This window comes from Typopeltis vanoorti, chromosome 6, assembly GCF_054136105.1.
Source record: "Typopeltis vanoorti isolate ZY-2024b chromosome 6, IOZ_Tvanoo_1.0, whole genome shotgun sequence".
In the NCBI taxonomy this organism is placed as follows: domain Eukaryota; kingdom Metazoa; phylum Arthropoda; class Arachnida; order Uropygi; family Thelyphonidae; genus Typopeltis; species Typopeltis vanoorti.
The window spans coordinates 145,672,202-145,791,967 of record NC_143554.1 but is presented as its reverse complement, the minus strand read 5'-3'; the positions used below and the strand labels follow the sequence as shown (position 1 = coordinate 145,791,967).

Here is a 119,766-nt window from a genome sequence, read left to right as displayed (position 1 = left end):
GTTGTTGTTATACGCATATCTCTGTAAATATTCTCCTATTCATATTTGAAAAACTATAATGAGGTTGAAAGTATAGGAAAAAAGTAGAACTTTGAATACAACATTTCATTATAATGAAATGAACTATTCAAAAATTGGTATAGTTTTCTTTAAGTCGTTCAACATCTCATGTGAACAGTGAATAGCAAACAAAAAAATGAATATATTTAAGTAAATTCTAATAAAATAAACCTAAATAATTTTCTTTCATTCCCTCCATGAATAAATAAAACTTTCTATACCTAAATTCTAAGAAATCGTCTCAAGCAAGCATGGAAAGACGACAGTGGACAAAAATGCTACAGACAAGTCCTGCAATCTGGTGTGGAATGGCGTGAGTTGGCCAGTAGATTTTTAGACTGGAATCTCTACTCATTGTTTATGTTATTACTATTATTATGATTAACCTTTCGTGGATTCGAAAGACTAATCGTGTCCCAAATATAAAACCATGCCTTAAACGCATTCATGATGTCGTTGTTCACCACAGTCTCGGGTAACGCATTCTAATCATCCATCAGTCTGCATTCAAAAAAAAAAAAAAACCCTTACCCATCTGCTCACATCCTCCGAATACATCCTCGAGGGATGGTCTTCTTTTCTCCCCATTCTGCGAAAATTTTCCATCATAATCTCGTAATAACACCGCACCAAATCATATGCAATAAATGATGAGGTCTAAGGTAAGACCTTTCTTCGCAGTCACCATTCTGCACATCAGAAATTATGGAGTTGATAGCGAATCTGAACTTTTCCCCAATATCACCGTTATCTCCTCATCCTCTTGAAAACCATATGACCAAATTATTCACAGCAATTCACATATGCAAGGACATCCGTAGCTCACTTGATAGAGTCGAAGCCCTTTGGTTGGAAATACCTGGATTCGAATCTCCTCTAGGACGTGAAAAACCTTAAATCAGGGCTGTTTAACTTTAGATGAGTTTGTCGGTCTCATATGGAGGTGGCAGGATTTCCTCCCCGAAAGGCGGGTTTATGGTCCTATAATCAGCCAAATTTGCCTAGAACACACGCAGTTTGCATACTCAAAATACTTAGAATACTTTAAGTATAGGGCAACCGCATTATTCTAGAATTAACGACGAACATTCGATCGTAATATAAAAAAAGCCAAGGATACTTGGAAGGGTAGGCGCTTAACTGCTAAATAAAAGCATTGATGATGATGATGATGATGATACACATGGTGTGATCATCATCATCATCATCATCATCATCATCATCATCATCACCAGGCCTCATACAACAGGACCATAATCTTCTTACTTTTGCACTCGGTGTCCTCCACATTACCACCATAAGCCATTGTACGGTCTTCACAATTCAGCAATACTTCTCCTAAATTTTAGGTCCATATCACCCCACCATCCCTGTAACGAAGATCGATTAATTTAAATAAAATTATCTTTCTTATAGACAGTTTTTTTTATTCTAGAGTTTAAGGGTTAACTATCTTTATTTAATATTTTAAACTTGAACATATTAAATACTTAATTCTATCTTAAGTTTGAAATCAGTTGTTTTATATTACGATCGAATGTTCGTCGTTAATTTTAAACGAACCATTGTGCTCATTCATTTAACCATGATAGCGCTAAACTCGTTACCTAATCAAACAAAAATATTAATATTAATAAAACAGTTGTCAGCATTTTGTTTAATTTAAGATAACCTTCATGTGCAAATTAAGACTTCTCTGAAGTTTTGATATTTAAATCAAGAAAAATCGAAAAATTACTTCTTACCTTTGTTCTTCCAACTTGAAACCCAAACTAATACTAACAGAAAGCACAGAGTTCAGTTTCCTTTGTTATCAAATGAAAAGCTCGAAACATATTTGTTATCATAAAATTGCACGTGCCTATGGGAAGATAACGCGGTTTATAAACAGCTTACCAGTATTGGAAAGAGTAATGGACACCAGCACCTTGTTTACACATAACTGTATACTTAATAAAAATTGTATAAGATTGTGTTTTGTGTTTATGAAATTTCGTTTACACATTAAGAACAATTACAAACACTGTATATGATACTGACACACTATTTCTTTTTGGCAATTATTTGAATTTTCATTTCAATTATCTTAACTTTATTTGTTTAGCAATCAATGTTTGTATTCGGCCAAAATAAATCTTAATTCCAGAAGAGCATAAAGTTATAATTACTGTCAATCATATTCAAATACAATTTGTATTATTGACCTGAAAAACTTGTCGCCACATGCAAGAAAGGATATAGAATGATAGACTGCCATTTTTTTACACATTTTATCCAAAAAAAAAAAAAAAAAAAAAAAAAAATATATATATATATATATATATATATATATATAAAAATATAAATAAATAAATATATATATATATATATATATATATATATATATATAAATATAAATAAATATATATATATATATATATATATATATATTTATTTATATTTATATATTTATATATATATACCCGTGACTATCACTAATTATAAACATTCACCAATGAAGAGACGGGAAACGAGTATTGTTATCTTTTGATACCTAACTCAGATGTAAGAACATATATGTAAACACTATTTTGTATCTAGTATTCCTTTGGAAATTATTATTGTAGGATATGTTACTGTCTGAAATAATGTGGGTTCTCCGGTCGATTTTCTTGAGTTTACCAAAGTAAAACCTGCTTGCCAGTGCTAGAGATCGACTAACTCGAGAGAAGGTTGAAAAAAGGCTTAGGAAAAATTACTCCAGTCGGCGACTAGATTTGAACTGAAGTCTAACTTCGGAAGGCCTAGTAGAAGCGCAACTTCCACTGAGCTACGCGGGCATTATTATATACTCTTATGGTAACTTTCTTGATCCTCGAATTACAAAACAAAGACTGTAGCTATCAATAGATAAAAAGATCTATGGACAAAAACACTCTATAAGTTATAGCCAGAAACTGGTGGAACATTTTAATGGCCTTTATTCAACCAATTCAAGGGTTAGCTGAACTTTGGTGCAGAAAAGCAAGATATTTTCTCATGGAAGAAATCTGAGTCGAGTCTTTAATCTCACATCTCAGCAAAACTGACCATAGAACAAAAATGTAAGAACATATCCATAAACACTATTAGGTCTAGGAACACTGTTTCGTATCTAATATCCTTTGGAGATTGTTATTGTGGTTAATGTGTATCTCTATGGAGTCCTAAGATTAAGCAGGAGGCAGTAAATCATCGAATGAAATATCACAAAAAATACTTACTCATAAATGAAAACATTTGTAAATAAATATCTGATTTTTTAAATTCATTATGTAAAACAAACCATCGTTATGTAATTATTGTTCATAACAACCAATATCAAAATTATTAAATGATTTTTGAATCTCTATTATATCATTACAAACGATACTGACATCTGTATGAAAAGTTACATTCTGTACTGAAGTATTACACTTAGCATAGAGAGTATAAAAATATATTTAAATAAAAAAAAAAATTGCTGACAATTAGCTAATATCAGGTGTCGCTGTTGCATTCCATTGTAAAGTATGTAATATATTCCTTAGTGGATGTTGTTTGAGATTTTCTGAACTTTATTAAATAAATAATACATATTTAATATATTTAGTAGTGGCAAATGAAATTTGCGTCCGCGCGGTTAGCCTAGTGGCTTTGCGCTTCGCAACCATATGCCTGGGGAAGGAGTGTCCTAGGTTCGATTCCCGTCGGAGACGTGAGGAGCTGAAGGATCTGCCATAGCCAAGTTAGCCGGTCTTGGGCGCGGTCAGTAGGGTTTTTTCCGCCAGTTTATCTGGTGTTTTTCATCCCGCAAGCAGGCAAACCGGCCCCTTGAACACACAGCGATACAGCCAAGAATACCTTGAGGCATAGGAGTGACCATTCTATTCTCGTATTTCGGTTACGAAATCCAAGCATGCTTGGAAGGTTGTGGGCCTTAAAGGCCTGTTAAAGCCATTGGGATAGATAGAAATGAAATTTGCCACTTCCTAATTTTTTTTTTTTTTTCAAAACTGACCTCAGAAGCAATTTGAATAAAGAAACTATTCCTAAGTTTGTAAAGTAATTGTAGAAATAGCATTCTTTTCATGTTGGGTAAGGCCATTTACCATTATTATTTCATGACTGTGTATACTAGTTTTAACTATATTACTGCGAAGTATTATGCATAGTTAGAAAATGTGGATGTTGCAATAATCATGTTCACAGCGACGAAGGCCTGAGAACTGATCAATCCAATTATAAATGAAAATAGTTAGCTGTTCAGCAAACGTCGTTATGTTGATATAAAGTAATGTAATTAATAAAAATGACTACCTTATTTGGTTTCTATTTAGTAAAGTGACAGTATTAATTTACAGAATATTGCTGTTACTTAGATTAGCAAAGTTAATGCTACGTCTTTACAGAAGAAATCTTTAATAAAGAGGTTTGCTGTTGCTTAGGTTAGCAGATCTACGTTTTACTTTAGCTGATGTTCAGTATAGTAAAACCTCGATATAATGGACTAATTCGGGAGAGGGGATGTCCGTTAAATCATCAAGTCCGTTATATAATAAAGCAGATTTTCCGAATGTGTATGTTAAAAAAATGACAAATGAGCTAATTTACATGTTTTTACTTCTGTAGAAATTTTTGTATGACTTCTAATTTTTGATTTAATGATTAATTAGTTAATGATAATAGCTAATTAATTAACGAATAATTAGCATATCTAATTTTAAATTTATATTGAATAGGTCTATAAATGCGTACGTACATAAACCATTCACTGGGCGTGGCTTAGCACACATTGGAACATTGGCCGGCACGCGTTAAAGCTTCTACGGAAAGTCACGCCACGCGACAAAAAATCAATTACAGCACGATTGGTGTGATGACGTGCTAATGATTCGCCGAATATGTTTTATGAGCGGTGACTGATTTATGTCGGTTAAATTACTAAAGTGTTTTTCCAACATATGATGTCCCATTCGCCCAAATTTGTTAAAAATAGCAGGTAATTAATAACAAAAATGACCTGTTAATTTAATTATAAGCAAATCTTGGTTAAAAGCATTTTAAAATTAACGGGGATAATTTTGACATGTGACATACGGATCGGAAATTTTGTCCGTTAAATCCGAAGTCCTTTAAATCGAGGTCCGTAAAATCGAGGGGGTAACTGTACTACAGAAGAAACAGCAAAAAGACAATGAAAGCCAATTGCATGGGTGGTCTGAAAAGTTCCCGGCCTAACAATTTAAAAACGAATTTATAATTTCAAAATTATTTTTATTTTTCAACATAATCTCACTTAAGATTAATACATTTATTTCAGCGATTGCCATTATCTCGTCCCTGTAGTGGTTCTCGGTAAGATCTGCAAAATACCCCTCTACAGCTACAATTACCTCTTGATTCGAAGAAAAACGCTGATCAGCGAGGAAGAGTTTTAGTTTTGGGAAGAGGCAGAAGTCAGAGGGAACCAAATTTAGGGAATAGAGCGGATGTTCCAACAATTCATAGTGCAGATCCCTTACTTTTTCCCATTGCCAAAACACCTTGTGGGCAGGTGCATTGTCCTGATGAAAGATATTTTTGTTTTGCAAACCGGGTATTTTCTCACGAATTTTTTCGTCTAGTCTGGTTAAAAGATCGGAATAATATTCTGGTTATGTTATTGTTTTACACTTTTCAAGATAATTAATAAACAAAATGCCTTTAGCATCCCAAAACACTGATGCCGTGATCTTTCCTGCTGATGTAACCGACTTTGTCTTCTTTGTGCTACTGAACAACCGGCTTCTGTCCATTTTGAATGATGTCTGGATTCTGGTGTGTAATGGTGAATTCACCTCTCATCCATGATAATAAATAGACGCACAAAATCAGTTTTCTTCTTGTTAAAATGCTCCAATCACTGTTCAGAGATTTTCATGCGAGTGCGTTTTTGATCTGCTGTGAGCAAGCGCAACATCCATCTTGCACAAAGCTTTGTCATTTGAAATTCTTCATGCAAAATGCTCGTATATCCTACACGTTCTTTTGAAATACCTATAGTCTCAGCAGTTTCACGCACTTTAATCTTGCCACTCATCCATTGCCATATCGTGCACTGATCAATGATTTCTGGTGTTGTTACACTTTTTGGACGTCCTTCAAGTGATCATCTTCAAAGCTGGTACGGCCACGTTTAAACTCGTCAGCCGATTTCTTAATTATCGAAAATGAAGGCGAAGAGTGCCCATAAACTTTTATGAACTTCGAATGAATTTTTTTTTGGCGTTAAACCTTCTTTTACAAAGAATTTTAGAACCGCACGATACTAAATTTTATCTATTTCAAGGGATATCGACAACACTTTGGCTTCCGACAGCTGTATAAAAAAACTAGGTGATAGAATGTCTTGCAATTTCATATCGATACTTACGACAGATGTATCAACTTAGAAAAAAAATTTTGCCGATAGTGTTGCCATATATAGTTGAGGCCGAGAACCTTTCAGACTACCCACGTATTCTGCCAACTGTTCGTGTTGTCTGGTCGGTTGCCTGCCTTCCTAGATTTAACATACCCAAGTTCCTCTGAGGGAAGATCTATCCGCCTCAATATGACACGGCCAACTGACTAACAACTGAAAAGCTCTGTCGACCTATTTCGCGATGGATTTCTTGCTTCAAGTTGCATCAAGGCAAAAATTAGCCTTAGATGTAGCCTGATTGATTAGGCTACATCTTGATTACTCTCCATAGATTTGTTGAGGAAGTGAACTACCTTTGAAAGGGGTAGTTACACAGAAGCGAGTAGCAAATGCAATAGCGTATTTGTGGAATGTTTATTCTATAAAACAGGATGAGTATTGCAATTTGAAGAGCTAGATAAATTGTAATATCATGGGATGATATGACATATTTTTTAAAGGTTGAAGGAGTGGAGGGAATAAGGACAAGGAGCCATCACTTAAAGTATACAGGTGCAGTGAGCAAGGGAGTGAGGTATACATAGTTTCCATGAAGAGTGGTGAGTGAATGGAATGGATTGTAAACAAGAGAGTGCTTCAGACTATGAATCAGTTAAATGTAAGAGATCACAATATTTGTCATGCTGGTTTGGTTGGCCGAGTGAGTGGAAATCGCAACTACTCTCCAACCTATGGATTGAGGGCTCGATTTCCAAGATGTGCATATTATGGATAGACTTTAGGACATGGAGATAAGAGAGATTTTCTTCAAAGTAAATATTTTTTGCCAATCAAAACAGATAAGCCAGCCAGAGAAGTATAAAGAGCAACAGTAAGTAAAGAAGAAGGGAATTCTCAGGTGCAGAGTGTGCATTTCCTTTCTGCTTTCTTTCTCCCTAACCGTCATGTATGCTGCAGTTCAAAAATGGCAAATTCAGATGATGCGCTTATTATAATATATATTCGATTTATGTGCATATGCATGACAGTTCTTCGATCACAAATATAAATAGTAATTATTAGCTGGTTATATTATCAGTTATCTCTTTTCGAATAGAAATTCGAATCATATATAGAAGCCCAATTAAATGCATGCAGGAGTATTCAGATAGTGTAACTATATTCAAGGGATTCCACTGTTTATGTGAAACGAATAACCGAAGCATTTTAAAACACCGCAACAAAAAAAAAGAAGAAAAAAAAAAAGAAAAAAAAGCGAGTTGCCTAAGTGAAGCTAGAACTAATTCATGCCTAGTGAAATAAATGAACTAAACATCCGTTATGACGACTAACACTTCATCCCTCTTCTACAATTAAACTTCACTTCTAGATGAGTGAAGTGGGAGAAGTATGTTCGGTTAGTTAGTAGCTGAAGTTTAAATGTATGTTTAACAGCTCTTGCTGAGATTCTTGTAGGCTTAACAGAAATGGAGGAACGATCGATTTGGTGAAACTGTGGTCGTGGAAACAGACGGCATATGAGTGACTGATTGGAGTGATCCTGTAAAGAAAAAAATCGTGGATTATCCAAACTGTTCTATTTTGGACTACACACAGAATTTTTAGGGAATCTTTTATTGCTCAACCCGAAATGTTAGAGCAGTATTCTAAGGTCGGATGGATTGGTACAGGATTAGTAAGTAGTCGGGTGAAATACAATACTATGTTTTGAAGAAAAGTGTACGAATGGTCAAACGATTCTTATCATATCAATCTCCATTTTCTTCTTAACGTGTTAGGCCTAATCACCTTTTCACGACCACGTCTTCATACACACGGAATTAATCATATGATAAACTATCTGCATAGTATGCTATGCTTTCATAAATTCTCTCGGTAGTGAATTATATTTCGGTATGAAAAATCCAAGCCTATGGGAAGAAAAATCTTTCTACCTAATGTATGAGACTAGCTGAACTCACGTTCAATTTAAAAACTGTATTATGAAGTTTTTAAAGGTTCGTCGCACTAGCAAGTAAGACATTTCCTTACTGGAAGGAAATACAGAATTTTAACTTCACAGTTCAGCAAAATCGACTATGGAAAGAATATTATTATTATTATTATTATTATTATTATTATTATTATTATTACATGCCATGAGAAAATAGTAAACACCATACCACCCGCATTTACACTACTTTAATTCACCATCTATGGGGTTTATTAACTCTCTCTCTCTCTCTCTCTCTCTCTCTCTCTCTCTCTCTCTCTCTCTCTCTCTCTCCCTCTCTCTCTCTCTGCCCTTTATCCATGACCGATAGAAGCATCAATGTTATCCAAAATTATCCATGATGGAAACTGCAGTAAATAACTGTCGCTTTCCTGTAGTACTATATTTTTAACTGAGTGTGTTATAGCAATGAAACCAAAAATAAGTTGTTATGGTTACCAGGGTATAGTAAGAGGTATTATATTTCTCTTACTGAGAGAAATTGGAACTGTGAGATATTCCAGATAAAAAGGAGTATTTTTATAGAATATTTTTGTGATAAATCAGACTAAAACTATGTTGTGGCACTAAAATTGACAAGAGTATCTGAGCAGCATCAAAGAATGGTTTATTTAGAGATCAGAAAACAGAATAGCATACTCTCATCGGTGACACTTTGTATTGGTTTGGAGCAAGATATTGATATGTATATTACGAAGTGAGCTGGTGAGAGGACGAAGTTTGTGGGACCCCAGCATCAAATGCATAGTCAGAAGACAGGAAATAATTTACTATCATGAGCAATGTATCCATTGTCCATTTGATACGACTGTCCTTTGTCAGTCGAAAGCCTTGGAGATATCATGTATAAACACTTTGGATTTGCTAAACGTCTGCGTGGTACATATCCAGAGGTGACTGATATATGCAAGTATACTCCCTACAGTTCATCGTTGGCATATTCCATACTAGCGGTAGATAATTAATTTAGCACTTTAATGTAGAATCGGATTGCATGTAAAAGGTTCTCTCCATTACTTTTGAGAGAATGGAGGTGAAAGACAAGACAAAGAAAGTGTGCAGTAAATTGTTAGTGAGGATTTATTACCTTTGCTAGGAATGGGTTATGAGCTGATTTCCGATATGTAGGGTTTCAGTGAAATAAAAGAGCATAAAAACCGACAAGGAACATGAATCAACTCTGGAGTAAAAATCTCGGACAATTGGAAGAATGCTGTCAGCCTAGGGTACCTTATATGGACAGGATTTTTCTGATCACTTTGTGCTGAAAAGTCACAGCGAACAGTGTTCATTGTTTGGAATGATAGCGGAACATTTTTGGAAAATCATTAATGAATGCATTTGAAGAAGACTACGACACCATGAGATGGATTTTCTGCGGCTAACGATGCAATAAAACTATCTGAGTGGAGTAACATTAGGAGCAGTCTAGGTGAAGAATATGGCCAATTGCTTTGGCAAGGGATAAAAACGTAAAAGAGCCATTTGGGATTGATGCAAGTTTCCTGCTTTTTGTTCTTTGAAATTCAGTTTTTCACTCACTGATGGTTTTCTTGCAGCAGCTGTTTCGTGTTTTATTGTAATTAGTGAGAAATGGTTTAGTTATTATTGATGAGAGCCAGTTGCTCTATTCTGGATTCTTAATTACTTAGAAGAAGAGAATTTACTATGCAATAGGGAATATAAAGCTTCCATACTGATGATCACAAGCTGCCATATATGTGCTTGGAACAGACGCCAAAGGCAATAATCCAACCAAGGGAATAAAGCATAAAAGTCATGGAGGTCAAATCATTGGCGTTTTATAATCCCTGATGACTCTTTTCAGAATGGCAATGTGGGTGTTGCTCAATGAGATAAGAGATAAGCCCAAGGTTCTGATATGAATGACATAAGTAAGAATATAACCTGTGCATCATATTTAGTCACTAGTAAATAAAAGGTCAAGAGTGTTTCGCAGGGTATCTGATACCATGGTAAGAATGCGAATAATTAGTGTAAGGTAATTCCTGATGGTAAATGTTTCAACATCTCCTCCTGATTGGTCTGTGTAGATGAAAAGGGGAAGTCATTTGATATAGTGAATGATAAAATCTCAACAGAAGACAACCTCGCTGTTAGGAAAGTTGGACTGTAGGGTATTGGCATATATGGATAAGATGCCAAAAATTTCAGCATGGTTGGTGGCATTGGGAGAGCTATAGAGCACATAAATTTCAAACAGCAAAGAAGAGAGATTTTAAGCCAAAGAAGATCTTAACGAGATAATTTTAATAAAGTTGAATTCTCTCTGTCGTGGTATGCCAGAGCGAAGGTATACACAAATTCTGCTCTTGAGCTGAAAGAAGTCGAAGAGTGTGTTCTTGGTGAAGTGAAAATGAGTGATGTATGGAAAGACTGAAATTTGGATTTCTGTCAAGAAAAGCAACAACAGTTTTTTTAAGAGAAATAGAACTGGACACTGCTGTGGGTGGATTGAGACTATGTATATTTGTGAAATGGATCTGCAGGCTCTATCGGGTTTATTATTGACCTCATAGGTCATATACGTTATCGATACACTACATATATCTAGTCACCAAGATGGCTATTAGTATCACTTGATTCCTACACTAGTATTCCTTTTTTTTTTTAATCGCTGTTCCTCATTCCATTGTTAATAAGAAATAATTCTTATCTATATAGGACATGTTTGTTCTATCCCAGAGTATATCATGACCGGTAGAGGTTGTGTGAAATGCCAATCCCGATTTATGTTCTCTCTTATTTTGTACGTTCTTCTGATGTTCGCTAATGCAGATTTCTCCCGACCTCCCCCGTCTAGCCCACATAGCAGATGCCACAGGAACAGTGAATATTATAAACTCCTGGTTTTATCATTGGGTGATGTGGAGGTTTCGGAGGATGAAAAGATCTTGATATTTTTTCAAGTGGCAGGAAAGTCACTTTTATGTTGTATTTGTAGAGACGTTTTGCTAATTTTTCTGTTACATTCTTGATATAAGGATTTCAAGGACTGCGTTCTTGAAATCTTGTTTATTTAATTTCTTGTAGGTGCTGTATTAAGAATTTTCTTAATTAACTTAATATTGAAACCATTCAGTTATAGGATCTGTGTTAAATATTGTTTTTGTTCTTTCCATTTTTCTTCTGTACTAGGGATGTTGTATGCTGTATCCCTTAAGGTTTTTATTAGGCCTATTTTTTTGCTTTGAATGGTGATGTGAAGTAGCGTGCAGAAATCTTCCTGTTTGTTGGTTTTCTATGGATGGAGAAAGATAATCTGTTTTTCTAGGCACTAGTAGGCACAAAAAGCCAAAAATATGGCTCCGCTATGTGGACGATATCTTCATCATTTGGCAAGGAACAGCACTAGAACTGAAACTGCATTTAAAGACTATCTTAATAAAGTACATCCTAATATAAAATTCACTCTGAAACTAGAAGAAAATAAAAAAACTTCCTTTCCTAGACATCCTCATAGAAATAAATTAAAGAAAAAACAGATTATCGTTCTCCATCTATAGAAATTCAACAAACACAGGAAGATTTCCTTTGCGACGAGTTGTCCCAGTCCTGAAGATACTTCAGGCGCAAACTTTGTTTGCTTACACTTGGATAAAATATTAAACTAAATATATAATTTACTGTCCAAAAATTATAGGAAGCATTTTCCACTAGGAACATGGGTAATCCAGTCAATGCTGCATCTCCACAGTAACAAAAGAATAATTATTATTTGCAATTCATGATTAACCCAAACTAAAGAATAGACGGAATCAGACCAGAAGATATCAAAAGACACTAAAGTAACCTATGTCCTGTTAAAAGAAAATATTCGAAATGGTTCATACCTGGAAGATCAAAGACTGCATAAATCACTCCATACATAAACAAGGGGAAAAACATAATAAGAAACTAGAGACTCATCGCCATATTTCAGTAATCAGCGAAATTACAGAGCACATTGTGTAGAAGAAACTCTCCAGATATAGAAAAATTCCAAATCATCACGAAAACACAATATGGTTTTCAAACAAATAAAGGAACAATAACTCCTGGAAGATTTCACAGTGCTAATATGTACTAAGTTAGATAAAAACAGAATAGTATTAGCTTTTTTTTATTCCCCTAACAATAATTGCCACAACACACAACTTTGTTTAAAAAACTGACATATGGGAACTGAAGAGGTCTCTACTCCTCTGGTTAATAGCATACATTGAAAACAGAAAGAAATATATTACTTAATATTTTTACACAAGGACATAAAACAAAAATAAATACATAAAAATAAAATGTAAGGTTTTTAAAATATTAACCGATTTATATATACCAAACAAACCAACTTTTACAATCCATTCAAGAAATATATACGGAAATAATATAGCAGTTAATTTAGAACAGATCTCAGAATGGAAAGATATATCAAGAGGAGTACGACAAGACAAATAACCCCCATAAATAAAGATAGATACACTACTATTTGCAGTTGATCAAATAGTATTAGCTATATAAGAAGATGATTTACAGAGATCATTAAAACGATTAAATAATATCTCAAAAGAATATAATATGACAATATCTAAAGAAAAAACAAAAATAATGGTATTTGGATGCCATTATTTTTGTTTTTTCTTTAGATATGAATTTCTTTAGACCATAAAACAAAGGAGAAAACCCAATAAGAAATAAAATAGTGATAGATAATAAACTATTAGAACAAGTAAACACTTTCAGATACTTTGGATGTGATTTATCATACGAAAAAGAAAAAGACATAAACACATATCAAATTTTGTCAAAGTAAATGGCATAATAAATAATATATTTAAGCTATCCCTAGTACAAAAACACACTAGAATCAGACTATTTAAATCAGAACATTTAAATCGAATGGACAACAGCATACTATCAAAAATATTATACAGATACAAAATAAGAGGAAAAAGAAGAATCGGAAGACCAAGAAAGAGATGGCATGAGACCGGAACACAACACCTGGCCTAAAATCCATATTAAGAAGAAAATGTAAGATGAGAGGTTCTCTGTGTTTTTATATCGGCATCATCAGGATAATTGTATCTACTGTTACTGAAGCAAAAAAAAAAAGATGCATACAGGTGTAATTTTATATAACGATACGCTTTTTTGCACAATAGTATTTTCAACCAGCGATGATAAAAATCTAAAAAATTTCTAACAAAGTTAGAATTCTAGTCAGACTGTAGAATGTGTATCAAATTTTTTCATGTCTAATATTTCATTGTTAGTCCTCTTTCAGTTTGGGTTGAAATCGAAAATTGCGAAATCATAAGTGGGTTACACTTTAAAAGGAGATATTAAACTTTGAGTTATATTGTTTCGGTAACAAGCTACGATAATAAAAACAGTAAAAATAAGAAATAAATATTTGTTTATAAATTCTGCAGAACTGTTTTCAGATTTGACAATTTTTCATTGGCTGCATCAATCGAAATTAACATGAAACAATTTACTCAGAAAATCCCCGTTGATAAACATATTCAACGAAAATAAATTGAAATGATTCCACTTTGAAAATGAAATTAACAGGAGTATTTCGAAATTGTAGAAATTTAAGTAGCAGAGTTCAGGATTTAATAAACAGGAAAATAACAAAGAGGCCTTGAATCTTTTGTTCCCATTACACACACTTATACAGCAATTTCAATGATGTATGCTTTGGAATTTGAGACATCTTCAAATAACTTTCAAACTCTGTGGAGCCATGCGTCACCAAAATGCGTTGTTGAAGTGCTGGGACCACTTTTTCTTCTTTTGACGTAAAACGACTCCGTTCATCGTAATTAAATGACCAATTCAAAGATGCAAACTTCAGTTGTGTATAACCAGGATTTGTTTTAATGTAGATCGGATGTTTGAATTTTAAAACAATACAATTTTTATCACGTTCAGTTTTCAGTTCTGCTTTTGAACTTTCTGTTGTTGTTACTTCACACTGGGCAAATGTAGAAGTGTATTCTGACCATAATAAGCTACCACCAGGACGCCAGATGCTAGACGAACGATTATACTGCGCACTACTACAATACTCTTGATCAATATCTGTAGAAATGCACTCTAAACAAATTCCAGCGATGAAAACAGATCCAGAAATCACTCTTATACTAAATGTGACATCGCGTTCATTGATAGATTCTTCGGTATTTTCGAGATTTGTCGATAGAAATTCCACTTTTTCATATTCTTTATATACTCTCATGTTGGCATTTTTTGATACACCCTCAACATTCATTTGAAATGAAGGCAACGGAACGACTAGATGACATAGAAAAGGACCAAATTCTTCCAAAGTGAACACTCCACTCCTTATAACATTCACTATCTCTTCTGAATTCATTGACAGAAATCTAATATGAGGTAAAATGTCTCTGAGTAGATCTTTGGGATTTTCATTGGTGTTTTCTGAGTTACACTTTGCCACAGCCCACGAGAAAACAGCCAAAAACAAACTGTATTCTGTAAACACACAGAGCGAATCTCTCTCTGCAATGAATTTTAAAGTAGTAATATTAGCTTCGAGTAGATCAGGAGACTTCAATATTTCTTCCGCGTATTCCTCTATTTTCATGATGCACTGAAATAGAATATCATGCAGATCCATTGTTTTAGCAAACTCGAAAATGGTGATTATTTTGTCCAGTGAATTTGTAAGGTGTCCACTGATGACTTCGTTACAATCCTCTTCTAAAAGGTTAATGCAGTACTTTCTTGCACAGTATAATATGTCAATAGCAAGGTCCAGTGTGTCTATAGTGACGGAATCCGTATAAAGAAACCTAAAAACCAAATAAGAAGTATTAAGTACTATAAATCAATTTTAAAAGACAAAATAAATCAAGGCATGAAAGTAAAGTTGAAATGTAGTATAATATCTATGGAAAGGTAGTTATTTAAAATAGTTTCTATATCTCCATATTTCTGTAGAAAGAATTTTGTTTAATGTAATCAGGTACAATCAGCTTGTTATTTGATTCAATACTATGTTTCCTGGTTGTCGGAGAAGCGACCCGTGTATCTAGTCTCTAGCCAGCAGGTTAGAGGTTCGAATCATCGTCATGGGCATGGTCGTTTTGAATGATTTCTCTTGATAGATGAATATCATATCCCGGTATGAAATCGCTATCCAGCTTATTGGAGAACTAAAGTGCTTTGAAAAGTTCCATGTGTGTGTGTGTGTGTGTGTGTGTGTGTGTGTGTGTGTGTGTGTGTGTGTGTGTGCGCGCGCTCGCTCGCGCGCGCGCGTTCTTTGGAGTTACCCGAATATGCAACCAATGCCCACCCATGGTACTACAGCCTGACAGTCTTTCATGGGTGGGATGTGTGTGAATACCACTCAGAAAAGCCTCTTTTTATGTGAATCCTGCATCAAGTGAAAATCGTAAACATTTTTTACTGGTCTTTACATCTGTATGGATTATTATTTTGTATGCCTACTGCTGTAGTCTTTCCTGTCTTTAGCTACGTCAGTGTGTGTGGGGGGGGGGGGGGGGGATGGATATGACGAGCGATTTTCTGAATTCCAAAAATGTCATATGTAATAAAATTTATCGGCATGATTCACCATCCATTTTTCTTTGCTAAAAGTATTTTAAATGCAAATATTTTGATCATAATTACACGGATTATGATTATCTTTCCTTCAGAGAGTTGAAGATTCCAGAAAGGCATACAAAGGACCACTTGGAGAGGACGGATGTGGAACATTTCCAAGGAAAGGAGTGAACATACGGCATCTAATGATGTCCAGTGAGCTGGATGAACGGATCGATTTTGATTGTTAAAGGATGGATAAGATTGATAAATTCTCTTCTGTCACTTTAGCTGCATCTGATTATTTAAACTCACTTCAAAAAATGAAAGCTATTGAGAAGGTCTCGAGTGAAAGCGTTTGATAGACCTATCAAAAATTCGAATTTAATGGTTTCATTTTCTTATTTTATTTTATTTATTTATTTTATATATATTTTTTCTTTTGAATGTGTTGTATCTCCTGGATACACCATCTGGATACACATATGGTGAAGCTAAAGTAATCCTTTTGAAGTTCCCATTAAGTCAGTAAGCCATGTTTTTAAAATTTGTTTAGAACTATTCTAATTGGAGATTATGTCAATTAATTTTCTGGTTAGCTTACTTAATCGTGATAAACCATGTTAGAACATGCATGTCCAAATAAATCATAGATAAGAAGGACAAAAATATACTGCTAAGGGGGAAGAAAATAATTAAAATAATAATAATTAAATAAATAAAAATGGTTAATAGAAAACAACATGAATGGCAATTATTTAAAAGCATCTTATATATGTCATATTATTTTAATGTATTCATTTCTGAAGAATAATATTAAAACATACTGAAGCATTGTTTCGAAGGCTTTTTCTTTAACGTCAGGAACTGTAACTTTTTGATCCTCTGGTAAGCTGCCGTAGAACATCGTTTCAAATACGGGACTTCCCATTGCCAGAATAAACTTATGAGCCTCAAATTTGGTTCCTGCTTCTCCAACATAAAATGTTACATCGCATAGTTTCTTTCTTTCGAATAGAACCTGGGCTCTCTCCATCACAATCATCTTTCCCCTCTGCCAGTGCCAGTCTTCTTCCACCATGGCGCTAAAAAAACCATTAGTTAAATATTAGGGTTATTTGTAAAGAAAAGAATAATACGAAGATTATGAAAGTCTTATAATTTTATAGTAAATTCCATGACGCTTTGTCTGAAAGACCATTATAACTTCGATTTTAGTTATCTACGTGCAACTTTTTTTTTCTGCCATTTTAGTCTTTCGGTCTTTGCATAGGCAAGATTTTTTTTTCCACAAAAGAGTAGTATTTATAATCTCACGGCTAAATAAAATCGTCGGTTCAAACAACCCGAGTTTATACCAATAAATATTATTTAGGGATACGACCATCACCTTCAACTTAAACCTACAGTCATTACACCAACCTCGTTGATGGTGAGAGATAGCGACCAGCTGTATTGATTTCGAAAAAAATCTAGGACAACAGAAAATAAAAAGAATGTTAAGAGGAATTATGTTGGGTTTTATAAAGACTGGGCTAATGAAGAACTAACTTCTTGAGTCGTCATACAGGCGAAGTACAAAGTAATTTTTTATTAATTAAAAAGATATGCTTCATATTATAATTATAAGAGCAGTTAGTTCGAATTAGATTGTTATTATTATTAGTATTATTGGCATACTGTTCCTCAGTGAGATCTCATTTCATACCCATGCTATTCAACAACCTACCATAAAAATTAAAAAAAAAACATAAACAATTACATAACATTAAAATAATAAATGTGGAAGCTACATCAAAAACGTTCACAAAATTGCAACATCACATTCACGAAGCGTACCAAACTACATAAATAGTGTTTGCTAATCCAACTTTCTTCATAAAAGCTAACCCTTGCTTCGAAGTCGTTGGGATTAGCTCGCCTCGGCACATAGGCTACACGCCCGAAGGACTGTAGTCTCTACATCTCATTATCGACAGCTCATTGTAGAGTATGTTTTCAGTGGTGTTGTATCCTTAAAAATTGGACAAGACACCAATGGGCTAATGCACTCTTTACAGATGACAGTCTCCTCCAATTCTAGACGACACATGATCTCACGTGAAAGTAAAATGTTCTTGAAAGGGATAGACACAGTGATGCTAGAGTCATGGTGTGAAGATACATTATTCTTAACTGACGCACCGAACTACATGTGCTGGGAAAAGGGACTATGATTGGTGAACAATAATGCAATAAAGTTTTTCAACGTCATGGTAGATTGCTCCATGGTGCTGTGGTCGAAGTACGCATTTTTTATGGCTGATGATGCCACACAACATCGTACAAGAGCGCTAGAGATGCTTCTAGAGCCGAGGATAATAATCGAATCGAGTGGCCAACAAGCTTTCCAGATCTAAACCCTACAGAACTCGTTAGGGACGCAATAAGGAGACGCATTGTTGCCTGAGGTTTCCTTCGAGAAAACAAACCGGGTCTTATTCTTGCTCTGAAGAAGGTGGGCCAGTTTGCCTCAAGAACTCCTGAATCACTTGGTGCTAAGCATGGTATGACGTTGTGAGAGCTGTATTGCAGTTCGGGGTGAACATATTCCATATTGAAATATATCTCCGCACAGTGTACTGTAAGCACTGTATATTAATTCCTAAACTACATTCTCAGGAAATTTGTAAATTTTGCAAAAAACGTATTGCAATTTGATTTCTACGAAAATTTATAACACATATTTGTGTAATATAATTTATTAGTATATTGGCAATAAATTTATGCCCACATTTGGTTGTGATCATTCACTTTTTTTTTCGTATAGAGGTAGAAGTGTAGTTCCTCCTTACTTTTTGGACATCAGTGTATGCAAGATGATTATGAAAATGGTGGTTCTTAAATATCATTATGAATATAACAAGTATTTGTTTGCACATATGTGCAACGTATAAATTATATAGTACGTATGAATTACGAAGATTGAATAACTATTTTCTTTAAGGAAACTATTAATAATACTATTAATAATAATTACACTAATGTTATAGTTATTAAAAACTTATTATTAAAAATATTGCGGATTTTTAAAAAAATACATTGTGAAAAAGTGAAATGAACGCACTGAACATTTGCTAATGATAACCAAAACGAAACTTCAAATGTAAATTTTGAATTAAATAAACTGCCAATATAAATGGTAAAATGTAGAAATAACAGTTAATTGTCTTAATGTAAAACTCTAACTGTATATTGTTCCTGTTATTCGACTAGTCGTGTAATTTCAAAGAAATTACACGACTAGTCGAATAACATTACACGAAATTACACGACTATCAACTAAACTATAACAGTAAACATTTACATTTATATTAATATTAAAATATTAAATAATATTAAACACTATCAAAAACAGCTATACTCAATAACGTAAATCAGTGTTTAATAAAACATTTCAAATCAATCCATGTTAAATGTAATAAATAAATAATAAATAATACTTCGTGGTGGCATAGCTCGAAAGCCATTAAAATCAAAGTAAAGGAGATATCCTTATATTTTGTATAAGGATATCTCGAATTAAAATTCGACAAAACAGATCATTAAAGAACACGTTACATGCAGTTATAAAGAGGCTTTGTTTTACAGCAGCATCCTAGTTATATATAAACATTATATAAACCGTTTAACGTAAAACACAGTGATGCTTTACCTTCAACAAAATTGACAACAGACGTAACTTTCAAATATTTCAATATTCGATAAACAAACACTCTAATTATCGCCAATATTTGCTAAGTTTAAGAGAAAAATAAGACTAAAATTAATACCACAAGTTATACACAAATAAATAATTTTTTGCAAAGTTGGCTATTAAATCTGAAGAATATAAAACTAACATAAATTGAATTCCGTTAGCAAATATTTCAATATGAATTCCGTCAGTAGTTATTATAGTATTTCAGCCATAAACAAATTAAATAAGTAATATTCAAATGACTTCATGATAATTTTATTCAAGCTACATTTTCAGCACACAAAGACTGAATATATTACTACAAATGTTGATTTTAGTATCATTTGTTAAATACAAATTTATGAAATGCATAAGCAGCACAGAACAGCTATCTTATTCGAAACCATAAAATTTCTAACCCTAACGAGTTGTCACAAAATTGAAAAATACTTACTGCATATAACTGAAAATGATTTTATAGATAAACACTATATTCTCCAAATTTACAGCCGAAAATCATTTTATACCATAACATGTATGTTTTATATATTCACAATAAACACGCATAATAATACCATACGGATTTTTGAACCAAATAACGATAATTTTAATAGCAAACGCCTCCTGGAATCAACACTCACCGACGGTATATAAAGCAATTATAAACATAATTAAAATGTTTTTATTAATTCTAAAAATTGGTTACGGGTTCCTGTACAGCAATCCCTCGATTAATGTCCCTCCGATTAGTGCGTTTTCGATTAGCGCGTCAATTTTTTATGCCCAAATTCGATTAGTGAGCCTCTATACATCTTAAAAATAAATGTTACAGATTTTAAAAATTTTTATATCTATGCATTTTCTATGGTTAACTATTTTAAATTCATCAGGATGAAATAATTTAGTTACCGATTTAAAACATTTTACAAAGTTATTTTTAATGGCATACTACACTACTTCCATGTACACTATGTTCCCAATTTACCTCAAAAGTTTGTCGTCTGCTAATTACATAGCATTTTTATTTTTATTTATTTTATTTCGGATGGTGATTCAACGGCTGTGAGTCCCTATTACGGGGAGGTATGGCACCCCCACCCCAATCCTCCGCTATTTTATTCGGCTTGGGACCGACTTAGCTGACAATTCAGACTTATGGCTGGAGGTATCGTCTTAGGTATTCCTGACTGTATCTGTGTGGGTGTTTACGGGGCCGGTTTGCTTGTTTAAGGGATGAAAACCCCCATCTAAACTGGGGAGAAAAACCCTGTTGTCCACGCCCAAGACCGGCTAACCTGGCTATTGCTGAGGAAGATCCTTAAGATCGTCTTCTCCGACAGGAATCGAACCTAGGACATTTCTTTCCCAGGCATATGGTTGCGAAGTGCAGAGCCAGCTAACTGCGCAGACAGCAATTTGATGATCATATCTCATGCCTTCTTTGCAATTGTTTTCCTTATTTTTTTATTTTAAAGTATTTTCTCAACCTTTCATAATGAGTAAAAGAATTAGTGAGCAAAAAAGTGGAAGTGTGAAAATGATTCGACAAATAATCTCATTGGAAGAAAAACTTGAAATAATAATGAAAAATGAACAAGGCGAGTCCAGAACCAAGACAGGACAAGAACATAAAATGGGTGGATCAACTATAAGAGCAATTTTAAGCAAAGCTGTTGAATACAAAGGGAAAGTTAAGGCTGCTTCAAGTTAATGATGCATGCACTCGAAATCAAAATATCATAATGAATGAATTAGAAAGACTTCTTTCTAAATGGATCGAAGATTTTAACCAAAAACGGATTCTGCTAAGCACTGACCTTATTAAATCAAAAGCATCTTTGCAACCTTGAAAGAAAGGGCTATCAGTTATGGAAAAGAAGGATAATTCTACGATAATACTTGCAGCTTCACCTGTGATTAGAAATAGCCCACATAATGTTCTAATCGCAGTTGAAGCTACAAGTGCAGATAAGGAGGAGGCCGCAAATTATCCAGAGATTTTGAAGAAAATTGTGGAAGAACGGGTCTGCTGTGACCAACAAATGTTTACTGTCGATGAAATAGGCGTTTTTTTTTTTGGAAGCGAATACCTTCCAAAGCTTTTCTGGACAAATCAGAGAAATCTCAGCAAGGTTATAAAGTCGCAAAGTCGAATGAAATTACTACTAGCAATATGAAAGCCGTTTGCATGTACATTTTTCCACAATGTGGAAGAATGTGCTTCCACACTGTGGAAGCACAATGTCTTCCACATTCACTTTTCAAATGAACGTAAGTTAATTAAATCTCATTCTGAGAAATTGACCGATTCCGACCTGCTAAATTGAGGTGTACAGCGGGAAGATCCTGAAGAATACGAAGAAAATTTAATCACTGACATGCTCAAAGAGATTTTACAGAAACAATTTTAAAACATGTTTTGTGCAACTGAAGTTTTTAAGCAGCAATGCTTAGAGGCTGACCCTGATGAAGAGAGACAAGCAGAAAATTTGCAGAAGTAGTAGAAGAGACAATAGGATCATTCCGTCAGTTGCATAAAAAAAATATAAAAAAAAACAGAAACAAAATATCCGACAAAGAACGAGCTTAGTTCTAAAAAGTAGAATAATAAATTTATTTCTGAATATGTTTTATTGTCTTTTAGCTTCATGGTTCCTTTAACTAGGCCCTGAGATATACCCTCATTATTTTATTAAAAAAATTAAGGGTCAAAAAAGAAATTTCAGGAACGAATTATACTTTTTCCCATAGGTTATTATATTGAATCGTTGCGTTTTTTAGATTAATGCGCCTGTTTTAAAGAACGCATTAGGCGCACTAATCGAGGGATTGCTGTATTATGCATTTTAATACTAACAATTACACTAATAATTATTTTATTAATCACAATGTTAATACCAATTATTATCAATAAATTAACAATCTCAGATTATACTGTTACTACTAATACTTATGATAATATCTAAATTTTTGCAAAATATCGGCAGAATTACAAAGATGAAGAGTGGAAAGAAGAAAAATAGAGTCACTGCATATATGAAAATCCAATTCAGTGACGTCCAACTACAGGCCAGTATCGTGTAGTTGTAAACGTGTTAGAGAGGCTGGTTACACCCAGAATACGAATGTGGATTGATGATAAAGGAAATCTTTTGAGAGAGAAAGAGAGAGAGAGAGAGAGAGAGATTGAGAAAGAGGATCATGGTTTATTAGAGGAGGTCCCGCTGTAGCAATTTGCTAACATTTTATGATAGGTAACTAGTGCTTTGTACAGAGGAAATGTTTGTACAGTGAATTATCTAGATTAAAATATTAAAATTGATCAGGATGGGGATGGATAATGGTTTCGTTACAGAGGTGGTTGACTGATAGAAGACAGCGAATTTGTAAGTGGAGGTATAGTGTCCCGAAAAAGGAAGATGACGAGTGAATTACCACAGCATTCTGTTACTGGCCACTGTTGTTTATTTTATGCATCAATGATGTAGTTGAAATATTGTAGTTGAAATATAAAGCAGCAACTATTTAAATCTTCTTGCAACGCATGACATCATACCATATCAGAACTTCTCTACTTAGAAAATATTTAGCTGTTTGCTTACGATGCTAAATTAAGAAGAGCAATCTAGAGAAGTTCTGATATGGTATGATGTCATGCGTTGCAAGAGGATTTAAATAGTTGCTGCTTTGCTGCTAAGTGGGAATTTATGTATTTCACCATCGATCCATCTGTGTAATAGCAGTCCTCGCCATGTGATTTTTTTGTATGCTTTAGTGGAAGCTTCAACTCTCTGAAGATCACTCACTCCAGAAACACCATCTATCCATCTCAGTGACGCTCTAACTAATCTTTTTTTTCCCGAGAACTTTACCTTCTATTACGTTCTGAGAAGTTCTCTTTCCATCCTTTCAATTTGTCCAAAGTCCTTCAACTTTCTTCTGAAAATATCCTTAAGGAGCCTTAAAGTTCTACTGATCGTTTCTAGCACCCATCCATTTGCACCACTCGTCAGTATATGATATCCTCAACAGCTTTCGGCAACACCACATCTCAAAAGCAGCTATCTGTTTTCTATCAAACTGCTTTAGGTTCCAAGTTCTCACATCCATAAGTCGTTGTTGGGAAATCAGCTGCATCCAAAATTTTCAATTTTGTTTCCGTGGAGATAGATCCATCCTTCTAGATTTTATACAGGTCTGCGATCCGTTGCTTTATCCATCCCTAATATTCTTATGACGTCAAAAAAGCAATTTTTTTTTTCACATTAATAATGGACCCTAGGTACTCGAACTTGCTGACTTCCTCAATTCTTTCTTCATTAAGGTACACTTGTTTCTCGATATCTTAACCGTCTGTATTTCATTTGAGAGCCATAATCTTTGTCGTGCTAGGAGTGAGCTGAAGTCCTCTGTTCTTATGATTTATCATTAAAGTTTTCAAGAATTTGTCCTAGTTCTTCCTTGTCATCACAGAGGAGTACTGTATCATCAGCTTACCTTAGATTACTGACTAATCTATCACCTGTCCTAATTCTTGTCTTGAGCTCATCCAATGCTATCCGCATAATATCCTCAGCATAGATACTGAACAAGTGAGGAGAAAGTAGACATCCTTGCCTAACTCCTATTCCAACCTGAAGCCAATCAGTTAATCCAACATCTGTTCTTACCGTGGATACTTGCATCCTGTATAAGTTATTGGCCTGATACTGTTTTGAGGTAAACCCATTATTTTCATTACTTCCCACAGTTTCACATGCTGAACATAGTCAAAAGCTTTAGAGTAGTCTATGCAATACATAACCATAGGGAGTCTAAATTCTTCATATTTTTCTGTGATCTGTCTAAGGCAAAGGATCTGATCTCTGGTGTCATTACCTTTCCTGAAACCTGCTTCTTCCTCAGGCATCTCGGCATCAATCATATTTAGAATGATCTTCAATATCTTGCTTGCATGAGATATTAAACTAATAGTTCTCGCAATCCTTCATATCTCGAATTCTTCATATCATTCTTATGTAGTTGTATGAAAACCGACTTTTTCCAATCTCCATCCTGTGTGGCCTTAACTGCTAGGATTTCATATACACCCGGAGGGGGAGGGCGCTTGTTGCTATTAAGCTCTTTAACTGCTCTTTCAATCTCATACAAAAGTGGAGAATGTCAAAAGTCGAAATTTTTCTGATGAGAGGACTCCTCAAATTTTCATTATCATCTGTGCTGTACAATTCCTCACATTACTCTTTCCATCTGTTTTTTATTTCCAGTTCTTCTGATAGTAATGCTCCATTCCTCGCTTTCATGAAATTCAATTTAGGTATAAATTTGTGCTTTAGATCACTAACTAAACGAAACATCTTTTTATAATTTGCCTTATCTGAAACTCTATTTCTTCACATTTATTAGTATAAAACTTTTCCTTTTCCTGCCTGATGGCTCTTCTGACTTTTTTATGTAATCTCCTATATTCTCCAGTCCCTGTGTCTCTTTGTTTTTGCAACCGCTTTCTTTCGATTAGATCTTACGTTGGTTCTGATTTCCATGGGTCTCTTTGTCTTCTCATTGGACCAAGGTAATTCGTGGCTGTATTCTCTATTATAAGCTTAACTCCTCAAATCATTTCTAGTGCGTTCTCCCTAGTCTCTAAAAATCATCCAACCAAGTTGTTTCTTCTGTGAACCCACTAGGAATTACTGTAACATCCAGTCAGATGGAATATGCCTGCCTGGGAAGATTTTGGAATCTCAGGCTTACTTTAGCTCCTACTATCTGATGGTCTGTACCACACCCTGCTCCAGGACAAGTATGCACATCAGAGATGCTTGTATCCCACAACTTGTCTCCCTGACCTACCTATGTTAGATGTCTAACTGTATGTCCATGTTGGGTGTTTCTGGAAGCAGGTATTGGTAATAACTATTCTGGCATGGGTTAGTATGGGGAAATTCCAACAATCTCTCACAACAGACCAAACTTGTCACTCTCAGGCTTTCGTAAACTTTGCCACTTTTGTATTAAGATGTACGTAGTCCAAACCAGTCTATACGTTTTCATAGAATTCTTCTCTTTCCTTATCAGGCTTATCTTTGTGGGGTGCATAAACTACCGTCATTGACACATTAGTGTGATGAGTGTTAAGTCTAATACAAAGTATCCTGTCCTTAACGAGATTATAACCAAGTTGGGTTCTCGAATGTACTGTTTTCAGCAACACAGCTTTCCCTTGGTGCTTTGAGTCACCTCTTGAATAACACAAGTAGCTTACCATCCTGTCTTTTGAAGTGATCCTCACCATTCCGGAAATCTGGTTTCTCTAATTCCCCTGATGTCAATTTTATACCTATACATCATCTCTTCAAAGACAATATGAAATATATCCATCTGTAGAACCCCATTCCATGTGCCTATGTAAAATTCCCTTCTAAAATTAATCCTATACCTTCTGTCTTCCTCATTCACAATATCACTGACTTTTGCTGGAGAGTGTAATATACTTCTCGAACAGGACCTTTGCTTAAGCCCTGAATGCGGCTTTGATTATTCTGTGAGACAACCGATTCAGCATCCAACTCCACTCGAACAATAAGTGTTAAAGGGAATTGTCAGTCGAATTTGAAAGTCCTTCGGATTCAATCCTGTGGCAGGGTTATTTTGAATGAGTAATCACCAGACAGTTACGTAATGCAAGTCCATATGTCTTGATACAGCACGTGCACTCCAGGAACCAACGCTATTATTCATGGCCTGCTGCACAACGGCAGTAGCAACTTCATTCACTTGTTGGGAATTGATTGGTTTGCACCCTCTAGCAGGTCGAATCCCCCAACGATACACTTTCTTCCAAACGACTAATCATTCATCGTAGAGCACATGGAGATAGTGGACCCCGTCGACATTTGTTCTGGTGTTGAAAGTTGTAATTATAATGCAGCAACAGCATTATAATTACAACGTGTTCCTATGACTTCTAATTTGTTTATGGAAGTGTCATGTGATACAGTGTCAAAAGCTTCGTTTAGATATAAAAATACTGCTAATGTTATGCAAGAATTAACATAACCTGGGTTGTATTAGCGAATCGTTAATATGTTATTGACGTAATATGTTAATAAGACAGCTAAGCTGGCGAACGTTTCGCCAGCTTAGCTGTCTGGCTTCGTCTGGGTGTACAAAAGAGATACAAAACAACTTAAATTGTTTGTGAAGGAATGAATCGAATGCAATTGTATTTTTTACAAATACAGAAGAACGTATACACCAAACGCATGGAGCGTATAATAGTAACTGTTGTTATACAGAAACGTTCTGTAATCAGCGAAATTTAACTCTGGCAGGCTTAGTCATCTTATGAGGCTCTTCCAAATATCTGCTAGAATTAATCCTTGATTTCTATTGAGGTTGCTTTCAGAACGCATGACTGCTATAGCTTCTTTTATGTTTCGGGAGCGGAAATCTTCCTCTAAATAGGGGACGGAGCTTTTGTCCCATTCGATGGTATGGTTTGTCCTCGAGAAATGAAGGGCTAACCCAGAGTTGTCTTCTCTGTTGTTGTTTACATCTCCGTGTTCTTTTTTCCATATTTCCAAACTTCTTGAAGTCTGACCAATGTAATTTAATCCACATGAACAGGGGATGTTATATACACCGGCATATTTGAAGAAGGCATTACAGTCTTTCGGAGATCTTAAAAAGTGGTGAATAGTCTATAAAGATTTAAAAGTCACTTGTATTTGATGTGGCTTGAGGAGTGTAGCAATCCTTTTAGAAACTGTCCCCGCATATGGGACAGTTTCGATAAAACTATGTGGGAGAATTATTTCCATCCATTAAAGGGCGTAAAGGAATTCCATTTTTGTACACTTTGGGAGGGCCATTTAGTCGCCGCGTTAGTGGATCTAACGACTTTAATCTTCGTTTCAAGAGTGTTGGCCAGCTGTCCATATCACGTAACAAGTTGTTTTACTGTGATTTAATTCTCCGACATACTTATAATCGAAACACCTCGCCAGTCTCCTAAAGGCACACATCCGTAATTCGGTTACCTACATAAAAAATTCGCAACATTTCGTTGATAAATTGAAGAACATCTCGATCTCGGAAACAGACATTCTTGCAAGCCTGAATGCAATATCCTTATTTACTAATGTTCCAGTGGAAAAAGTAATCAGCATTTTGAGCAACCTTTTCCCTCAAGATATTGCTTCTCTTTTCAATCATTGCCTAAAGTCTAATTTATTTCTTGTGGAATGGAACGATTTACGAACAATTAACAAGCCTCGCAATGGGCAGCCTTCTTTCCCCCCTTGTGAAGATCTCTTTATGGAGGAACTGGAAAATTACATTCTGTCTCAATTAGACCCTAAACCCACTGTGGTGGAGGAACATGGATGACATCTTTGTCGTATGGAAAAATACAGAACAAGATCTTTTTGATTTTCAAACCAAGATTAACTCCTTCGATCACAAAATAAAGTTCACCTTGGAACTTGAGAAGAACAAACAATTGTCATTCCTAGATACCTTAGTTAAAAAACAAATAGATGGACACATCAGCCTTGCAGTCTATCTCAAACCAACCAACAAATGTCGATATTTGCACTACACATCTTCGCACCACATTTCTCAAAAACTGAGCAACGTACACATGCTCAAAAATAGCGCCACTCGCATCGCAACAGAATAAAAAGATCTCAAAAATGAATTATCCCATAAATCAAAAACCCTGATAGACAATAGACAATGGCTACCCAAAAAAACTCATTCATAAGATACTTTTCAAATATGCCGGTGTATATAACATCCCCTGTTCATGTGGATTAAATTACTTGGTCAGACCTCAAGAAGTTTGGAAATATGGAAAAAAGAACAAGTCGGAGGGAGAAGTAAACAATAACAAAGAAGACAACTGGGATAGCCCTTCATTTCTCGAGGACAAGCCATACCATCGAATGGGATAAAAGCTCCATTCCCTATTTAGAGGAAGATTTCCGCTCCCGAAAAATAAAAGAAGCTATAGCAGTCATCCGTTCTAAACGCAACCTCAATAGAAATCAAGGATTAATTCTAGCTGATATTTGAAAGAACCTCATAAGATCATTAAGCACGCTAGACTTAAATTTCGCTGCTAATTACAGAACATTCCTGCATAACAACAGTTGATATCATACACCCTCCATGCGTTTGATGTATGCGTTCTTCTGTATTTGTAAAAAATACAATTGTATTCGATTCATTCTTTCACGAACAGTTTAAATTATTTTGTATCTCTTTTATACACCCTGACGAAGCCAGACAGCTAAGTTGGCGAAACGTTTGGTTTTTTTTTACTTAGTATCAATTATTAAAATCCTTCGGCCAATACAACCCAGTTTATGTTAATTCTTGTATTCATTCGATGGTCGAAAATAATAATATAGAATCGTTACTGCTAATGTTAGTTTTTGTTCATCCAGTTAGATATAAAGTGTGTTTGTAAAGTTCAACAAAGCACGTTCGGTGCTAAACGTTTTACTGAACCCAAATTGATTCTTTGAAAAGTTTTTTTTCCCAAAAATTTCATGTGTCTAATATTTTCGAATAGACCTGTAGAAGGGAGACCAGTCTGTAATTTGTGAAGTTATTTTTGTTTCCGTTTTTTATAAATCGGTACAACTATGGTCTTCTTAAAATCCGGTGGAAAGGTGCCTGTCGTCAGTGATCAGTTAATGTACATCAAGGGTTTCATAATGTACATTTGGCATTCTTTCATAATGATTGTATTAACAGCATCGCATCCTGAAATTGTGGTTGTTTTTAGGCTTGCTACAACACTTTTGATTTTGTTTTCACAAGTTCACAAAAATTATATGAAGTTATCAATTCTTTTGGGAATGCAATTCCGAAGAATGTGTTTATTATTTTTCAGAATGCTTTCACTGACCGTGGCAAAGTGATTATTGAATTCTTTAGCTAATCCTCTGTCTTCCTTTTCTCTATTCTTATTGATATATGTCTGGGAAGGGTATATCTTTAGCGATTAACTTATTCACAAGCTTCCGTTATTTTCTGGAGTTTCATTGGAATTTTAGGAACTTTTTCTCCGTTTTAACTTTCTTTTAATTCATAGTGTATTAGATTTCTATAGTACTTGAAACTGTGCTCATAATATTGATTGTGCGGGTATTTTTTAAACTTTTTAAACACTTTATAACTAATTTTAATGTAGTGTGTGATTTCCTGTATAATCCAGAGCTTTATTTCGTCCATTAATTTAACTTAGAGTCTTCTATTTTGCTGTTTAATACAGTGGTCGCCAAAAGGGGTCGATATAACATTGTTAGGAGTCGATTCGGGCTCAGGGGTCGATTGAAAAATTAAGACATCATTGTACAGCTAATATTTAATCCGGTTAACTTTGATTACCTCAATCGTGAATGACAACGCAATTAAGAGTGAATCGTGGGAACAGTGACATGAATAGGACCTGTAAGATGGAGCAAGGGCATGAAAATAGTTAGAGGCCAATCGAGTAGGCCAAAATGACGTATTTACCAATAAACGGATGTTGGTGGTTCCTGCCGGGCCGACGCGGCGGGAGCCAGATTGCAACACGTGCGCGGTTCTTGTTTACTTACACGTATTCAATCCCAGTCTCATTTTTGTGCATCGACATACAAGTGAGCGTTAATGTTCTAAAATTCATCAACATACATATTATAATTCAATCGTTATTCATTCACGAACTGGTAATAATACCAGTGAGCAGGACTGGTAATAATACCAGTGATATTAATACCAGTAGTTTATTAATATCACTAGTAATAACAGTGATATTACTAGTGATAGTAGTAGTAATAGTAATATAATAATATATACTATATTATACATACAATAAACACTGTAACTATAAAATAAACAATCTAAAAACTCACATAAGCGTCTTTTTTTGCTTGTCCTATTATAATTACATAATAGTAAAATAGAGGGGGTCGATAAAAAAACTCTTGAAGGGATCGACGGTCAAAGAAGTTTCGCGACCCCTGGTTTAATATCTCAATAAATTTATGATACGAGGTATCATGTACTGTTTCTGTACTGTACTTGCAAATACACTTTAATACCGATTGGAAAGTGTTCCGCGAGAGGTTGGCGCAGAACTGCTGCTGCTTGGGTTTTGTTTCTACTTAAAGTTCTACAGAATACATGATTTAGGTACTATCTACCACTATTGAATTCTGTTATGGGGACATTAATATATTGTTTGAGTCCATGCATGACATGTAAAACTAGATAATCTTGAGAGGAGCCGCTATTCGTCTGCAAATCAATATTCATATCCCCAATTATGAGAACATTGTCATTTCTGATCTCATCTAGACAACACTCAAGTTCTTGTAAAATGTTAGACTATGTGTATCAATGCGATCTATATACAGCCGTTATATTATATATATATATATATATATATATATATATATATATATATATATATATATATATATATATATATATATATATATATATATATATATATAATATGTTATTAACAGATATGAGGTATGTTATTAACAGATATGAGGTTTCAAATAACGATAATTACATCTCCAGATCTATTATAATTTCTACATTGATAATACTTTTTAAATCCGCTTAAATTGTACAAATGCTTCGTCGTTAATCCAGATTTCAGTTAATATCAGGACATCTAGCCGATAGAATTACATCTAGAAAATTTAAACTATGTCTGTAAAAGAGACCGATCCTGTTTTAAATCCAATTCTGAATCCTGGACCTCACAATCATCTTTACAATAACTCCAGACAAGCAGATTTGACTATAATTCGGAGCCTAAGTCTTATCACTCCCTTTATGAAGCGGAACAATCCCTCCCCCTCTTTCGGAACGTGTGGCAATCTATGACTCATAGTAAAGTGGTTAAATTAAAGCTGTTGTTAACTTCCTATAATATTCCCTCACGACAAGATTTGATGTGGTGATATACCATCAAATCCTACGGCCTCAAGTTTACTCAATTTCTCATACACCATCTGATCACTCACTATTGGTGGCTCTTCCAATTGCTTTCATGTTGTGTATTATATTACATTCACGGGAATGGAACGTCTATTGACTTATTTAATATATCGACTGTGTCCTCTTCATTGGTTATCATTCCACCATTATCACTGGCCAGCATCATCCTTCTATAATCATTTCTCCTTCTTTTGGCCGAAAAAACTATTTGTGTTTGCTTGCCTAACAAATTCTGAGTTGGAAAATTCTAATACAATTGTTTTCGGACTACAGTGGCACGCATATTGATACTTTTTTGTTCAAGTTTTAATTTTGGGTACATTTATACATTTAAATATTACTTAACATAATTACAAGGTATAGTAAAATACCTCTCCCCCCACCACCACCAATCGACACACACAAAGGTGAGGCAAAAGTCTTGCTAGATGTATTACAAGATGGAAATTACAAGAGACCGTGTGAATATCTATTCTAGCCATATTACAGACCTATGTAAATAGTGATGGTAATTAGTTTGAACATTTGTAACTATCTAAAATGTAACCGCATTTCAGATTTTTATTTCATCTTCATTAATAAATACATCTAATTTAAAGTATATTTTGCCTCACGCTGTGTGGAGAGACAGAAAAACGAGGCGACATCAATACAACTAAGTGCAATCAGAAGCAGTAATAGTGAATTATTTGCTGCAAAAATATGGACATGCATGGTTTACCAATGAGTTCACAGTCAGGTTCATTCAAAATACAACAAATAATTGAAACAAGGCAAGTTATAAACAGATCAGTTGCGAATGGTTGCATTTGAATCGAGGGAACCATGCATTACGTTTTTTTTTTTTTTTTTTTTTTTTTTTTTTTTTTTTTTAACTGTTCGCTTCTCGTTTACATTTATTGAGACTGGCGTATTATCAAGGCATTACTGGTATGAGGATGAGCAAAATTATTAACTTTGTGATTTTCATGGATTATATTCACACATCTCGATTCAGTATTTTCCAATCAGCTTTTCCGCGTTAGATTTGAATGATACAAGGAGTTTGAACACTGTTGTAACAGGATGTCTAGGAATGACTAGATGGAAAATGATTTTCACTCCCCATTTCCCAAATCGAAAGTAATTCCAGCTTACTAAAAGAGTCTTCAAGTATCTCGAATATTTTCTATATCTCCTCGTCTTGAGAGTTCGGCATTATATAGGAACTTCTTCAGCAGTGCTAATGTGCTATAGGTTTTCAAACTTTTATTTATGGGGATATCATAAAAAATAATTATAAATGCAAACAAGTGATGAGATTACAGCCTATTTGTATTAATATTACAGTAGAGAAAAATAATACACAAAAAGGGATTGTAAATCGCGGTATCATTAGCGGATTAGAATTTAAAGGTGGAATGAAATTTTGTGATATTTAGTTTCAGTATTAAAAAGTGCTAATGATTACTAAAACTGGATAAAAATAAAACAAGAAATTCTTATTTATTTTCAGAATATTTTCTTAGAAATTCTGCAATGCTTGCTTAAGAATAAAGCTGAGAAGTCTTTCTTTTATTGATTAGATTAGCAATTAACATTTACACGAAATAACATGAATAACAAAATCTTTATTCAACATATTCAGTGAAAAGAAACAGAACTTCTTTAACTTTTCAATAAATTAAAGTAAAATGAACATATAATTAGAAATGTTTATGAAGTTTAGAGTTGAAGATTTCTCTAGAAATAATACAGATTCTTGCTGATTAACAGTGAAGGTAAAAACGAAATAATATTGGCGTGTTTCAACATTGAAAAAAAAAACTTATTTCAATATGTCATTAAGCATAATAGAAACTAAGGTTATCTTTTCTTCAAGTCATGAACACTTATACTGAAGTTTCAGTGATGCATATCTTGGAATCTGAGATATTCTCAGATAACTTTCAAATTCTGTTGAGCCATACTTCACCAATATGCGTTCTTGAAGTGCAGGAACCATTTTTTCTTCATTTGCAATGAAACGACCCCGTTCATTATGATTAAAAGACCATTTCAAAGATGTAAACTTCAATCGAGTATAGCTAGAATTTGTTTCTACATATATCGGATGTTTGAATTGTAAAACAATAGAATCTTTATTATGTTCAGCTGCGAGTTCTTCCTCTTTTGAGCTTTCTACTGTTGTAACTTCACAATGGACAACTTTAGGAGTGTATTCTGACCACGGTATCGAATATCTAGGATACCAATTGGATGTGCGATTATACCGCAAATGATGACATTGATACTCGTGTATAATTTCAGCAGAATTCCATTGTAAACTAATTCCACAAATGAAAACAGATCCGGAAATTGCTTTTATACTAAATGTGATCTCACGGTCATTAACAGATTCCTCGGTAGTTTCAACATCTGTTGCAAGAAATTCCACTTCCTCATACTTTTTGTATACTCTTTTGCTTGCATTCGTAGATAAGCCATCGACAGTCATTTCAAAAGCGGTCACAGGAACGATTAAATGACACAAAACAGGACCAAACTCTTCCATCGTAAATACTCCACTCCTTATAACATTCACTATCTCTTCTGGAGTCATTGACAGGAATCTAATATGAGGTAGAATGTCTTTCAGTAGATCTCTGGTATTTTCATTGGTGTTCTCGTTGGCACATCTTGTTATAGCCCATGACAAAACAGCCTGAAACAAAGGAAATTCGGAGGATAATGAAAGCGATTCTCTTTCTACTATGAATTTTAAGGTACTTGCATTAGCTTCTAGTAGATCTGGTGATTGCAGTATTTCCTCTGTGTGCTCCTCTATCATCATGATGCATTTGAAAAGAACATCTTCCACATCCATTGTTTTAGCACACTGGTAAATGCTGCAGATTTTGTCCAGGGACATAGTAGTGTGTTCGCTCACGTAACGTTTACATTCTGTTTCAAGATGGTGTATACAATACTTTTTTGCGCAGTATAATGTTCTCTCGGCAAGTTCCGCTGAATCTATGCAGATAGAATCCAAGTATAGATATCTAAAATATAAGAGATAATATCAGTCAAACAGATCGCCTTAAAAAAGAAATATGTCAAAGAAGGAAAAAATTAAAGAAACTATTTATGAAAAAATTTTTAAATATTTATAAATATTTAAAAATTAATTTTTAAATAAATAGGATTTATTTAAAAATATTTTTAAATAAATCCTATTCCTGAAAAAAAAAAGAAAGAAAAGGAATATTAATAATAGAATTTGACTACTAAAAATACGTACATCACCAAGAATACTGATAGTGACATACGTATTTTGGCATTCAAATTTTCTCAGGGATATAACCGATTTCTATGGATAATAAACAGCAAGCTCGTTATGTGGTTCAATACTCGGATGTTATATATATATATCAATACTGTTTGATGTGATTATCAAATCTCTACAAACTCTCTCTTCCTATGATTATTCGAGTAGTAACCACAGACGAAAATCTGGTAAACTGTACAGCGAGGCGAAATTAAATCCACGAATACCTCTTTCCTTAGAGAAGAACGATTATGCTTTTACCAGTAGCTAACTTATAAAATCAAAATCATTCTTCACTTGACGAATTTAAGATCCTAGTTTATTATAAGAGACTTATTTTCTTTTTATTACTGAATACGCTGCCGTAAATATCTATTAACAGTACAAACATCCAGAACTACCAAATATAGACTATGAAATCGGCCCACAACAAAAGTCTAGAAAAAGTTCTTCTAGTTGGTGTGTGTGTTCAGAATCGACTCATGGTTCAAACTGTTATAATTAATTACTTTTTGGTGGTGATTGTAAATTAAGATAATACGTATAAAATCCCATTCATGATATTCGCATTAAATTAATTAATAATAACGAAAGTTAGATCTCCTACTTTTTTCTTCTTCTCCCGAGGATGATAGAAAGTTTTACACTTCACAGTGGACAGTAGTAGATTCTCGTTCCCCCACAGTGAGTAGTGTGATCGTGACATGAGTGCAGCACCCAATTAATATAACTGGTCCTGGTGGTTGATGTAAATGCACGTAAGAAGCAGAGAGTGGCGATTCAAGTCCTTACTGAGGAAGGTTATGTCCTAAAGAAGGACTTATAACCTATATCTGAAAAATATATATGGGGACAATACTATTGAACGTGAGCATATTTAGGCACTGTATTAGACACTGTAAGAGCGATGACACTGATGGCAGTGGTCATGGGGGTTCGCAGAAAATATTTCGGTGGTGGTGGGGGGGGGGGGGGGACAAAGCTTGAAGACAAATAATTACATCAATAAATTTTATTTAATTAAATACAATTCATTAAAATAAATAAGCATTAATTAATTAATTAATGGTTAATTAATAATTATAAATAAATACTAAATTAAATAAATTAACAAAAATAAAATAACTCCATATCAGAGTTTTGTAAATCCTAAAAATTCTTTCCTTATATTTTTATTTTCGTCAACAAACCTAATACTAAGTGAAAGCTGCTGTATCCCAGCAATATCTGCGGCTTCGTCAGCCAATATTGAAAATCAAATAGACTTATTTGCAGCAGATACAATGCTTTCTCGTATTTCCATTTCAAAAAGTTCTATTAGTTGATGTTCAGTTCTTACAAAAGTGTACCTGCCATTTGCAGAAGCTTTCATCAAATACTCTTTTAAAATGAAGTCTCCCGCTTAGATCCGAAACTGAAATAAATCATGTAAATTTCCAGTTTCCCTCCTTTTTCCCGCTTAACGGCAAATCATGTGTGGCACGAAATACAATGGCTGATAAAATAGAACTTAATTTAATTCTATTGGACACTACAGTTTTTTTAATTGATTTATCAATTACAAATTATAGATTTTTCTGGATGTTTATGGATTGTTATAAAATTCTGTGCATCAATAACAGCTTCTTTGTGCCATTGAGATGACATGTGATTTCTGGCGGCTTGGTTAAAATCGTTATATTTTTAAATCGAGTTTTTATAAATGCGCCTTAACAGCCCCGGTTTACTTTTGGTACAACAAAAAACGCACCTTTTTGTAATTTTGAATAACACAACCATGGTGAGTATTCCTCGAATCAAGCAAATCCTAACTGTCTTCTTTCCAGAAGAATCTTTTTTGAAATCATAGTCGTTTGGACTATATAAGTATTAGAAAGGATTTTAAATTTTAAAGTTGGTTTACAGCGGAAACGCAAACGTAAGAACCAATATCATATTCTAATAAATTATTTGATGAAACTGACTCGATAGAGTCATTTTGAATCGATGTTCCAGAAATCGGATCAACTTGTGTATCCGAAGGCCATGGGCATCCGCAAAAAAATTTCCATGGCAGGGTTTGGGGGGGGGGGAGGTCACAAAGCTTGGAGACAAATAATTGCATCAATAAATTTTTATTTAATTATTTAATATTCTGTTTTTTTTTTTTTTCACAAGTAGATTATAGAATTACATACACTTACCTTTTAAAAATGTATTTTTCTTTTTAAATTTGTTTCACTATAAATTTACAAGTCACACTTCGCTCGGTAACTCACTAGACACAGAGGGAGAACGAACTGGTCGCTATTCGCAGCAGTAATGAACATTTTTTTCACAAATCAGAAAATGATGAACCAAAACAGGAACACGTATTTTATTGCTGAAATAGATGAAACACGTGTTCTATGGTTACCCCGCAGAGGGCTGAAACAGGCTAACCCATAATAAAGTTTTAAGACGGACAAAGCGTTCCGTGGTCGAGTGTGTAAGGTTACATATCTCAATCACTTTTACGATTATAATTTGTGGAATTTTTTACTCGATCCCAGGGGAGGGGGGAAAGTGCCATATCCCCCCCCCCCCTCTGAGGACGCTCATGGCAGTGGTAAAACTCGCATTAATTTTTCTCACAGGAGATGTAATTTCAACATCAAGTAAAGACTTTATGGAATGAGAATAAAGCGCTTCACTCAGAAAAGGTAAAATTTTAAAGAAAATTTGTTGAAAAATGAAAGAATACACGAAAACGTCCTACGATTAATTCGTGTAAAGTTTATTGTAAAATAAATTATATTCTCAGAGAAAAAAAATAATATAGGAGACAATACTTTCGAAGCGGCCTTCACATATTGTTATTGTTCTGGGGCCGAGTAATTCTCAAAACAGATTGAGTTTAGCTCGCAACAATAACATGCGCAATTTCAGCTAAATGGAGTAAAAACTGTGCTACAAAGTGAAGTCTCTGCTAATATTTTGATTAACAGTGTGATGTGCTGTGAACACTTCAGAATAGAAAAAAAAAAAGAAGAAATTTAAATATTCATATTTATGTATATATTGAATTTTCAGGTAGGTGGCGACAATGAACTGGCTATTAATACATTCCACATCAGGTTTTCTCCTATTTATATCTAGGCCAAGGGAACGGTAACGTGTTATGAGATTTTTGATTCAAAAGTCATAAGAACTGGAATTAATTAGTGTGCTCCTCTCTGTGTACTAAAAGAATTGTTTAAGATATCAGGAGTAACTGGTACCATTAGTTTGCACTACTATTTGAAAACAAGCAGCCAGAGTAAACTGTTCATCTACCAACCATAATACCTCGACAATCTTCTACTTACTCACAACATTTGATATTTTAAGCAGTTCTCCTTCGAGAGAAACTAATGAGGCGCTCTCCCTTCTCAGTAATTGGGATCGTAACCTCATACACGTTTAATCTCTAGTGGAGGATCCTCTCTTTAGCCATTACAAAATTCGTATTGTTTGGCAATACAAACAATATCAAGAGGGAAGATACGACACTTTTACGCCTTCTTTCTAATCAAAATACTGTTTCTGTTCTCCAGATCCTCATGCTTGCTGAGTCGGTGTGACAGAAATCATCCATGTTGGAATGATTGTCTTCGTTCCTCACTCTACTCAAGCTTTCTCCTCGGGATAATCATTCTCCTATTGTTTCCGGATCTGATTACTATACTTAGTTCAGATAATGGAAACATTTGAACACTTCGGATAGTTTGGACATTCCTGTCGGAGTGCGTAGGAAAGAAATTCATTGCAAAAATTAACATTTTTTGAAATATCATTATTATAATTCTCCTGCAGTCAAAGACTCATAGAGCAAGAAAGGTTTATACCATTACAACAATATCACCACTCTCTTACACAACTTTCCGGGCTGGCCTCTAGTTCTTGCACCCATCTTTTAACTCAAGAGCAACATAAACATACTTTGAAGAAGTCATCTATTTACCATTCCCTTTGAGGAGCGAAATCGCGATGGTTCCATATATAGAAAATGGATAACTCCCCAGAAGGTAAATTTTTAAAAGAATTCTAACCTGTGGTACCGTGCTAACTACAAGTTAGTATAATCATACCAATTTCTCTGCAGCTGCAAAGACAGCTGTAATCTACAGAAAATAAACTAGTTTGGAATCAACATGTTCGATATATCTATGTCGAAACACCTTTATAAGCACTATGAGATTATCGCATTCAACAGGGAAAAACGATAGAAAGTAACCTACTTGAGCATCATTTCGAAAGCATCTTTGCTAACGTCAGGAATCGTAATTTGCTGAGCTTCTGGCAGACTGCCGTAGAACATTGTTTCAAATACGCAACTTCCCATTGCTAAAATCAGCTTGTGAGCGTCGAATTTCACTTTCCTTTCACCAACATAAAATGTTACGTCACACAGTTTTTTACTTTCCATCAGAGCTTGGGCTCGGTCCATCAATATCTTCTTTCCCTTTTGCCAGTCGTCCATATCTATGAAAAGGGAAAAACAATTTTTACACCACATATACGGAAATTTTCAAATAAATAAAAATATAATGAAAACCTACATTGTCTCATGGTAACTTCTATTATGAAAATAGAAGTTACCACGAGAAAGGCCAATATAAGTTTGACTCAAGCAATGAATCGAACCTATATTGGCCTTTTTTTTTTTTTCTAACCTTCTCCCCATAGCATGTCAGGGTTTTCTCTTCAGGAAAACACCGGGTTGTTAATCTCTCAATTCAACAATATTGAATTGTCAAAGTTCCACGAATATATATAGAAATAAATACTAGTTAAGATTAATATATTCCCCCCTTTCACAAATTTGGAGATGGTGAAGACTAACAGCATAGAGATTTACAAAAATGAGAGGTAAGGTATAAAGAATGTTGCCTACTCTCCCCCTCTTATTTCGTTTATAAAGATCGTGCGATACAGTCAAACTACTGTCTTGGAACCCAAGTAAAAAATATAATATGAGCTGAAAAGTTTAAGCTTTATTGTTTATTGTTTTAGATAATAATTATTGGTTATGAAATTGTATTTTTAGTTCAACAGAAGCTGAGTTTTCTTTATATATTTTGAAGGATAGCAGAAGACATTAATAGATTAAAATTATAACACAAAAGGACTATGTACGGAATATTTGTTTTCTGGCTGATATGTTTAACGTGAACACTATGTATTTGTATACAAAAATATTAATTCCTGATGAGTAAATTATAGCAAATACTATTAAATGAAGCGCTAATTATCGTTCTTGTGTTGATTATCATATTTGGCTTCATTGGCAAGTGATGCTAATTAGGAGGTGATAAGATTGTATCAAGGTCACAACAGAAGTTAGATAAGTACTGACGCATTGCTGTGAAGAACATGTGCCGAATATTTGATTTTGCTTCGGTATTTGGCCGGTCGAAGCAGGAACGACCTTTACCCACAACCCGTATTTTCGCCTTTTATTAAGCAGTGAGTAAATTTCAACAGCCTAAAACACCAGGCTTCAAATTGAGCAAGTTAATTTTTTTTTTTTTTTAAAATTACAGGAGATGTGCACACAAAACACCTTGAAACTAAGCTATGTCAGAAAGTTAAATCCAATATAAGTGATATCTAGGCGGGTGCACTATTAAACTTTATAATTTAATATTTTATTAAACTATAAAGCTGAGATGCTTACAGTATTATAGATACTGTAAGCAATATTAGAGACTTATCTATATTTTATAGCAAAATATGGAAGGAAGGGAAAGTGAGAAATATAAAAAAAATTTCTCACCTTTGAAAATTTACTCGAAAGCTCATGAGAAGGTTGTTTTCATACAAACTCTGGTAAATTTTCGAAAGATTTATGTTTGTTTCTACATTTATCTATAAAATATAGATGGATCCATAATATCTTCCATTACAATATCTTACTTACTTATACAGTTCATTTCTATAATAAGTGTTTCATGGGAGTAATTAATTATCTTTAATAAAGTTCTACGCGAACCAAAAGAAGAAAACAACACTGAACTACGTGAACTTCCGTACACGTGCTATAAATGAGATATGCCCTTCGACTGCATGCATGCATATTAATAGAAGAGCAGGTGTAGAGTCTATACCATTACATTTAGCTCTAGCAATGGTGTTGACGTTGAAAGAAAAGGCAGTAAAGCAAAATACTCGTAGCCCACAACGTGTTCGTGAGCATCGTTTCGGGTATGGGTATTCCACCATGACCCACCTTCAAACCCTGATGAACTACGGATTTATGTTTGTTTCTACATTTATCTATAAAATATAGATGGATCCATAATATCTTCCATTACAATATCTTACTTACTTATACAGTTCATTTCTATAATAAGTGTTTCATGGGAGTAATTAATTATCTTTAATAAAGTTCTACGCGAACCAAAAGAAGAAAACAACACTGAACTACGTGAACTTCCGTACACGTGCTATAAATGAGATATGTCCCAAGCCTTGTTTTGCAAGATGACAGAGAATCTTCGCATGCGCTACGAAACCTGTCTTGAAAGACAAGGTGCCCATTTCAAGCACGTAATATACCGTGATCGAAATGTGCTTTATTCGACCATGATTCCACATAGTTGTAGATGTGGAGATCATGATGTATACACATATATTTCTTTCTTAATAAAATTCTTTAATCCATACCATTTCGTTGCAGTTATTGAGTACTTTTTTTTTTTTTTTTTTTTTTGCGCCCTACTGTATTATGTATTGCAGAAGGGAAATTTCTCTCATTTTGCCTGTCATTAACAATAAACTATATCATCGCAAGGACTCATGCAAGTAAACTTACTATATATAAAAATATATAGTAAGTTCACCTATCTCTATTTAAAATTACAGTTACGCTGCATACTGTAAGGAACTACGTTTCATGCCTTCTTTCGCAGGCTCTGGGGACGCGCTAAGAGAGAGCAGTCAATCCAGTTAAGTGCTTTCTTCAGCATGAACACGGATTGTCATACAGTTTAATTATTATTATTATTATTCAGGTCCTCTATGGAGTCAAGACTCATCATGGGAGGCCGAGTAGATGACGTCTATCATTCCATTTCTTCAACCCGTTCACAGTCTGTACTTTCACCACCCTATCAAGTAATACATTTCATGGTCTAACCATCCTCCATGCAAAATAGCTTTTTCTCACAATCTTTACTACTTCTTTTCGCAACGTCCAGGAATGATACTTGTTCTTGCCCCCCCCCCCCATTCTGGTATACGCAATCTCCTGAGTATCAATCCTGTAAATATCCATAGAGTACTTAGATGTCTCAATCATATCGCTACTTCGTATTTATCCACCAAATTCTACATATCTATCCTCATATTATTTCAGAGTTTATTTCATCATTCCATTGAAATTCTTTTGACCAGATTTTAGCAGAATAAATCAGATATGGTCAAGGCTTTATACGATAAATCCCCATTTTTAGCTCTGCTGGTGAACGTAATAAAAAGCAATATTTATTACGGTTTTAGGTTGGTAAAAACGTAATAAATAAATATTTATTTATTTTTATCTAATCTGTAAATTTTAAGATGCAGTTGACAATACGACAATATTCAAAAAGTTCTTTTACGTAACTCGTTTATAATATAATAATATTACATTAAATATAATATCGTGCATAATATTTTGCCACATGTTGTATATCTCAACACACGAGATCGGTAAGTGTCGCCTAATCTTAATTTTCGTGCAACGTACGGTAATTTTCTACTGAATGTGTGTGTGTGTGTGTGTGTGTGTTAGGCAAACTATGCTGCAATTTTGCACTTGGAGGGGGGGGGGGATGATAAGAATGTCTCAACTCTGGTGGGAAGACTAAGACCTATCAGTAAATATGTGGGGTATGGAAGCTAATCAGCAGCTAGAAGAAAAGTTTGAGACACAATGCTCTAGGTGATTTCGAGATATGTCTCCTAAACTTGAAATTTCTATTTACCATTATCCCAAGATTTCCTGCAACTTAACTATCAAATTATTACATGACACACTGCCAAATGTTCGACAAATACAATAAAACTTGCAGAATATGCCTTTCCCTGATCCGCTTTTCTTTACTATAAAAAGGCAAGAAAAATGATGAAACAACGGCGTCACTCACCTTCCCAATTATACGATCTCTCATTAATTTATCCAAAATATTAAATATCCCTTCTCCAGCCAAGAGGCTGCGGTTCGAATCCTGCCTGGGGCATGGATATGTGTGATTGTCCTACTAAATGTTTACCATATGTACAGCTGCAGCCTGTGTCCTGGCACAGACTGACCTTTGATGTCTTTGTGCCACAAATCTCAAATAAAACCCAAATACAAAATCTTAACAATAACAGAATACAAACTAGTCTTTAGTGTAATCCTCCATCCTAAACTCATATATCATCCTTATGAAATGGCACTACCTTCCTACAATCCTTGGGCACTTTCCCCTTAGCTAAATTCAACGAATAGCCAAGTCAATGCAGCTATCATTTATTAGCCCATTCTCTTAAAAGTGACGAAATCCTATCAAGTCCCAATTGACCTCCAGAATACTAAGTACTCGAAATACGTTTTACTCATATACTGCTAAACCTGTTCAACTCTCCTCATTCCTTCAGGAATAAAGGATGAAATACCCCATTAAAATGATGATTAAACTTCACTCTGCCATCTACATCAGTCATTCAATTCTCATCTTATAGCGCCATTCGCCAATAATTATTTTCCCTCTCACTAGCCACATAACGAAAGAAAGAAAGAAAAAAAAACCTCAACTGTATATATATCTATTTATTTATTATTTCACGTATATCCTGTACACAACTCTCTGATAATCACAGCAATTTTAATCGAATTCAGTGAGCTCATATCTAAACCAATACTCTGCAACTTGGATATCTGTTTATCATGTGACACTCCTTCAAATGATATATATGGATGTGAAGTATATTTATACTTCGCATCATCTGATAGACGTGAAAAAAACACGTTGTAACCGGTAGGGAGGCAGACATCTTAGTATGAATTTCACTAGTAACTATTATAACATTATTATAATAATAACAATAACTCTAAGTGAAGACGATTGTACTTTCACAACATTATATAATTAATATCAACGTCTAAAGAGTTATCGTGGAAGGTTTACTCTACTTACGACATATCTATAAACGCGAACCTTAAACTTATTCATACTCTTAAATTCAGGCAGTGCATTCCATTCGTTCACCGCTCACGATATTAAAATAATAATAATAATAGTAAATCACCTTATTACCTCCTAAACCTTCTTATTTATCCCTCCTAGACGCAAGAGAATACAGCATTATACACAAACTTCCTAAACGTAGCGATACTTTTATTATTTATTGATTTACAAATACCTCCTAGTGTCAAGACTTATCGAGGGACGTAACAGTAAAGAACAGTTTAGCAAGGATAATATCTGTCGTATCTCACCTTAAAATGATTCAATTCCTGTGCACTTACCGGCTCATCTTCCAATTAATTCATATTAATATTTGGTTAAAGTTATAAATGTAACGGATTAAGCAAGAAATGAAATTATATACACAAAATTTAGGTTTACTACATTAATCTAATAATGGTTGGATTTTATTAAATGTCTTGTAATAAACGTAGAGCTGTCAAGTAGTCTTCATAACTGAAAAATTTCGTCCATATATAGAACAACACCAACAATATTATTACTAAGTCTAATCTAACGAAACCATTCAAAAACTGCAAATACTCACTTCATATATCCAAAAATGACCACTTAGATAACTTTGTACACTTATTAACACTGCGGATTTCAAAATTTAGTGTCTGAAGAACTTTCACAACAAAAGAGTTATCGTATATACAAGTGGAACGGCAGCAATAAGTACTAAGGATGCTATAGCAACATACGAAACTTTCGCTAAGTTCGGTATATTGTTAATAGATATTTTAATTTTAATAGTGTTTAAAATTGTTGCGAAACATCGGCATCCTTACAATTAATTAATTAATAATTTGCATTATTATTTATTTAAGTTTTTTATTATGAAGTTCGTCACGAAAATTCTTTCAATTTGAAATTTACCACACGAAACAAGTTGTAATACAAAATATATTTCTACTAGCACACCTTTTCGAAAGTAAATATCGCAATTCGGTAAAAATCGAAGAATATAAGTCTCAAAGTAGCAAACAAGTAGCCCACTGGCTGCCGTATTGAAGTTCATACATTTTCTTTCAAAATTTATTATTTTTTATATGTTGTAATTCTTATTGTTATTGAAAAACATAATAGCTATATTCTGTATATCTGAGGTGGCAACACTGAAGTGCTGTGTATATTGCATTTTAGTGCTAATTTTTAAACAAAAATTATGATGTAATTATAATGTTATTGCAAAACAAGATACCCACCTGTCAGGGGAAAAAAAATCAAAAAAGAAAAGACAAAAAGAAAAGAAAAGAAACTCTTCATTTCCGTGGAGGACAAATGATAATCAAATACAAAAAACTGACGATACTCAAGTGCTTTATAATTAGTAAATTTATTATTGTCATTATTATTACATCTGCCTTCCACCAGAAGACAGAAGATCACCTAGGTTTGCAATAGAACGAACTCTACGAATTACCCAAATTCATATTTATAGCTTGATATACGTAAATATTAAGACATATGCTCAAAGTCTTAGTAGGATGTTAAGAATTTCACATACCTAATGTGCACCAGGACACACGATTTAGACTGCAAAAAAGAGATATTTCGGATATCAAAAGCGAAAGCAGCCTATGGACAAGATATGGAAAAGTAAATCAGTGAGCGTTGAGCGTTCCCACAAGGCTGAGATTGCTGGAAGCATGCATATTCACAAGCGCTTTCTAGTGAAACATGGAAAATGGTTAAAATCACTAAGAGAGGAACATTGACATTCAAAAAACGAGCTATAATTGATTCTATGAATTGTATAGAAAAGTAAATTGCAAAGGGAATATAATGTAGAAAATAATTCAAACGAAACTAAAAATTTGTGGATGTATCTGCAGGATGGATAACAGTAGCAAAATAAAAATCTCAATGCTTGGTACAATTGACGGTATAAACAGAAATGAATAGCCATAGCGAGGATGGGTGGATAGTGAGATGCAGCGGAGTGGAAACAGTTTGCAGTATTTGTGTTACCTGGCAATAGGTAGACAGATATGGCAAAGAATGGTAACATGAACGGGCCTTGAATCTATGGGTGGACAATGATGTGATATTTATAGTTTGATGCCCGTAACGATTAGGATACTGCTCAATGTCAGTTTTAAAAATGTTTCCGAGGAAAAATAATCCCATATCCACAAAATGCGAACGACTAAAACAATGCTGTTCAAATAAAATAAAATAAAATAAAAACAGCGAGTACACAATATACACATTGAGATGAGGGATTTCGCGGTGTTTACGAATAAGGACCTGACATTTCGGGGATATTTTGATAAAAACTCTGAGAACAGCAGAGTGTATTATGGAAATCATACATAGAACATTGACATTTAGGAAGGAGGATGCTGAGCTCCTATTGCATAAAGCCTTGATCAGACTGCATATAGAATACTTTGCATAAATTTGATCAAGGTGGTTTCTGGTCTCTGGAATGTTGAGTATAAAGACAGATTGATGGAATTCAAATTGCAATGTCTAGTGAACAGAAAGAAGAGGGAGATATGATTGAAACATAAATTGGTAAGCAATTATTACTGGATTCGTGTGGATTAGATTTTTCTTAGAATGGGCGGGAATAGGGGAGAAAAAGAGGATTCCTGGAAGTTGTATTAGGATGGTGTGAGCAAGGGGTGAGGACAGGGGTTTTTGCGTGAAGAGTATGAGCAGTTAGAATGCTTTACCTGAAAATGTGTGTGGGATGGAGACAGTAAATGCATTGAAGTTACATATGATAATCTGTATGTGATGGAGACCTGTGACGATGAGTCAGAGTTTTTTCCACTATGCTGACTAATTAGCATAGTGACCAAACAGATACGTGTTCTATGAAATTAACCACCCATAAAAGTTGCCTGAGTATATTCACTCATCTCATCTTTCACTCATCCCTTATCTTATTTTTATTTTATTTACTTTTTTTTTAATTTCTTTCCAATATTATTTATATACAAACAATACCAACATGTTCGACAGTGTGAAATTAATGAAAATTTACATTTTACATAAATCCACAGTAGGCAAACCTTTCTTTACAGATACAGATATTGCGAATGCATTGATTTCATATCGGTGGTTGTTTTTAGTTGCAGTACGATTACTTGTATTCCTATTTATCTTCTGAAATGATTCTTAAGATCAAAGGAAGCTATACAGTGTACGGAGTGTGATGTAATACATGATGGTGGAAGCTGAAAAAATCCTACTTGAGGATAAATGTATAGAAGTTGAACAAGTTCAAATACCTACTAAGAGTCACTCTTAATTAAAATGGATGATCAGGACAGGATATTAGAACAAAAATTGCAAAAACAACAACATAATTCTAAAAAATAATTCCACCATGGATAATTCCTAAACTTAATCTGAAACGGGTTAAAATACAGTAGGGAGATTATCACAAGCGTGTAGCTGAAATTGCACTTCTTATGGTTGAAATGCAGCCACCTGTTATATTCAAGATGTTAAAGACGCAGTAGGATGTTTGTGTTTGTGTAGCTCAGTGGAAGTGGTGTTTGGAAAGAGTAATCGACTAGAGGAACTTTATCTAATTTTTTTTTTCCGACCGGATCCCCGAGTTAGTTGATCTCTGGCACGGAGAAGCGAGTTTTTTCTCCTGGAAACTCGGATTTTAAGTCACGTAAACTCAGGAAAATTGACCACGCTATTAAAGTCATTAAAATATTATGTTAGGGTTACGGACCACGCGATGGCGGCACTTGTTATTCGTCTTTTCACTGCGTTTCGCTTAAATTAGTGATAGCATTGGGCCAGTTATCTCTGATTGGCTACCAGTGTAGATTGAACTTCCCCTTAGTCTCCAAGAGTAACATAGGGCAAAAGGCCCCGCCTACTCCCTGTACTGGAATAAAAGGCGTTAACTGATTGTTTTTTCCTTGAATCTGAATACGAAGATATAATTTGGAATGATAATATAAAATAAAAAAATAATGAGACAAAGTTCTTTACTGATTACGAATTTTGTATGGATTTGTCTTGTAATACCTTCACAGCCCTATTATGGTTGGGCTTAAGAGAAGAAGAAGAAAAGTTCTTTTGGACTAAAATCAAAACAGAAAAACATAAAAAAATTTCGTTGTCATAGTTTCCAACAAAAGAGCCTCCATAGCTCAGTCGGTATAGAAGAAGCCCTTTGGTCGAAAAGACCTAGGTTCGATTTCCGTCGGTGAAGTGAGGTCTTTATCTGGTCTCTTTCGACGATGGTGAGTTATCCGGTCTCATACGGTGGTAGGGGATTTTTAACTGGAAACTCGGGTTTTCGTTCCCCCCCCCCCACAGAGCAGGAAAACCGGCCCCGTGAACACACGCATCTACAGACATAGGACTCGCCGGGAGGTATAGGGCTAACCACCTTATCCTCGGGACGGGGACGCTTTGGAAGGGCTAAGGACAGCTCCATAACAGGCCACTGGGCCTAATAGATAAAAGGAAGAAGTTTCCAACGATTAAATGGCTCATTGGTTTTTGCTATTTTTTTTTATTTGAAATTTGAAATAAGCAAGCTCCTCTAGGGTGAAGGAAATAATAAAAAAAGTTTTATTCTTTCTTATAGATTTTCTCTCTCCCCACTCCAGAAAAAATATGTTAAAGAGATGAATAAAATGTCTGCATAGACTTATAGATTAGGTTCTATTTTTTTCCCTTTGCAAGATTAACCTTGAACTCGGAAAAAATGATAAGAAAACACACGTGATTACACTTAACATACATATGATACATAAGGAACACAAGATGGGCGAAATTGTCTGGTGTACTTAGTATACTTTCATCTACAAAGCCACAACATTTACATTTTATTTTCGATAATGATGCAAAGAATAACGAAAACTAGGGGATCTACAGATGTCCAGAAGTTTAGAATGAATAACTGCCTCCTTCTATTTATTGTCGTCATTAAAAAGGCTCTACGAGATTTATTTCGCATTACTGAACAGAATCTTCCCAGCAGTCTGATGTTGAAAACAAACTGGCGACCGGTACGTAACTTCACAGTTCAAGCTAGAAAAAAAAAAGCTTAATCACTTGCTGATTACTCTTCTCTTGCAATTCCAACCATAACCTTATCCATATTTTCTTTTCTACAGATTGATCTCAGCATTTTATCCTATGACATTAAAAAGATGATAATTGAAGTGACCTATTGGAATGCTGTCCAATGGTCATTGTCTGATCTGTTTCTTTTCTTCCAATCCAAACAAGTTCTCCAGCAAAATAACTGGAACAGTACTTGATGGATTATGTGGTCTGTTATCCTTCACTATACAAATACAGGACCTTCATCCAAGTCCTGACTTTCTACGTACACTGCTCGGAAAGAAGTCAACAAGCAGTCCATGGGCAACGTGTATCATGATAATCTGTCACTTGTTTGTAGCCTTTATAAATTGGAGGAATATGATGCCCACAAGTCATAAAAACTGTGTCTGGGAGAAATGACTGCGAGAAAGGAACTGACAGAGTTAAGAGGCGTTGTGATAGGATGCCATGTTGCAGGCCTATCTGCTCGGCAAATTGTTCACAAACTGGGCAATACCAGGTCAACAATCAGTTACCCCATACTAAGATGGAAGTGCAGGGAGTCAACTGCAATGACCCACCACTTACCCAACGTAACCCTAGGGTGATTCGTAAGGTAATAAGTAAAACCGCCATTCATCGGCCGACATACGTTGAATGCGGAGTTCCGAGGAACGATTGCAACACGAAACTGGGCAAAAACATTTAGAAGAGAGACTCACAACATTGGTTTTTATGGTAAGGGCGGTATGGAAATTCAGAGGGGGCGGTGCGACGATATGGTCTGTTTTGGCCTCGGACGTCTATTTGTGGTGCCACAAACACTGAACTCCAAGAAATATCTGAACACTAATGATAATGCAATGCTTTCTACTTTGTAACTTTTCTATGGAACTGTCCATTGTATCTTTTAGCAAGCAATGCACCATGTCATAAGGTTACTGTTGTTGGTTTGTGGACATGAACGTCACCACAAGTTTATTTTATGACCTTTAAGTCTTAAAACAATTCTTAAGTCAGTTTAAATTTTTTTGTTTAAATGACTTTATGACAGTGACAAACGATGTAGATTTCAATAATACAAGTGAGAGATGCAAAAAAATTGCTTGCCTTTGCATTCTGATCTAGAGGAGCTCGAATCGTATATGACTGTGGACTAACTATCTTCGAAGACTAACTTCTTGCCAGCTTGAAAAAATTCATTTCGGTTTAAAAGAGTTCAGACTACTCCCATCTAGAATAAAGTATTTAGGAAAATTAGTTTTATTCAAATCTGGAGCATACAAGGGGTTGTGTTGTGTTGCATAACTGCAATTTATTAACTGAACACTGTTCAACTGAAGTCACCATTTGCTGGGTAAAAATTTGAGTTCTTTCAAATGTGAACAATATTTGAATATATGTATGCTTAATTTCTTAATATTGAAAATTAATATACTTTAAATTTCTTTTTGTACGCTTTGGTGGGATAGATGTTTGTGATGATCCTACTAACTAATTACTGTATGACCTTTGAAGTTTTTGCGCAATAAAATCAAATAAAATAACATATTTCTGTGCTATCTCTGGTTTTGTTTTTCCATTGGTACCTATTTAATTTAAAATTAAATCTTCTATGTATTTTATTCCCCTGAGGAATTAATCGCAAGGGCACTCCAAAATGCAACAGGTAACTATCGCAGTTTTGTATTCCTATCGTAATTTTAATTATCATTGAGTTTGACGGTCGTGTTGTTAAGTTATGGGTTCATAATTTTAAAAGCACGATTTCTAGAAAAATAAATATAAAATAATTATTGCTAACCTACTCCAGGGATCAACAAGCTCATCAAACAATTGGGAAAAAATGTTCCTCTATAGATATAGATAGGTAGCATGGTTGTCTGAAATACAAGAGCAGGGATTGCAAACTCTAAAGTTAGGTAAGGAACTCTTGATCTAGAGATTGTAAAACAAAGATTCCAGAGTCAACGAATGTCGCATTTCACATAAGAACACGTTCCTCCGTTTTTTATGAAAGAAGTCATGCAAGTTGTATAGGGACAGCTGAAGTGAGCTGCTGTCATTGATGCCAAATTGGAGTTTGGTAAGAATACCTGACCAGGTTTACATCCCTGTAAGCGGTAGTACATCATTTAATGTTTATACTGGTGTATTTGTGAAGTGAATGTTCTTTTTTTTATTGGGTGAAATTTTGGTGTTATGCTGATCTTTTTTTTTTTTTTTGCAACTTTTTGATGCGATTTATTTTGTCCACATCCACATGATAGAATGGAAATCATGTTAACACTTAGGACGTGAAAAAATAACATTGGGTTAAGCATTGGTGAACAAACTATAATTTACGTAATAAGTATTTAAATTGAAGTATTTTGATTAAACTTTGTAATCGATGGTCATGCTCTGCCCATCAGTGACATGGTCAGCTAGAAAACATCACTCATCCAAAAGTTGTTTCGATTTGAAATGCACAAGTAAAGCTGCGAGACATCTACATAAAAGCTTAATGGAAACTCCTTCCAAGGACATTAAATAACAATTATCCTAGGGTTTAAGTATTGCCGGCAAAGGTTGGTCGATTGGTAGAGCCTCTGCTACTAATGGCTCAGTTAAGTAAGTTTGAGCGCGGTTAGTAGTTGGAAGGGATCCAATCGTTCGATGCTGTTGGCACACTCTCCCTCGATGAGTCTTTGGACTCCTTGGAGGTGTCTAATAATAATAATAATATTGTGAACTGTGCAGCTGCGTGCTGTCGTGTGGGTAATATAACCCGCGTTACATATCAGTTTGACCGTATGGTTGCATTTTAATCAATGCTGCTACGGAAAGAACTGGAACTAGAAGGAAAAAATTTCGTCCATTACCACCAGGAGAATTTGTGCGCAAAAACTATTGGATTTGAGAATGTCATAAAAGTCATTGTGACTGTCAAGTTATTAGGGCAAGAGGATTGAATCAACGTCAATTCCAAGAGTGCGAAGAGGATCACGATGTGCGCTAGTTGAGCAGAGGGAAGGTTCTTAAAAGTATTTGACTTAAGGAGCGAAATACAGCAGTTCATGCAAACCAAGGGGAAGCCGATTGCAGAATTCAACAATCCAAAGTGGATGACAGACTTTTCCTTTGTGACCGACATCTCGTTGCATATGAATGACCTAAATACCCGGCTACAATCCAAAAATCAACTGGTGCACAGTGTTTGATCACAACAAAATTAAAGCTTTTGTTGCCAAAAGCTTTGGGAGGCACAACTCGCAAAAAATGACTTATCATTTTCAGCTTCTCGCTGAGTCGAACTGTTCGTCTCTTGATAAATACGCTACAAAATTAGCAGTGTTGCGAAGTGAGTTCGAAGATTTAGATTTTAGTAACCAAGTCTTCTTTAGATTTATTTTCAATGCCATTCAGTGTGAATGCTGCCGAAATGTCAGGCTTAGTACAAATGGAGCTACTTGGAACTACAAAACAACTTCTTTGAGAGAAAAATTATTCAATATGCCCTTGCTTACATTTTACAAAGACTACATTTCTGATGATGCATTCCATAATCTTTGTCGGCATGCTTTGAAGATGTGCGCTTTGTTAGGAAGCAAATACTTATGTGGGCAGTTCTTTTCCAGAATGAAGCATGTGAAGTCCAAGACAAGAACTCAGATTATGGACCAAGATCTCGAGAATACTCAGTGCATAGCAACTTCCAACATTGACAAGCTGGTCAAGGAAAACATTGCCAAGTTGCCCATTGACATTGTAAAAAAATGAACGTTTTCTTCATTAAATTATCTTTTTTCAAGTATTGATCGTATTTGCTAATCATGAACCTGACTCCTACCTACGCTTGGCTATTTCATCCACCTTGGCCGGTAGGAGGGTTAAAGCTGAATTTGTTTATTTTTATAGGATTTTATGTAAAGTATCAAATGCACAACGTCCCTTGTGAATCTGGAAAACATCTTACAATTCTGAATACCGCGGTATAGCTTAGTGGCTTCATTGAAATTTTTAATGCAGCCTACACTGTCTGAAAGGTTGAAGACCCCTGTATTAGAGAATATATATTCTGTAATATTTTGGAGACAGATCACTTTCCATTGTTAGCCAATCAGAGATAGCTGGCCTAACGCTATTCCGAATTATACACGTAACTGGTGAAAATATGCAAGTAAGTACCGCCATCTCATTTTCCCTAATCCTAACACCATGCTTCTCTGTCTACAAACAGTGTGGGTTCCGTGGTCGTTTTTACACGAGTTTGTAATAAAAAAAAAATATATAAAAAAAAAAACTTCCCAAAGATTGACTGAGCAATTGGTCGAGGGAAGGGGGAAAAAAAAGGCTTAGTAAAAGTTCCTGCAGTTAGCAACTAGAACTTGCAACGTTCTTCCTTCCGGCCATCTAGTACTGCAGATGGCACACACACCACTTACACTCGATTTACACAGGTGCTTATATTACAGCACAGTCGCTGTAGCTCAGTTAGTTAGATGAGCCCTTTGGTCAGGAAGATCCTGGTTCGAGTCCCGTGAAGTAGTTTTATCAAGTGTTTTCAATCAAATGGTGAGTTAGTCTGTTTCAGAAAACCCTTCAAGGGAGTTAGTTTTTTTCCGAGGGACGAAAAGCCCGAGTTTGTCGGTTTTTTGTCCCTCAAAACAGGCAAACTGGCCCACAGAACACACGATCTACAGACATGAGAAACTCCTGGAATAATAACTAACCAAGCTATTCTCGCAGATTTTGGTTCCAAATGCCTGCACGGTGAAGTGTCAGTCTGTACATGGGCATGGATACAATATATATATATATATATATATATATATATGTAGAAAGTATTTTTACCTTGGGTATAAATATGTTAAAGATACCAAGCAATTTTAAACCTGGTTTTACTCCATTTCCCAAGTAAGCAAATATATATATATATATATATATATATATTCATTTTTAATATTAACTGACTTAAAACCCCGAGAATTATAACAAAATGAGATTTATTTGAAAACGCAACATGTTTCGTCGAGATTGACTTCAATATATATATATATATATATATAGTTTTATGAAAAAATTGAATGACTAGAACCGAGATTTAATTAAAAAGGTTTTAATATAAACACACTACTAGTTTCGGCCTGTAACAGCCTTCTTCAGGTGACATTATGAAGAAGGCTGTTACAGGCCGAAACTAGTAGTGTGTTTATATTAAAACCTTTTTAATTAAATCTCGGTTCTAGTCATTCAATTTTTTCATAAAACTATGTATGTTAACCGAGTCAATGATCATTCTGTCATATATATATATATATATATATATATATATATATATATTAAAAATATGGTACTAGAGTCAGGGCCGTACTTATGCACAGGTGTACAAACCTCTAGATGGGGCCTCAAACAATGAGGGGGGGGGGAGAAGGAGAACCACTTTAGCACCTCGGGAAAAGTGTAAGGAGGGCCCCGAACAATAATTTGTTACTCAATTTGATTTCGATAAAAAAAAAAAAAAAAAAAAAAAAAAAAAAAAAAAAAAAAAAAAAAAAACGTTCAGGATTAATGGCTCTCCTAATCCATGTTTGTCAAAAGCTGGTTCAAAAGGTTGTGGCTCTTAGGACCTGTTTATAAAGGCTTCATAATGACTATTGGCTAGGGGTGGGATCATAAAAAACAGTTTAAGAAAATAATCAGTACAGGACAAACTATTTAATAGTTAATATAAAACATACGTAATATTGTAATATTTTGAAAGAGGGCAATCTTTCATGGAATAGAGAATCGTAGATTCTTGGAGGATTTCATAGTTCATATAAGTGAATGAAGAGTTAACATATAATTAAAACCTGCCTGAATATTATACAATTTTATCCACACTATCAACATTTGTATAAAATTTTAAATAAGATATTTGTAACTATAGGCATCTTCAAATGCACTGTAAATTGTGTTGATTGATGATTCAGTGAGTTAACCTGTTCCATTGCCGCAATCATTGCTTCATCCAGTTCGGAATCGGGTATATTCTCATGGTTGGACGAATTTATAGTTTTAAACTTAAGCTCTGCCAAGCCAGATTTTTCCTCTATATAAATGGGGTGCTTGAACTTTAACATAACTGAATTTTCGCTGTGTTGAACTGTGAACTTCTCATCTCTTGAGATTTCAGCCACTGTAACATGACACTGAATGGCTTCTGAAGTTTGATATGTGCATGATGGGGAAAACCTGGAACTACGTAATACGTCAAGTGCTTCAAAAATATAATCGTCCAATATGCAGAAGGAGGTAACGTCTGTTCTGCTCCTTTCTAAACAAAGTCCAATAATGAAAATGGAACCACAGTTCACTGCAACTGAAAAGATAACCTCACCTAACCTAATATTATTATTAGAAACAAGTAATTTATCTAGATCAATAATATCGGGAGTCTTAAATTCAACTTCGTCGTATTTCTTATACGTTCGTTTGCATCTATTTGTGCATAAGCCATCAATTTTTACTTCAAATGTGTCTTGAGGGTCAGTCACTTGACACAAAATTGGACCGAATTCTTCCATAGTAAAAAGTGAACTTTTTAATACTCCCACAATCTCAAAAGGGTTCATGGAGAGGAATCTTATAAGAGGAAGAATGCCTTTCAGTAATTTTTGTGCAATGTCTCTAGAGCACTCAATACTCATTTTGGAACAATTGTGATGTAACCAAGACAGAACAGCTTGAAACAGCTTGTATTCTGAAGAAATATTGAGTGAATCTCTCTCAGCTATGAATTGTAGAGTACTTGCATCAGCTTCAAGGAGATCAAAGGATTTGAGAATCTGCTCTGTATGTTCCTCTATTTCCAAAATACATTTCAGAAGAACTTCTTTCATATCCATCATTTTAGCAAACTGAAAAATGCTGCAGATTTTGTTTGTAGACACACTAAGGTGTTTAGTTACATAATCTTTGCATTGGTTCTCAAGATGATGAATACAATACTTTCTGGCACAGTACATTGTGTCCATTGCAAGGTCTACAGAATTCAGATGAATGTCATCAGTGTAAAGATACCTGAAAAAAAAATCAGAAAATGCTTTAAAAAAAGTAGAGCATTTGAGATAAAATTTGAATTTTGTAATAATTAACTTATTGGATAAACTGTTTCTTGTTATCTTTGTAAAAGTATTGTACATGGCCTGAATAACTGTGAAAGTTAAAGATTGGTAACACAATTGGAAAACACAGTGTACAGAGATAATTGGAAAACAGTCTATATACACATTCTAATGATAATGGAGAGAAAGTGTATGTAGACTGTTTTCCAATTATGTTACCAACATTAAAATCTTTAACTTTCAATAATTATTTGGGCCCCATGTAGAATACTTTTGCTATAAATAAAAATATGGTTATATCCTCAACATGTTTTCCTCATAAAGACATCCATAAAAGAACATGGATATTCTCAGATAGCAAAGTACTTAATGAAAGTGATCATGTGCTTATAGATAAAAGATCATATAGAGGAGTATGATGCAATTCAGATCATTATCTTATCAAAATTAAATACAGGAGCTGAATCTTGGTGAAGACACAAGGAAGACACAGAAAAAAGCACTAAAGCTTAACTTTCAGAAGTTTAAAGAAATTGGAAGTTAAAACTAACTTCCAGAACAAAATTAAACAAAAAATTAGAAGCCAAAAATATAGATATAGAAGGAAACTCTGGGATATGAAAATAAGCAAAGAAGAGATTGGTTTGATGAAGAATGTGATCGAGCAGTAATAAAAAGTATATAAAGAATTTTCTGCATGACCAAAAAAGAACTGAGTCAAGAAGTAGATAAAATCAAAGGAAGAAAAGACCAGCACTTTTTTGAAATGATATGCACAATAGAACAAAGGCAATTTTATTACAAGCTTATAATACAATTAAGCAAATTACAGGAGCATATAAGCCAGGGCTAGATATATGCAGATGGCAAAGGAAGCACATTATTAAAAAAAAAACAGAATATTTCATGAATTGTTGAATAAAGACATTAGCTATGGAACTCAAAATTATATACCAACTAATATTGAAGAAGATGATTCTGTAGAGTTACCATGAAGGCAAGAGAACAATGATATATAAAGCCTGCTCTTCCTGATACATAAGAATGATAAAACAGGTTATGGAAATTAGAGGCATTTCTCTTTTATGTAAAGCATACAAAATATTTACTTGCATTTTGAAGAGCATTACACCCATTTATGGAGAGGATAACTTCTGTCTACCAAGGAAGTTTCAGGAAAGGCAAATCGAACAATTGGTCAGATACATATAGCTGAACAATTATAAGAGAAGTTTTTGGAATTTGATAAAAATATAAATATTCATCAGATTTTTTGGTTGATTTCCAACAAACATATGACAGCATTAACAGAGGAAAATTATGAGATTATAATACACTTTAGAATACCAGATATGCTAGTAAGACTTAAGATTAACACAGGTATGCTAGTAAGACTTAAGATTGGAAGCACAGGTTAATATATAAAATGATTTAACAGATGCCTTTCCAAAACGTCAAGGATTAATTCCAATACATTCCAATACATTTTAATTTAGCTTTGGAATATGGTATTCAATCATTGTCAATAAATATTAAGGCACTTTAATAAACAAATCCATGCACGTTATGGTATATGTAAATGAAAATAACATCATGTCCAGAAGCAAACAGACAGGAGAAGAAATATTTTGAACTAGAAAAATCAGCACAAGAGATAGGACTAAAAAATGAATCAAGAAAAAAACCAAAATAATGATTAATACCAGGCAGAATCAGTTAATTGATCAATGTGAAAACTGGAATCCTGAAACTGAAAAGTGGAACAATTTAAATATTTAGGAGTAATGATCACTAGCCAAACAAATGAGGTGGTAGTGCAGAATCAAATGCAGAGAACAGATCAGGTTTTCTATATCTCTCTTGTGTACACAGTTCAAAAAGATATTCATTAGAACACTAAAGTAAAATTATATAAAAATCAATAAACATCCAGTTGTTAACTATGGATGTAAAACCTGGACAATTAAGGCTTCAGTGGAAAATTTGATTGCAGCTATTGAAAGGAAAATCCTTTTAAAAATAGCTGGACTAGTGAATTATCATTCACTAGCACAATTAGTGATAATTCACTAGTCACAGTATGACAGTGAAGAGTTGAGAAAGAGGGCCATAATTGCAAATGACTATGCACAAGTTATGCAGGAGGAGTGGTGTGGAATTTCTGGATATGTGAAAGTTTGTTTGATAGGTGAAAGGATTTATACAAGATGGATGGTTTGCATCTGAATGGATTTGGTGTGCGGAGACTGGAAAAAGTGTTGTTGAATGAAGTGAATGTACAGAATCAGGGAAAATAGAGTTATTAAGGGGGGGGGGATATGCAGACTTCAGGGAGACAGTTGAGTGTAAGAATGCATATAATATGCAGGAGCTAGTACGAAGGACAACAAATCAGAATGGGATAGTTAGTATAAGGCATCGAGATAGGGGTGGGACTAACGGCTTCTGCATTTCATGTATACTAATGCCAGCAGTATTAGAAACAAGAAGGATGAATTTTTGGCCTTGGTTGGCTCTTCCTTGCCACAAGTGAAACATGGCTGACAAAAAATGATATAGCTAGTGGGATTGAATGCGAGGGGGTATAGTGTGTTCAGGAGGGACAGTGAGAATAAAATGAGGGGAGAGTGCTATTGATGATAGCTGATGAACTGCAGGATAGAGAAAAGAGCACATTTGAGGCTATTTGGTGCGAGACTGAGACTAGCAGAACAAAATATACAGTTGTGTGCTGCTATAGACCAGGTGATGGAATAGATGGAGATAGTATGCATAAACAAATAGATGCAATGAGTGGAAGGAGGGTAATTATTATGAGGGATTTCAACTATGGTAATATTGATTAGGAGAAGGAGATGACACATGGGAGGAAGGAATTGGATTTTATGCGGTTATTAAGGGATAACTATCTGCGACAACATGTAATGGAAAACACTAGGGATTCAAGAGTGCTTGACCTAGTAATTGCATCTGAGAATTTGCCTGTAATGAATATGAACATGTTGCCACCAATTGGTGACAGTGATCATAGAGTCTTCATCTGGGAGGTGGCTAAATGTGTGGAACTTTCAATTAAGACAGGTTACATGTGGAATTGCCACGCTAGTAAGTATGACAAGCTTAGGAGATTGCTTGGTTCAGTGCCATGGCATGTAAAACTGCAAGGGCTGGATGTTGATAATGCATGGGAGGTGGTTAAGGAGCGTTTGCAGGAGGTAATGGCTTACTGTATACCTAGAGTCCAAATAGTAAATCAAGTAGAGGTTAAATGGATGAATAACACCATTAAGCTTGAGCTGCAAAAAAAGAAACAACTGTGGAGGGAATTTAAGGAGAAAGGTGACCTGCAGGCACATGAATGATATAAAGCGCTGACCAGAACGGTAACGAGGGTGGTAAGAAAAGCAAAAGCGGATTATGAAAAGCAATTAGCCATGCAAGCTAAAGAGAATTCCAAACAGTTTTTTTTGATATCTTGCAAGTAAAAGAAAAAATGTATACAGCAGAATGATTTTAAGGAATGCTGATGGTAAGGAGGTCACTGAATCAGTCGATATAGTGGAATTACTGAGTGAGCACTTTGCAAGAGTGTATAATCCAGGTGGTGATATTGCAGGAATGAAGAAACCAACAGCTTATACGGGAATTGTGGTGAATGAAGTGGAGGTGAATAGTCTTTTACATGGTATACCATCTCGGATCATATGTGAAGCAGCTAAAGAATTGCCAGTGCTCTTGACCATTTTTTTTAATTTGAGTTTCAGGTCTGGGTTAGTCCCGAGGGGGTGGAAAGGGGGAAAATTGTTCCACTGCATAAAGGAAGTTCCAAGACTGCTGTTGCAAATTACCGACCAATCAGTATATCAGGAGTCATTGTCAAGGTCTTGGAGAAAGTAGTCAAGAGGAAAATACAGGAATGGAAAAATGAAAATGAGATACTGTATGGGAGACACCATGGTTTTGTGAAGGGTATATCAGGCCTCAGTAACTTACTCACGTTTTATAACAAAGTGACGGCTGAACTGGATAAGGGTAATGGATTTACAGTGATTCTGCTGGACCTTGCTAAGGCCTTTGACAGTATACCACATGGAATTCTAATCAGTAAACTGCAGCATATGGGGATGGATAGATGGATAGGAGGGTGGTTGATGGAGAGATATCAGAGAGTAGTTTATTAAGGAGTAGAGTCTAAAAGACAGCCTGTGACAAGTGGTGTGCCACAGGGCTCAGTTCTTGCACCAGTACTATTTAATTTGTTCATTAACGATATATCAGAAAGGATCTGAGAGGAACTATTCATTGGTTTGCTGATGATGCAAAGTTGGGTAGAGCAATAGTGAATGCACATGATGTCAAAATTTTGCAGGATGATTTGGATAGATTGGAGAACTGGGCTAAGGAAAATGGATGTCAATTTAATGTGGCAAAATGTAAGGTTATGCATTTTGGGCTGAAAAGATTAGCAGCAGTATACCATATTGGTGGAACTGTACTCCAGGAGATTGACGAGGCCAGAGATTTGGGAATGTCGGTGAATAGGGAGTTGAAGTTTAGGGGGCACATTGCAAAAGTGGCTAATCAGCTCATCAAATCACCTGGTTACTGAAGAATACTTTGATGAGCAGAGACAAGCAAGTTATTGTTCTTCTGTATTGTGACTTGATAAGACCCCATCTTGACTACTGTGTCCAGAATCAGGTTTCAGGGTTTCTTCTTGATAGGAAGGAGGTGGTGAGGATCCAAAGGTGAGTAACCCAGACAATTAATTTCCGTGTGATGGTACAATGTAAGTTTCCTTTACGGAATATACGGCACCATCTAAGTCTCCGAAAATTTTATCCGGGCTCCGGAACTGGCATAGCTGGCGATCTGGCCTATGGCTAGGTCAATATTCTTGACTGTAATCTGTGTGTGTCCACGACCGGTTTGCCTGCTTGCAGGATGAAAAACCCTACTGTTCATGCCCAAGACTGGCTAACTTGGCTATGGCTGAGTTAGATCCTAAAGCTCTTCATGTCAGTGACCAAGATGATAGCAGGTCTATGGAATGAATCTTATGAGAACAGGTTGAAGATTTGTGGGTTGCAGAAATTGGCTGATAGGGGAAAAAGGGGTGATATGATCGAGACATTCAAATTACTGAAGGGTTTCTATAAGATTAATTCAGAAGATATTTTTGGAAACATGACTGGTGATAGGAGGACTAAGGGCCATCCATGGAAACTGGGCAAGAGTGTGGTTAGCAAGGGTGTTAGAGCTAGGTCTTTTACTTGAAGAGTGGTGAACGAGTAGAATAGGCTGCCAGAGTCTGTTATGGGTGCCATGACTGTGAATGAGTTCAAGGTGAAGTATGATAGATACTGTGTGAATGTTGAATAGCTGTTCTTGAGATGATATTAGGGCCTCTCTCGATGAGGACTCCTTGGAGTTGCCCATAATAATAATAATGGTCTGAGAATCAGATACAACCATGAGTTACCAGACTGGTTTGGATATAACAAAACTCGATTTGGGCTGTAGAGCCATAAAAGTAATAAGAAGAACACAACATATAACAGCAGTGATTAAATTCCACTTACGAGACTCTTTCACTTTGGCTCTTGAGACAATTTTCGTTTTTATTTTATTTATCATAAAAGACAAAAATATTATAATTAATATTTTTCACAAGCATATCAATACATATATTATGTGAAAAATATAAGTATTTTTAAAAAAAATTAATTACCAATGAAATACATTATGTGCAGGACATATTCTCATGGGCACCAAAAACAAAATTAATAGCATTAATTTTGTAATTAAACAGCCTAATAATATGAGTATAATTATATGCATCTATGTTTTAAATAATAAAATATTATCAGAAAATATTTTGAAGTTTGCAAACAGCTGAAAATTGTTTTGAGTGGCTCTTGGATATAGGAAACCTGGCCACCCTTGATTATATATTAATGTGAAGCTTTTAGATAAACAAATGCCATAACAGAGTGCTTTCTAATAAAGATCTATGGCCTGTTAAAGGTTTCCATTGAGCTACCCAGCTGCATGGTATCGATATATTTGACCTGGACGTTCATTAACTGCTAGTTGAGAAAATATAACGAAGGGAAAAATAATAAATAAATAAAATGTTTAGAAAAACAAAACTGTCAAGTATACAATGCTGCACAATGTGACATAAGCGGAGTATAAAAAGTCAACTTCAAGATATATAAGTAATTGCCAAATTAGAGATATGCTACATCTTATTCCTATACAGAGTCCATCTAAAAATGTATATACAGTTTAACAGATGTCATCTATGGTCTTTTTTCGAAGTTGGATTGAATTACAATAGCAATGTGTAGCATAATGTTCTCTCAAATGATCTCTTTCTTTTAAGATTACATGGCGATCAGCATTCATGTTTGTGAATCACAAATATGAATGCTATGAATGGTCACAAAACACGTGTTGAAAAGATTATTTTACTGATTAATAATAAAATAATAACTTTACGTTTCGAACCCTGTATTGAGGTCATCATCAGAAGGATATATGTGTATAAGAACCAAGCTACATGCTGTTGCACTCTATACAGGTAAATTACATCTATGTTGTTAACTAATCTTTTTTTTTTTAGCCTGCCTCTAGGTGATTAAAAAAAAAAAAAAAAAAAAACCTAGAATAAACTCTGCTAAAGTCCTCACGTACTAGGATACTTCTGGAATTACACAGTTCATATTGTTATATTACGATTATCTTCTGGATTTGTATAGTACAAGTTGCTATTGAATGTTCAGGGAAAAAAAAAAAAATTTCAAGTCTTCTTGTATTGAGAATTTTCTTTGTGGTTGCTATGAAGCTTGCAGATGGAGCCTCCACATTCTTGGAATGGTTAGACCATCAATTTTATTCAGATTCGGATCATGTTTGAGCATTTCACATGCTTCCTTGAATTTCCGCTCGAACCAGGTTTTGGTGCGGTGTAGGGACTTGGTACCTTTTCAGTCAATTCTGTGGTATGTTTGGAGTGCGTGGTCAGAAAGGCCAGTTTTTCCAAAATGGAGATACTTTATGTGTCATTTGTGTTCATCCTTCCTGATTGGGATGGTTCGCCCTGTTTCCCCTATGTATGGTATGTTACATGTGCATTGTATTTTGTAAACTCCTGGGTGGGCTAGGTGTGGCAGAGGATCCTTGGAAGAACTGAGTAGGTGTCTTAATTTTGTCGGGGGGTTTAAAGGTGGCTTTGATGTTGTATTTGTGTAGTGTTGTATTTTTTCGGAGATGTTTCTAACATATAGTATAGCAAGAGCATTCTTGAAATCTTTTTTTGTTATTAGCGGTATCTTTGTGAAGGATCTTGTGAATAGTTTTTATACTGTATCCATTTTTTATAAAGGTATGTTTTGATGGTCTCATATTCATGGTCAAAAGCTTGTTCATTTGAACAAATAGGTTGAGCTCTGTGTTTAAGGGTACTTATGACCCCTAGTTTTTGTGTTGAGTGGTGATAAGAAGTTTTGTGTATGTAGGTTTGCAGTAAACTGAGAAGGAGAGACAGCCTGAAGGAAGACGTGTGACAAGTGTGTCTAGGAATGGAAGAGAGTTGTTTTTTTTTTTTCATTTTAATGGTGAACTGGATGTGTTTGTGTTGTTTGTTCAGGTGGCTAAGGAATGTATTTAGTGCTCCACAGCCGTGGGGTCAAATGGCGAAAATATCGTCGACGTATCTGAGCCAAATTTTGGGTTTTAGGCAAGCCGACTCTAGAGCTTGTTGCTCAAAGTCTTCCATATAAAAGTTCATTACTGGGGGGGGGGGAGTGGTGAGCCCATGGCTGTACCCTCTTTTTGATGGTAAAAATTGCTTTGCCACGTGAAATATCCGGAGCAGAGTAAGAGGGCAAAGAGGGCCGTGATGTCGTCTGGAAATATGCTGCTCTGTAAGAGCAAGATAGTATCATTGATTGGGACATTGGTGAAAAGGTAAGTTATGTCAAAGCTGACTAATAGATATTGGTCATTGAGTGTAATGTTTTTAATTTTGTTAATGAAATGTGTATTTTTTATGTAGGAAGGGGAATGAACAACCAATTCCTTGAGTGTGGCCACTAATTTTTTGGCTAATTGGTAATTTGGGCTGTCGATTCCTTCTACAATAGGACGTAATGGTGTGTCTGTTTTGTGTACTTTTGACAGGCCATAAATTCTGGGTGGACGGGCATAATGTGGCATTAATTTTTTAATTGGTTTTTTCTGGCCAAGCGTTAACTGATTTAAGTAGTTCAGTAGTTTTCTTTTTGTTGTACTGTGTTGGGTTGTAATTTACCATTTGGTAGGTGTTGTGGTCCGATACCAAATGGTTCATTTTTTCTACGTAGGTTGCCCGACTGAAAACAACAGTGGCATTCCCTTTATCTGCTTTTGTGATAATAATGTCACGGTTATTTTTTTTTAGGGATTTTAGGGCCAGTTTTTCAGCTTTGTTTAGGTTGCTGCTCAATTTTTTGGTTGAATTTAGTAAACAGGCAGTTTCCATCTGTATTTTGTCAGCTAAATTGGCAGGGAGGAATCTTAAACCTCTCTCAATATGATAGATTATCTCTAGTTTATTTACTGACCTCGGAGCAATAGCAAAATTTAAACCTTTCTCTAGCAGCGAGAGTTCACCTTGGGTGAGGTTGTAATCCGACTGGTTGATAACCAGACAGTAGTCCGATGGTGGTTGGTTGCTCCTAGCTGCATTTGTGGGTGATTGACTGCTCCTTTCGTTATAGCATCGTAATTGTCTTGTGCTTTCCTGTAGTTTTAATGCTTGAAACTTTGTTATTAATTGCTCTTTGTTTTTGAGTAATAGATGCTTGGCTGAGTCATCTGTGATCTTATCCAGAATATACCAAATTTCTGGATTAATGTAACTGGATAGCTGAGATTTTAGTTGTAACACTTTGGCTTGGGTAAATGCTAAGTTCTTTCGTGCCTCTGTTCTCTAAACAACGCTTTTTCTAGCCTGACAGAGATACTGAGCAATTTAGCTGATGTAAATTTGATGGTTAAGAGCTGATGAACGAGCTCTTAACCATGAATATGAGACCATCAAATATACCTTTATAAAAAATGGATACAGTATAAAAACCATTCACAAGATCCTCCACAAAGATACCACTAATAATAAAAAAGATTTCAAGAATGCTATTGCCATACCATATGTTAGAGGCATTTCCAAAAAAACAAACAGAACATTACACAAATACAACATCAAAGCCACCTTTAAACCTCCGACAAAATTAAGACACCTACTCAGTTCTTCCAAGGATCCTCTGCCACACCTAGCTCACCCAGGGGTTTACAAAATACAAAGCACATGTAACATACCATACATAGGGGAAACAGGGCAAACCATCCCAATCAGGAAGGATGAACACAAATGACACAAAATACCTCCATTTTGGAAAAACCGGCCTTTCTAACCACACACTCCAAACATACCACAGAATTGACTGGAAAGGTACCAAGTCCCTACACCGCACCAAAACCTGGTTCGAGCAGAAATTCAAGGAAGCATGTGAAATGCTCAAAGATGATCCAAATCTGAATAAAAACGATGGTCTAACCATTCCAGGAATGTGGAGGACCCATCTGCAACCTTCATAGCAACCACAAAGAAAAATCTCAATACAAGAAGACTTGGTGAAGGGTTTTTTTTTTTTCCTGAACATTCAATAGCAACCTGTACTGTACAAATCCAGAAGATAATCGTAATATAACAATATGAACTGTGTAATTCCAGAAGTATCCAGTATCCTAGTACATGAGGACTTTAGCAGAGTTTATTGTAGTTTTTTTTTTTTTTAATCAGTAGAGGGCACGCTAAGAAAAAAGATTAGTTAACAACATAGATAAAATTTATTATTATTATTATTATTATTATTACGGGTATCTCCATGGAGTCAGTAGACTCATCGCGGGAGACCCAAACTAGCAAAACAATATCTGTCATATCTCTTCTTGAATTCATTTACAGATGAAGAGCTCACAACAAAGTCAGGCAATGAATTCCACTCATTCACCACCCTCCAGGCAAAAAACCTTGTTCTGACACCTTTGTTAACCACACTCTTCTTTAATTTCCAGAGATGACCTCTTGTTCTTCCATCACTATCACACAGCTGAAACATTTCCCCTGCATCAATCCTATAAAAACCCTTTAGTAATTTGAATGTTTCTATCATATCCCCTCTTCTTCGCCTATCAACCAATCTCTGCAATCCACAAGCTCTCAATCTATCAATGTAGGGAGCATTTTTTATATCACTCACCAACTTGGTCACTCTTCTCTGAACCCTCTCCACAGCCTCCTCATCTCCAAGGAATCCAGGTGACCAGACCTGAGCACAGTAATCCAAATGTGGAAGTATCAATGCTTTATAAAGGGGAATAATAACCTCTTTATCTCTGGATGTCAGTGTGTTCCTCAACAACCAAGTAATCCTATGTGCAATCTTGGACACCTTAGCAATGTGTCCTCTGAACTTCATCTCCTTATCTACCAATACCCCTAAGTCCCTAGCCTCATCAATCTCTTGGAGTACCTTTCCATCGATGTAGTACACAGCTGGTAATCTTTTAATCCCAAAATGCAAGACTTTACACTTTTCCACATTGAACTGACATCCATTTTCTTTTGCCCATTTTACCAGCTTATTTAAATCCTCCTGCAAACTTTCAACATCAGCTTGATTTTTTATTGCACTACACAACTTTGCATCATCAGCAAACAACTGAATATCTCCCTTTAAGCCGTTTCCTATATCATTTATATACAAATTAAACAACATTGGCCCAAGCACAGAGCCCTGAGGCACACCACTGGTCACCTGCCTCATTCTGGACTCGGCTCCTCCATACACCACCTTATGGTATCTCTCCCTGAGCCATTCTCCTATCCATATCACCAATTTAATATCCATTCCCATCTGCTCCAATTTGAGTAACAGTGTTCTATGGGGTATCCTGTCAAAAGCCTTAGCAAAATCCAGAAGTACCACTGTGTAGCCAGTTCCTTTGTCCAACTCTGATGTTATTCTATTATGGATAGTTAATAGATTGCTAAGGCAGGATCTACCTTTAACAAAACCATGTTGGCCTCTATAGAGTATCATATCCTGATCCACCCATTCTTGAATTTTGTCTTTAACCAACTTTTCCAATACTTTTACCACTACTCCTGAGATGGTGATTGGTCTGTAATTCAATACTGCAGTTTTAGAGCCACCCTTATGCAAAGGAACCACTTTGCCTAACTTCCACTCCCTAGGGACCATACCAGAGTTCAAACTTAAATTAAATATCCAGGTAAGAGGGGTTGACAATTCATTTGCGCATTCACGCAACACCCGAGCTGATATTCCATCTAAGCCTACCGCAGTGTTTGCATTTAAGTTTCGCAATATATTTAATACCTCTGATTCTTTAGCTTCAATTCTCACATTAGGTATTGCTATAGGTATAGAGATATCCTCACTTGGGTGATAGACTTTTGAGAAGTGATCACTCAGTAACTCGACTATTACATCTGATTTTGTCACCTCAATACCATCAGCACCCACTAAGGTTATCCTTCCGAAGTCATTCTTCCTCTTACTTGCCACATAGCGGAAGAACTCTTTGGGATTACCCTTGATCTCTTTGGCTAAGGTCTTCTCATAATCTGATTTAGCTTTTCTTACTATGCTGGTAACCTTCCTAGCTTGAGCCTTGTACTGCTCATGGGTGTCCTGATCGCCCTTCTCCTTGTAAATTCTCCATAACATTTTCTTTTTTTGTAGTTCAAGCTTGATACTACTGCTCATCCATCTAATGCCTGCCTTGTTTGACCTCCTGACCATGGGGACACAATCTGATATTGCTTTCCTCAGATACCCGCTGATTTTATCCCAAGCACTGCTAACATCTTTCCCTTGCAATATGTTCTGCCATGGGATGGCTGCAAGCTCACTCCGAAGCTTGTTATAATTGCCTAACCTGTAGTTTCGTACATACCCCTTCTTAATAGAAAAATCCACAGATTTTGCAACCTCCCAAGTCAATACCACATGATCGCTTTCACCAACTGGAGGTAACGAGGTCACCTTACTTAAGCATATAACCTCTGAACCAATAACCAGGTCCAACACTCTCACACCACGTGTCCCTTCAGTTACGTGCTGTTTCAAGTAATTATCTCGTAGCAGATGTATGAACTCCATTTCCTTTTTGCTACGTGATATTTCCTCCTTCCAATTGATATCACCATAATTAAAATCCCCCATAATAATCACTAAGCCTTCACTCATTGCACTAAGTTGCTGATGCATGAATTCAATATCTCCCCCTGTACTCCCTGGCCTATAGCAGCATCCAACTGTATATTTGGTTGCGTTGGTCACTATTTCGCACCAGACTGCCTCAAATGAACTCTCATTCACATGTCTATCATCAAGATATACTACTTTCTTTGGCTGCAACACATCAGCTATCATCAACAGTACTCCTCCTCCTGTTCTATCTTCTCTATCCTCCCTGAAAATACTGTACCCATCACATTCAATTCCAGTGACCACATCTTCTGCTGACAGCCAAGTTTCACTAATGCCTACAACTTTTGGTGAGATTTCACTGACTAATGCCAAAAATTCTTCTCTCTTATTTCTAATGCTTCTAGCATTGGTATACAAAAATTGCAGATTCCCTCTAGATCTTGTACCGGCTTTAGAACTGATATATAAGTCACTAACTACCGTAGTCCTATGCCGATTTTTTTCCCCTCTCTTCTGCAATTTATTCTGCCTATAAGGATCAATAAATACACAATCAGTGCTAAAGTTTCTCTCTCTTACACTCAACCTTTTCAATATTAGTTTCCCTGCCCAATAACTTCAACCTGTTCAGAAAACAATAAATTCTTCAATCTCTTATGTCCTTCCATGTTAAGATGCAGTCCATCTCTAGCATACAACTGCCTTTTTCCTTCAAACACACTCCAAACATCAACAAACTCCAGACCTCTTTTTCTGCACATTCTTGCAATCATATCATTCATTATCATTGCTCGTCTACTTAACTCGTAATTGTCAAAACGAGGCAGCACACACACTATTCTCCCATTGACACTTTTCCTCTTCACAATATCTAATAATGTTCTTAAATCTTTTCCTACCCGATTTATACTACCTCTCAGGTCATTCGTACCCACCATAACTATCATCTTGTCTGTTTCATGCCCTCTCTTTATTGCTAAAGCCACTCTTTCTATTGTACCATCAGCCAAGCACTCCTCATGCATACCACTCTCCACACCCTTAATCATAGAATCACCATATATTTTACCACTATTAACTTCATTCAAGTTCACACTCATGGACTCATTCTCTACACTATTCAGCATGACTCTCCCAGCTTCATTACTCAACTCTCTATTACTTACCCCCCCACTCTCACTACATCTCATTTCTTCTTGGCTACTTGTGGTTTTATTATGTTGACTCCCAATCACTCCCATACTATTTATTACTGAATCATTCACCAAAGACTCACCCATATGTAATCCTGTTCTAGTTACTTCAGCTAAAGTAATCTCTATAGTCCTAATTTCTCTGTTTAACACATTAAACTCAGCTTTAACTTCCAGTATCTCCTTACCGATCACTTCCACTTCCTCATGAAGAAGATGAAGGTCATTTTTCATTTTCATAAACTCCCGCCGAAGTTCTTCCGCTACGGTCCCGATGTCAGCTTCCATTCCTAAACGCTCCAGCCTATCCCGACACTTCTCACATACGTCGACATTTTCTTTCTTTTCATTTTGCCAGACCGACCACAGATCCTTCACATTTTTCGGTGCATACATATAGCAGTTTCCGCAACGCATCCATTGCGAAAAATCTAACGCTGAGCCAGCCTTTCGTGTAGTAGTAGAAGTCCTGCGCGCCGCTGACGTACGTTTCTTGTTGGACGCCATCTTTACACGTTGATATAGTGATACAAACGGCAGTGAAAACACAATATATACACCACAGTTCTAAACAATAATACCACTGAAGGACACTTGTTTCTAACCGATGCACAATTTTAGCACAATTTGTGACAAAAAGCCACACTATATTTAACTTTAAAAACACGTTTTCTAGACTAGCTAAACTCGACCGCCACATTTACCAAGGACACTAGCTTGGTTCTTATACACATGTATCCTTCTGATGATGACCTCAATACAGGGGTCAAAACGTAAATTTATTATTTTATTATTAATTAGTAAAATAATATTTTCAACACGTGTGTTTTGTGTCCCTAAATTCTGAAATGATTTCGTTACTCGCACGAATACTAGCATCAACACGTTATCGGTAGGACAGTCTAACAAAATGCCCAAGACACGATTATCGTTCGAGGAACACAAGACATTTTAAGGTGGTATTTTGAATTTCAGATTTGGACCCATGGACTTATGGGAGACTCTAAAGGATACCTTCAGATAGAAATTGAAACGCCAAGCGCAGCAATCCCACTGGACACTTTGGCCAACATTGTCCAATGAGTAGTCTGCAATAATAATAATAAGTGTCTGAACACTAATGGTAACCACTTTATGCACCTTGTGTAATTGTAGAAGTCAAAGGGCAACTTATATTCATTCCTTGCTGTCTGTATAAATTTAGTATTACAATTATTATACAAGTTTTTCTTTTGCTGAAGTGTGTATATATTTTTTTGACAGAATCTGTATATACACCATATCCTATTAATCTCTCACTGCCAATTAATTTTATGACTAATTTCATTTCTACACAGGATGAATTTTAAACCTATAACACATAAATAATAGGTTAACAAATAATAAGTGCATGTGTGTGCGTGTGCACACGAACACAAAAACAATCATCTTTCTTGCCAAAGGAAAATGTGAATGCATTTTAGAAGCCATTTTTATGTAGAGTAATAACTATGATAACAAATAAGATATCTGTGAGTAAAAGAATGACTGATAAGGTTGGCTGGGAGAAGAGAAGAAAAAAAAAAAGATAGTGAGATCATATGAACAAAAATCAGATGCAATTTGACACATAGGGACAATACTCAAACCTTCCATAATTTTGGTGGTTTGGCATTTCATTCAAGGTCTGAGTGATGCCCCCCCCCCCTCAAGATTTTCAGGGAAAATAATTTCACAGAGAGATCTTGAAGGATTTAAACAGACTGACAATACAAAGAAAAATGGCTATCAGTTTAATATGACAAACTACAAGTTTATGCATTTGGGGATGGAAAGATTACTAGCTGTGTATGATAGTGATAGAACTCAACCACAAGAAATTAATGAGGATAGGGATTCAGAGATGGAGTGAAACTCCAAGTTTATAAGTGATATTGCAAAAGTGGCTAAAACAGCTCACAGGATTAATTACCTGGTTATTGAAGAACAGAGTGGCAAGCAGAGACGAAAAAGCTATGCATTTGTTATAAAGCCTTGATACAGACGTATGGAATACTGTGTATACAGATTGCATTTCAGACAAATTATGGAAACTTCAACCATGTCAGAAATAACTGTTTGCCGATGTTTCGACCTTCAGTTAACGTCATCATCTGAAGTATACAGAGGGGCAGCTCGTCTATAGGGGCCGGACCCCACCTATATTTGTATAAGTAGCCCAATAATTGTAGTTTTAAAAAATATGTTTCTTGTAATTATTATATTTTGATCTCTTTCTGGCACATTTTATTGATTAATAAAAAAAAATACTGTAGTATTTTGTTGCAATATTGTATAATGAGACTTAGTACAGGCTCCGGGGCCAGCCACAGTTGGCTCTATTTTATACGTGTAGAACACAGGGCATGTATGAGCACGTACACTGGTGATCGTATTTGTTTACCGGGCGCAACGCTTATCTTGTGGCCAGTTTAGTCTGGCCCACTCACTGTGTTGCACGTACATACACAGTGCGCGATTCTTTGATTGTGAACCATGTGCACAAGCAATCGTGTTTGGTTACTAGACACAACACTTACTTTGGGGCCCGTTTAGTCTGGCCCAATCACTGCGTTTGTACATAAATAGAGCACAATTCTTTCATTGTCTTATTATTTATTCTCTTTGTTGATCTGTTTTATTGTTTAATAAAAAAAATTACTGTAGCATTTTGTGGCAATATTGTATAATGCGACTTAGTATGGTCTCTGGGGCCAGCCACGGCTGGCCCTATTTTATAGTTGTAGAATACAGGGCATGTATGAGGATGTGCAGTAGTGATCATGTTTGTTTACCAGGCGTAACTTATCTTGGGGCCTGTTTAGCCTGGCCTAATCACTGCGTTTGTACGTAAATAGCGCACGATTCTTTCATTATCTTATTATTTATTCTTGTTGTTGATCTGTTTTATTGTTTTTAGTGTGTTTAATTATTGTTGTCATTTTTTGTTATAATTTATTTTAAAGTTAAAATTTTTATTACCTCCATAAACAATATATTTTTTTAACTGTGAACAAAATCGATAGTTTATTGAAAAAAACATTTCTCGTTTTTCCAATTTTAAAAGAAATAATAGCTCAATGCATCAGTGGAGTCTGAATAAACATTATTGTAATAGAAATAATAACTATAAATCAATAATAGACCCCTATATAAATATAAAAAAAAATTAAGTTGTTTTTTGCCCCTGGCCCCACCTGTTTCTATTGTCACCAGCAGCCACTGAGTATACAGATATATACAGAGACAATGATTTGATCAACTGTTATTCTACTGGCCTGACCTCTAGTGAAAAAATTAAATAAAATAAAACTAAAGTAAATAAATAAAATAATATCAAAGCAATATTCTGTATATGACAACATCAGAGTAAAAAAATTTCCCGACATAAACAGCAAAACTGATGTCCTGATTTAACATGAGAATTGTTATATTAGATTTAAGATCCTGGATTACCTATAGTACTATTTATAATTAACTCTTATAGAGAAAGGTTATTGAGTAGAATATTGCCTTCCATATTCTTGGGATTTTTAGACCATCATTATTCTTAAGATTAGGATGGTTGATAAGAATTTCACAGGCCTCCTTAAATTTATGTTCATACCATGTTTTGGCGTGATGTAAACAACAGATGCTTTTCAAGTCAATTCTATGTAAAGTATTCAGGTCATGATCAGAAAGGCCAGCTTTACCCATAGTTATTAAATTTAATGTGGCATTTATATTCCTTTTTTCTGATAGAAACTGTGCATTCTGTTTCCCCTATATAGGGTAAATTACAGGTGAAATGAATACAGTATACTCCAGGATGGGCTAGCAGAAGAAATGGATCCTTGGATGAGTTGAGCAAGTTCTTTAATTTTGCAAGAGGTTTAAAGGTGGCTTTAAGGTTATATATAATAATAATATATAAAATAATAATAATAATAATAATAATATTTGTAGTATTCTGTTTATTTTGTCTGATATCCCTTTAATGTGTGGAATAGTTACAATATTGTAGTCTAGTTTATTTAAGTGAGGTCTCGTGAAGTACAGGTAACCATTGTATAATGCAGATGTTAGGTTCCACATAAATGCCGTGTTATATAAATTGCATTATGCGAGACTCAGATCACATAGAAAAATAAGGTTAGGTTCCGAAATCGTTTTTTTTTTTTTTAATTATATACACAACAATGACATATCCAACAAAAAATATTTTTATTTAATTCAGGTAATTCATGTAAACATATAAGAAAACATATAAATTATGAAACAAAATTCTGTACATAGTATAAACTTATAAAATTACAAATTGTACATAAACTTCAATTGCACATAATGCATAAATGTTTTAGGCAAAATAAAGTGCATATTTTAATCGTCATCATTCTCTTCAAAACGAACATTTCGTAGATGTTCTTTATTTACGAGTGGCCAGATATCGTCATCACTTGAAATCTCTTGGACATCATTTGTATAATTCTCATTGCATACTTCGGCTGGTTTAGTTATCAAGAAGTCAATAATAAGACCTTGTTTACCACTATGCTGCAATTTTTTATTAAGTTCATAATATGGAGCTACACAAATATTCAACTGTCTTGTGAATTTTATGGAGCGCTCCATTGAGGGATCATTATCGTAAAAGAACTTCCTAACTTTCTTTCCAAGTCCAATCCTTCAGCTAATTTCTTTAAACTGAATTCTTTAACGAATTCATCACAATCAGAATCTTCAGCAGAACTTTCCCTGCCATTTGGTTCGACGTCACCTATTAATTGTACCAGTTTCTCCTACTTTAAATCTATTTCCCCATCAATTAATTCACTAATTTTGTTTTCAACTATATTGTAAATTTTTTTACTTATTTCATTGTAAGATCTTTCTCTAAGTCTTCTGTAAAATCTCTATCTCTTTATGCATTTACTTATTAAACTTATCTCTAACACTTTAATTACCCTTTTAGTCTCAATATTCTCTCTGGTCCGATCTTTACCTTAAAGAACAATGCTAGTGGTTTAGGGACAAAGCGAATGCTAATGGTCAACACCGATTCATTTGTTCAATACTAAATCTGATTCCTTTTTCGGATTCAGGGAAAATTTATTATCCTGCGCCACCCTGAATCCTAGATTAACAAAGTGTGCAGAATCAAGGAACCAGGACACAGTTTAGCATACAATCTTATTTCACTATAAATTACTTTTGCAGTTGTAGCCTCTCTATTAATTAATCTCCCGCTGTGGTCCGAATTTTATGAGAAAGTGCAATAGAGAAGAAAATCAGGCAAGTCACCAGTTAAACTTAAAAAGCAAAACATTTAATTTCATTTGAAGCATCTTACACTTTATGAATATACACTAATAAAGTAATCTACAATTTCTAAGGAATGAGCATTAATTATTCAAACTCTCTATCTTTATCATAGCATGCAAAACAAAGAACTTCATATATAGTTTACAATTTCTACTTGATAGATCAAACATACTTTTCTATACTCTTCAATACTAAGGATATTTGCTAATTGAATCACTAAGTTAGCTCCACGTGCTCTCACACGAATTCTTTCACTAAAATTTCATAATCACTCTACTTTAAAAGAAAACAATCTCTAGAGTCCTTCCTATAGTTACAAACTTTCTTCTTATACACATTTACTCATAAAAACATAGACTGTACATTACCAACTGCCGGGGAACTGTTTGGCCACTTCACATATCACGACTGGACAATCATTTTTGATTCCTGGTTCATTCCGCATTATCTGAGGCATTCTTCAAGGGTCCGAGCTGTACTTATCTCTGCTGCCGAAAGTAGGCATACGTTGTTCTCTGGTCAACTGGCACAGCATCGTAATGATATCTCCAGAAACATCGGAGATTTCCTTCCGCTGGGCTGATCGCTGACCAGTAAACTTTCAGGAATTTCACAGCATAGTTCCTCAGTCTCGAGTCCGCGTCGAAAATCGGGGGACGAGAAGGAGCCCCGAGGAGGTTCTAACACACCAGAGCACAAGTCCAAAAGCATAAGAGTCTGAGAGCATTTTAGGCACTGCAACGACTTTTTAAATCGCGTGCTACGATTTCTCCTCCCCTTTTTCCATGTCACCCTACGTCCACGACACACGGAATTCTAGTGCTCTTCCGAGTGGGGGGGGGGGGGTGAGGGCTGCATGCTTACTAAAGTGTGCACGTGTACTTGTAGTACGTGTTTAGATTCCGGCCACGTTTACTTAATCTGATTATCTTTTCTCACAGCAATTTATAAGTACTTACACAAAAGCAGCAAGGTTTAAACATTTAAGCAAATTACAATATTTTACATTATAACATAAAGTAGTGAAAATATCCTGAATTTAGTAATACTTTGGTAAATTACAAGAATTTAGTATGCCCAATATATCAATATGTGATTCAAAATTGCAAACTCATGTTAATTCTGTAGGGAACGTTAATTAATTTAATTTTAGTTTCATTCAGAATTTAACAATATCGCAAAAGCCCTCTAAGTGGCCATTACTATAAAAATAAATTTTTTTACATAAAGCATTACATATTGTATGTAACTCACCAGAAAATAAAGTGCTCAGCTTCAGATTAACACACTTAATTAATTTAATTAACACATTAAATTCACATCCATTCTCTTAGCCCAGACCTCCAATCTACCCAAATCATCTTGCAAAATTTTGACATCTTCTGCATTCACTATTGCCCTACCCAACTTTGCATCATCAGCGAACAAATGAACCATTCCTCTTAGATCCTTCCCTATATCGTTAATGAACAAATTAAACAGCAGTGGTTCAAGGACAGAACCCTGCAGTACACCACTAGTCACAGGCCGTTTTTTGGATTCTACTTCTGAATAAACTACTCTCTGATATCTCTCCATCAACCACCCACCTATCCATCTCACCAACTCTATATCAATTTCCATATGTTGCAGTTTACGGATTAGAATTCAATGTGGAATCCTGTCAAAGGCCTTAGCCAGGTCCAGCAGTATCACTGTAAATCCATTACCCTTAACCAGTTCAGCCATCACTGTGTTATAAAACTTGAGCAAGTTACTGAGGCATGATCTACCCTTCACAAAGCCATGCTGTCCCCCGTACAGTATTTCATTTTCAATCCATTCCTGTATTTTTCCCTTGACTACTTTCTCCAAGACCTTGACAACGACTCCGGATATGCTGATTGGTCGGTAATTTGCAACAGTAGTCTTGGATCCTCCTTTATGCAGTGGAACTATTTTCCCTTCTTTCCACACCTTCGGGACTGAACCAGACCTGAGACTCAGGTTAAAAAAATGGTCAATGGCACTGATAATTCTTTAGTTGCTTCATGTAAGACCCGTGCCAGTATACCATCCAATCCCACAGATGTATTCACATTAAGGTTCTGTAATAGACTATTCACCTCCACTTCTTTCATCACAATTTCTATATAAACTAATTAATTATTATTATTAAACAAGACCTCATGGAGTCAAAGACTCATCTAGGAGGTCCTTTTATCTCACACACATCTCATCATACCACGTCTTAAACACATTCAAACTCCTTGCAGACACCACACTCTCAGGCAAGGCATTCCAATCACTCACAACTCTGCACGAAAAAAACCTGCCTCTCACTCCCCTACTCACACCCTCTTTATACAGTTTCCGGGGATGACCTCTGGTTCTCCCCTGATCTCCCACTATTCTCTGTAGAACTTCTCCACCATTGATCCTATAACAACCCCTTACCAACTTGCAGGTCTCTATCATATCTCCCCTCTTCCTTCTCTCCACTAGACTCTGCAAATTACATCTTTTCAATCTTTCCTCATACTCGACATTCCAGAGGTCAGAAACTACCTTAGTCAGTTGCCTTTTGACCCCTTCCAACATCTCTTCATCCTTCTGAAAACCAGGTGACCAAATCTGGGCACAATAGTCCATGTGGGGCCTAATCAAAGCCTTATACAATGGAACAAGAATCTCCCTACGTCTACACGTCAGTGTCCTCCGCATCATTCCCAGAAGTCTTTGTGTTGTCTTCACAATTTTGGCGATGTGTCCCCTAAATTTTAGATCCTTATCCACTATCACCCCAAGATCTCTTATTTCCTCTACTTCCAACAATATATTCTCACCAAGCATAAATTCTGCATCCCATCTTTGTTTTCCAAATTTTAAAACCTTACATTTTGCAACATTGAACTCACATCCCCATTTGCTTGCCCAATCACTCAATTTATTCAAGTCTTCTTGCAAGGCCACAACATCTTCACTACTCTTTATGGTTCGTCCCAACTTTGCATCATCTGCAAACAACTGAATATCTCCATCCAAATCTTCGCCAATATCATTAATATACAAGTTAAATAGTAATGGCCCTAAAACAGATCCCTGAGGCACTCCACTAGTGACTTTCCTTTTCCTGGATATTGCACCCCCATACACAACTTGTTGATACCTATCAGATAGCCAGTCTCCAATCCAATGCACTAATCTAATATCCAACCCCATCTGCTCTAGTTTGACTGTTAACTTATCATGAGGTACTCTATCAAAAGCTTTTGCGAAATCCAAATATATTTCTGTGTATCCTTCTCCTCTGTCCAAGGAAGCAGTCACTTTATTGTAATAAGTAAGTAGATTACTAAAACACGACCTCCCTTTAGCAAATCCATGCTGTCCATCAAAGATTATACCATTGTTGTCAACCCAACTCTGGATTCTAGTTCTCACAAGCTTCTCCAACAACTTAACCACAACACCTGACACACAGATAGGCCTATAGTTTGATGCTTGAGTTCGATCACCTCCTTTATGAAGTGGCACAATCTTGACCTCCTTCCACTATTTAGGGACTTGACCGAGTGGAAGACTCATATTAAAAAAATATGTCAAGGCAGGTGTCAACTCTCTGGCACATTCCTTCAGAATACGTGGTGATATATTATCAAGCCCCACAGCCTTATTTACATCTAGTTTACTCAACTCCCCAAACACCTCTTGCTCACTTACAGTCAGTCTCTCCTCCCCATCATCAACTGCTCTTAATCTCTCCATGAAGTCACATTCACAAGATTGAAAGATCTTTATGAACTGCTCATTAAGAATCTCCACCACACATTCTGCAACAGCTGTCTTTATACCATTTCCTCCAATCAATGTCATCCTTCCATAATCATTCTTTCTTTTGCTGGCTACATATCGAAAGAACTCCCTAGGATTCTTTTTAGCTTCATTAGCTAACTGCTGTTCATACCTCTCTTTAGCTACTCTCACCAACCAAGTCACCCTCCTTGCCTGGTCTTTGTAGACCTCATGAAATTGGTTACTTCCACTTCACTTATGCTGCCTCCACAATGCCCTTTTTCTCTGTATTGCATGCTTAATCTCTTTATTCATCCATCTCACACCTACCTTATTTAACCTTCTCACCCATGGTATACATTTAGACATTGCATCTACTAAATATTTTTTGAAAATCCCCCAAGCTGCATTGATCTCTTTTCCAGCTAACTCCTCATTCCATGCTACCCTTGCAAGCTGTCTCCTGAGCTCTTCATAATCACCCCCTTGTAGTTCCACGTATACCCTTTTTTCACAGGGGTCATTGCACTGCTGGCAACCACCCAAGTAATCACCTCATGGTCACTTTCACCAATTGGTGGATGATTTGATACCTCATTGATAATTACATCCTCCGATGAGATGACCAAATCCAAGACCCTTAATCCTCTTGTGCCCTCTGTTACATACTGTCTGAGGTAGTTATCCCTCAAAAACTCAAGAAACTCATTTTCTTTACTTCCAGTTGCTATCTCTTCATTCCAGTCTATATTGTTATAATTAAAATCACCCATAATGATCACCCTTTTCTTATTTGCTTGGCTTATTTGACTATACATTTCACTATCACCACCATCCACATTACCAGGTCTATAACAACATCCTACCAAGTATTTGATTCTACTCACCTCTATCTCACACCATACTGCCTCAAAACCACTGGCACCAATTCCCTCTTGCATCTCTACCTTGTATGGACATAACTCTTTCTCTATCATCAATAGCACTCCCCCTCCCTTTTTACCCCTTCTATCCTCACGAAACACATCATACTTTCCATCTCTATTCCTGTCAGGATGTCATCCTCATCTAACCATGTCTCACTTATTCCGACAATCTCTGGGTGCACAGACGCAATTAGTGCAGTCATTTCATCTGCCTTGTTTCTTATACTTCTAGCATTGGTATACAAACACAACTCATTTCTGGATCTATAGCTAGTTCCACTGATACCACTCACTCGATGTGATCTCTCCATGCTGGACTGGGGCCTTTTTGATCTTGTTTCCTTTTGATCCCTGATCATCCCATTACTTTCCTGCCTACACATGCTCTCACCTCCTCTTGGAGCATCCACCTTTCTCACGCTGTGTATCCCTGTCCACCCTGAGCCTCCCCGTTTCCCTGCTCCTCTTGCACACCCATTCTCTCATTTTCTATACTCATACCACTCACTTCCCCATTCATTTCTACTTCTTCAATCTCTCCTGTCTTACTCTCCTGCTCTTCAACATCACTCCCCTCTCGATCCGATTCATTCTCTCTATTCACTTCTCCACTTTCCAGCAGCAGTCTCTCCAAGCGACTCCCACCATAACCACTCAAATGCAGTCCATCGCTCCCATACAGCTCACTTCGTCCCTCAAACTCATTCCACACATTAACAAACTGTACTCCCATCTCCTCACACATTTCAGCCAGAATATCATTCATAATCCTTGCTCTCTGCCTCATTTCACCACAATCATACCTAGGCAACACACTGACTACCCTTCCTGTCACACTATTCTCCTTTATCTTTCCAAGCAGTCTCCTGACATTCATTTTGACATGCTCTTTGTTCTCTCTCAAATCATTTGTACCAATTAATAAAATTAACTCTTTTGCTCTTTCCCGCCTCATATTCAATGCCTCAATCACTCTACTAATTTTACTGCCTGGAAAACATACCTTGTGCATTTTATCCTCTAGCACACCTTTAATATGGAGTCGCCATACAACGCCACTCGCTCATCTTTTGTTAACTCTTTCATGCCATCATGATTTATTTTAATAGTTTGACCTGAATTCTCTTAATTTCATTCCGCATCCATTTCATTTCTTGCTTCATCCAATCCAATTCACCTTCCGAACCTCGCGACACATTCTCTCTATCATTAAATCTTTCTTACTTTCTAACTCTCAACCACCTCTTCTCACTTTCCCTCTCATTCATCCTTCTTTGTTTCCGTACTTTCGGTCAAACATACGTCCAACTTTCACTATCATTCTTCTCACTTTCACTCTCACATATCTTTCTTTGTTTCCGTACTTTCGGACTAACATGCGTCCAACTTTCGCTATCATTCTTCTCACTTTTACTGTCATTCATCTTTCTTTGGTTCAGTACTTTCGTTCCAACATGCGTCCAACTTTCGCCATCAGTCATTCTTTTTTCGCTATCATTCATTCTTTCGATTTTTTTTACTTGCGATTTCTGCATCACGCCATTTCTACTTTCATTCGTTCTCTCAATTTCGTTTCTTTCCACCTCACTTTCGTCCCTTTTAACATCCGTTACGGTTGTCAAATCGCTCTTTTTCTTTTTTCCTGATTTTTTAACATTTTTTCGCCTGTCTTTCTCACCATCCTCTCTTTCAAACGTGCACTCGCGACACAATCAGTAGTAGCACTTTCTGTCATCAACTTCATATTCGCAATCATCAATTCCTCATTCAGGTCACATTTCGCACACACCCTTCTTCCATCCGCACTAAACATCCACAAATTATTTATGTAATCGAAGGAATACATATAACAGACCTCACACTTAACGAAACGACTGAAATCCAAATTAAAATCATGGAATGACAATGCCGCCGCCATTTTTTTTTTTTCTCTGCAGATTACTAGGTCTAATATTAACGATTTTGTATTTAGTTTAAGCAAGAAAAAAAAAACCCACACTAATAATATCGGTAGCGTACAACGTTTACAGTCGCTCTTACTTACACAATTATGCATATATACTTAATTATTCCTAGTAAAACTTATCTGAATCAGGAGCTCTTCAAAACACGTCCGTACCGCTTCACCAATATTTTCTTCAGCCTTCGTTCATTAATGGTTCCTTCATTCTTTCAGTGTCACCACCTGGATGATATACTCAAATTGCTCACTCAGTAATTCCACTATATCGACTGATTCAGTGACCTCCTTGCTATCGGCATTCCTTAAAATCATTCTGCCGTGTACAGTTTTTTTTTTTTTTTGCTTGCAGCATATTTAAAGAACTGTTTGGGATGCTCTTTAGCTTGCATAGCTAGTTTCCTTTCATAATCTACCTTTGCTTTTCTTACTACACTCATTACCCTTCTGGCCTGTGCTTTATACCATTTGTGTGCCTGCAGGTCACATTTCTCTTTAAATTCCCTCCAAATTGTTTCTTTTTTTGCAGCTCAAGCTTAATGGTGTTATTCATCCATTTAACCCCTACTTGTTTTACTATTCGGACCCTAGGTATATAATCAGCCATAACCTCCTGTAAATGCTCCTTGACCACTTCCCATGTTCTATCGACATCCAGCCCTTGCAGTTTTACATGCCATGGCACTGAACCAAGCAATCTCATAAAGGCAGAAGGATTTTTTTTTTTATCCTTGAAACTAGTTACTCATCCCACAAAGCAGGCAAACTGGCCAGAATTCACAAATTTACAGACAATGCAGACAGAGTTAACTACTTTCATAAACAGCAAGGAGGTTTCTAGAGGTAACTTGACTTTCTAGGAAGTCAAGTTACTTGACTATGACAAGCCACCAAGACTAACATGAAAGGGAAGATTTTTTTTATTTTATGTCTCCATCTATGGAAGGCTATAAATAATTTTTTTTTAAAAAATTCCTCTTATGTTTAATTTATTTTTACATATTTCGGAAGCCTGCTCCAGAGACCAAACATGGAACCTTTCCAAGCCACTTCAATAAAATTCTTCTCTCACCTAAAAACAATCACAAACATCCTTGACCAAGACAGGAATTGAATCTGCAGCCCATTAGTTTGATGGTAAGTACATTTACCACTCACAGCAAACCAGATGAAAAAAAAACTATGCAAAATAGCAGTGAATCAAAAATTAAAAAGAAAATGTATGAGTTTATTCTAAAAAACTAAAACACATTACACTATAATCTACCATTTATCTGACATTATGAAGCCAATCTGCAGTTCTGATAATTGAAGGATCAGATTACTGAAGTACAATTAAATGGTGCTATCTACTAGCCGTGAACCTCCACAGTTCAGTCGGTATAGATGAAGCCCATTGGTCAGTAAGACTTGAGTTCGATTCCTGTCTATAATCTGAGGAAACTTTATCTAGTCTCTTTCGACTAAAGGTGAGTTAGCCAGTATCACAGAGACATAGAGGGTTTTTCACCCGGAAAGTTTCGAGTTTTGGCCCCCAGAACAGGCAAACCAGATCTGTGAACACACACACACACACACACACACACGGATTTACAGTCATAAAATAAAATATATATACCTAATCCCTCGTTAGAAGTGCTCAGCCCCACTCCCCCAAAGGAATGGAAGAGAAAGGGGGAAACCCCAATAATAATAAATGAATTACAGAAAGTCAAGAGGCGTTTAAATGAACATGGGAGAAAAAGGCAGCAAAATAAGAAACAAAGCACGGAATCAGGTAAGTAATGTTGTTTGTAAAAAGAAGGTTGTTGTTTGGTTTAGCAACTATCATAAAATATGCTATTGATGAGTTGATTATAATTTGAGTTTTTCAAGAGCAAAAATTAAAAATATATCACAAGCAATTCAAAAACAGAAAAGAAAAGTAAACAAAATTGTAATTGTAGTAGGTACAAATGACTTAACTAGTGATAAGTTCAGTATGAGAGAGGATATAAAAAGGGTTGTTGAAAGAAGTGAGAGTGAAGAGCGACAAATTGAAAATAATAAGTATATTAACTCGATATGACAAAAATGAATTAAGAAGGAAGGCTATGATAGCAAATGATTTGATGCTGTGTAGAAGGAATGATGCGAGTAGGTTCAGGATGTTTGGAGTGAGTTTCAAGGAAGATTAAATTTGTATAAGAAGGATGGCCTATATCTGAATACATTTGGTATCAGGAGTCTTGAAAAACTAATAACTGGTATGAGACTTAACACAGAGTCAGGGAAACTAAATTACAATGGGAGGAATGGTGAGAATATGAGTGTAAGAGCAACAATGTTATATAACTATGCTAATGACAGGAATGGGCATTACAATGGAATTGATCATGAGGAGAGAATGTTTTCAACTTTGTATTTGTCCAGTTAAGACCCAAATATGTGCAATGCAGAGGCATAGCTAGGGGAGGGTGTGGTCCGCCCAGGGTGGCAATTTGAACCTATTTGAACTTTTGCAGTTAATTCTAAAATACAGTTTCCAGAACTCAGTTCCAAATATTGTAATACTACTGCAAATTTTCCTCACAACTGCTGTAAGTGTTGCTAGTTGTGAGAGGAGTTTTTCTAAATAAAATTGATTAAGAATTACCTACATTACTATGAAATAGACTTCGACAATGTCATCGATGATTTTGCTAACAGAAAAGCAAGAAAAATAACATTTTAGAATGTTGAAATTAAAGTTTTACTTCAAAAATAAACATTGTGTTTTAAGTATAAAGAGCTAATAAGCTTCATTTCGGCAATGAAAACATTACTTAAATTAAGGGGATATTAAATCCCACATAGTTTTAAAACCGAATAAGAAACTCAAAGACTGAAATCAGAGAGTTTCTTGCCGAATATAATAAACTATAAAGTATCGGCGACACTAGCGTTAGCCAATGCAAGTGATCCTAGTACGTAGTACAATACCAGGGCAACTCGTTGCAAAGGTGGGGAAAGTTCAGATCGCTATTCTTAGGTATTTTCCATAATGTAAAAACACATTTCCTAGGAAATGTATGCTGTTATTACATTATGGAGGGAGGTCACTACCCAGACTGGTTTCAGCCTTTTTTGAGGCTTCATCAGTGAGTAGCTTGACCTAAAACTACTCACTGATGAAGCCTCAAAAAAGGCTGAAACCGGTCTGGGTAGTGACCTCCCTCCATAATGTAATAACAGCATACATTTCCTAGGAAATGTGTTTTTACATTATGGAAAATACCTAAGAATAACGTTATGAACTTTCCCCACCTTTGCAACGAGTTGCCCTGGTATTGTACTAAGTACTAGAATCACTTGCATTGGCTAACGCTAGTGTCGCCGATACTTTATAGTTTACTATATTCGGCAAGAAATTCTCTGATTTCAATCTTTGAGTTTCTTATTCGGTTTTAAAACTATGTGGGATTTAATATCCCCTTAATTTAAGTAATATTGTGTTTTAATTTATTTCCCGATACACCGTTTTGACTTTTTGTAGTATTTTTGATGTGTATTGAGAGGGGTAGCAAACTCAGGGACCGCCTCAGACAGCAAATGCTCTGGCTACACCACTGGTGCAATGTTACATGTATAAGGCATTAAACAAGAATAGAGATCTTCAAGTTGTCTAACTATGTCATACACACTGCAAACAAGAATATAGAAAAGAACTTGCCTTGGTGATTATGATTGGACTTCATATTATAGACATTAGTAAAATCTGGTAATCATAATCAGACATGCTAACCAGTAATGGGTGTCAAGTGTACATTATTTTTAGGAAGGATAGACAGGATAGGGGAGGAGGGAGCATGCTGGTAATGATATCAGATGACATGAATCCAGTTATTGATTTGACCTATGATTGTAATACTAGTAACAATGTATCATGTGGCAGTGGATTTGAAGCCATCTCGTGAGACATGGAATTTAACAAGATCAATTACATAGTGGGGTGTTGTTACAGATCTGGTGGATTGGTTGCTAATGATGAAGAAATGCATCACCAAATAGAGACAATGGGGATGAAAACAGTATTCATAATAGGAGACTTGAATTATTATTATTATTACGGGCAACTCCAGGGAGTCATTAGACTCATCGAGGGAGGCCCCAAATCATATTCATCACAACTATTCGACATTCATACAGTATCTATCATACCTCGCCTCAAACTCATTCACTGTCACAGCGCATCCACCACAGACTCTGGGAGCACATTCCACTCATTCACCACTCTAAAAGTAAAGAACCCAGCTCTAACACCTTTACTAACCACACTTTTGCCCAGTTTCCATGGATGTCCCCTAGTCCTCCCACAACCAGCCCTGTTCTCAAATATATCTTCTGAATTAATTTTATAGAAACCCTTCAGTAATTTGAATGTTTCAATCATATCTACCCTCCTCCGCTTATCAACCAATTTTTGCAACCCACAAATCCTCAACCTGTTCTCATAAGGTTCATTACTTGTGACCAGAAGCGAGTGACCAAGATGATAGTCTTGGTCACTCGCTTCTGGATCCTCTCCACATCCTCCCCATCAATAAGAAACCTAGGTGACCAAATCTGGGCACAGTAGTCAAGATGGGGTCTTATCAAGGCTCGATACAGAGGAACAATAACCTGCTTGTCAACGTATTCTTCAGCAACCAAGTGATTTGATGAGCTGATTTGGCCATGTTTGCAATGTGCTCCCTAAACTTCAACTCTTTATCCACCAACACTCCTAAATCTCGTGCCTCATCAATTTCCTGGAGTACAGTTCCACCAATATAGTAAACTGCTGCTAATCTTTTCACCCCAAAATGTAAAACCTTACATTTTGCCACATTAAATTGATATCCATTCTCCTTAGCCCAGACCTCCAATCTATCCAAATCGTGTTGCAAAATTTTGACGTCATCTGCATTCACTATTGCCCTACCCAACTTTGCATCATCTGCAAACAAATGAACTGTTCCTCTCAGATCCTTTCCTATATTATTAATGAAACAAATTAAACAGCAGTGGTCCAAGAACAGATCCTTGTGGCACACCACTAGTCACAAGCTGTCTTGTGGACTCTACTCCTGAATAAACCACACTCTGATATCTCTCCGTCAACCACCCTCCTATCCATCTCACCAACCCTATATCCATCCCCATATGCTGCAATTTACTGATTAGAATTCCATGTGGTATCCTGTCAAAGGCCTTAGCAAGGTCCAGTAGAATCACTGTAAACCCATTACCCTTATCCAGTTCAGCCGTCACTGTGTTATAATACGTGAGCAAGTTACTGAGACATGACCTACCCTTCACAAAACCATGCTGTCCCCGATACAGTATCCCATTTTCTTCTATCCAATCTTGTATTTTCCTCTTGACTATTTTCTCCAAGACTCTGATAATGATTTCTGTTATGCTGATTGGCCGGTAATTTTCAACAGCAGCCTTGGAACTACCTTCATGCAGCGGAACTATTTTCCCCTCTTTCCACCCCCTTAGGACTGACCCAGACCCGAGGCTCAAATTAAACAAAATGGTCAAGGGCACTGACAATTCTTTAGCCACTTCACGTACGACAGGAGCTGGAATACCATCCAATCCCACAGATATATTGACATTGAGGTTCTGTAATAGACTAGTTACCTCTACTTCATTCATCACAATTCCAGTATAAACTGTTGGTTCTTCCATTCCTGCAAAGTCACCACCTGGATGATATACTTTTGCAAAGTGCTCGCTCAGCAATTCCACTATATCGACTGATTCGGTTACCTCCCTACCCTCAGCATTTTTTAACATCATTCTACCATGAACATTTTTCCTTTCACTTGCAACATATTGAAAAAACTGTTTGGGATTCTCTTTAGCCTGCATGGCCAATTTTCTTTTGTAATCCACTTTTGCTTTTCTTACCACCCTTGTTACCATCCTGGCCTGAGCTTTATACTGTTTCTGCACCTGCTGGTCACCTTTCTCCTTAAATTCCTTCCACAATTGTTTCTTTTTTTGCAGCTCAAGCTTAATAGTGTTATTCATCCATTTAACCCCTACTTGATTTATTATTCGGACTCTTGGTATACAGTCAACCATTGCCTCCTGCAAACAGTTCTTAACCACCTCCCATGCACTATCAACATCCAGCCCTTGCATTTTTACATGCCATGGCACTGAGCCAAGCACACCTAAGCCTGTCATACTTACCAGCCCGGTAATTCCACATGTACCCTGTCTTAATTGTAAATTCCACTCCTTTAGCCACCTCCCAAGTCATGACCTTATGGTCACTCTCACCAATTGGTGGCAACATAGTCATGTTCTTCACAGCCACATTCTCAGTTGCAATTACTAGGTCAAGCACTCTCTGCCCCCTGGTATTTTCCACTACATGCTGCCGCAGATAGTTGTCCGTTAATAACCGCATAAAATCCAATTCCTTTCTCCCATATGCCCTCTCCCTCTTTCCAGTCAACGTTACCATAATTGAAATCACCCATAATAATTACCCTCCTTCCACTCATTTCTTCTATTTGCCTATGCATACTATCCCCACCATCTATTCCATCACCAGGTCTATAGCAGCACAGCACCCAATTGTATATTTTGTTCTGCTAGATTCTATCTCACACCAAACAGCCTCAAATGTGCTCTTTTCTCTATCCTGCATTTAAACTTCTATACTCCTTGGCTGCAACTCATCAGCTATCATCAATAACACTCCTCCCCACTTTTTATTCACCCTGTCACTCCTGAACATGCTATACCCATCGCATTCAATTCCACTAGTTTTATCATCTTCTGTCAGCCATGTTTCACTAATATCAACAACCTGTGGCCTGGAAGTGCCAACCAAGGCCAACAACTCTTCCTTCTTGTTCCTAATACTCCTGGCATTAGTGTACATGAATTGCAGAAGCCCATTTGTCCCATCCCTACTTTGATGCCTTATACTAACTATCCCATTCTGATTTGTTGTCCTTCGTACTCGCTCGGGCATAATATACTCATTCATACACCCAACTGCCTCCCTAAAGTCTGCATATCTACCCCCCCTAATAAATCTAGTTTCCCTGAGTCTGTACATCCACTTCCACATCATTCATCAACACTTTTTCAAGCCTCCATACACCAACTCCATTCAAATGTAACCCATCCATCTTATATAAGTCCTTTCGCCCATCGAATTCATTCCACACATCCACAAATTCCACACCACTCTCCATGCATAACTCATGCATAAAGTCATTGGCAATTATGGCCCTCCTTCTAAACACTTCACTGTCATACCGCGGTAAAATACTCACCATCCTAAATCTCTCACTCTTCTCTTTTGCTACCTCAAGTAATTCCCTCACATCCTCTATCATTTCAATTTTGTCCTCTTTCAAATCATTAGTTCCTGCCACGATTATCATCTCTTTCACCCTCTGTTTTTGCACTCGAATAGATTCGCTGACGTCCTTTATGTTCGCGCCCGGCTGGTACGACTTCAAACTCTCAACTATCACACATCTTAATAGCGAATCCCCATACAGCACTTGCTCCTTCATTTTATTGACGTTTACGAACATTCTATTATTTTCATCACAGACTTTCGCTGGTTATTATTCAGTACGTTCAGCACACATTTTTCCCATACGCTCCAGTTGCCTTTTTGCTCTGTGTATCGCTCCATTCAAACGCGCAATTTCACTACTCTCATTTATCAGACCATTTTCATTATCAATCAAATCATCTATTCGTTCTGTATTTCGACCTTCATTTACACTTTCAACGACGCTCTCACACCTATCTGGCACTACCATGCAATTCTCTATCACACCGCCATTTTCTACATTATGACTATCGTTAATGATATCACTCTCGCCACCCGAAACACGCTCGAGATCATCATTATCCTTACACTTTCTGCACATATTAACTCCACTATCACCCTCTAACCAGACTCCCACCGCTCTTCGCAAAGCATACATCTCACAGACAGCACATTGCATAAATTCGTTTACATCAAAACTCTTAAACAAACATGGCGACCTGGCCGCTATTTTTTTCTTTATCGATGACATATGTAAGCTATCTTATCTTAAAAATAATAATTAAAATAACAGAAAACACACAAAAATTGCACAGACACACCAAGAAACAAAAAGCAAACAATACTACTTAAAATTCTAGTAAAATTGCCAATGTTAACACAAAATACTACTCATCTTTTCAGGAACTCTCGACAAGCCGACGATCTAATCAGTGCAACACCAAGAAGATGAAAAAATTATCCAAACATTGATTGGGTAGCAGTAAAATCTCATGAGAAGAATAAAATTGAATTTATTGACCTGTTGTGAGAAAACTTCAAGCAGCATGTGACAGAGGGAACTCAAGGTCAAAGAGTTAAATTTGATTGAAGTGTCAGAGAAGATTTAAGTTAAAGACTTAACTATTCTGCCTCCAGTTGGTGAAAACGGTACTCACTTGGGAAGTGACTAAGTTTATGAATGTTCCATTCAGAAAAGGTTACATGCTGAATTATAAAGCAGGAAATTATGGCCAATTGAGGAGTATATGAGTTCAGTGGAATGGTATCAGTTGCTGGATGGGAAGAATATCAACAGCACATGGAAAGCATTAAAAAAAATACTTAAATCAGGAATTATCAGAATTTGTTCTGAGAGTTTGAAGAATAAATAGGATAGGAGTCAAGTGGATGTGTAATCTTATTTAAGCAAGAGATTCATAAAAAAAACAGATGATGTGGAAAGAATACTGTGTGCATAAGGATGATATCCTTTATGAAAATTATAAGCACCAAGCACCACAACTGTTGTATAGAAAGCTAAGTCTCTTAGTAAAAAAAAAAAAAAAGAAACTAGCTCAGCAAGCTAAAGACGTCCCACAAGAATCCCATTGATATGCTGCAAGTAAAAAAATAATGAATATGAAAGAATAACTCTTCTGTATGCAGATGGAGTAACAGGTGACAGATGCAGAAGAGGTTGTTCAACTAATGAGCAGCCATTTTGTAAAAGTTTGTTGTATGCAATATTGAGTTCACTGCTATTTCTTCACTGAATGAAGAATCTCTGGTTCATGAAAAAGAGGTATTAGAGATGCTGCACAAACTGAATAAGAATTCAGCAATAGGGACTGATAGAATATCGGCATGGGTGTTAAAAGAGTGTTCAAATGAAGTAGCTATTCCTTTCCAACTAACAATCAATCAGTATCTCAGGAATGGTGGCGAAGATTTTGGAAAAATTGGTTAGGGCTTGCATTCGGAAATGGGTGGATAGTGCATCTCTACTTTGCAATGAACACTATAATTCATTAAGTGAAGGTCATGTTTTAGTAACTTGCTCACCTACTATAATAATGTTATCATTGAACTAGACAAGGGGAATGGATACACCATGATACTTTTGGATTTTGCTAAGGCTTTTGACAGAATACAGCATGGAAGACTGTTGCATAAATTGGAGAATATGGGATTGATTTATAAAATATTAGCATAGATAAGAGGATGGCTGACTGACAGATATCAAACAGTAGCATGTTAGTGTCTGCAAGATTTAATATATCAAGTTGTATACCACAAGGATCGGTCCTTGGTCCACTGTTATTCAATCTGTACATTAATGATATTGGGAAGGATTTGATGGGCGACATACAGCTATTTGGTAATAATGTAGTCAGGTAGGGTAATCAGGAATGCTGTAGCTGATATGCAGTACTTGCAGAATGATTTGAATAGGCTGCAATTGTGGGCATGGGAAAATGGATGTCAGTAAATGCAAAATCATGCACTTTGGCATGATTAGACATTGGATGGATATTGGTAGGATTATGCTAGAAGAAACTGATTAGGCTTGGAATCTTGGAGTTTTATTGGATAGAAAGTTGAAGTTCTGAAACAAAATTTCATATGTAATGATAAAGATGTCATTTTGCCTCTTTACAATGCTTTGATAAGGCCTCATTTGGACTATTGTGCACAGATCTAGTCTCCTGGTTTCAGTTGCGATTCTGATTCAGTGGAAAGAGTGCAAAGGAGAGTGTTAAAACTGATATTAGGATTGTGGAATACTGATTATCAGGGCAGGTTTTATCGCTAGGCAATTGCTTAAGGATGCTAAGACTTGTGTACATGTGCTTGTGTGAGTATGTCAAAAAATATATATATAAGAGACAATGTATTGGGACGCCTAAATTTTCTTTGCCTAGGGGCATCACATACTCTCGGACCGGCCCTGCTGATTATGAAGACAGATTGAGAATTGGTAGATGTCAAACACTAGCAAAGAAGAAAGAGGGCAATATGATTGAGACAGACTTTTTAAAGGGACATACAGGATATTAGTTGATGGAATTTCATTTTATGGAGGATGGGAAAATGACAACAGGGCCAAGGCCGTATTCATGGGTGTGCAAAATGTGTAATGGCACAGGGCCCTGCAAAGTGCAAAAAATTGAAAAAAAGAAAATCAATTAATTTTTTTTAAATTATTACATAAATGAATATTGTAATTATTATATTAAAAAATTGCTATATAGAAAAATATATGTATATAATTTTACAACCAACTATTGTTGTTATAGTAAGCAAAATAAGATCGTAGCGTTAGAGCGGTAGTATTTGAAACTACTCTAAGATATATATCAATATCGTACAACAGAGTGCTAAATAGAGAAAAGTGCATTTTAAAACAAGTGATTTTAATAATTATAAGGAGTCTTTTCATTTCAGTTTATGATTTTATGAACAAGTAAGTATATACACATACTGTCATTTTTTATTTTTTTTGTGACAATACTTGCAAAACATCTTAAACTGGTTTTAGGTTATCCGACATCAGAATTTTTCTTCAATGTCAGTTTTCAATCTATATTAGATTTATTTATTTTCTAATATTATCTATTGTAGATATATTTTATTTATCAGGTAAGTAATTTTGATTTAATTGATTAACTTATTTTATAATTAAATCTATCGTATTTAATTCTAGAGTATTTAATTCTAGTCGTGAGAGAGATTATTATGGAAGAAAATACTCAAGTGGGCATGAAAAACGAAAGCGAAAACAAGAAAAAGAAGCAGCTCGGAATGTCAAAGAAATTCACTGTTTAAATTTATGAAGTTGAACTCATATTTGTTCAGATATATCAGTGATAACAGGAGTTCTGAAATAACTACAAACAGTTCTTCGGCTTCAACATTAATAAATAATGAGAGTTCCGAAATACTCAAAGGAAGTGAAGAACATGATGCGTTTGGTCAAACAATGAGTATTGAAGATCCTAAAACTGAGACACCAGAGAAAGGTGAACTATTTACTATTGATGATCCAGCAACATGGCCCAAAATTTGAACAACGCAACACTAACACAAATTGTACAACGTGGTCCACCGTCTCCTCCAACTGAAAATGATTTCCAAAAGATGACAACAAGAGGTGTTTTTCCACAGCTCACTATGTTAGGACAATTGCAAATGGAGAGAAGCAAAACAGATGATGGCTTGTATATTCAAACTCTTCCAACTCTATTTTTTGTTTTTGTTGCAAATTATTTTCTTCTGATGATAATTTTTTTTTATCTAATAATGGCTTTTCTGACTGGCGACATGTAATTGAAAGATTAAAGTTGCACGAACGAAATCCAGTGTACACGAAAGGCATATATTCATGGCCACAAATGGAATGCAATTTAAAAAATCACAATACAATTGATCAGGCAAATCAAAATGTCATAAAATTTGAAGCAGAACGGTTAAGAAATGTTTTAAGACAAATAGTAGCAACAATTCTTTCTTTATCCGAACATAATTTAGCTTTTAGAGGTAATTTTGATACTTTGTACACAGCCCATAATGGTAATTTTTTTGGAATAGAATTAATTGCATAATTTGATCCACTTTTAAAAGATCATTTAATGCGATGTTCGGGGAAAAAAAATTATAGGTAAGAAACAAAATTCGTATCTGTCACCCATTGTGCAAAATGAATTAATTGTTGATATGGGAACCAAAATTCAACAAAATATTGTAAATATGATACGACAGGCAAAGTACTATTCAATAATTCTCAATTGTACTCCTAATGTTAGTCATCAGGAGCAAATTTCAGTAATTTTTAGATTTTTAATATATTTGAAGCAGATATTGAAGTTCATGAACACTTTTTGACGTTTTTAACAACCAATGACACTACTGGTAAAGGTACATATGAAAACATAAAATCACTTTTGAATGAATTAAATCTTAAATTGTCAGATTGTAGAGGGAAAGGGTATGATAACGGAGCGAATATGAGAGGAGTATATAAGGGAGTCTGTGTTTACATTTTAAATTAAAACAAAAAGGCATTTTATACTCCTTGCACCTGTCATAATTTAATTTTGATTTTAGGAGATGTCGCAAAATCATCAATTATAGCAACAAACTTTTTTAATGTTATACAAAAAATATATACATTATTTGCTGCCTCAACTTCACGTTGGGACATATTAAAGAAATTTGTTAAACAATTAACTCCAAAACCGTTATGTGATACAAGATGGGAATGTAGAATAGAATCAGTTAGAGCTGTACGTTTTCAAATTCCAGAATTTTTAAATGCACTAAAAGAATTATTTAAAACTGCATCAGATAATACTATCAAAGTAGAAATGGTTTCAATATATGAACAAATAGATTCATCTGAGTTTATACTAAGCCTTGTAATTTGGTATGAGCTTTTGTCAAAAGTTAATTTAGTAAGTATTACAAAATGCAAAAATTCCCATAGATGTAGCAACTAAGCATATTAAAGAGTTAGTGGAGTACTTTGAAGAGCAGAGAATATCAGGATTTGATAGCTGTTTTTTTGAGATTGCTAAAGAACTGTCAAATCTATTAGAAATAGAAATTAAATTTAAAGAAAGTCGAGTACGTCGAAGAAAAGTATTTTTTGATTATGAAACACCTGATGAATCACACATAGGTGATAACAAAGATAATTTTAGTATATATTTAATTTTTGTAAATTTAGGTACTGCTCTACAATCTGTCAAAAAAAATTTGAATTGGATGAAATTCACAAAAAATCATTTAGATTTCTTTATGATATGAAATTAATAAGAAAAATGAGAGAAAATGAATTAAAATTTTGCTGCAAACAGCTGTATTAAAAATTAAATACAAATATTGATGAAGCTGAATTTTATAATGAATTAATTATTTTTAGAAATATTGTTCCAGAAGATGTACCCATTAATATTTTAAAATTCATAATTGCAAATAATTTGTTGGATATTTATCCAAATATTACTACGACATTTAAAATATGATTGACCAGTCCAGTTACAGTCGCATCAGCAGAAAGGACATTTTCCAAATTAAAATTACTAAAAACCTATTCGCGATCTTCTATGTCTCAAGAACGTTTGTCGTTCCTGGCAATAATATTTATAGAGCATGAAATTGTGAAGAAATTTGAATTTTGACAGCGTTATGAATGATTTTATTGATAAGCGCATTACATTAAATAAAATTTAATATATTAAGATTTCTTTTAAATCTTATAAGTTGTTATACATATATTTCATTCTTTATAGTAAAAATTGGCATTTTTTTCATATTTTTATATTATTATTTATATTATTAAATAAATCATTGTTCTGCCATATTCATATGATAATGTGTACTTATATAATAAAATGATATCATGTACATACAAACACATTTATTTTTTAACTAATTTTTTTCCCTTTACTTAAATTGATGCCAGAGAGCATACTTGTTTATTTATGTGCATAAATATTTTTCATATTTGATTTAATTAATTAACAAGATATTCTTCCATTTAAAATTTCCATAAATGTTACTAACTTTCAGGGGTCCTGCTTTTCCATTTCGCACAAACACATTTATTTTTTAACTAATTTTTTTCCCTTTACTTAAATTGATGCCAAAGAGCATACTTGTTTATTTATGTGCATAAATATTTTTCATATTTGATTTAATTAATTAATTAACAAGATATTCTTCCATTTAAAATTTCCATAAATGTTACTAACTTTCAGGGGTCCTGCTTTTCCATTTCGCACAGTGCCCTGCAAAATGCAGAAACGGGCCTGAACAAGGCATCCTTCGAAGCTGAAAATGAATGCTGCTAAGAATGGGGTAAAGGTGTAGGAAGTTTTTCCACTTGGTTATACTATAAATTAAAGATGCCAAGAAATTACATTCTTGGTTTAATCCTTTATCCAAGTGTAAGCAAACAAAGTTTGTCCCTAAAGTATTTTCATGAAAGGGTAACTCATATATAGAATATGATACTTCACATCACTTGCCTTAGTATCCCATAATGCAAAGCGCATATCCTTACGGACATGTATAATGCTATGCATTATGGGAAAGGTCACTACCCAGACTGGTTTCGACCTTTATTGAGATCTCCATCAGTGGGAGTCATACCGAGAGGTGATACCTACATTGAAGTAATGCAGAAGTCATATTTCCATATACGAGTAGCCAAAAGGTGTCGCACCTTATTAAAATTCTCTGGTTTAGAGATAGTTGCTGGAAGTTTTTCCACTTGGTTATACTATAAATTAAAGATTCCAAGAAATTCCATTCTTGGTTTAATGCTTTATCCAAGCATAAGCAAACAAAGTTTTCAACTGAAGTGTTTTCAGGACAGGGCAACTCGTATATAGAAGCAAATGGCTTTGCATGACATAGCATTATACATGTCCATAAGTGTATGCGCTTTACATTATGGGACACTAAGGGCAAGTGATGTGAAGCCATTAGCTTCTATATACGAGTTGCCCTGTCCTGACAATACTTCAGGTGCAAACTTTGTTTGCTTACACTTGGATAAAGGATTAAACCAAGAATGTAATTTCTTGGCATCTTTAATTTATAATTTAAAGGGGGTAAAGGCTATATTTTCTCTCATAGGGTGGTGCATGATTGGAATGGATTGCCAATGGATGTTGTGTTTGCAGGCAGTGTGAATGAATTCAAGAATAAGTATGATAGCCGGTGAGTGCAGAATGTGGCTTCCCTTGATTTCCTGACTCCCTGGAGGTCTCTCTTTATAATAATGATAATAATAAAATACTAGATGACAGCTGACATTGAATAGTTGGTTAATAGAAGAATCGTTGATTTGAAAGTCAGATAAATGGCATAAACTGTACTTTCTAAAAAAAAAAAAACAGTATAATGTACTTTAGTGATACATTGCTAGGTAATGTCTGATAAAGATAAATACTAAGCATACTTGAGCACTGTGAGAAATGCTTCCTCTTTAATATCTGGAAGTTCAATTTCTTCTGCTTCTGGGAGACTTCCAAAAAACATTGTTTGAAATACAGAACTTCCCATTGCTAAGATCAGTTTGTGAGCTTGAACTTGGAATCTTTCACATCCAACATAGAATGTCACATCACATAGTTGCTTATTTTCCATCAGAGCCTTGGATCTCTCCAGCAATGTCTTTTTTCCCTTTTGCCAGTCATCCATTTCTGTAAAATAAGAGTTCAGTATAGCATACAATTACAGAAAGTACGAGTGACATTAGTAGGTCCTTAGTAATTTATGATTGGAACATATGAGACCATTTTGCCATTTTAATTTTTTTTTACATGTCCAACTTGAAGTTATACTAAGGAACATTCAAGAAAAATCTATAAATGATAACTGAGTAAGTATGAAATTAGCAAACTGATGTCATACGACATGGTTGTATCATTTATTGTGAATTCTGATAGTATGTCATTATAAATTTGACTAAAATCTAGAAGTGATGATTTTATTTAATTATGAATTTACTATTATTAGTATAAATTAATAAAAATATTCACATTGTGCTGTGCACATATACTAAAAGAGTTTACTGAGACTTTGTTATGGTTTAACAACTTCATGATTTGATATGGCTTCATATCAAACCTCATATATGAAGGTTTAAGGAGAAGTTGCATCTGCAGACAAAGAAGCTACACATAAGAAATCATAAGAAATAAAAACATTTATTGCAGAAGGTGGCTACACAGCCAAATAAATGTTCAATCTGGATGAGACCAGTCTCGTCTCTAACCATGAATGCACTAAGTTTCAAAACTAATAAAGAGATTACCTAACTCTGGTGGTTATGGTTGAAGATTTAAAGAACAATTGCATATTATAAAGCTTTGATTAAGAAATTAGTTTCTAGAGTTTAGTGCTGGAAGAACTTCATTTCTAAATTCTGGATAATACTTCCAGTTATCTGCAGTCCTTCAAATATGAGTCGCAATGTCACAGCACTGTGAGAACGGCTTCCTCTTTAATATCTGGAAGTTCAATTTCATGATGTTCAAATCATGATGGCCACCTAACATGCTTTACTCCTGCAGCCAGAACTAGTAGTAAAACTTCAAGCAGCTTTATGTGCATTTTATAATACTATAATCAGACAGATGAATAATTTAAATATTTCTGTAAGCAAATTTTGGAAGGTTCTTAATATTAAAGATGTCCTTTCATCAATAAAGTATATGGAGCAAAATTCTGTGGTCACGAAAGGTGTGTGTGGAAGAAACTTAATGGATTGGGAATAAAATTCACCTCTTGCCCATGATGATACTGATATACATTAATGCCCACAGTGAGATTCAAATCTGCAACCTGCTATCTGGAGACAAATGGAGGTCTGTCACTGCTTACTGCATGTTAGAATGGAACCTAGAGAGAATCTCAGTGACATTGAAAGGGGGGTGTGAATGTTGGAACCAGGCTGGTAGGTGCACTTGTGACCAGAATAGCTAAAATTGCATATTAGTACAGGAACAGTCTAAGTTTATGTTAGCATGGTAGTCAGCAGAACAAACGTCACTGAAATAGTGGACAGAGGCACTTACTGCAAGAGAGGGACGTTCAAGCATTCGTGTGCTGTACCACAAAAAATAAGTGGGCTACTGCTGAGCAATTGTGTGAAAAATTCAACCAGTCATGAGAAACTCATTTCAACAAAAACTCTGTACTGGGAACTACACAATTGGATATCACAGGAGTCATCAAAGTGCAGAAGACTTTGATGACTCCTGTGAATGAATGTCATGTCCAATAGCACAAAGATCACAGGCAGTGGAAGGATGTGATTAGTCCAATGAACCCACGTTCACATATTTTGCTGCAAACAAATACGTGTCTGACATCAGCTGAAGGAGCTTACCAGCCAGAGAGTTTGTTTCCAACCGTGAAAGATTTTGGTAGTTCTGTAATGGCCTGGGATGCACTGTCATGGCATGGTTTGGGTCCACTTGTTGTATTGGAAGGCAAAGTGGATGTTTCACATTATCTTTCAATTATAAGTGATCATCTCTTCATCCCATGTTGACACACTTTTCTCCTATGCAGCCAGCCAGGATAATTTGAATAGGATAATGCTCCCATTCATCAAGCAAATATGGCCACCCAGTGGTTTGTAGAACATGACAGTGAGATGTCCTGTCTGTCAAGGCCATCGCTAGACTTGAATGCTATAAAACATATATGGGACATTTTGGAGCGAGCTCTCAGGCAATGTTTCCCACAAGGCAAATTAATCCAGTTTCTGTCAGAGGAATGGTGCAAAATTCCTCCTCTTGAGTTCCAAGCGCTGATTCTCTCCCTCAAAGAATACAGGCTGTACTAGATGTGCACAGGTCAATGCCATATTAATCAAAACATGTTAGTGTTTCCATTTTTTTGTTCATTACCTGTATGTGTACCATCTAAGACATATTATGTTACGATTACATGATGTAAATAAGACACACATTATACATGCCTCTATTATTAGATTTAAAGTTTTGTAGGAATAAGTGAAACATGGTAGGAATTCTGATGGGAATAGAAATGGAAGGATCTGATGATTTTTCTGAGAATAGGAAGGACAACAGCAAAGGGATAGTGCTGCTAATAGCAGGGGAATTATGTCCACACAAGGTTGAGATACAAGAGGAAAACAGCGACAGTGGCAGAATGGTGTAAAGTGGAGGTTGATAGATTGAGATATTTAGTTGGGTGTTGCTAGATCCTGGAGAATGTTCAGGATCAAGACAATGAGATGTACAGACAACTGAGTACTTCACTTGCTTACTCAGTCATCTGTACAGAGTACAGATGACTGAGTAAGCAAGTGGAGGATGACTATGAGTGATTTTAATTACAGCAATATTGAGCAGAATGAAGAAATAGCATCACTGAATAAGCAGACCATGAGGTAGATGAAATTCTGACTATGAAGTATTCAGTCACATGGTAATGATGAGTCATCAATTTCTTAATGCTCTCTTTTTTTTTTTTCTCATTCTGTCTCCCCTTCCTGAATTTCTTCAACATTTTCTTTTCTATTCTCTGTTTTCTGACAATAAGGCATTCAGTCATGCTATAGCAACAACTAGTCACCAGGATTTTTCGATTACTTAATGTTTTCTTCTTCTTTCTGCATAAGTTTCAAACTGACACCACCATGCCTTCATTTCTTCTTTTCATTCCTTGAAGAGGGCAATCTGACATCATCCAGTGGCAGAATGCAAAGCAGACAAATAGCATGCCAAGCATGACTGTTAATGCTGTGATGCATATGTGTGCTGCTCCTTCCATACACTTCCACACTAAATCAGTCAACTGCCGAACTAGAAAGAGTTCAAAGTCCTGCAATCTCTCCAAAAATAATAATCACGAACACCAAGTTTTATGGACTATTTTAAATTCACAGGATGCATCTATTCTGCACAAATGCCATAAAATCCACTTACTAAATATCTCTCATACTGCCTCATTTCCTTGTGCTAAAATTTTTCTCCCTAACTTTAATTGAAATTTCTTTAACCTCTCTCCATATACAAAAATTCCAGTCCTGATAAACTTGGACACTTATCTCTGGACCTTCTCCAATGTTTCCATCAAAATGAAAACTAGATAACCAATTCTGAGTACAACAGTTGAAGTGTGATTGGGCCATTATACAATGCCATAACCACCACCCTAGCATCAGTGTACTTGTTATCACAGTAGCAATGCAATATGCAATTTTTGCAACACTTGCATTGTACCCTCTAAAGTGCCAACCATCATCCAAGATTTCTAATCTTATCTAATAATTTTAATCTACTTTCTGAACATGGTTCCATTAATACAGTACACAGCCTTATATCTGCACACTCCAAAATACACCTTTCCCTTATCATCATCATTGTATGGGCACCTCCATGGAGTCCAAAGACTCACTGCAGGAGACCCAAACAATCCACAGAATCTATCATACCTCTCTTGAACCAATGGTTTGCCAGAATCATAACTGATTCTGGCAACCCATTATACTCATTCACAATTCGCCAAGCAAAACATCTAGTTCTGACACCCCTACTAATCACACCTTTATTCAACTTCCAGGAATGACTCCTTGTTCTGGCCTTTCTAGCCAAGTACTGAAACATTTTCCCTTCATCAATCCTATAAAACCCTTTAACTTAAATGTTTGTATCATATCTGTTTCCCCCTCCCTCCCTCCTCTCAATCAACTTCTGCAATCCATATACCCTCAATATAACCTTATAAGGAACATTCCATATATCACTTGCCATCCTTGCCTCTGAATCTTCTCCACCACTTCCTCATCCCCAAGAAACCAAAATTGTTTAAATTGAAACTACATTCATTTGGCCAAGCTAAAATCTATTCCAAATCATCCTGAAGGGGAATGTCAACAGTGCTTATAATTCTCCACAACTTTGCATCATTAGCAAACAAATGAAGTCACCCAGTCAATCCACATAAAATATCTTAATAGGTTAAACATAAAGGTTACTTCCCTGTTTACCTTACCTTCTCATACCTGCTCATATCTACTGAAATTTTCTAAACAAAAAATTTGGCTGCAAAGCACTTTACTTTGTTGATCCTCTTCTACATGATGTGTCAATATAAAAAAAAAAAAGAGCACAATACTTCGTACTGGCAACACTAGCACCATGCCATCATTCCATCCTTTCTTTCAGTATTTTGGGTGCTTCAAAACTACCGTCCTTATTAGAGACTGAAGTGGCTGGAAAGTCACTTTTTGGTTTTGGTCAGATTGGTTTTCTAGAACACAGTTCACTGAACTTGCTCATGACATTAATATGTTGCATGATTTTGGGTAGAAATCTATCATCACTGACTTAAAAAAAAAAAGAAAAGATGCTTGACAAATTTTACCAAAAATTGTTCAAAACTAGGATGAAAGCAGCATATTTCTAATTAGGTCTTTACTGCATGTTTCAATATCAATATAAAAAAAAATCCATATCAGCATTTCAATTATTTATTATTAACATCAGTGTAAAAGAAATTCCCCACAGCATACTTCTGTTGGGCTCCTTAAAGTGCATTTTATGAGTATTCTGGAGCAACCCAAAAGGTTTTGAATAGTATTTTTTTTTTTTTTGCAATTCTTATCCACAAAAGGTTATAAGCCATACATTAGTATTAACCTATTCATTATTTACATGAGTAGGTAAGGATTTTATTGAATTATTTTTTTTACACAGTCTGGAAACCTCTAGAGACCAAACATGGAACTTTTTCAAGTCACTTCAGGCCTCCAATAAGTAGGTCATCTTTGGTCGGTTATGCATGGTTAAGCGACCAGTGGTGAAAACTGCCATCCGCAGGATTATGCCTGAAAGCTATAAGTCAGAATCCCGTCTAGCCACTGCAACGATAGGTTAGTTTTACCATACCACGCCGATGACAAGTCGTTGCGATAGTAATCCTGCTCATTCCGCAGGTTCGGACACTTAGTGTATGTGCTTGGTCAAGTGAGCAGTGGTGCTTATTGTAGTTATCTTCTGGGAAATATTTTATCATGAAGAATGCACACTAGATGCAATGGTTATCATCGGATCTCATCAGAGGTGTGCGGTAAAAAGTGTAAATTGACAACATGCACAAAATTAAATAACTATCAAGACTAATTTGTAAAACAATACATTTAATGTGGCCAAGTTTAAGGTGATGCACTTCAGAAGGATGAGATCACATGCTGTTTACTATATTGATGGAACTGAACTGCAGGAGGTTGATGATGCTAGGGATTTGGGAGTTATTGTGGACAGAGAACTTAAGTTTCGAGAGTATATTGCAAAGGTTCCCAAAACTTCACATCAAATTACATGGTTATTGAGGAACACACTGACAAGCAGGGATAAGGAAGTGATTGTCCCACTTTATAAAGCATTAATAAGCCCACATTTGGACTACCCAGATCTGGTCACCTGGATTTCTTGGTGATATGGAAATGGTTGAGAGGATTCAGAGGCGGGTCACGAAAATTGTTGCAGGCCTGTGGGATATCTCCTATGAGGATAGATTGAAGGTCTGTGGGCTTCAAAAACTAGTTGATAGACGTAGGAGAGGAGATATGATAGAGGCATATAAATTATTAAAAGGGTTTTATAGGATTGATACTGATAATCTTTTTAAGACCAGTGCAGGAAGGGAGAGAACGAGGGATCATCCCTGGAGATTGTGTAAGAGTGTGGTTAACAAGGGTGTTAGGACTAGATTTTTTTGCTTGGAGGGTTGTAAATGGGTGGAATGAGTTGCCAGAGGTGGTTGTGAATGCTTCATCTGTGAATGAGTTTAAGGGGAAGTATGATATACATTGTGTGAACAATGGTTAGTATGTCAATGTCGGGTCTCCCACGATGAGTCTTTTGACTCCATGGAGGCACCTTGTATAATAATAATAATAATAATAATAATAATAATAATACGAAGCTGCATAATTTTCTTAACGTCTTAAAAGTCAATTATACAGTTTAACAAATGCAAAAACATAAGTATTTTATTCATGATTATATTTTGTTAAAAATCTTTTTGGAAAATATCGACTTACTCTAAAATGTAACGAAAGCATTTATTGAAAAATATTCGTCAGTAACCATACAAAATTACCAAAACTCATTTTTACCTAATATGTGCAGTTCCAAGTGTACTGATGCAGCGAAGTGCATCGGTACATAGAATAGCAAAACAATGCTTTTCTTTCAAGCGCTCATTTGACATCAAAGTAACCCGTTCAGCACACAAAGTACAAAGAAGTGAAACTTATTGCTATACTATACAGCCATCCCTTGCTTAGTGCGGTTTCGCTTTACGCGGATGTGATTATTGCGACGAAATTAATCGAGGCAATCCCTTGATATACCAGGAAGTTTTGATTAATGAGCCTTTAACCCTGAGGAGCTCGCAGCTGTTCTGACAGATACAAGCAAAATGTTTAATATAAATATTCTTACAGAATTCATTGTATAGCTTGGAGGTCATGAGTAGCTGTGCATTCACGTTACGAGTGATATTCCGCAGTTTTTTGCTGTCAGTTTGGTTTAACATGTTATATAAAGGTTTGTGATATTTGACAGTAAACTGTATCTGAGAGATACCGCGACCTTTGATGTCAGTATAGTAGTTTAGTTGTTTTTTTTTTTATTCTTTGTTCAATAATTTTTAAATTGTAACAGAAAATAAATAAACCATCATGTATTACAATAGAGAGCCAAAGACTTATTTATCATACATGCCCTCTAGGAGAGGTGCTTTACATTTATGGAAAATACTAAGAAAGTGATCTGGAGCTTACTCCACATTTACTACGAGTTGCCCATAAGGTTATTTATGCTTGCATCCGCCGAAAACGTTTAGTTTCTATATATTCGGCACGAAATTCAAGTAGTTTCTCTATTCGGCTTTGAAATAAGCTTTATTTTATTTTAATTTTATGTTTTATTGCTTGTTTGCCGAAATCTGGAGAGTAATTTTGCTTGTTATCGTAGAATTTATACCGATAAGAAAAAAAACTAAAATTGCTCAACTTTTGGGCTTGATAACTTCTTTTGATAAAAAAAATTGCAGTAAATAATGTAGGTACAAGCATTTATTAAACATTTACTTTGCATTCATTTTTTATCTTTCCTAAAAGAGTGCCACATAAAACGAATTATTAATACAGTAATCGATCATGGACGAAATGTAATTTTCACCATTAATTATTAGATTTGATTAACGCGATTTTGATATACGCGGTAACATTGTGGGAATAATTAAACCGCGTTAATCGAGGGATACCTGTATATTTGTTGAAAGTGATAACGGAAGATATAGTGCCATCTAGTGAACGATATTTCAAGAACTATAGAGGTCATAATTTAGTTGTAATTACTAATGACAAACAGATAGACACTTCACACAGACAGCGAAATTTTGTAAGCACGAGGCTCGGCGCTATTGTATGAGGAAACAAATTAGTGGAACATATTAAAATAATCTACTTCAGATAAATAGAGTTTAGTTTAGCAAATGAGAGTGTGTATATTGTATATCCTTATATGTACGGTACGAAACTCTCTCCTTTTTACAGAAAAGAAAAACTTTAACTCGATAAACGGGTTTCTTTCCTTTTTTTCTTCTGATTTTCCCTAGCATAACATTTAGTGTTCGCCGTTGTCGCAGAGTTTTCTTCCGCCAGCAATGCATTAAATTATACGTAGGCCTGCGTTGCATGTTTCAAGAATGCAGTACTCACTTGACAACGTTACGAAGTGGCTTCCTATCTCGGTTTGAAGTAACTCTACACCTTAAAGATACTTTTATGTCTCCTTTATGCGAGACTAGATATTTTCTTTACCTTCCAGTTTCTAAATCATATCGTAAGCATCACTAGAGCAAAAAAAAAAAAATAAATAAAAATAACCACACAGCACTTGTTTCACACAAACGTCGTAAACACATTCACATTCCATCTTCTTTACGGCCGGCCAAGAGAGACTTATGCTCGTTGATAGCGAGAGATCACATGACATTCTACGCAGCGATACAATACGCCGTGCACGATAACAACTTTGTATTTTTGAAGCCTTTCGGCTTCAAAAATACAAAGTTTTGGTGTTAGGTGTCCAGAAAGAAATGCTGAAGCACAAATTCAGGAAAACTTAAGCAACTAGTTGGAAGCAAGTGAGTTTGTGTGAAGGCACCCATGAGGCAAGTGAGTGTGAGAATGACCAAGTGCGGAATCTAGTCTCTCAAGCAAAAATAATAAATCTATTCAGGTGTGGTCTATTCAGGAAGTAAAGGTGGATGGGGGCGCACTTTCTATTAATGCCAGAAGCATCTCGAACAAGAGGGAGGAGTTTTGGGCATTGGTTAGTGCAGGGTTTCTCAAACTTTTTCTAGGACGGAACACTTCACAATCCTGAAATTTTCACGGAACACCTTGGTTGGTTATTTTGTAATGTATTAAATAATAATTACTTGGTAATTTAGCTAATTTTTATTAATAATTAATAATTAATTAAACATCAATAAATGTTTAATTTAATCGATGTCTTAATTGATTTAATTAAAGCTTCAATAAACCATCATTAAATTAATTTGTGCTGATTTTCATTGACATATCCTATTCTGATAACCAAATATATTTATAATATTATTATAAGTACTTACGAATGAATGCGGACTTTTTCCCTGTATGCTGGTAGTTTTCCCCTCCTTTTGTTCATCCTGGAGATCTTTGTAGGCTTGAGGTGGACGACTCGTTACTTGTTCCGCAACAACACCTTCAGTAAGAGATTTCTTAATACCAAAATTAAATATAGTGCCTTGTCTCTTATTCATATTAGAATTAAAAAATCACAGCACTCCGGTTTTAGAACACGCACTTACACACTGCGATACGAACTTGCGAAGAAAGTATTCAGTATTACTAGATCTGAGAACCAGATTACCTTGATCTTCAATTTCAGTGGAAAAATTTTCTTTTTACTTCCTTGCTGATTGGTCACTAACATTTGCAACATAGATGTTATTTTGTTCAGTTTTGAGAACAGATGATACGCCGCCCATTGTTGTAATCGGCTTGCAGGCAATTTTTATGATAGGCCATAAACGGGGGTATTCTCTTTCCCGATTGTTGAAAGATTTCGAGGCGTGAAAATTAAAGATAATTCATGAATATTTCCATGTTTAAAAATATGCTGCTTGGTCACTGACATTTGCTACACAGATGTCATTTACCTCAGTTTTGAGAACAGAGGATATGCCACCACTGTTATAATCCGCTTGCAGGCAATTTTTATGATCCGTCATAAACAGCGGTATTCCCTTTCCCAAATGTTGAAAGGTTTCGATGTGTGAAAATTAACGATACACAGATGTTCTTAGGCCTTCTGGGTCTGAGCTTTTCGACATATTCACGAATATTATTCTCCTCCGAATATTTCTACTATAAAATATTAATTAATGAAAAATGCTTAGAAAACTAAAATGACAAATTCCAGAACTTCTCGCGGAACACAGTTTGAGTAACCCTGGGTTAGTGCAACCTCTCTAAAGGTTACAGGCATTAGTGAGCCTTGGATACAGAGGCGTAACTAAGGAGGGACGGAGAGGGTGATCTGCCCCGGGCGATACGTTGAACATTTTTGAACTTTTGCAGTTAATTCTAAAATACAGTCTCGAGAACTCAGATTCCAAATATTGTAATACCACTGCGAATTTTCCTCACAATTGCTGTAAGTGTTATTAGGTGTGAGAAGAGTTTTTCTAAATAAAATTGATTAACAATTACCTATATTACCATGAAATAGACTTCACCAATATCATCGACGATTTTGCTAACAGAAAAGCAAGACATTTTCGAATGTTGAAATTAAAGTTTTACTTCAAAAATAAACATAGTGTTTTAATTTATTTCGCTATACGTCGTTTTGACTTTTTATAGTAGTTTTGGTGTGTATTAAGAGGGACGGCAATCTCAGGGATCATCCCGGGCGACAAAAGTGCCAGCTAAACCACTGCTTGGCTAGCAGCAGATGATGCAGTTACTTGGAGAGAATGTATTTTCGGGGAAGATAGAGAAGAGGTAGAGATGGGGGAGGGGTACTGCTGATAATAGCAGATGAATTACAGCCAAAAACAATAGATGATAGGCAGGAGGTTGGCTGTTTATTTGAAGAAGTTTGGTGTGAGATCAAGGCCAATAAGACAAAATATAAAGTTGGTTGTTGCTATAGGCCAGTGGTGGCGAACCTTTTGATGTGCGCGTGCCAAAAATTTACAAATAATACTCATCGAGTTGCTGCTGTGCCGGACAGTTTTTAATAAGGGAAAAATAATTGCGGACTTTTATTGAGACAAGTTTAAAAATTGACATAGAATTTCATAAACACGAACTCATAATTTGACATACACATTGCCGAATAAAAATCAATATCAATCTATTATCAATTTATTAATTTATCAATGGCAATCTATCAATTTATTAATGAGATTTTTGCTGTTGTACATTAGATGCTTTATATCAGGTTCATATTTTGTCACTTTTAGTAATATACAAGCCGAACTATGGTCATCAGTCAATCTATTTCTTAAACTGTCTTTTATAAAATTTATTTCGGAAAATAATGACTCACAAGCATATGTAGGGGAGAAAATTGATAATATAGCCTTTGCTGCTTTTTTTATACTAGACTAAACTAGCCTTTGCGCATAAAACCTGCTGATGTATAATGCACTGAAAACCCAGAACTGAATGTCCAATACGTCCGCTAAAAAATTGACAAAACCATTTTCCTCTCCAATCATACTGCGAGCACCATCAGTAGTTATTGATGCAATTTTGGAGAGATCTATATCTCTTTCAGCATGAGCATTTACAACTGCGTTACAAATATCTATTCCTTTTGTTGTTGTTGCTAATGATGTTAAACTGATCGAATCTTCTTTAATTTGATTCCCAATACAATAACGAATAAAAATTGCTGAACGAACTGATCCACTTATGTCAGTACTCTCATTAAGACAAAGAGAAATTGAACCAGAAGATTATATATCTACTTTTTGCTGATGGGTTAGAGTTTTTTGCCATTTCAAGATTCTATCTTTTATCGTGTTTCATCTAGCCAAAGGCATATCTTTTATTCTTGGAATATTTTATTTTTATTTTTTTCAAAATCTTCAAAGAGACTGGTACACATTTTAACCATTCTTCTTTTTTATATTCCCCATCACTAAAAGATTTTCAATGTTTGGCAATTACATTTGAGCTAAAAAAATTAGCAGTAGTTGAACGACCTACCGACAAATTTCATTAGGATTGTCGACTGAATATTTCTATTTTTAATTGTCCGAACAATAAATTCTTTCTGTTCGTCCTTGCTTTTCTCAAGGAGTGATTTACAGTTTGTCTCATAATGCCGGTTTTCTCACGACGTTCTGCATACAACTGTCGCGGAACATGAAACACATATTACTTTATTAATCATGCCCTTGCTTATTTCTGCTTACTTGCGGATGCGTGGCGCGAAATGCATAATGAAAGCACGTGTGATTACAGAAGAGCAGAGTCTGGGAATCCTAAGGATCAGTGGTTCTCAATTATTTTTCTATAAGACGAGGGCTCGGTCCCAACAAACGTACTCGTAAATACCTTTCCCATTTTTTTTTTAAGTTCATACATTAAACTAACATAAGAATTAATAATTAATTATGGCATAATCATAAAGAGCATTAATACACTTCTGTATACTGTTTGGCATGCTGACAGATATAAAAGTACATATAAATTAGTTATCAATCGCTGGAGGAATGAAATCTTGTAGCATATTGGAGTTTCCTCAGGCCAACATCAGTAAATTAATTTGTGCTAATTTTCATTGACATATCCCCTTCTGATCACCAAAAATTTGTATTATTATTATTATTATTATTATTATTATTATTATTACTAACACCTCCATGGAGTCCAAAGACTCATCAAAGGAGGGTATCTACTCTACTCTACAACTCTCTGTCTCCACCACTCCACCAACCACAACTACCATCATCATCTACACCAATGCCATCTACCTCCGACCATCACCACTAGTATTTGCAAGACAATCACACATCATTATTCAGTGTAAACTTGATTATTGTATTGTTAAATTGATTTTAATGATGTCAGTTTAAAAAAAAAAAAAAAAAAACAGTAGTGAGAAAAATATTTATGCATTGTAACTTACCATAAAATTCAGCTGAGCAGGGGAAGCAGCAGAAGCACATAAACATGTCGGCGAAACGCATACTGTATTTACTCGAATATAACTTTCCCTCGTGTATAACTCGCACCACTGGTTTTACTTTACGAAAAAAAACATTAATAAGTTTTGCATATATCTCGCACACGAAAAATGTTTAAACATGTTCACGTCGAGGAGATAGTAACAGCCATTATACTGCCAATGCAAGAAACACAAGTGCAGTCATCCCTCGACTTACGTCCAGGTTCCGTTCCATGCAGGACTTAAGTCGATACATTAAATCAACAGAGTTATAGGGATTAGGGACTAAACTGTGCGTTACTGCCACTATAAAACGGGAGAATAATCACCCAAATCTTCCTCCACAATCACATCTTCATTATCTTCCTTGTGTGAACGATCAGGCTGTGGCTCTTCTGGTGTAACCTTTTGTTGTTTTGATGAAAATGTCCAATGTACTTTGCTTTATTCCTCTTCTTCTTTTCATCATAAATTTGTTCATAGCAAGCAAACGCGTTGTGTACTTTCGTTTCTGTTATTAAGTAGCGTTCAACATTGGGGATCCATGTCTTAAGCCATTTTGAGAACATCGCTAACTGCAGAGAACACTTTCGCAAGACCATTCACTGTAAATTTTTTAACTACCTCTTCCTCTTCCTCTTTCTCTTTTCCCTCTTCCTTTTCTCGTGTTTGCTCTTCTGCAGCAGTTGTTCCTCCAGTTAGACCAATTCTTCGTTGGTCAACTCTTCAGGGGAACTTTTTATGAGTTGAATTATGACGTCATCATTCATTTCGAGATTCAAATTGTTTCCTAAGCCTACTCTTACAAACTTACAATATCGTGCACAAACCTTTTTAATGTCTTTTTCCATATGCCACTCATACATCGAGAAGTCACTTCGTCCCAAGCCACAGCAATGTTTTTAATAGCATGATAAATGTTGAATGTTTTCCTGGATTGCATGAGAGTATGGTCATTTCCTTGAGTAGTAGAAATGGCTTGAGAAAACATTCTACGTAGATAATAAGATTTAAACATCCTTATCCATCGGTAGTGTTCGGAGGGAGAAACATGACCTTGAACTTGATGATCACCGCTATAAGACGGATGATCTGGAGCATTATCTAGAATAAAATTTTTAATTCTACATTTTTTTCATACAATAGCTTTTTATTTCGCTCGCATAACAATTGAATAAGGCATCAAAATTAAGAACTTTTATTGCTAAAAGACCATAAGATATAATGATAAAATATACAAAGAGCCAACAAGTTTCACTATATTATATTTTATCACTATATTATTCTTTGTATATTTTATCATTATATCTTATGGTCTTTTAGCAATAAAAGTTCTTAATTTTAATACATTAGACCAAATATGTACAATTTGAATAAGGCATTCTCAATTTTTGAGTCATCCACCACTTCTTATTGCTCCAATAATGAACTGGAAGAGTATGAGTCCTAATGATTTTGATGGAATCTCACTGTTCCATAGTACAAATGGCTTCAGTTTATATCCAGCCACATTACCCCAACAGAATCGTAATACTCGCATTAAAAGCCTTGAAACTAGGTATAGATGTTAGCTTTTTTGTAGATGAATAACGGCTCAGGCATTTTTTTCCGAAACAAAGACGTCTCATCCATATTAAATATTTGCTGTGGCAAATAATTTTCCTCCGTAATCATTTTATCCAAATTTTCTACAAACTCCTTGGCAGCCTTCTCAGCACTTGAAGATTCCCATATATTTTCACATTATGCAGTGCAAAACGCTGCTTGAATCTCATGAACCATCCGGAAGAAACATTGAATTCGTAGTCATAATCGGATTCTGCTTTCTCCTTCAACATGTTGAAGAGACTTAGTGCCTTAGTGGTTATGGTCACAGTACTAAGGGATATGCGCTTTTGGTTTAGGTCCTCTATCCATGATGCAAGTAGCTTTTTTACATCACCGATAGGACCTTCTCGTTGCTTCATCACTATCGTCGATTTAATGGAAGCAGATTAACACAGCCTCTGCGGTTTTATCCATATTTTTCAAAATTGTCGTCACTGTAGAATGAGACCATCCGAAGTGATGTACGATCACACTGATGTGCTTACCAGCTTCATGTTGCTTTATAACTTGCAACTTCGTTTCAAGATCAATTGCTCGCCTCTTTTACTGTGATTCTTCACTAGGATTTTTGATTGTACGTTCAGGAGTCATGTTGCACAAAACATTGCGAAATAATTAACGATAAATACACAAATAATCCGTTTCTCAAACACAAAATCAACATAGGAACTGTTGAAGACACATGCCGACAGCCGAGGAAGGTTGCCACTGAAACAACTGTTGCCACTATGCATGCTTTACCTTACGCTCGCTTGCGTCTTGTTCGAAAGTATAGCCGAAAATGTTATTTATTCCCTTATGGGATCGCGGACGTATCTTCGAAAGGACGTAACTCGAACGGACGTAAGTCGAGGGATGACTGTAGTTTTATTATATCCCTGAATAAGGTACAGAGGCTTTTGCTGTCCGTGTAATATATTTCTCAACAAATAGTAGAGGCAGCTGGAATAAAACATAGGAACCAGAAACACAGTATCAAACTAAAAACTATTGTTCAATTTTTCAATTACGAGTACATGAAATGAGTGTTTGTTTTATTGCATTTGAAATTATCGATATCATTATGACAGATCACATTCTACCACGAATTGAAACATGCCATATAATGAGTGTGTGAATTCGCCTTCTAGCTCAAACGCAAACAAGCAGCAATAAAATTCAACCAACTGTTGGTTGTCCTTGTCTTTGGGTCGCACGATCTTTTGTAAATACCTCACCAATCATATGCACGTCTTCATAGCTGCTTTATCTCTACTGGAATACATTGCTATCCTCTTCGCGCTATGCTTTCACTTCTCATTAGTCATTCGTGAAGAATTGTTCAGTATGTATCTCAAGTCTTGTAAATTACTAATAATTTTGCTTGAAATAATGGGAAAAAAGATGATGCTGTTTGGGTTTCCAAAAATCCTCACATATATCTCGCACCAAAAATTAATAACTTTAATTATGGGGGAAAAAAAGTGAGATTTATATTCGAATAAATACGGTATTATCACATTAACATGCCAAATATTTATATATGCGAAGTATGTAATTTAATAAATAAAAATGTAGGAATCACTCAATTCTAAACACTAGTTACAACAGTCATTAATATTTTGAATTTAAAAACGCAGCGATTATAAGTTATTGAAAAAGTTAAACTTAGTGTTTTATTTACTACAACTGAGTTTTTGAAAGTTTTAGTTAGGCTAGTAAGACTTTTGTTGCTGTTTTCTGTCCATTAGCTTTTTAATTCTGGGATGAATTGAAGTGATAGTCAAACGGAGACAGTCAGAAAGTTGCAGACGGTTCCTGTAGTTCATTATAAGCACAGTCATGACAGAAAATGCAGTTTCACAAAGATAATGTGGTGGAAAAACAAAGGAAATCTCATTGATATTTCATGTAAATTTGGATATTCATTTTTCATTCTTATCCAGAATTTCGAATTACTCAATTTCAGTGTTTTGTCTGATGATAATTCAATAAATTGAAGGGTTTCTTCATGGGAAATGGCTGTCTCTATGTGTTCAACAAAGGGATTCATATATTTTGCCTCTGGGGATCCTCATGTTCGGGGTAATACTTTTCAAACGACAACAACATCTTCAAGTGGGCTGCAGTAATATCCGACACTGAATTCTGTGAATAGAAGTCATCTGCTTCCATAATATAATCTGAGGATGACTGAAACATTTCATTATTTCTTTTTGCAATCATATTAAACCAGAGTTTGAGTTTCTTTTTGAATGAATCGATCTTGTTCCAAGCATTAAATTTTGTAGTATCTGGACCCTGAAGTTTTAAATTCAACTCGTTTATGTAAGAAATTATATCGCTGAGATATGCCAGCTTGGCTAACCATTTATTATCCTGGAAATAATGGGACAGGTCAGATTTCTTATCAATTAGAAACACTGCATCTTCCTTTCGGAGTTCATATAACTTCTTAAGAACTTCACCAAAGGACAGCCAACGAACTTCCGAATGCTGAAAAATTTCGATGTCTGAAAATTCCCAATCACTCATGAATACTTCCATATTTAAAAACACGCAGTTCGTCACTGATATTTCATACACAGATGTTATTTAGGCATTCTGGGTCTCAGCTTTTTGTTACATTCACGTATATTACTCTCCTCAGAATATTTCCACTATAAAATATTTATTCTTGAAAAATGCTTAGAAAACTGAAAGGACTAATTTCAGAAGAACCTTTCGCTGCCCGGTATAACTGATGCCAGGGCCCCGCGATTGAGAAACCATGATCTACAATGAATCGACTGACGCAAAGGAAAGTTGTATTTACTCACAGCTCACCATAGGAAGAAGGTCCGGCATATATGACCGCCATGTTACCCTTAATAACATGTTTAGAAGCCACGTGCTTTGACAAAATTCCATTGATGACTTTTCATATGCTAAAAATATTAAAGATAATAAACTAGTTAATTAATAAGCTTTTAAATAACGATAAGCTTTGGCGACTAATCACAATTGTTTTCTATCAGCTGAGTCATGTCATTATGCCCCTCAGCCATTAGTTAGAGGTTTTTAATATCAGCTGTAGTTTTCAGCTTCTGGGCTTTGTTCATACAGTAGGCTTTGTGTTTGTTGGTTAGTTTCTTTCGTGTAAAACAAAATTTAACTTGTACGTATTGTAACAATTAAAAAAAATGACTAATTTATAAGTGCATAAAAGGATATCACCTGTAATTTTTGCTATAAATTACACATTCCTGTACATCGTTGATGTGCCAGCAAAATTCTCGGACGTGCCATCTCTGGAACGCCTGCCATAGGTTCGCCATCTAGGCCATAGGGGGGATGCAGCACAGAAGTAAAGAGACGGCTGCATTAATTCGTCGTAAGTCCGGGTACTCAACCCGTTCTAAGAGACGGATGAGAAGATAGAAAAGAAAGAGCCATACTGCTTCATTTTGGCGATGTAACATTGCATAGGCGAAGTGGATATTAGATCCAACATTATTTCAAAGTCGAATGTTTGTAGAAATTATGAAAGTTTCGTAAGTTGACCTTAAAACATACTAGAATACAATCCTCGACATTCTCCAGTTGCCTTAGCTTGCACTACCTACTTGTCTTAATAGCTAAAGGCAACTCAGGGATACCCAGGATTGTATTCTTGCAAGCTGTCAGGTCAACTTATGAAATTTTCATAGTTTCTATGAAACTATGCAAATTTCATAAACTATTTGAATTTCACTTATCCGCAGATGGCGGATAAGGGAAGGCTACTATTCTATATGTTTAGTTCATTTAAGGTGACTCTCCATGTGCAGACCGAAGTATTTAGCGCGTGTTGGTGGATGGGTAATTTTGGACCAGTGGTAATTTCTACGGTTAATGCAATGATATATGTGACTATATATCGATAGTGGTGTAGGATGCATGATTCTTGGTTTTTCATGATTAGCATTTGCGTTTTAGTATTGTTTACTATAATTAAATTGTGGTAGAAGTAGGGAGTTATTTTGTTTAGGTCCTGTAGTACTTTGGCGAGAGTAGCGCGTGTATGGATTGTTAGCAATACTGTGTCATGTGCGTACTGATATGTTTGACTTTGCATGGCCAAGTTGTGAATGTCAGTTGTGTATTTATTGAACAGTGTGGGTGATAATATTGTTCCTTGAGGACTCCGTGCTGTTTTTGTATTCCCCAGCTATGACATGTCACTGTTTTTGTTACTTGAGTTCTGTCTGTGAGATAATTCCCAAACCAGGTACGCAGTGTCTCTTTTATTCCGACTGGGTATCATTTGGTCAGTAATATTTCATGGTCAAGTGTGTCAAAAGCTTTGATGGTCAAGAAATGTAAGTAGAGCAAATTTGTTTTTATCACGAACTTTATTTAGTGTGTTTGTAAGGTCTTCTAATAACATGCTGGAACTTTTAGTTTTCATTATATTATATTTCTGTAAGTAGTTTTGCAGTGTGTGTGTGTGTGTGTGTGTGTGTGTGTGTGTGTGTGTGTGTGTGTGTGTGTGTGTGTGTGTGTGTGTGTGTGCGTGCGGGCGTGCGTGCTTGCGTGTGTGCATGCGTTATTTTTTCAAGAATATTAGGGATGACAGACGAATTAACTTGAGGTCCGTAGCGTTCATGTCAATTCTTTTCCCCTGTTTGTAAATAAGTGTAACTATAGCGGTTTTTAGTTGTTTGGAAATAGCGCTGGTGTCGAAAATCATGTTCACTGGTTTCAGAAATACGAGATTTAGTTGTTCCATGTTGAGAGGTTTGGGAGTCTAATTTGTCCGTTCCTGCACTGGTGTTTCGCTTTCGTTGTGATATCTAACAAGTATCCTTTACAGCAGTGGTCTCCAAACTTTTCACCGTATGGGCCATATTGGGTACTTCAGCACTGTTCTGCAGGCCGTAGTAAAAAACAAAACAAAAAAATCTAGAACTAGATATATGAGTTTTATTGAAAGCAGATAAAAACTGATTACAGAGTATGTGAGATTAAATTATCGTATATTAATGACAACGAACATTATCAGCAAATTCTCATATTTTTATCACAAATTATAATAAAACCATTAATGTGAATGATGTAACTGTGTTTGTGTTTTTAAAATCTTATTAAACGCAGGTTCAAATTTTGAAGTGCTAATTACAAGTAGCGATTTCAAATGTTCATCAGATAAATTTGCCCTGTATTTTGACTTGATATATTTCGTTCGGGATAAAGTTTGTTCTCAAAGATACGTTGTCCCAAAAAATTGAGATAAATTTACAAGCAAATTTCTTCAAACTTCCTTGTAAAATTTTGTAAAATTCAAAATTTTTTTCTTCGTTAGTCCATTTTAACCGACCTTTTACAGTCAGAAAGACCGTAACTTGCATTATGGTTACTTTTTGCTATTCGGGAATATATTTTGAAGGCAAATTTTAATTAATGCATTTGAAATTTATCACCACCCCGTGTTTTTCTTTTTCGCGGATTCTTATTGAAAAATTAGTCCAATTGGCGGGCGGATAAAATCATATCGCGAGCCGCATCTGACCCACAGGCCGTAGTTTGGAGACCCCTGCTTTACAGCATCCTTCAGTTCCTTAGTTTGGATACGGAAGGAAAATACATGGTTTGCTTTTGGCTTTGAATTAATAGTTTTGTATTAGGCCTAGTTGACAAAGTATTATTTTTGAATTGTGTGATGTTGTTTGCGAATGTATAGTAAGTAAATGGTTCTGTGAATTCTTTTTGGCTCATCTCTTGAGCAAAGTTTTTGGAGATAAAATTAATATATGTGTTAGTGTCATGATCAAGGATATTTATATTAATGTGCCGCCTATTAGAATGAATCTATCTCTTGTGCGATTCTTGGTGTATTTTAGCCATATTTGTAATTAATGAAAGAAGCTGAGTAGGTTTGTGTCTGAGGTGTGTATACAATATGTTTATCATGAATTTGTGGTTGTGTCTGTCATGATTTCCACGTATAATGCAGAAACATTATACGTGGTTTACGTCACACTGTGTTTTCATTTATAACTACCATAATGCTGCCTCCTCTTTTTCGTTGTCTACATAAGGTGTAGGACTGGCAGTTGTTAATATTATAAGCACACGCTTAAGTATCATTCATAGAAATTTCGTTCAGCAAAATTAGGACATCGATATATGTCAGGATGTTGTTGAGCAGTATTGACAATATAAGCAAGTATATCTTTATTCTTCTTAGATTGGTGTGTAGTATGATAACGTCAGAATTTTTATAGTCTATCCAATTATTTAATGTTAATGTTCGGCGAGATTTATGACAGCCATGTTAGTGTTAGCATTGGTGTAAAACTTGCTGTCTGTAAGATGAGGAGGGGAGGAATTAAGCACTACACTAGGAAACTGGTTAGGTCGGATTCACTTGCGATTACATGAATGCGAACATTTTCGTCCTTTCTCATAAGGACCTGTGAGTTTTTAGCCCATAGAAACTTATAGCTATCTTTTTTTTTTCTGTTTTTGTTTTCATTGCATAATGCAATAGGTTTTCGAAACTTGGAATCCAGGGGTCTGTCACGTAAATTGGAGTCGAGAGGTTAACTGTTATTGAGGATTGACGTTATTGGCTTTGCCTTTTTGTTTTCAGCTAGGTTGCGATCTTCCAGGGTTTTACTGCTGAAACGTGCGATCGCTGGTCCCTTTATTTCATTGTGGTCCTCGATCTACGGAGACAATGACTGTGGTTGTGACCGGAACACCGATTGTTGTGCCAATTAGAGAGTTTAGATTTTCTGACGTCTCTCAATTTTGCAGGTTTTTTTTTTTTTCGTTCTTTCAGTGATATATTTTCGATTGGAGATTTGTACTTTTTTTTTGCAGTTCTTCATTCTGGCGCTTAAAAATTTGGTGCTGTTCCATTACTGCCAACATATTAGATTTTATATCCAGCACTGTTACAAGCACTTCTGCACTGTGTTGTCTTATTGAGGATTGACATTATTGGCTAAGCCTTTTTGCTGGTGCGGGTTCATACCGCTGAAAATTTTGATGAATTTGCTCTAAATGGGTATTAATTATCTTTCACCATGCGTTTAAAGTAATCTAAATTATCAGTAATAGTGAGATCAGGAAAGGACTTTCCGTATTTCATTGGTTTTGTCCGGCAAATGTTTTTTTTTTTTTTTTTTTGCATTGCATTTTTTCTCGATTTGTGGACAGCGCCATTCGGTGCGTTCAGTTAACTTTTGTCTTCCTGATGGTTTCTGATATTCCAGAGTACTAGGAGTGTAGTCTCTGTCGACAATCTGTGCAAACTCCGCCCCCCCCTCTTCTTCACACACATTGGCTCACCGCACTTGTTGCAAAATACAGTGTGTGCATGAGTGACCTTGACTGTCTCGGTGACCTTTGGATTATACTTCGGTTGAGTATCCGCAGGGAGTTCACGATGCAGTTGGGTCAATGTAGCAGTTACTTAACCAGCCTATCCTTCTGATATGCAATAGTGAAACAGCTGTTTCTCTTAATGCTAAATACCACTTACCATTTCAGGCGGTAATGGGTGTTACAATTTAAATTGGAGATTTACCATATTAAACTGACCGCGCGGTTAGCCTAGTGGCTTTGCGCTTCGCAACCATATGCATGGGGAAGGAGTGTCCCAGGTTCGATTCCCGTTGTAGACGTGAGGAATTTGAGGATCTTCCTCAGGCATAGCCAAGTTAGCCGGTCTTGGGCGCGGTCAGTAGGGTTTTTTCCGCCAGTTTAGCGGGCGTTTTTCATCCCGCAAACAGGAAAACCGGCCCGTGAACATACGACTCTACAGTCAAAAATATATCCCCCCAGCGGCAGACCAGGCGACGGGTCGGTTGGGAGTAGTACTAACAAGAAGTCGCATCTAAAGTAACGGCGGACCCTGCATGGGAAGCGGGAATAACGCGTAGAAGAAGAAGATTTACCTTATTAAACTCAGGTCAGCTTAATGTTAAGATACTATTACTACTACTAATAATAATTCGGTTTCAGTTTTAATCTGAATATTCCGATTTTAGTAAAAGTGCATATACTTTGTCTGTACTTTATTGGGAGACTCTCCCATACTATCGATTTGAAGTTTATTTTATTTTATAGAAAACAGAAATCAAAATTAATCACTCGCTTACAGTTTCGCAATATTTTGTCTTCGAGATATTTTAACACAAATGATAGTTTCTGCAAATGGAACGACCTTCCTTTTAAGAGATGAACATTTTCCGCTAACGACATTAA

The 119,766-nt window shown here is 35.6% G+C and overlaps 1 protein-coding gene across 2 annotated transcripts; it reads right to left on the bottom strand.

The window, feature by feature from the left end:
• Positions 1-34,240: 34,240 nt before the first annotated feature.
• LOC150106026 (BTB/POZ domain-containing protein 6-like) lies at positions 34,241-105,654 on the bottom strand. 2 transcript variants are annotated; one of them, XM_090393759.1, is made up of 5 exons: positions 105,432-105,654; positions 97,119-97,362; positions 55,266-56,346; positions 39,286-39,529; positions 34,241-34,781 (listed from the first exon to the last, which is right to left on the bottom strand). In XM_090393759.1, the coding sequence occupies exons 2-4, from the start codon at positions 97,358-97,360 to the stop codon at positions 39,494-39,496; spliced, it is 1,359 nt and encodes a 452-aa protein (XP_090249885.1). In that variant the 5' UTR covers positions 97,361-97,362; positions 105,432-105,654; the 3' UTR covers positions 34,241-34,781; positions 39,286-39,493. The 2 variants fall into 2 exon arrangements, with proteins under 2 accessions (XP_090249885.1, XP_090249884.1); XM_090393758.1 differs by lacking the exons at positions 34,241-34,781; positions 39,286-39,529 and having other exon boundaries at positions 55,000-56,346.
• Positions 105,655-119,766: the final 14,112 nt, after the last annotated feature.

Excerpts from the sequence above, each read along its gene's own strand:
- LOC150106026 (XM_090393758.1), bottom strand. The coding sequence starts at position 97,360 with ATGGATGACTGGCAAAAGGGAAAAAAGACATTGCTGGAGAGATCCAAG. Across the intron at positions 56,347-97,118 it reads GCATTTCTCACAGTGCTCAA|GTATCTTTACACTGATGACA; the intron begins GTATGCTTAGTA and ends TTTTTTTTTCAG.